Source organism: Cavia porcellus, unplaced genomic scaffold (genome assembly GCF_034190915.1).
Source record: "Cavia porcellus strain 051 isolate PalLab524CR breed Dunkin Hartley unplaced genomic scaffold, mCavPor4.1 scaffold_2, whole genome shotgun sequence".
In the NCBI taxonomy this organism is placed as follows: Eukaryota; Metazoa; Chordata; class Mammalia; order Rodentia; family Caviidae; genus Cavia; species Cavia porcellus.
Genome location: NW_026947485.1, coordinates 69,818,258 through 69,955,319, shown reverse-complemented (window position 1 = coordinate 69,955,319; position 137,062 = coordinate 69,818,258). Strand labels below are relative to the sequence as shown.

The window sequence follows — 137,062 nt, the reverse complement described above, 5'->3', positions numbered from 1 at the left end:
CGACTGATGAATTGTTCTTGAGCCAATCAGACTTGCAAAATGAACCTCCTGACAGATGCTCAGTACACACTTTCTACAGATGGAGATAGCTATGTTAAGAATGGAGTCCAACAGGCTAAATATGCTGTGGTCACCTTGGACAAAGCTATTCTGGCAAATCTGTGCTCAAAACAATATAGTTCAGAGTCCTAAACCCGCTGTGGGGATCCAATTGATTGAAACATCAACCCCAGCCAGAAAAATCTTTACCTAGTACTCCTAGAATAGAAGACCTGTCCCCCCTATATGTTCTACAAATTCAAGATGCAGGGCTGGCACCCATATCCCTTCAGCCAGCTCAAGCCTTAGTGTCTGTGTCATTGGCCCTGACTGAAAGGTAAGCTGATAGTCTTAGTGCTCATCTGCACCTATTCAGGCTGGCCCAAGACATTCCCTACCTAAACCAAGAGGCAATAAAGGTTTTTAGGCTTCTGCTGTGAAAAATTATCCCTTGAGATGATCTACCCTTTACTATTGAAAGTAACAACAGGCCTAAATTTGTAAGAGATTATTCAAAACTGGCATGACTATACAACATATAGGTCACAAAGCTCTAAAAAGTTACAAGCTACAGGAACAGCTTGTAACTAGTTCCATAAAGTTGGCTAAGAGACCAGGTATACCTGTAAACACTCTTACACATATATCCCAGGTACATATTACCTACCTCTACCAGTTGTGAAAAACAGCTCCTTTGAAGAGAAGATACATTCAAAATCCTGACCTAGTCACTCTGGATGCTGACCAGTCCAGTTGGACGGCTGGAGCTTGAGGACAAAATTCATAGGATTGCTCCATACCTCAATACATTATTCCTCTTGGCCCTTTCAGTCTGCTTACTGCAGGACTTTTTGGCCTTAGCTCTATGGATGACTGCTCTGAGATCATAATTAAAAAAAAAAAAAAACAAATAGTAAGGCCTTCACAAATGATAACGATTTGGTAAGCATTCTAGGCATATTGGAAACTCTTAGATCTAATTAATTCTTTCATTCTCTTGTCAGTCAATTCAGAGAGAAACCATATAAGAAGAGAAACAAAACAGAAAATCCTGGTGGGAATTTTCAGTCTTTAGACCTTAACTAGGGTCATCCTGGGACTACTGACACTTCCTGTTACTGCCTCTAGATGGGTCTTGTCCCAAAAGATTACATGTAACATGCACAGCAAAGGTTTGCCAGAGAAAGTAAAAGGGAGAGGAGAGAAGCAGAAAATGCCCCCAGCCAGAATACAATTGTCCAGGTGATAGCTCAGATTGCAGTGCCCGTTGTTTGTCTGTTAGAAATATCTGGTCACTGTGATGGTTAAATGGTCACTATTATGCATATTATAAGAACAAATCAAAGACAGCCAAGTACTCCAACTCTGTACCTCACTCTTACAACTTTTAAAAAGTCTCTCTCCATGGTCCTTCAGGACCTTAAATTTTGAGAATAATCCTGATCAGTGCCAGTTAATGTAAAATAAATCTGTCTCAAAATACAAGTATTTCTGCTTGCTATTGCACATTCTACTCCCTATTTCCCTATTACACCCCCCGGTCAGGGTAAAATTACTATACTAAGTGGAAAATCATTGCATACAGGTTCCTGGTATAAGTTGGATTATATTAAATACTTTAGAACTTTCTCCTACAATTATAGAATTCAGGATAATAGTTGCCACAGTTTGTCAGTAGCCAGGCTGTGCTTTAGTATATTATTATTATTAACTGACCTACTTTAACCAGGATGTCATATTTGCTATAACCATTTTACCCCCTGTATAACAACACTGTGATTGTAAGCAATCATAACCATAACCATAATCCAGTACCAAAGGAATGCGACACAAGTCAAATAGATAGCAACTTCACATTCTTACTCTATTGGGAAGGTAGGTCTTTGTGTTAGGCATAAAGACACAGAACCACCTACATCCTGTGCGACAGATATTTTCTCAGAAAGCCTTGACACTGGCAATAAAGCTATCTAACATAAGAAATCTATAAGTGTCAACATAGAAAATAAAATAAAATAGAAAAGACAAAGAAGCAAAATGCAACCACAAATGCCCAACCCACTCAGCACAATCCAGAGCTAAAAAAGATAGAGGAAATTGGAATGGAAATCCTTGAAATGATGCCAGCACAAGTGAAAAAGCAAATGGAAGAGGCATAGAAAAAATAATCTCTAAGGTAGAAAAAAGAAATGATGATCAAAATGAAAAATATTAAATCAGATACAGATAAACACATAGAGGAGCTCAGGAAAATGATGGAAATCATGAATACCCGACACTGATAAGAGATGGAATCAATGAAACAAATACAGGAGATTAAAAACTCTATTAAAAGCACCTGAATAACAAAATAGAATACCAATCTAAAAGACAGAATTATGACTAGTGACCAGGAAAAGAAAGATATTTTAAAAATTGCAAGAGACTACAAAAAAATCAATCCAACAGCTATAGAGAGGAGCTATAGAATTGGAGTTCATGAGAAAGCTGAAGACAGTGCAAAAATCATAAAAACCTCTCTACAGATTTAGTGGCAGAAAATTTCCCAAACATGAATAAAGAATTTGACATACAAGTAAAGCATTTAAAGCTCCAAATAGCCATTACCAAAATAAATCCACACCAAAGCATATAATACTCAAGACTCCAGAAATTCAACACAAGAACAAAATATTAAAAGCAGATCAAGAAAAAGAAACAAATCAGCTATCAAGGATAACTCATCAGAATCACAGCATACTTCTCAACCAAACTCTCAAATCAAGGAGATCTTGGACTGAGGTATTTCATGCCCTAAAACAATCTTCAACCCAGATTAATGTACAACACAAAATTATTCTTCAAAATCTACAGAGAAATATGATACTTTCACGAAAAGGATCAATTTAAGAAATTTATGACCACCAAGCCAGCTCTACAGAATGCTATGAAGGATATATTAAAAAGAGACAACAAATACCACAAACGCATGAACCCCAATAGAAAGCAGCTGCCAGACAGGGCAAGCAATTGAACAGAGAAAGACAGGGAACCAACAACAGAAAGATAACTTGAAAAAAAAATAAGCCAGTACATATCATTTATACCCATCAACATAAATGATTTCAACTCACCAATCAAAAGAAACAGACTGGCAGAATAGAACAAGAAGAAAGATCCAACAATACATTGCATTCAAGAAACACATTTAAACAAAAAAAATAGACTAAAATTCAAAGGATAGAATACAATTCTTCATGCCACGGTGTGGGGTGGGAGGAAACAGAGGTAGCTATTCTATTTACAATCAATGCAAACCTTAAGCCAAAACAGATCAAAAGAGACAAAAAAAAGCGCACTACATATTTGTCAATGAAAACTACAAGAAGAAATAACAATCATAAATATATATACACCAAAAACAGACGCACTCAACTACATCAGCTGAATATGAGATGTTCTCCAAAACAGTAGTCTGCAAAAATGTTTAAAATGTGGAGGAATTAAATTATTCCACGCATACTATCTTACCATAATGCAATGAAATTGGAAATTGATGACAAAATAAATCACAAAAGCTACATAAACACACGGAAATTAAACAACATTCTTCTGAAAAAGCAATGGATCACAGAAGAAAGTTAAGACAAAATTAAACAGTATGTGCAACTAAGTTACAATACCAATACAAAATACTAAAACTTATGGGATGCAATAAAAGCAGTCCTATGAGGGAAATTTATACTGATGAAATCTCACATCAGCAAAACAGAATGAGCTCAAATAAACAACTTAATGTTGCAACTCAAACTTCTAGAAAAAGGAGAACAAATCAAATCCAAAGCTCACACACGGAAAGAAACCATAATGATATGAGCAGAAATTAATGCAATTGAGACTAAGAAAGCAATAAGAAGCATCAATGAATCAAAAAGTTGGTCCTTTGAAAGAATAAATAAAATTGATAAACCATTAGCCAAACTCATTAAGAAGAGGGAGGGAAAAAAAATTCAAGCAATTAGGAATGAAAAGGACAAATCATAACAGATCCTTGAGAAATCCAGAATTTTGTCAATACCTACTGAGAACCTATATTCTAATAAGACAGAAAATATAGAAGCAATGTACAGCTGAATAGCCAGAACTAAATCAAGAAGATATAAAACTCTAAATAACCCACTATTGAAGGCTGGAGGGCAATCCCTCCCATCTCTGCTGCTGGGATCCAGATGATTCCAGTAGGAAGCACCACTTGCAATCCAGGTGGGCCACTCTGGAAGGCCAGAAGGTTTAACTCTTCCATCACTTCTGTGATTCAGGTGGGCCACTCAGGAAGACCCAGAGAGTAGCTCCTCCCCTTGCTGCTGCCACAACTGAGGTGAGACACCCAGGGAGGCCTACAGACTGAAGAGAATGCCAGCAACACAATATCAACACTGGGGTACACAGGATTGATAGGTGAGACTAGCAGCATAGTAAAGTCCAAAAGCAACAATAGCAATATGAGCCAACAGGTGGTAAATCAGGTGTACCAGCATTGTGCTTGAGAACAAAGGCAGATGGAATAAAAGCAGGTAGGTGGGGCCTCCCATTTTCTCTTTTTAAAAATTACTTCTTTTTTTTCTTTTTTTCTCTTTTCTAAATTGCTGGGGAGAATTCTACCCACAGAAAACTAATCACATCCCCCAAAACCAGAGGCCAAGTTCCAATGATCTCTTGCTTACTCCTTCATTCTCGTTTGCCCTCTTCTCTAGTTTCTCAAAGCTTGCCTGATCATCCTTTGTCCTCCAGTCTTGCTTCTGCTTTCTTTTAAATTATCTTGTTTTTATCCACTACACTTAAATTTCCCCAGCACAAGGTAAAACCACTCTACCAAGTGAAAACACTTTGCATACAAGTTTCCAATTTATGATCAGTTCTTTTATATAATTGTAGATTTTGCTATGATTTAAATTACAAAATTAATAGTTACCACACTTTGTCAGTTTCTGCACTGTGCTTTTTTCCTACTGTTATTGCTACGTATACTAGTTTAGTGACAATGTAATATTCATTGTAATCAGTTGATCTCCCTCCTGTGACAACATTGGAAAGCTCTGGGGTAATAATTTCACCATATCCCAGCACCAAAGAACTGGGGAATGAGTCAAACAGACACTAACATCTCACAGTTAATTAATTAGGAAGGTAGGACTTTGGTATAGGCAAAATCCAAAAACTTATGCACAGAAGACATTCCTGAAGAACAGACTTTTCCTACAGAGAACTTGATGCTAGTGATATAGCTGCTTACTACAAAACTTACAAAGATCAAAACAAAACAAAATTAAAATTTTTGAAATAGAAATGACAAGATGGAAACAAAATGCAATCTCAAACCTCCAGCTCATCCAGAAAAAGTTCAGAAGACTAGATAGAGAAAAATGAAAGACACACACCTGAAATTTCTGAAATGGTAGCAAATTGAAGTAAAGAAACAAATCCATGAGTCTACAAAAGAAATCAAGTCACAAATAATCTCTCAGATAAAAAAGAAATTATAGCATTTATAAAGGAAATGCTCAGTAAATCTGGAATAGAGACAGATTTTTAAAAAGAGGACAATAAGAAAATAAATGAACCTGTGATATGCCAATAAAAAAAGAAGTACAAGGCATGAAACAGATTCAGGGGGAGGAGCAAAGATGGCGGATAGATAACAACTGGCTACAGAAGCTCCCTGAGACAGTCAACTTAGAATTCAATGTAATACAGAGTGGGGAGCCCCAAACAGAGGGAGATGAATTCTCTTGTCCCAAGAAGAAATTAAGGCAACTTACTGACCACCTGAGGTCCTGCCACAACTTGCCAAGGTCCCACCATGACTTGCAGAGTTCCCACCGTGACTTGCCAAGCCATCTGAGGTCTCATTGCTTTGACATTGAGTTCGGGGGGTCAGCAAGCCAAAAGGAGAGCTGAGTTGGCAGGGTGCCTACATTGACCTGTGGTGAGTGATGGGAGTGGAGCCATTCCATAAATAGGGGGGCTCTGGCTGATGATATTCTGGGACTGGGCAGGACTGGCAAGTACAAGGGACAGCAGTGACTTCAGTCAGTTGTTCCCTTCCCGAATGGGATTGGTGGAGTGAGCTAGGCCTGAGTCACATGACCTGGCTGAGACCCAACAGGTTATCCAAAATCAAGTCCCTACAGCAGTGGCACACACTAACCACACTAACCCAGTGAAACCTCAGAAGTGCAGGCCACAGCAATTTGACTGACCGGGAGGGGAGGCAGCGCAAAGACATACAGTTCACATCACAACAGCTTGACTGATCCCCACACTGCCACCTCCAGTGCCTCTGGGCCACTGGCAAGACCTGTCACCTTGGGGCTGCTGGAGACCGGAGGAGTGGAGCAACTTGGCGTCCACTGGCTGCCTCTGCCCCTCCCCCCACCGCTGCCGCCACTGCCGCAGATCTGCAAGGGAGGTGGTGCAAAGTCTGCTGCTGCCACTGATGCCACTGCTGCCCAGAGGGGAGGCAGCAAAAAGTAATACAGTACAGGCCACAGCAGCTTGACTGATCTGGAGGGGAGGGACCAGCATATGTTGTCCCTGTCTGCAACTCACTAGCACACTGCAATGGGAAGGGTCACCTAGCCAGCGTGCTTCAGAAAAATTGTAACCAACAAAGAAAGAAACTGGGGCCTCCTAGAAGAAGTAAAAAAGATGGGAAGAGGAAATAATAATAAAAAGTCCCCAAGTCCCAACCCTGAGAACATGGACCCAGGACAGGTAAATACAAAGGAGAATGAGAACAGCAAATATACAATATCAGACACAGCACCAATGGACATAAAGAGATATATTTGGGACCTCATAGATGAGTTCAAAAGTGAAATATTTAGCCAAATAAAGCAAGATATAAGAAGATTAATAAAAGAGAAACTAAGCACTCCTCAAGCAGACACAGATAGAAGAAGGGAGAAACTCAAACAAAGGAGAGAACCATTTGATGAAGAATATAAAAAAGTATAGAATACATGAAGCAGATTCAAACAGATCACCAGGAAATTAAAAACTCTATGGAAAGATGACAAATCAGCATGAAAAAAACTAAGGATAGATTATCCAAACTGGAGGACAATTTTGCAATGTGGGAGTATGAAAGGGAAAACTTTTTAAAAATAACAAGGAAACAAGCAGTAACAATACAAAGGCTAGAAGACAACAAAAGGATCTATAACTTGAGAATAAAGAATGTGAATGAAGAAGCTGGGATACAAACAAAGGAACTACAAAGGTTATTCACAGAAATACTTAAGGAAAACATCCCAAACATAGGAAAAGGAAATGATATTCTGATATATCAGGCATACAGAACTCCAGCCACCTACAACCAAAACAGACCTACACCCAGGCATATAATAAGATCCCAGAAATTCAATATAAGAACAGAATATTAAAAGCTGTTAGAGACAAGAAACAGATCACCTATAGAGAAAGGTCCATCAGAATAACAGCAGACTTCTCGACACAAACCATCAGAGCCTGGTGTGAAATATTCCAAGCCCTGAAAGAAAAGAACCTCTATCCCAGATTAATATACCCTGCTAAACTATCTCTAGGAATTAATGGAGTAACAAGATGCCTCCAAGACAAAGAGGAACTTGGGAAATTCATAACCACCAATCTGACTCTACAGAAAATACTGAGGGCATTCTAGAGAGAGAGAAAAGTACTAGGATTCCAGGAAAAGTGACAGAGAGGCCTCAATGCATGGAGCAGAAAACAGAATTAAGAAGATAAGCAGACAACTGATGGCAAAAAAGAGCATAACAGAAATGAGGCAGAGAAGATTTTATCCAAAACTGATATGACTGATAGTATCAAGTCTGAGAGTATAGGCAACTACACTGAAGATGACAAGACTCTTCAATACACATTCTGGTTTGATAACTGCCAGTTTTTGAAGTTCTATACTATATACAAAGTTGTGTTTTTATTAATACTGTATGCACTGATATATTCAATTATACTATGTCTGATGATATAGCCAATTCTATTGGAGATAACAAGAGACAACACAGAAACCATGGTAGAACTCTTCATACAATGGTCTTATATTTTTATTTCATTTCATGTGTTTATAGGAATATGTTGTGTTTTTCCATGCTTTATTTTGTTTCTCCCTCTAATATAGAAAGGATAGAAATACATGTTAAGACTCATGCATGTGTAGAATCTGTAAACAGTTTATGAGAACTGATCGTATGATACATGATGAAATGAACAGATACTTTGAAGAAAAAGAGACACTAAAATGCCCAGTGCTGATCCTGGAGTGCCATAATGTGAAACCCAGCAATAGTATTATTCTTTGTTCAGAGTGATATTAGCCTGCTTGGGTTTATTCAATCTCAACACAATTGAAGATATGGATAACTGCATGTATGTTTAAGTGTATAGGACAGATAACCATACTTCTAAGTTTTTGTTGGATAGTTGAACTGGTTGCAATCTCACTGTTTGAATCCCCACTTTATATGCTCCACTTTAGTATCTTGAATAACTATTTGTAAGAATATAATCTGTAAGAATGTAAGATTACAATCTGTAATCATCAACTGGTGATTTCTTATTATTTTTTCTTTGAAATTATGTATTATTTCTCCCCATTTTCTGTTTTGTTTAGTATTTCTTTAAATTAAATTTTTAAAAAAGACACTGCATTACCCATTGCTGATCATGGAGTGTCATGATATGAAATCTAGCAATACTATTATTCTTTGTTCAGAATGATTTTAGCCTGCTTTAGTTTGTTTAATCTAAACATAAATGAAGATATGAATAACTGCATGCATGTTTAAGTGTATAGGATTGACAACCATGTTACTAAGTTTTTGTTGGACAGTTGAACAGAACTGTTTGCAGTCTCGCTGTTTAATTCCCACTTTACATGTTTCATTTTTGTACCTTGAACAACTATTTGTAAAACGACAATATGTAAACATCAACTAATGATTTCTTACTGTTTATTTTTTTCTCTGAACATATGTATCACTTCTACCTATTTTCTGTTTTATTTAGTCTTTCTTTAAATAAAAATTTTTTAAAAAGCAACATTCAAATAGATATCCAGGAAATTAAAAATTTCACAGAACGTTGGCAAAATCACTTGAACAAAACTGAAGATAGACTTTCAGACCTTGAACACAGGATTACAGTTAGCAATCACAAAAGGAAAGATCTCTTAAAAATAACAATAGATGCAGAAAAAACTTTTGATAAAGTCCAACATTCATTAATGATACAAAGAACTCAACAGAAAATGAGAATATATGGTCTTTATCTCAATCTGATAACAGCCATGCATGACAAACCAACATCTTACTAGATGGACAAATACTAAAAGCTTTTTACCTAAAATCAGGAAGACAGGAATGTCCATTATCACCACTCATATTTCATATAGTTCTGGAAATGCTAGCCAGATCAATTAGAAAAGAGAAAGACATAAAAGGAATAAGGATAGGAAAGAAGTTAAATTATCAGTATTTACAGATGACATGATACACTACATAGAAGACCTCAAAAACTTCACTGAAATACTTCTAGATTTAATAACCAAATTCAGTAATGTAGGTGGATACAAAGTCAACAATCAAAAATCAGTAGCATTCCTATACACAAACAGCCACCTCACTAAGAGAGAAATAAAGGAACCACACCCTTCACACTAGAACCCCCAAAAATGAAATACATAAGAGTCAATCTAACAAAACAAATAAAAGATCTATACGCTGAAAATTACAGTACTCTGAAAAAATAAATTCAAGATGATCTCAGAAAATGGAAAGACATTCCTTGTTCATGAATAGGAAAAAATATTGTGAAAATGATCATTCTCTCAAAATTGTTATACAGATTTTATGCAATTCCAATCAAAATGTCATTATCATACAATACAGATCTAGAGAAATAATTCCTAAAATTCATCTGGAACCAGATGAGACCCAGACTAACAAAGACAATCCTGGGCAACAAGCACAAAGGCAAGAGGTATCTCAATCTCTAACTTCAAATTATACTACAAAGCTACTATGATAAAACCATCATGGTACTGGCAAAAGAACAGACTTGATGATCAGTGGAATATATTAGAAGATACTGTCACAACCACAAACACACTCAGCTACCTTATACTTGACAAAGGGGCCAAACATGTTCATTGGAAGAATGACAGTCTCTTTAATAAGTGGTGCTGGAAAAACTGGCTTTCCATATGCTGAAAACTAAAACTAGAACCATGTCTATCACTATGCACTAAATTAAAGTCAAAACAGATCAAAGATCTAAATATTAAAACAGAAACACTAAATCTACTAGAAGACAAGGTAGATGGAAATCTTGAAGACATAGGTGTATCCAGAGAGTTCATGAACAACCATCAAACTGCACAGGAAATACTTCCAGAATCAATAACTGGGATCTCATCTTATTAAAAAGTTTTTGCATGTCAAAAGAAATCTCCAACATAGTGAAAAGAAAACTCACAAATTGGGAAAAAATCTTAGTGAACTGTCCCTCAGATAAAGGACTTTTATCTAGAATGTATAAAGAATTTTAAAAAATTAGATCCCTGGAATTCAAAGACTCAATCCAAAAATGAGCATCTGAGATGAACATACACTTCTCAGGTGAGAAAATACAAATGGCAAATAAATATATGAAAAAATGTTCAGCACCACTGGTCATGAGAGAAATGCAAATTAAAACCACACTGAGATTCCATCTCACTCCAGAAAGAATGGCCAGGATCAAGAAAACCACCAATAACAAATGCTGGAGAGGCTATGGGGAAACAGAAATTCTTCTGCAATGTGGGAGTGTAGACTGGTGCAATCACTGTGGAAATCAGTCTGAGGTTCTCCAAAAAGCTGGGATTGGAAGTCCCCTTTCACCCAGCTATTCCTCTTCTGGTATTTTCCCAGAATTAAAAACATCATACTACAGTAATATATGTGTACCTATGTTTATAGTTGCACAATTTGTAATAGCTAAATTTTGAAACAACCCAAATCCCCATCAATCAAGGAGTGGATAAAAAGGATATGGTTAAATATATATATATATATATATATATATATATATATATATATATATTAGAGTACTAGTCATTCATAAAGAAGGACAATCTTGAGACCATCCTGATAAGTGAAATGAGTGAAATCCACATATGTTAACTCATATTGTCTCACTAATGTGAGAAACTGAATGAAAAGATCCAAATTATAGAATAGATACTGTAAAATGTAAAGAAACTCTTCAAAATAAAAGATACACTGTGATGGGGGGAAAGAAGGAAAGGAAAAAGTTGGAAATATATGTATATATATGTTATTTAAGATAGTTATACAGCTAGTTTCCCTTAATTTATTGAAAACAAATGTATATTTTAATGTTGTCTGGACAAGATTTTATGCCCATATTTTACTCTGAATAACTACTATGAAGATACCAATAAGCAATACATCAATTATTGTTAACTATCCTACTACCATGCTCTGAAACTGTTTTAAAATTACTTTTTTCTGTTTAAAATTAAAAATGGGATAGCATTGGAAGGTTCAAAAGAGATTTTATCATGGTTTTCTGAATAATCTTTTGATTGGAGCCACAATATATGCACTTTGACAAGAATCCTTTAATGTTCAGAGAGGAAACAAAAATTTCTAATGATTTCTTAAATCAGCTCTGGTGACTTTTTTGTTTTCTCTGTTGATTACAAATGTGAAAAAAAGTATTCTGAATGTTGGATAATTTCTTTCATTGTCTTTTCTTCAATTTGCAATGTCACCCAAAGAAGTTAAACATGTGAGGGAGTACCAAGATGACACAGTGGTAAGCAGTAGAGAAGGAGCCTCTCTGAAAGTCACTTCCCAGATGCTGGAATATACCAACAGGAAGAAGACAAGAAGGAGAGAAGTGGGCCCCCTGGGCCCAGGCAAAATCGAAGCATGAATTGAAGCTAACAGAGAGAATGAAGAGAGAAACTTCAACAAAGGAGACAGGTGGTGGCTCCTTCTCCCTGTGTGAGAAAAGTAGTTCAAACCTGCAGACACATGGATAGGTGTCACTACTGGAGAGGTGCAGCAGTTTGGAGGACTGCACTGGCTGGTGGTCAGTGCTAAGGGTTCAGTCCTGTCACACAATCGGCCAGGAGTCATCTAGAAGACGGTCTGACTGAGCTCAGAACTCAGAGCTGCCACCTGGGCTCAGGCTTGCAGAAGATACACAGATGGCTGCAGGCTGAATGAGTCTGGTCTCATCCAGAAAGTGCAGGTTCTCTGAGATTCCCCCCTATCCTGCCAAAAAGCTATTGCTGGCTTACTGTGCTAGAACAGCATGAATTGGGACTCTATCCACATGTTGTCTACCAGTGACAGCAGAGACAAATCTGGAAATGAATTCTTTCTTTCTCGTTTGTTCTTTTGTGATTGTCATTGTGGTTTTGTTTTTTTCTCCTTTATTGCTTGATATTGTTTTTATATGAGTGTGAATGTGATTTCTAGGCTCTGTGGTGGTGGTTCTGTTATGGTCTTCTTTTCCTCTCTTCCTTTTCTCTTTACCTCCAGTCTTCCACACCAGCTTTCCAAAGTTAGTGTGAATCCCCACTGTCCTCCAACCTTACTCTAATCTCTTTCTTCTCTTCCATTTCTCTATTTTTTCCTTAACCCATTTAAATGTTAACCCCTGAAGGCAAAATTGACATATTAAGGACTTATATAATGCATATAGTTTTCTGGTTCATTTTAGATTCTGTTATCTAACGAATCTAACTCATACAGCTAAAAGTGGCAAATTCATGGTTAGCTCAGTTTGTCATTTTGTAGGCTGTTTGATACTATTGGTACCACTATAGCCAAAAACAACATAGTTGTTCCACACAGCTGATCATCCTGGTATTCCATGGCTGAAACTGATTAAGAGTAATTGAAAATACTATGGCACAGTGCAACAGGACCAGGAACTGGGCCAAACAGCAACTTCTCATCTCCAACAAATTGATGCGGCAGCATCGTCCAGATTAGAGTCAAACCCTAAAAGTATCTACACTCGGAGGATACCTTGGAGAAGCAGACCTTACTTAAAGGTTCTAAATACTAGCAATAAAGCAACTCACTATAGGAAATTTACAAGCATCATCTTAGGAATTAATCTAAAAAAAGAAATAAAAATGAAAAAACACTTAAACAAGACACAGCCTCTGATATCTAGTTCATCAAAAGCAAACTCAGGGGGTAATTAGGTGGCACAATTCAAAAGCTTTCAAAAGAAATTAAAATTACTCTGTGGGAATTATTAGATCATTTTATAATGAAACTGAAAATCAATAGCAAAGGAAACCACTAAAACTACATAAACATATGGAAATTAAATAATACCATCTTGAACAACCAGTGGGTCATGGATAAAATTAAAGAAGGAATTATACAAATTTTACAATTGAATAATAATACCTGTATGACATACCTGAACCTATGGGTTGCAATTAAAGAAATCCTATGAAGTAAGTTTATCGTGCTGAATTTCCACATCAGAAAAACCACAAGTACAAATAAACAACCGAATGTTGAACCTCAACATTTTAGAAAATAAAAAGCAAGTGAAACACAAATCATGTATGAGTATGGAAACTATTAAAACCAGAACAGAAATTAATATGATTAAGACTAAGGAAACAATACAAAGAATCAATGAATCAGAGTTGGTTTTTTGAAAGTGTAAATAAAATTGACAAAACCTCTAAGAAGCCTATCAAAACAAGGAAAGAAACGAATCTATTCAAATAGGAATGAAAAAGGTTAAATAACAACAATGCTTGTAGAAATTCAGGGCCAATGAAATTGAAAAAGTTATTTTAAAAGCTACCAAAAAAGAAGAGCCCAATTTTTGATGGATACACTGACGAATTCTACAAGAAATTTAGCGATATTATGTTACCACTCCTCAAACTCTTTAATGAGACTAAAAGGGAAGCAATACACTCAAACTCAATCCTGGAAGCAAGCATTACCCTGAGAGCAAAACCAGAGAAGGACCCAATAAAAAAAAGAGAAGTACAAACCAATCTCTTTAATGAACATAAATGTAAAAATCCTCAATAAGAGAATGACAAACAGAATGCAGCAAATCATCATGAATATTATGTAACATGATCAAATAAGATTCATTGCTGAGATGCAGAGATGGTTCAACATACACAAGTCAATAAATATAATACATCATATTAACAGAACCAACATTATAAACTACATGATCATCATAATTGATGCAGAAAAAGCATTTGAAAAACTCCAATATTCATTTGTGCTAAACCCCTAGAGAAAATTCAAATAGAAGATCTTTATCTCAATCTGATAAAAGCTTTCTATGACAAACCAACAGCCAGTATCATACTGCAGGTACAAACACTCAAATCTTTCACTCTAAAATCTTTCTAGAAAAAGTCAAAAATGCCCACTGTCACTTCTCATGTTCAATGTAAATCTGGAAACATTAGCCAGAGCAATTAGATAAGGCAAAGAAAAGGAACATGAATAAAAAAGAAGAGTTTAAATGATGACTATTTGTAAATAATATGGTACTCTACAAAGAAGACCCCAAAATGCCACCAAAAGACTCTTAGATTTAATAACCCAGTTAAGTAGCATAGCAGGTTGCAAGTCAACAGTAAAAAATCAATATCATCCCTGTACACAAATCACAAACTCACTGGCAGAGAAATTAGGGAAACAATTCATTTCACAATTGCATCAAGAAAATGAAATACCTAAGAATTAATCTACAAAGGAAGTCAAAATGACAAGGAATGGCTTAAACTGGCTGAAAAGGGAGGTGTGGCGAGACCCAAGAACACCTACACAGAACCAGCTCTCAGCACTCTGCATGTGGGCTTCTCATGAGAACTTAAGCAGGTTCTTGTTGGGATGAAATAACTGTGATATAAGGGCGGGAAACCTAAAAAGGAATAAAAAGGAGAAAGTCATCAACAAGAGCTCACTATTATCCCTCTCTTGATGTATTCTTATAACCTATTTTATAGGGTATTGTAGGGGATGAGGTGTCACTTTGAAGGCCCTAGCCCCCTCGGACCTGCAGTAAACAATAGCCCCCGGTATGCGAGACAGAGACAGGACAGGAATGCCTGTTCTCAGTGTAGTTCTTCTCACCCTCTGAAAACCATGTTGTGTGACCTGGCTTTGTTTACAGAGTCATGAGGAAGTGGCCCACCACCTTTTGTGACACTAGCAACAAACATAATTAACAACATTCTTGGGCTAATGAATTTCCTCCTGGGCTAGAGGAGCTAGGAGAACTGATGTGCTTGTTTACTTCACTTAGATAGTTTAGAATAAACATTGTAGTCTGTCACATTGTAGCTTGTCACAAAGAATGCTTTTTCACTACTTAATTGTCTGTGTTCTGTGAATTGATCCGGTTTACTATATAAGAATCTTAAAATAAAGATTGTGCGTGCAGTGCAGTGCAGGCAGTAGCAATTGCCGTCTCTTCTGTTTCTTTTCTGAGCGCTGCACCCCCCGTGTCCCGATCTGTTGTGTTTGTGTGTGCCTTTCCCGGAGTCCAGAGTGCACTAGACACTCCCGACAAGTGGCGCCCTAATCAGTGACTCCAAAGGTCGTTCAGGAAAGGTGAGTATATATACTTTTACTATGGGGATATGGGACAATCTGTCTCTTCTCCTTTCTTAAAAATTCTTAAACATTTATTATCTATGTATGGCATATCGCTCAGGTCAGCTGACTTGGATATGTGTATTCATACAATTAAAGAATATAATCCTTGGTTTCCAGATGAAGGAACTTTGGATGTAAAATTATGGAGGAAGGCGAGGGTTAGTATAGAAAGGGCTATGCAACAGGAGGAGAAAATTCCTTTACGTTTTTGGGCTATTTGGTCGGTTGTGTACTCTTTATTAAAAGCTATGGAAGATGAACATATTGTAGAAAATCTCCAACTAGAAATTAAACCGGTTATTCAGGAATTACCCCTCACAGAGGAGGAGCAGACTGTAGTTCAAAATGACGCTATCGCTTTAAGTAGTGAAAAAGCGTCCAAACCAAAAGTAAAATTCTCTGCAGCTGATTCGGCTTTAGCTACCGCAGCAATATCAACTTGTGACGATCGCCCAATTTTACAAGCTATACAACATCTAACACAGGTGGTAGAACAGCTTTCCGTTAAGCAGAACCTACCTATACCTCCCTCTGCACCTCCTCCATTTAACCCTAACTGGAATAAAGCCAAACTAGCTTTGGCTGATATACCAAAAATAGGGGATTCTGACGAGGAAACATCTGCCTTTGCTTTCCCTGTTATCAGGCCGCAACCTGTAGATGGAGCGGCAGTTCCCCCTAGATGGGAAGGATTTAATATAGATGATTTAGCAAAATTAAAAAAGGCCGTAACCCTTTATGGCCCTCAGGCTCATTACACTAGAGAATTAGTAATGTCGGTAGCAGATCAATATGGTAATCTTGCTCCTCATGACTGGGGAACGTTGTATTCTAAGAAAATAGCTTGGTTATATGTATATTATGACAAACCTGTAAAATGGCTTACTAAATGTGTTCGTTTTACCCTTTTTCCTTAACTGATATGTTAAGTGACCTAATTGATATGTTAAACAACACTCTCCTCTGTAAAGAATTACAAAAATCTCACCTAATTGATATGTTAACCAAATTGGCTCCCGGAGACTCATCACCAGGCCTTGATTTTGCCTAATAAAGCCTTTGCTTCCCAAATTTCAAAAAAAAAAAAAAAACTAAAATGACAATTAATTTACATTTGTTTAAAGTAACCTGGTTGTGTACAGAGAGATTTGCGTGTGAGTTTGGCCCTTTACCCTGACCATTCAAAGAGATAAATTATCTACTTTAAATGATTTTCAGCTTTTATTAGGAGACATTAATTGGCTCCGTACCACACTAGGTATTCCTACTCATACAGTACAGCATTTGTTTGCTACTTTACAGGGCTCTTCAGATCCATCCAGTCCTCGTGCATTAACAGCAAAAGCAGAGCAAGAATTACAGTTTGTAGAACAACGAATTAAAGATACATTTTTAATTAGGATTGATCCTAAATTGCCTCTAACTTTATATATTATTAATACTTTTCAATATCCCTCTACAGTTTTGGGTCAAAATGCTATGCCAGTAGAATGGATTTTTGCTAAAACTAAACAATCTAAAAATGTTATTATACATTTATTGGAGACTTTTGCAGTTATAAAATTCCCTCTAAAATCAAAACAGATAATAGACCTGCTTATACTAGCAGAACATTTAAACAATTTTGTGATATCCATAATATCATTCATGTTACAGGGATTGAATATAACCCCCAGGGTCAAGCTATTGTTAAAAGAACACATGGCACTCTTAAGTTACAAATTAAAAAATTAAAAAGGAGGAGTCAGGAGGATATTCAGATACCAATACTATTTAAATTGCAAAACAGTCCAAAAACATTACTGCATCAGACACTGTTTATTTTAAATTTTCTCAATTTACCACAAGGTGAAATATTAACAAGGGCTGAAAGACATTTCGAACAGCAGCAACAACCATATGTAATTAATGAGCCTATTTGGACTAAAACAGCCCCAGAGGCAGAATGGGAGAAGGGCACATTGCTTTAAAAGGGGGAGAGGTTTTGGCTGTATCTCCACAGAACATGGAGTTCAACGGTGGGTCCCTGGACGGTGGATCGGGATCCGCGCCTCGAGGCCCTGTTTGCCGGTCCCGGAGAAAACTCCCCAAGAAACCATATCCTCTGGAGCGAACACAAAACCAGCTAGAGGATAAATCGCTAATCCTGCTGTTGCAGCCGAAAAATACCCTCATCATCTCCAAAATAATATTTGGAAGATTCCAGCCGCTATGCAACCTGTAACCTTGTACAATGTTTCCTATTCAGGAACTAGTCGATCTGTATCTACTACTTATAATTTTACTAGGTTTAAGATGTATAATATTACTGTTTGTGCACCTCTGCCTTATGTCTTTTTAGTGGGAACTTTTAATTTTACACATTTTTCTTGTACTTGTTTAAATTGTCAATTGTTTGCCTGTTTAAATAGCACATTGAATTTCACTAAGCCTTATATTAGTTATGCTGTTACAACAAAAAACTCATATTTGGTTACCTGTGAATCTAACACGACCATGGTCTCAAGACCCAGTAATTTCTGTTACTACTGAATTTTTTCAACATCTGTTAAAACGTACAAAAAGATTTATTGAAATAGTGGTCGCTGTACTGTTAAGTCTGATAACTGTGGCCTCTTTAGCAGCAGTCTCAGGAATAGCTTTACAAACCTCTTTGCAAAAAAAACATGTTGTAGAACTATGGCATGAGAATTCTCATGAACTTTGGTTAACCCAATGGCAAATAAATGCCAAACTACAGCAGCAAATAGACCTTCTTAAACAAACAGTTGAATGGATGGGAAGAAAAATATTGGCTCTTCAGCATCAAGTGTTTTTAAAATGTGATTGGAATTCAACTACTTTCTGTATAACACAACGACCTTATAATCAAACAGAACATGAATGGGAAGTGATTAAAATGTATCTAAATGGAAACACTTCTGCCCAGGAGGAAATAGAATCTTTGCATAATCAAATTGACAAAGATTTTGCAAAGCACAATGATGATGAATCCCTGGCACAATTCGTGCAATTGCTCGCTCAATCTTTGAAAGGGCTAGATTCTAAAGGAATCTGGCACAGCCTTACCCACACTTTAAGCAGCATGGGGCTTAGCTTAATTATAGCTCTCATTGCCATAGTTCTTGTGTATTTTTACTGCATAAGACGAAATGTTACTAATAACCTGGTATTATGGAAATTGTTGTTAAAAAATAAAAAGGAAGGAAGTGTGGGGGATGAGGTGTCACTTTGAAGGACCTAGCCCCCTCGGACCTGCAGTAAACAATAGCTCCCAATATGCGAGACAGAGACAGGACAGGAATGCCTGTTCTCAGTGTAGTTCTTCTCACCCTCTGAAAACCATGCTGTGTGACCTGGCTTTGTTTACAGAGTCATGAGGAAGTGGCCCACCACCTTCTGTGACACTAGCAACAAACATAATTAACAACATTCTTGGGCTATTCTTGGGCTAATGAATTTCCTCCTGGGCTAGAGGAGCTAGGAGAACTGATTGTGCTTGTTTACTTCACTTAGATAGTTTAGAATAAACATTGTAGTCTGTCACATTGTAGCTTGTCACAAAGAATGCTTTTTCACTACTTAATTGTCTGTGCTCTGTGAATTGATCCGGTTTACTATATAAGAATCTTAAAATAAAGATTGTGCGTGCAGTGCAGTGCAGGCAGTAGCAATTGCCGTCTCTTCTGTTTCCTTTCCGAGAGCTGCACCCCCCGTGTCCCAATCTGGTGTTTGCGTGTGTGCCTTTCCCGGAGTCGAGAGTGCACTAGACACTCCCGACAGGGTATCCTTTTATCTTTATTTTTATTTTACTTTCTTCTCCCCTTTTACAACCCAAACTCACCCAGTATAGCACACTATATACATATGAAAACAGCGGAGGCCCTTTGGGTACATTATTTTCTTTCTCTCTCTTAAATCCACAGCCATGAAGGTTTTATTTTCCCTTTCTCTGTCTCTCCCCTAGGCTGGGGAATGAAGGAACTCTTCTTATGGAATGTCAAAAAATTTTTCCTACCATGTAGAAGGGAAGAAAGGGATGTATGGTCTCACTTTTTCTTTCTTTCTATCTTCTCTCTCTTTTTTTTTTTTTTTTTGGTATTTGTTGTTGTTGTTGAGACAAAGTCTCACCTACATTTGAAGGCTTGAGCAGAACAAAAATGTAACCAGTGTTATAACTTATATCATCTACATGTATCCCCAAAGCCTCATGCAGCCATGGGTGGAACTTTGGGAGGTAGCTGGATATACAGTGTGTGATGTCAAAATCGAAGACACAATGCTAGGATTAAGAGTCTGCGTGCTATCTGCCCTAATGGTGGGTAGCCTGGATATAAGGGACAGAAGGACCTTGTTACTTTTTGTTTATTGCTGCTGTTACTTGTCTTCTGCTCTGCAATGCCCATCTGCCATGCCAATCTGCCATGCCATCCTTCCTTGCAGCCAGCCAGCTATGAACCGAAACTTCTATGAACTCTGAGTCAATAAGTTTTCCCTTTTAAGTTTATGTTTTGGATATTTTGTCTCGGTAATGAGAAAAGTGACCATTTCAGCCAGTAAAGTTTAAAATAAAATTAAAACATTAATGGAAACTTTTGATATCCATTACATTTTTAAGCTAGAGGTTATGCTACCAAGAAATTTATAGCACTGTTGCACTCTACTATTCAAGAGCTGAAAAGCACCTTTGAAAACACACGCATACTTGGTAGAGAAGCCTTATAAAACACTAAATATGCCAAAATAGGGGCTGGGGATTTAGCTCAGCGGCATAAGTGTCTGCCTTGCAAGCAGGCAGTTGTGAGTTCGATCCCTGGTACTGATAAAAACGAAAAAGACAAAAAAAAAAAAAAAAAGAGAGATGAGATGGAGATGGAACATGAACTCTTGCAAGCACCTGGACACCCAAACATTCACATTGGACACCACAAGGACTTTTGTCCATTGAGGCGCAAAACATCCAGAGAATTTTGGCAACTGATGTTTACTAAAATCTTCCTCCCTAATGTCCCCTACCTTCTCTCAAACTCTATTAAAAAAAAGCTAGCTTCTCTTTCATCCATAAAGATGGCCCTTTTGGCCTCTGTCTGCCTGCATGGGCACAATAAATTCCATACCATGTTGCCTTTACACAAGCCTGGTGGTCTTGGTTGATCTGTGCCTCATGCTTACAATAAGATCTTTGCTTATTAAAGACACCAATTTCTTATAATAAATGTGTCCCATGTCTAGTGAATTTCAGTTGTTTATAATGGTTTGTGACTAAGATTTCAAACTGTGTAGTCAGATCACCAATATTTATAACATTTTTCCCTTACTGTTGGTTGTTAATCTCATGGAATATTTTTAAGTATTTGCAAACCAGGAGGATCAGCTTTACGAGAGACCAATTACTAAGAACAATGTTCATGGTCAAGGCAGGAAAAAGTGTAATTATATGTTAAAATGTGTAACAATATTAAAATCCTTGAGGCCCCTTTATAAAAGTAATGCAAATGTTTAAGGTGTACCTTAGAAATAGCCAATTTAAATTGCACCTCACTCCATCTTCCCAAGTATTATAATGTCCTGTGTGATAAGTTCAAGAACCAGTGCAAGAATTAAAGAATCAGCAGAAAAAAGGACCAGAAGCCTCATGGTGCTGAAAGGTGCAACAAAGAAAACACATAAAATACAATTTGTTTAAACTACATAGAAAGACTGAAATTTTCCACAGAAGTAAAAGCATCTTAAGTGAATCAGTTCTTTAAAGGCTAAAATTATGTACAATATTCTCATTGAAAGGATAAATACACATATTTCAGACATGATGATTCCAAGCGTATCAAAGCTTAGTTTTATTTTAGGTATTTTATATAAACATTTTAGTACTTTTTAACAAGGTAGTTACAGTCAGAAAGTAGAAATTAAAAATACTTTATGAAAAAAACTACTTGAAATCCTTTTGTGAATTTTATAATGAAATTAAAGCCATTATCTACCCTCCCTATAATGATTTTATTTCTGCTCCTTTAATTAGGAAGTCTCTGTAGACTCTGAACTTGATAAATCATCTTCAATTGTGCCAGGAAATGTTAAATATTTAACTATCTTTATATAGTTAACTATAACTAATCCAATAAATGCTTTTTAGTTTGATTGGATGTCATATTTAAGCAAAAATATTAAAAAATATTTAACATCTCATATGATCACAGTTCACTAGGTCTTTGCTCTAGCCTGGACATTGACCATGGAGTAATAGATGCCTTTCTGTGCAAGCAGCTGCTGGTGTGTGCCATGTTCCTGGACCTTGCCGTTCTGAATCACCACAATGACGTCTGCGTTCTGGATGGTGGAGAGGCGATGAGCAATCACGATGCAGGTGCGGCCCTCTCTGGCTTTGTCAAGGGCTTCCTGGACAACCTGTTCATTATATAAATTTATTGATAATGAAGTTCTTTTCCTTTAATTTCTCCAGTCCACATTTCTTTAACAGTTATGTCACTGAAGTATAACACATTTTTTTAGAAACCAAGGCATATGTTACACTAGAAGTAAATTCACCCAGTTTAGATGACACTGAGACAAAAGATACCTGTTCTTAACGTTATAGCAGTAAACAGAGTTCCTCCAATTATTTGAAAACATTTCCAAATTATCTTTACCATATAATATCCTAAGAAGCAGCTCCCTCATGCAGGTTCACAGAAAACTAGGGAGCCTGAGCTAACACCAAGCAGCCTCCTTCAATGCTGTTTGTTTTCACTACGTTTGCTAAACGTGATATTCTCATTCCCCATGTGGAGTTGGGCAGTCTGCGTTTCAAACAGCGTAGCAAGTTCTCCATCTTTTTTCAACCAAAAATGACCATCCACATCTATCTGACACACACTGTATGACCAGATTTTAACCTTGCCTTACACTCTATAAAGTAACCATTCACATTATTCCTGACGAGATGCAGCAGCAGACATGGGGAAGATGCCACCTGCATGCAGCCATCAGAGGAACACAAAGTGATGCCGAGCTACTCTTTGAAATGGACATGCTCAAGAGTAACTTCTATCATCTTAGCTCTCCTAAATAACGGCTACAGAAAGTGCTTAAATTCTAGTCAAAGCCCACATACACAACAATTAACATGATTGACAAACATAACTTGACTGAAAAACTTAAATTTAAGCTCAGTAAGCACAACTGATTCAAGTATGAATGAACCCACTTTAAATTCTTACCTTTTCACTTTCAGTATCCAGAGCTGATGTTGCTTCATCCAAAAGCAAAATCCGAGGCTGCCTGATGAGGGCACGAGCGATGGCTATGCGCTGTTTCTGGCCTCCAGAGAGCTGGGTTCCTTTGTCTCCCACTTTGGTGTCATATTTCTGTGAATGGGGATTTTGTTAGCATAAAAGTCAAACTGATTGTAAAGGTCAAACACACATTATACACATAGAAAAGAGGTTACCTTTTTGAAAGGTCAATTAGAAAGTGTAGGTTCAGTCGCCAAAAATGGATGTCTACAGAGTTGAGCAACACAAAGCCATGGTAGGTTTAATTTTTATTTTGGAAGATAGACATTTGGGCCTTAAACTTGTATACTTTACCATAAATCGATCTAAATTCTTGTTTGTTTGCTTTGTTTTTGTTTTTGTTAGGAAGAACAGTGTTGCAACATTATTGTCTTCCATCTTCTGGGTTCATTATATTTGAAACAAATATTGTTAGAAAGGAAATTTGCTTTGAAGCTGTGTATTCATTATGTACATCATAATTGAAGCTCATCAAACATCTATCCAGCAGGTGATACTCTCTGTATGATCCTAAAGGGAGTAAAAACTATTCAAATGTTAGTAGTTTTGTGTCTGTTTTTTATGAAGTCACCTTCCAACATTTAAATCATTTCAATGGATGCTAAGGAACTCTGATTTGATATCTCACTTTTAAAACTGAAGTAGCCATTAACATTTTGAATAGAAAATGTCATTAACTATTAAATAGGCTGAAATTATACTGCGACCTTAGGCCCTCGTACTTACACCTGAATTTTGCCTATGAAATTCTGCCCAGTATTGTTTTTATTAGTACACATTTGCAGTACATATGGATTACATTCCTTATGGGGAGTTGGTACATGTACATGACACAACTCAATTTCTAACACATTTTAATTTCCTTTCTTTCCCCCTTCACTTTACTCCCTTTCCCTTCTGTAAAAGGTTTATTTCCCTGTTCTCTATTATCTATTTTCTTTTTGCTCTTTATTTATACTTTCAGTTTCTTATATGAGAAACCATGTGTTATTTAAGTTTGTGTGTCTGACTTTATTTAACATTATAGTCAAGATGCATTCATTTTCCTACAAGTGGCTCAAATTTAATATGGTGCTACTCTGGTAGCACCCCATTGCTTATAAATACATTTTCTTTAGTTATTCATATTTTGATAAATACATGGACCGCTTCCAAGTTTTAGCTATTATGAGTTGTGCTGCTGTAAACAAAAGTATGAATGTATCATCTAAGTAATATGATGTTTTTAACTCTTTTGTAAAGAAACCTGTCAGGGGAATACCTGCGTCAAAGAGAATTTCAACTTTTCACTTTTTGAGGCATCTCCATACTGATTTCCAAAGTGGTTGTACTCTTTTACTTTCCCACCAACAGTGGAGAAGAGTTTCTTTTCCTCACAGCCTCACCAGCATTTGTCATTGCTTGATTTATGATGATGGCCTTATTTGATGGGCTCTCAGTGTTGTTTTAAATTGATTTGTCTAATGGCCAGTAATGTCAGGGACTTCTTCATCCATTTACTGGCCATTTGTACTATTTCTTCTGAGAAGTGAAGTGTTCATGCATTTAAGATGCTCATTTTTGACTGGGTCTTTTATTTGGGGGTCATTTTTTTCAGTATTTTACATTTTCTAGATATTAATCCTTTGTCTAAAATGTAGCTAGCAAAATTTATTTCCCATTCCTTAGGTTTTCTCTTTATTCTGTCGGTTTTCTTAGCTGTGTAGTAGCTTTTTAATTTGAAGTAATCTCATTTGTTTATTCTTGACCTTATTTCTTATGCAATGCAGTTTCTGTTCAGAAACTCCTTGCCTATCTATGTCTTACAGAGTTTTCCCAAATTTTTCTTTCAACAGATCATTAATGTTTTAATATTTGATCAATTTTTTTTTGGTTTAGTAGATGATGAGAGATTGTGGTCTAGATCAGTGATGGGAAAACTTTTAGAGACCAAGTGCCCAAAAGTTCCAAACTCGGAACTCATTTATTTATCACAAAGTGCCAACACTGCAACTAAACCTGAATACTGAGGTTTTAGTTTAGAAAAAACTCATATACTAACATCTTTTGTCTTAAAGATAAACACAGTAACAGAGATTTCAATGATACAAATAGTATTTTATTAAAAGATAATGTCTTGATTACTTTTTGTTGTTGAGACAAGAAGATTTAACTCACAGTTTGTAGAGGTTTCAGTCCATAATCAGCTGGCTCCAAGGCAGGGTGGCACATGGTAGAGGGGCAACAGTTGATGGCAGCAAAATACAGCAAAGCAACAAGAGCAAAGCAAAAGGAGAGAGAGAGAGAGAGAGAGAGAGAGAGAGAGAGAGAGAGAGAGAGAGAGAGAGAACGAACAAGAGACAGAGAACAAATAAGCCTCTCTATCCCTCATAATGTGTGCAGGCTACCAGCCCTAGGATGGGTACAACACTCTTAAATCCCAGCATTAAACTGTGAATCAATCACAAAATCTAGACCCAGCCACCTCTGAAAAGCCTGCCTCCCATGCCTGCATGAGGCTTTGAGGAGGACATCTAGACACAAACTATAACAGGTAAATTTTTGCATTCTGCTAAAATCAGAGCCAGTCCAAGCAAATAGATATATCCTTGCTCTTGTTTTCATAAATTCTTTACAAACAGCTAGATATGATGTTGCACAGCATTAAAAGAATCTGTATGTTAATTAGAATATCTCTTTGCTAAATCTTAGATATTAATTTTCCATAAAACAATTCAAAGCTAAAATCTTATTAGTAAAAATGAATGTATTTTTAAAAATGAATGTATTAAAACTCACAGCCAGTCCAAGAAAATGTGTGTGTGTGTGTGTGTGTGTGTGTGTGTGTGTGTGTGTAGCTGACACACTGATGCACTGTGACGCATGGCTGGCCAGTGCACTAACTGGCCATATGAAAGCTCAGATGAATAACAGCTAATGTGTTATAGCTCATAACATCATTGCCTGGCACTGCTACTCCCTTCCAAGCATGTTCATGGCCCCTGCATGTAGTGTTGTCAGTGCTCGACTGCTGAGGTGATTGATGCTGGGGTGACTTGGTTCAACAGACTTGGCTGCAGCACACATGCCATAGGCTCGCCATCATGAGTGTAGATTAAATTTTCTGTATGTATACAGCCAATTTTCCCAGCATCACTTGTTAAAGAAGCTGTCTTCCCATCAGGGTATATTTTTGGCCCTCTAGTCAAAGATCAGATAGCTGAATATACCTGAAGTTATTTCTGCACACTCTCTTCTGTCACACTGATCTATATATCTATTTTTGTGCAAATACAGTGATACTTTCATTCAGGAATGCTTTTGTTTGCAAAAAAGCATCTGGCAAAACTTTGTTTTTCTTTGCAAACTCTGCATCAGGTGACAAACACAACAGTGACCATCTTTATCACACAAACATAAATCTGGCTATCTTTTCCAACATCATACAATAAATTTTAAGTTCACAAACAGAGGTACCACTATACCACGCTGTTTCTAATCATTGTAACTTTGTAATATAACTTGAATTCAGGATTGTGATGTCTCCTACTTTGCTCTTGTTGCCCAGGATTGTTTCTGTTATTCTGCTTCTCTTTTAGTTCCATACAAATTTTATGATTATTTTCTCTAATGCTATAAGGAATGCTGTTGGTATTTTCACTAGTAATGCACTGAATACATTGGCTTTGTGAGTATGGCTATTTTTAATATATTTGTCTTAGTTACTTTTTACTCATCGCTGAGACAAAATACTTGAAGCCCAAAATTGGGAAAGGAAAGGTTTATTTCTTACAGGTTTTGGAGGTTTCAGTCCATACTCAGTTGGCTCCAAGGCAGGCTGGCATGGCAGGCCATGGTTCATGGCAGCTGCAAACAGCAAGGCTGAAACCGGCAAAAGAGCAAGACACACCTTCTTCCTGCCATTACATCACATCCTGGCTCCACCCCTATGTGGCTGTAGCACAGACACCATCAACCCAAGCACTAGATAATGAACCAATCACAAATTCACAATGCAAACTCATGAGGCCTGGGGGCCACAGATATAAACCATGACAATATTCATTCTGCATATCCAAAAATATGAGATATATTTCCGTTTTCTGATGTCTTTGTTAATCTCCTTTTCCAGAATGATGTATTTTTGTTGTAGTGGTCTTTCATTTCCTTGGTTAGGTTAATTCCTAAATAGTTTGATACTCAATAGTATAACTCTCAATAGAATGGTATTATTTTTCTACTTTCTCTCTCAGCAAGTTCATTATTAATACAGTATAGGAACGCTATTGATTTGTTTGTGTTGATCTTATATATTGTTACACGACTAAATTTGGCTATTATTTTTAGGAATTTTTGGTGAAACTTTTTGCACCTTATATGGGACCATATCATTTGCAAATAATAAGTTGGATTCTTCCTTTTCCATACATATACCTCTTACCTCTTTCTCTTGTTCAATTACTCTGGCTAAAGATTTGACTACTATATTGAAGAGTAGCAGTGATAGTGGACATTCTTGTCTTTTTCCTGGTTTTAAAAGGAAAGCTTTCAGCTTTTACCCATTTAATATGATGTTGGCAGTAGGTTTGTAGGCTTATATCAGATTGAGATAAGGCCTTTATGTATATTCTTTTTCTTTAAGGCTTCTATCATGCATAGATTGATGCTGGATTTTGTCAAGGCTTTTTTGTGCATCTTTTGAGATAATCATGTGATCTTTGTCCTTGTTTCTGTTTAAGTGTTGTATTGCATTTAAAGATTTGCATATGTTGAACTATCTTTGCATCCTTGCAATGAAGATCACTGGGTCATAATGTATGATGGTTTTGATGATTTGTTGTATTCTGTGTATCAGTATTTTTGCATCTAACATTCATTAAAGAGATTACTCTGTAGTTCTGTTTAGTTGATGTCTGTCTGCTTTTGGGATCAGGGTAATGCACCTCAATTAATTTGAGAGTACTCTTTCCCTTTCCATTTCATTAAGGAGTTTGAGGAGCACCAGTATCAGATATACTTTGAAATTCTTATAGAATTCAGCCATAAATCAATTATGTCCTATGATTTCCTTAGTTGGTAGGTATTTTTTTTAAATTATGGCTTCAATTTTATCACGTGTTATCGAATTATTCAGCTTTCATATTTCTTGGTTCAGTTTTGATAATTTGCATGTATCAAGAAATTTACCCATTTCTTCTGATTCTCCAACTTCTTTGAGTATAAGTTTTAAAAGTATTCAAATCAGTAATAATCTTCTGGATTTCAGCAGCATCTATTGTGATTTTTCCTTTTACTTCTAATTGCATAGATTTGAGTCTTTGTTATCTCTCTCCCATTATGAAACTCACTAAGGGGCTTCTCTTTTGCTTATTCTTTTAAAGAACCAGATCTTCAATTCATTGATTCATTGTACTATTTTAATCCAAAGTCATTTATTCGCTGATCTTTATAATTTCTTCTTTTATACTAGTTTTGCATTTGTATTGTACTTATTTTTCTAGGACCTTGAGGTATATCATTAGGCTATTTTGGCTTGCTTTGTAATTCTGATGTGGGTATTCACAACTATAAGCTTCCCTCTTAAGAGTGCTTTTGTGTCCTATAGGTTCGGATATGTGGTACCAGCATTTTTATTTGTGGTACCTACCATGCCTAGACTGTGGTGCTCAGAACAAGGTTTCTCATTTGACAACACAATGAGGAAAGCCCTGTTGATGTTTTGGAAGACTCAGAACTAACTCTGAGGTGAAGCTCTACTGTTTCAGAAAGTAGGTACACAGAAGGGTAACTCATGTGAGTGTAGGTGTTACCAGATTGCATTGATATAATATTGATTCTCTTGAGGCAGAGGACAGTGCTGTAGGAATGAAAATAAGCCAGCCTCTGAAGGATTAGGTGAATCATAGCACTAATCACTCAAAAGTAGGTCTGCAGACATATAGCAAGACTTAGTATGTTGGTCTATACATAAAAAAAAGACTCATAGTCTCTGCAGGTATGCTATGTAACATATACAGAAGATTCTAGAAAGAAGGCACCCTGTGATAGACAAAATCAGGTTTTTGCAAGAGATAAATAATAGGTTAGATTAAAATACTGAATAAAAATCATTACCTATATTTGTATTTTATAATCTGCATCACCCAGGCTATTAAATGCCAGACTATTGCATTCTACTACCAGAATTTCTTAGTCAGTACATGTAAGGTGAGGTCTAAAGATCTGTATTTCTTTTTTTGGTACCAGGGATCGAACTCATGACCACACACTTGCAAGACAGGTGCTTATGCGGCTGAGCTACATCCCTGGGCCAAGATTTGTATTTCTAACAAAGTGCTCATGCCTATCCTTTGAGAACCATTGATTTCTCAATAGCACAGGGGTTCATAATTTTATACTTTCAGTGCTAAACCTCAAGAATAGTCAGTTGACCATGGTGAACATACAGAAAAGGGACTCTTGGAAGGCGTTAGGGCCATTTGGTTGCTACGCTTTACTTGAGGAGACTGCCTTCCTCATCAGGTGGAGATTACTGAGCTTTATTTTGGGGGCATTATCTTATAACAACAGAAAAGAGATATTGGGAAGAGGCAGATTAGTTAACTTACTGTTTTACAAAACATGGGAAACTAACGAGCCCTCAGAGATGGTGCATGCTTGCACTTATCTAACTTGGTAGAGAAAATACATCCATAAGGCAACACCCCAGGGAAGATTTCAACTATCAACCCTATAAATGGAGCTTGGGGCCAACAAACATGTGAAATAATCAGAGATTACAATATCCCAATGATACTCAGAGAGAGTCCTCTTTCTGCCATGAGTCCATTTTTCCAACCTGGCCTGACTTCACAGAGCCAGGTTTAAAACTTCAAGAACTACAAGGTGGTAGAAGGAAGTAAAAGGGAAGGCATCACCATGTTTGCTTCTTAAGAAGTATCAGAAGCAGCATGGTCATTTATGTTACCTGTAGGCCTAGTACTTGGAGGAAAAACCTTCCAGATATCCTGCCTATTCCTAGGATGAAGACTGGATGAGCCTCAAACCCACAAATCCAAGAACTAATTCTACATCTTGTCACCCTGTAGTTTCTTCCTCACAAATGTTTGCTTCCATACAGAGAGATACAGGTGACCAAGTAAACATATTGCTAACAGGGACAGGAAGTATGATCAGAAGCTTTTCAGTACAGCTCAGTGTAGAATAATTGAAACTGTCAGGCCCTGGGTTTGATCCTCAGTACATCAAAGAAAGAATGGGAGAGTGTGAGTGGGGGGAGGAAGAAAGGAAGGAAGGAAGGAAAGTAGGAAGGAAGGAAGGGAGGAAGGAAGGAAGGGAGGGAAAAAAGCAAAGCAAAGAAAGAAAGAAAGAAAAGGAAGAAAGAGGGGAAAAAAAGAAAGAAAGCCAAGCATGGTGTTGTGCGCTTGTAAGCTCGGCCCTTGGGAGGCTGGAACAGGGTACTGAGTTCAAGGCCAGCCTGGGCTATAGAGTGAAATCAAGGGAGATTAAGGCCAGCCTGAACTACATAGCAAGACTCTGTCTCAAAAAACCAAAAAATAAAAAAATAAATTACAAAAGGAAGAGAAGAAAACAAAGGTCAAGGAAGGGAAGCTGCTCCACACTCCTGGGTTCTTACTGTGGAGGGACACTTACGTTAGGCAGCGACTCGATGAACTGGTGGATGTTGGCCTCCCTGGCTGCCTGCTCGATCTCCTCCTGTGACACGGTCCGGCTGTTGTCTCCATAGGCGATGTTCTCCCCGATGCTGCAGTCAAACAGGATGGGCTCCTGGGACACGATGCCCAGCTGTGCTCGCAGCCACTGCACATTCAGTTGCTGTATTTCTTTGCCATCCACAAGCTAAAAAGAAGAGTACACACATCACCTTCTGGACCAGCACACTTTGAATTTAGCAGAATTGGCACCATTATTTCATGCTTTAAAAGAGTCAAGGTACTTTGAGGTAAGTTAATCTAACCAAACTGTAATATTTTTTGTCTTTTTGAGACAGGGTCTCACTATGCCGTTCATGTTGGCCTTGAGCTCACTTTGTAGCCCAGGCTGGTCTCGAACTTGCAATGATTCTCCTGCCTCAGTCTCCCAAGTGCTGGGATTACAGGTGTGAGCCACCATGCCCAGCTCAAACCATAATTTCAAACTTTCATAAAACAAATCTGTTTGTAATTTTGCAACCCTTGGTTCTGACATATACCCTAATAGGCAGAATAATGCTCCCCCTCTCTAAGATAGCCATGTTCTAATCCTGGGAACTTGTGAATATAGTTATATATCAAGGAAGAATGGAAAGAGCATATGGAATTACAGCTGGTAAACAGCTGACCTTAAACTGTGACAAATATTCTGGATCACTCTGGTAAACCCAATATAATCTTAAGAGTTAGTAACCAGACAATGGGGAAGTAGGAAGTAAGAACCAGAGAATGCAACACCAAAAGATTTTCCAACCATTACTACCTCCGAAGGAAAAGAAGGGCTAGAAAATATAGAGAGGTGGATTATTCTTTGCAGCCCACAGAAGGAACACGGCTCTGGCGACACAGTGATTTTAGGCTGAGAACTATTTTGGATTTCTAACATCCATAAGAATAAAGTAATAAACTTGTATTGTTTTCAACAATGAATTTGTGGTGAAGTTTTTGAGCCATAAGAAACTACCACAGTACTTCATTCTTCTAGGTTGTATCCTGGCATTCGTGTTCTTACTTCTCTTGTTTTTCATACAAAAAAGTGGCCTGGATGAGAGTGAAACTAGAGTAACCATGCCCACAAGCTGGGCTGGTAGACTGGATTTCTGACATACTCAAGTTTGAAGAATCAGATGCAGTAACTCAATGGAATGGAAGTATCAAACAGCTGCTGCGACATTTCTCAGTAGTTTTGATCTTGGGACAGAGAATGTCTCTGACTTACTTGCCTTGTGGGGAAAAAAATGAGAATGACAATTCCTTGTTGTAGCCTGGCATAACTGACGTAAGCTTGTGCCCTGTATTTGACCCAGAAGAGTGAAAAATTACCTAGAGTACAATCCCATGAGAAAAGCAAAATAAGCTGCACCCACAAGAGAAAAATTAACCTACTCAACAAAGAAGCAGGTTGTGTGTCAACCAAAACTAATGTAAGATTCTAGCTAAATTGTTTCCTACAGGATGTCTTTTTTGTGGTTTTGTTTTAAAAGCTGTAACTTTCTAGTTCAGGGCCACTGGGTGGGTCACCGAAACAGGGGTCTCTATGCAAGTAGTCCTGAGCTCAGCTAATGAAATTCCAAATTCATCAATTAGGCTGCTTGGATTCCCATATTGCTCATGAACCCACATCATTCCTCAGCTCACAAAAATTGAGAATTGAGATCATAAATGGCTCCACGTAGCACAGCACTAAGCATAGAGTAAGTGCTCAGTGGCCAACAGCAGTTGGTAACTGTGATGCACTTGGAACTGCAGAGGATAAAGAGATAGATAAGAACATGAAAGGCAGATGGAGCCTGCAGTATCGAGCCAAAGAGTAGGAAAGAAGGATTGCCTTCTACCTAGTAATCCAGCTGCCCGAGTGATCTGCAGAACCAGAGAAGGACCCTTTACAGCCTTGCTGAGAGCCAGCCCTATTCTCTGAGACACACGTTATCTCTACAGTAATCTGCTTTGCAGAGGATTTTTCTGGCATTCATATGACAGAGGTGTTCATTACCTTTCAGGAGGACACCTGAGACTTGGATTTGAGTTTTTCCCATAGTGGTTCTAACTACCTACGGGGCCACATATATTCTGTATTCCTATGTACTTTGCTAGAGGCTCTGAGAAACAGCTGGTCAAAAGAAAAATAGATCTTTGCTTAAGGAAAACAGCTCGCTCTTGTAAAAATGGCAGGTACAGGGATGGAAAGACCATGGTCTTACTGGTCCCAAATCCCGCTGCCATGGAAACTTCTGAGCATTTGTGCACCAGGCTTCCTAACAGTATTAATGGGTAAAGGTGAAAATATAGGGTGGGGAAAAAAAGTAAAAGCTATAAAAAGATATGGTTTAAGAAACAGGTCTTTTTACATGAACATGTTACTTAAGAAATAGAAATATGAGAAAGGTGGAGTTAAAATTCTTCCAAATTTATATTCCTGGGAGTAAACACTATCTAACTAATATAACCACAGGCAGCTTTGAATGGTATCAGCTTTATTATTATTTTATTTTATTTCATTTTATTTTAAAGAGATGAAGAGAAAACAAAACAAAAATGATACAGGATTTCAAAACAAGAAGATACGAAAATAATGATCACTATATTGTATATTGTTATCTTTGAAATAGCTGTTCAGATTATAAAACACGGGTATGCAAAACAGATCAAACAATATAAGCAACACCAGTTTCTTTTAATGAACTAATAGAATTAGTAGTAAAATTATCTTAGCTAATTGTACCTTTCCCTTCCTTCTTTTTTCTTTTTCCCCTTCCCAGTTTTTTTTTTTTTCCTTTTGAGCAGTTTCTTTCCCTTTCACAACATATATTGTACCTTTTGGATCTAATTTACTCTTCCAGTTTCTTACACAAGGGAGATAATACAATGCTTACACATGTGAATCTGATTTATTTCACTCATAAGTATGATTTATAGTTACACCCATTTACCTATAAAAGCCTCAAATTTATCTTTCTTTATAGTGCCACTGTATAAAAATACCAAATGTTTTTTTATCTAGTAGATGAGCATTTGGGTTATTACCAAGATATAGCCATTACAAACTGTGCTGCTATAAACATAGGTGCACAAAATTGCTGTGGGTACCAGTAAGTTATTTCTTCATTATACTGAATACATAACATTTTGAGCCTTTCCACCTCTGTACAACACATTAGAATTACAACCTGTCCAAAATCTGTGTTAGCTAACGTATTCTTTTTTATGAAAAACTTGATTAGAAGCTCAGAATATAAAAGAGCTCAAAGCCAAGGCTTGGCAGTATTCTGATGGAAGAACAAGAAATTCTGGGGAACAAGTGAAAATGCTGCAAAAGATCTTGGCCTAAATCAAAGCCTAACTAGGAAAACCAACAAGGAACAACGTAAGGCTAAAATAAAATAAATACCTCTTTTGTAGACTGTTAAATTTACTACTTATTTTAGCACAAATACTAAAATATTAACTATATAATTGTGCTCTGAAATAATAATTAAAAATCAAGTGGGCATTCAGTCTTTCTGGTAAGCTGTGCGAGCTGCACGGGGTTACAGGAAGAAAGAAGTGAGTGCATACCAAGTCCACCATGCTAGGACTGGGAGGACCCAACAGGAATCCAACTAGCCAGCCTTTCTGGTAAGCTGAGCAAGCCACATGGGTTCCAGAAAAGAAAAGTCAGAGAGGGCCTCCCATGAGCCTACTGGAGTATGGGCTGAGAATCTCACACACATATCCGCTGCTAACCTGTGAGCAATCAGTGGATTCTGAGGACAGGCTGAGTTGATAGCAACGAAAGTACATAAAACAACTAAATGACTGTTGGTTGATTATGCAGGCCTAGGACCCACAGTCGGAGCCTGTCTTGGGAGGATGACGGGATGCAATATATAGTAAATAAGGGGGATTCCCTTCTATCTCATGAAATCCAAGATTGTTTTCACTGTTTTGCTTTGTACTGATTATTTTGCTTTATCCAATATTTTGTTTTGATTGGTTTTCTTGTTTTGTTTTTGGTTCGATTTTGCTATACCTGATGGAAAGGACAACGACTGTGAAGATAATGAGATGCCCTATGGTAGCTACTGTTGTTTTCCTAATATCCTGCTTTGAAGTTCTGTACCAATTTTGCTGCTTTGTTTTGATTGGCTTTGGTCTGTTTTGTTTTGTTGGATTTTACTATCTTTAAAATTAAAAAAAATCAAGGGCATTATATTGTAGTGTTGTGATAAGCATGTTTCACACATTCTCTTGTTTAATCTACAGGATTCTTGAAAGTAGCTGTGATTTTAGTATCACATGTATTGTCTTATTTCCACTGGTTTTAACATGTTGTATCTTACTATATTTTACTATATGTGATAGTATAAACAAAATTTTTTATAGGCAAAGAGATAATATAGAAACTGTTGTTCGTTTTCTATTAGCTGGTTCTAAATACCCTGTAATTCTTTCATTCTTTTGAATGGCTTCACACTGTCTTGATATGCTTGATGCTATAGCATACGAAGTTATACTCAAATAATTCAAGGAAAGAGGCACTAAGGTGACTACTATTATGTTAGATTATCTGGTGGTGAAACACAATGATGCTTAAATTGTTCAGTTCTGATCTGCATTGTTCTGTTACAATGTCCTCTTTTATCTCAATCTCCCCCCCTTTTTAAAATTAATCTATTTTTTCTCATTTTTTTAATTAAGGGAAAATTAAATTAAAAAATAGCGGGACATATTATAGTAACTATTTTGTTTTCCTATTAATCTGATTTGAACCCCAGTATTGCTCTCCCCATCTTGTTCTGTCTGATTATACTATATTCTATTCTGTTTGATAGTATCAAGTTTGAGGGTATAGGCAACCACTTTGAAGGCAATAAGATATACTATGATGCCCATTATGGTTTGACTATTATCTTTTTTTGAAGTCTTGTAAGGTCTCTAGTATAGGTTTTATTGATCTTGTTCTGTACTGTTTTGATCAATTCTATTATACCTGATGATATAGGCAACTCTTTTTAAAATAGCAAGAGGCACAATGGTAACCACTTTTGATCACCTGGTATTCTATTTTTGCATCATGTACTATGCCCCTCCTTCTGTTCTGACTCTGTTTTGCTTAGTCACGTTTGGTTTTATTCTCTTCAAAAAAAGTAATAAGAACTGTGGGAGTAATAAAACCCAAAAAGTGTAATTGTTATTGTAAAAAAGAGAGGAAAGGAAGGTGGACTAAGGGATATAACCGCAGGTATGTTTGAGTGTGTAGGATGGAAAACCATATTACTGAGCTTTTGTTGGATCATTGAACAGAACTGTCTCCAATATCACTGTATGAATGTCCACTTTATATGCTTTAATTTTATAATTTGGACAACTGTTTCTAAGAAGACAATATGTAACCTATTAACTAGTGATTTCTTACTGTATATTTTTTTCTTGAAATTCTGTATTACTTGTACCCTTTTACTGCTTTGTGTTTTTATGTCCTTTCTTTTTTCTCTTTAAATAAAAAAACTCAAAATACAAATAATTTAAAAAACAAAACAAAAGAAACATTGAGATAGATTATGTGGAGACAGGGAGGCAATCTTGGGATTGAGGATGATAGAAAGGGGAGGACGAAAGGAAGATCAAGATGCTATATGCATAGGTACCAATTTCCCACAATGAACACACCTACTATACTAATAAAACATATTTAGTATACTAAGACAAACATATACTAATAGAAAAGAACAAGAATTTTAAATCAAAATCCTTGTTCACAGAGGAAATAATCAAAGTTGGGTAACTTAGACAATGCCACTCAGCAGTTGAGGGAAGTTAGCAACCTGGATTTGGCAACATAAGTCCTCATCATTAAAGATAAATATCTCTTAAAGGACAGAACACATTCATCTTGACTGCAGCAATTATTAGATAAGTACAAAATAAGAAGGCCTTGTAACTGTCTCCTGAAGAGATGAAGGGCTCTGTGTACATGGGAAAGACTAGAGAGAGGAGATGGAGAAGGTCAGGAGACAACTCACACTAACAAAGACTAAGCCTCCGGAACTTTCAACTACATATATATTATGGAATTTGGACAGAATGGGGTGCGTTGCAAACAGGAAGTTCTTCCTTGTAAACATTTGTAGTACATTGCTAAAATATAAATATTATCTTCTCTGAAAACATCTATACCATCATTTAAAATGGCAAGGTGTGGCTATCATTGAGCAATGTATAACACTGCAATGGTAACTAAAGCTCTGTTTCTTTACCAAACATGCACAACCTATTGTCTGAGAGAGCACTGAACTCAAGTCAGGCGAAGCTCATAAACAGCTCCTTTCACCTAGTTTAGTATTGCTGGATCTTTCTACACCTCAAGTTACTCTAGGCAAATATGCTCATCTAGAAAGATTCTCCACCCTTCAGTATCTTTTCCAAGGGTCCCTTATTTCCAATCAAAAGCAAGCTAACAATCTTCCTAAGAGAAATGAGAATAAAACAATTATGAAGCACTCTAATGACTGCTCACCTTATTACCCAAAAACAGAGAGAAGTGAGTCTAAGTATTTCACTGAAAGACACATAACAAATGGTATTTTGTAAAGGTAAGAATAATGGGGAAAAATCAAGGTTTCATGTAACTTCATCTGTTTTAAAGAAAAAAAGGTCTGAAACCCACTTTGTCTGAAATCAGGATAGTAATTCCTGTTTTTTCCATGTTCCTATTGCATAGAATATTGCTTTTTATTCTTTGACTTTTAATTTGTACCTTTTAATATTAAATGTGTTTCTTGTAAACTGCATATTGTTGGGTATACTTTTTATTTATTATTTTTATTTTAAAAAGAAAAAAATCCAGATAAATCGAGAAGCAAACAAATCTAAAAAACAACAAAATCAAAATGACCAAAAAAACACCAAGCTATATATGTTTTCAAAACAAGACAATAGTAATTTAAAAACGGTAGTTATACTGCACATTGCTATCTTCCAAGTAGATACTCAAGCCTCTAGACACAACAGTAAAATAAAACAGTAAAATGGAACAAAACATTGGATTTCAAAAATAAGACAGGAGGAAATCTCCCATAGTTGCTAAGGTGCACATTGCCATTCTTCAAGTAGATACTAAAACCCAGCCCTGGGTCAACTAAGTCATACAAATACCAAGTTATTTCTTTCACTTCAGTTGCTATCATCTCACCCAGAGTCCTCCAAATCAGCCAGCTGCCTGTGGGGCAGAATCAGAGGGATGCTCTTCTGGTTCCCAATCCGCGAGCCATGGGAAGGCATGGTTTATCTTCTTAATGAGTCTCTTACCGATCCACAGGGCAAAGCCAGTTTCATGGTAAGGCTGAGTTTTCTTTCTTGATTCATTCTGCCTATCTGTCTTTTGACTGGGGAACTGACAGCATTCATATTCAGAGTTATTACTGAGAGATGTGGATTTACTACTGTGATTATATCACTTTCCTGTTACTGATTTCATTTTTCCCCACCTCTTTTGCTTAGCTGCTCATCCTATCAGCTGTATCCATTCTTTTTTATTTATTGACATTTCTGGCTTCATTGTTTCTTTCTAGGATAACTTTGAGAATTTTTTTGAAGGGTTGGTTTGGTAGTCATGAATTTCTTGAGGTGCTCTTCATCATGGAAACACCTTATTTCTCCATCAACTTCAAAGGAGTTTTTTAGGATACATAAGTTGAGGTTGGATGTTGTTATTTTATATGGTTGGAAACACTTCTAATCTGTTCCATTAATCTGTAGCTCTGTTTTATTACCAGTACCATGCTGTTTTTTTTTTTTTAAATCACAGTAGCTCTGTAATATACTTTCAAGTAAGGGACTGTGATGTCCCATCTTGCCTTTGTTCCCAGAATTGCTTTTGCTAATCTAGGTCTCTTCCAGTTCCAGTGAATTTTAGAACTGTTTTCTCTAACTTTATGAGGTATGCTATTAGTATTTTGAGTGGGATTGCATTAAATCTGTACAACAGTTTTGGAAGTATGACCATTTTTACTATATTGGTTCTTGCTACTCAAGAGCAAGAGATATATTTTCATTTTCTTACATCTCCTTTGATCTCTTTTTTCAAGCTAAGGATTGGAAAGGAAAAAGTTTGATTATTATTTGTGGATGACATAATATTCTACACAGAAGACCCCAAAAACTCCACCAAAAGACTTGTAGATTTAATAACTGAATTCAGTAGTGTAGCTGGATACAAATCAACACTAAAATATCAATAATATTCCTGTACTCAAATAACAAACTCATTGAGTAAAAAGTAGAGCATACCTAGGAACTAACCTAATGAAGTAAAAGACCTTTACATTGAAAACTACAGTACTCAGAGATCTCTTTAGTTACTTTTTAATAATGCACTTTGGGGATGGATAACTACAATCCTCAGCCACATCCCCAGGATTTGATCATCTTGGTTATTTTGGGAGAGGGAGGATGCAGTGTAGTTAGCCCACAACTAAGTGCTCTAGGAATGTACTCTAGTATGGCTAATGTCACAAAGCAATCTCAATGTTGGCTTTCAGAGAAAGAGTGACAATCATGTAACTGTTAATACCAAGTGAAACAGCTATAGTACTTATTTCCAGAGAGAAAGATGAAATGAGCATACCATAAGAATCAGTTACATATCACCCTTAATTTTGAAGAAACTGGCAATTATAATATAAACATTAAAGCAATCCAGGTATTCATTTAGAGTTAATATGTACCAAATGCAACAGCTGGATCTTTGCTAATGGTAGAAAAGAATTTAACAGTAATTTTACTGAGCTAAATATCAAAAGGTTAACAAAAATTTATGGTTAGGAATGTATTAAATACATAGGGTTTGGGAATGGGGGATGCAAAAGGAAAACATTGAAACCTTAAGCTCCATAATACAAGAAGGAGGAGACAGAAATAGTAGAAAAAATCTTATTGCGGAGCAGAAGGATGTCTATATAACTAGGTAAAGACAAAAAAAACTTGAAAGAACTAGAAGATAAAAGACGCAAACAAAATTATAGTGAATAAAAATGAGAGAAGTAATTAAGAGGGAATATTAAAAAATAGAAGAGGAAAAATGGAGAAATAAAAGAAAAAGAGATTGGTAACAAGGCTGAAGGACAAAGGAAGATTACCTAAGCCAAGAATTAAAAAAAAAAAAAAAAACAAGAACAACACACACACACACACACAAAACCAATGCTCATACTCACAGAAAATCAGAAACAATAAAAAAGAAGCAAAAAAAACTAAAAGGAGAGGAAGAGAGAGAGAGAGAGAGAGAGAGAGAGAGAAAGTTTCTCTGTGATTTTCAGCCTTTTATTATCTTCCAGAGTCTATTGTGGCAGTATCCAATTAAAGATATGTCTCTACTCTCAGTGGAGGACTAAAAAAAGCAGTCAGAGCCCAGATCCACATTCATTAAGGGCACAATTCAAGATAAGATCTGAAAATTATAAATATACATGCACCAAATACTGGTGTCCTGAACATCATAAAACAAACAATAATGGACACAAAAACTCAGATAAACACTGATACAATTGTAATGGGGACTTCGGTACCTTACTGTCTCAAATAGGTCAACTAGGCAAAAAAAATCAGCAAAGAAATACCAGAATCAAACCAAATCTTCAACAAATGGACTTATTAAATATTTACAGTGTGCTATCCAACAACAATAGAATACAAATTCTTCTCAGCAGCATATGGGACTTTCTCCAATATAGACCACATCCTAGCCAATAAAGCTTGTTTAATAAATAAACACAAAAGAACTCAAGTTATTCCATGCATATTGTTGGACCACAGTGCAGTAAAGCAAGACATCAACAGCAAAAGACACCACACAAACCATGCAAACACATCAAAATTAAATAATACTCTCTTGAATGGTCAGTGTTTCACAGATGACATTAAAGAAAAAGTTATACAGTTTCTACAATCAAATGATAATGCTAATATGATACACCAGAATCTGTGGGATACAATAAAAGCAGTCCTAAGAGAGAAGTTGACAACAGAGAATTCTCACATTAAAAAAAAAATGAACAAGCTTAAATAACCTAATGATGCACATCAATAATCCAGAAAAACAAGAACAATCCTATTCCAAAGCCAATATGGAGAAGGCATCAGCGCAGAAAGCAATGAAATTCAGACTAAAAAAAAAAAATAAATGAATCAGAGTTGGTTGTTTAAAAGATTACACAAAATGAACAAATCCTTAAGCCATTACCAAAATAGGGAAGAATTAAATCCATGTAATTAGAAATCAAAAAGATAAAGTCACAATGGATTCTCCCATAATTCAAAGATTATTGGTAACTACTTTGAAAATCTGTATTCTAATAAAATAGAAAATTCAGGGGAAATGGATAAATTCCTAAATAAATTTCTAAATGCATTGGAACTATCAAAGTTGAACCAAGAAGATACAAAAATCATGAATAACCCAGTATCAGTCAGTGTAACTGAAGAAGTAATTTAAAAGACTAGCAAGAAAAGCCCAGGTCTTACAAATTCACAAGAACTTTAGAGAAGACCTAATACCAGTATGCCTCAAACTCTTCTATGAAATTGAAACAGACGCTGTACTCCCGAAGTCATTCCTGGAAGCCAGTATTACACAGATTCCGAAACTAGAAAATGACTCAACCAAAAAAAAAATACAGGCCAATCTCTTTAATGAACATAGATACAAAAATCTTTAGGAAGATACTTTCAAATAGAATTTAGCAAATCAAAACATTCATATATCATGACTCAGCAGGATTCATTATCAGGACGCAGGGATGGTTCAAGATCCATGAATCAATAAATGTAACACACTGCATAAACAGAAAGACAAAAATAACATGATCATCTCTATAGATGTGAAAAAAGTACTCCACAAAATCCAACATCCATTCATGATAAAAACCCTGAAGAAAATAGGAATACAGCAGCTTTATCAGAACCAGATAAAAGCCATCTGAAAACCAAGTTAATATCATACTACATAGAGACAGTTTTTCCTCTAAAATCAGGAACAAGACAAGGATGTCCACTATCACTTCTGTTTGATATAGCTGCTTGGTTTTTGTTTGTTTGTTTGTTTGTTTGTTGAGACAAGGTCTTGCTATGTAGTTCAGGCTGACCTTGAACTCACTATATAGCCCAGGCTGGCCTTGAACTCACAGCAATCCTCTTGCCTCAGCCTCCCAAGTGCTGGGATTACAGAGATGCAGTACCACTCCTGAATGTCAATGCAGTTTTTAAAAATTAGCTAAAGCAATAAGATAAGAGAAAAAATAAAAGTGATATGAATAAGGAAGGAGGAAGTTAAACCATTATTAACTGCTGATGACAAAATCCTCCATACAGAACATTCCAAAAGTTCCACCAAGACTCCTAGGTCTCAGACACAAAGTCAACACTCAAAAATCAATAGCATTTTCATACACAAAAACAAGTTCACTGAGAGGAATTAGCGAAACAGCATCAAGAAAAATGAAATACTTAGAAATTAACCAAACAAGGAAATGAAAAGACCTCTACAATGAAAACCAGTACTCTGAAAAAGGAGACTGAAGAGGATATCAGAAAATAGAAAGATATTTCCTGTTCCTGGATAAGCAGAACCAATGTAATTAAAATGACCATAGAGTGGGTATCTCAGTTCCAAACTTAATTTGTTCCACAATTCTGGTTGAAACTGAGTTAGACACAAACTGAGTCAAACTTCACCAAAAGGTTCAGTGTCCCCCAATCTATAGTTTCCAAACAGAAGCAAAATTTTGCCAAATGTGTCAAACAGAACACTGAATTGTTTGTGAAAAGAAACATTCACAAACCAAAGTACTGTGCTATATTTCCTAAACCATTACATACATTTAACAGAATCCCAATCAAAATACCAATAATAGTCTTTACAAAATTAGAGAAAACAATTCGAAAACGCATATAGAAACAGACCAGACCTAGAGTAGCAAAGGCAATTCTTGATAACAAGGGTGAGGTAGAGGGTATCAAAATCCCAGACTTCAAGAAATACTACAGAGCTACAGTCATAAAAACAGCATGGTACTGGCAAACAAAATAACAGAGTTATGGATTAAAGGAACAAATAGAAGATGCAGAAACAACTCCAGGAACACTCAGCTCTGTTATCTTTGACAAAGGGGGCAAATACTCCATTAGAGGAAAGTTAGCTTCTGTAAACAAATGGAGCTGGGAAAATTGATTATCCATATGCCAAAGGTTGAACCTAGATCCATATCTTTTACCATATGCTAAACTAAAATCAAAATGGATCAATGATCTAAACAGTAGAACAAAAGCATTTAATCTGCTGAAAGACAAAATAGGTAGATCTCATGAAGACATAGGTGCAGATAAAGACTTTCTGAACAAAACTCCAGTTGCATAAGAAATAATACTATGAATCAATATACAGGATTGCATCAAATTAAAAACTTCACAGAAAAGGAAACCACCAACAGAATAAAAAGACAACCTACAGAACAGGGAAAAATTTCACCAGTTACTCCTAAGACAAAGGACAAATATCTAGAATACATAGAGAAAATAATAAATTATACCACCTAAAATTAAAGGGCCAGTCAAGAAATGGGCATGTGAAATGAATAGACACTTCTCAGATGAAGAAATGCAGATAGACAATAAATCCATGAAAAAATGCTCAACATTGCTGGCCATTCAAGAAATGCAAATTAAAACAACACTGAGATTCTACTTCACTCCAAAAAGAATGACTATTTTCAAGAAATCAACCAATAACAAATGCTAGTGTGGCCGTGACAAAAAAGAATCCCTTTCCACTGTTGACAGGAGTGTAAATTGGTATAACCACTATAGAAATCAGTAAGGAAATTCCTCCAAAAAAATCTAACAATAGAAATTCCATTTATCTTACCTATCCCTCTTCCTAATATCTTCCCCAAATATTTAGAAGTATGCATACCTATGTTTATAGCAGTGAAATTATAACTAAGCCCATATGTCTATCTACAGATGAATGGATAAAGAAAATTTGGTACTTATACAGAGTGGAGTCCTGTTTTGCCATAAAGAAGGTATCATGGTTTATGTTGGTGGCTTCCAGACCTCATGTGTTTGCATTATGCATTTGTGATTGGTTCATTGTCTAGCGCTTGGGTTGATAGTGTAAGTGCTAAACCCACGTAGGGGTGGAGTCAGGATGTAATGTAATGGCAGGAAGAAGGTGTGTCTTGCTCTCTTGCCAGTTTCTGCCTTGCTGTTTGCAGCCGCCATGAACTGCAGCCCCACCATCCCACCCTGCTTTGGAGCCCACTGAGTAGAGACTGAAACCTCCAAAAACTGTAAGAAATAAGCCTTTCCTTTCCCAACTTTAGGCATCAGGTATTTTGTCTCAGTGACAAGTTAAAGGTAACTAAGACAGAAGGATAAATTTGAGTCATATATAGGAAAAAAGGATGCATTTAAAGACTATAATGTTAGGTGAAGTAAGTCAAACCCACAAGCTAAATATCATATGGTCTCTCCAATATGAAAAACTCTGCCTCTACAGAGAGAATTTTTCATAATCCAAAATAAAAAGACAGATAACAGAAAAAAAAAGGAGAAAAAAGTGTTGTTATCCAGTGGGGACAATGTATCTAAAAGTACACCTTGATTTAGTCTTACATGTTTTATATGTTCTTTGGCTTATTAGTGTGATTTTCAACCTGTGTATATGATAATTAAGTTCATAAGATCTTATAAATAAATGAATCTGATGCTGGAAAAAATAAAAGAGGTATATACAGAAGGGGGGAAATAGAACTGAAATGTGTTATATACATGTACCAACTCCCTACAGGAAATGTAATCATTATGCACTGCAAATGTGTACTAATTAAAGTAAAAAAAGAGAGAGAGAAATACAGCTAGCTTATGAAATGAAAGAAAAAGAAAAATCTATGCCCTACTTTTAAAATATTAGACCAGTGCATGGCATACTACAAAATGTAATTCAATATTATTAAACACCATAGTCAGATATTAAACTTTTCACGCACAAGAAGATCATCTTCTGAAAGCCAAACTGAAGTGAGGTAACACTAAGATCTTTTTACCTTCGCTGGGCAATCTGCAAACAATTTAGCAGTCCTACAAAAGCCTCTCCTGTCACTTCAGCATCTACTATAGTTCCACAAAACTCTGCTGTCCAAGTTTTTGGGAGGTTGGGGCAGTGAGCACCTTTTGCCTGCTGAGGCTGCTGAGGCCAGAATCTGTTGGCTTCCCTCGCAGGCTCCTTGCTGGCCAGGATCCTAGGCGGTAGGGATGCAAGGGCATAAGAAGGAATTACCATGTTTCCAAAAGGAACCTGAGACCAAGATCTTTATGGTGCTAATATTCAGATTCTGTTGTAATGTTATCCATTTGCATCACATACTCACTTTTGCATATAGTTTTCAATCCAAAATTTTGTTTTGTTTTCTTTAACCAGAATGCCTAAAATTTTATAACTTTCAGGATTCCATTATTCAGATCCTTCATTCTTCACAATACTGCTGCTTAATATTTCAAGATTTCCCACAATTTAGCCTAAACCTTCTTTCAAGTTTACCAGTTCAGCAGTTCCCTAACTATAGCTGGCCATCAGAATCACCCAGGAAAGATAAAAATAAAAGGCCACTGGTTATTTTTAAACAAAGCTTGGCACCTTTGCTTGGATATCTGCATGACACTTCTTGCCCTGTATCATTTGACAGTATTTAATGATCTAATTCAAACACCTGAGGCAGATACTGCATATTCCCGGAATAAACGAAAACATTTTGTTTTCAGTGTATCATCTGCACTGTCCTGAGAAGGTCCCTACCCTATGCACTCAGTGGACCACCCCTTTGTACATATGATGGACTAGAAGACTAAATATTCTCCCAGGCTCCCTTGGTTCTGCAAGTAAGTTAGGTTCTACCAGTGAGAGCCACCGAGTAAAATCTGGAGGTAGAGGTGAATCCTCCTCTACCTCCGGAGAGGTATTAGGTAAACTAATACATGCATTACACCAGGTGGGCATTTTTGTAACAGTCAGGCCCTGCTCTTGTATCTTTAGATTTGGAAGAACTATGAAAAGGTGTGATTGTTGACCAATATCTGGTTCTAGGATCCTAGCTATAGTGCTGTGACTAGGAAAGTTTGGGACAGTCTCCTTAACATCCTCTCTTTCAGCCCTTTCAAAGAAGAAGCACCTCATCCCTTTATTAAATTCTTATCTTCATGACAGACCTATAATGATTTCTGTTTCCTCAACTCAACTGTATTATACTGTCCATCTTTTAAATTATTTGCTATTTGTGTTTGTACTTACAGAATAATCATTAATTACTCCCTTTTGGCATATCTGTTTTCCTGTTATTATTTTCAACTCCAACATTCGGTTATTACCAAGTATTTATTCCCCTGAAGGGTGACTATCTTTGAAATTTCTGAACCTTTAATGGCCAACAATCTGAAAAATCTGAGAATCATTACTCTTGTTACTTCTCTATTTCACCTAAACTGTCCTGTGTTGTCCTGGGATCAAATCATTTATCAACCACAGCCCACATGATCTCTTGCACTATGATCTCTACTATTCACCCATCATCAAATATTATTTACCCCCAAGAAAACTTCAAGGTCTAACTACTTTAATCTAATGCATGGAAGTTTACACCTGTCTTCTCACTTTTCATGTGTGAAGGCAGACACTATGCCCTGTAACTCATTATAGCATGGCATTTATCATATTTTTTAATAGAAGTCTGTGAGGACCTTCGTTAGAGTCTGAAAGTTCATATTTTCTCTTCTAATTGCTTTAGATATCAGTGGGGACTTCACTTAGTGTCCTATGTTCAAAAATTAACCATGAAATTGTAACAAATCAGATGTTGTAGAAAAAATAAAACAGGAATAAAAGTAAGCAAGCTGGGCCAGGGATGTAGCTCAGTGGTTCAAGTGCTTTCCTGCTAAGTGCAAGGTTGTGAGTTCAATCCCCAGTACAAAAAACAACAACAACAAAAAAAATCTATCTTTCATTAAAAATAAGCAAGCTTTTTGTAATTAATTCAAGAAGACGGAGCAAACCTAAAACTATCTTTGAATGTAATAAAAATGTTCCTGAGAAACAGATTAATTGCCATGGGGAAATAGATAAAGGACCTGTGACTCAAGGATGAAAATTCTCTTTATATTTCAGTTGTTGCTCAAGTAAGAAAACATGGAGCCAGAAAGCATAAGTCTATTGGTTAGTGACCATATTATTCCATTCATTCAATATTTTGTACATTACCTTTGAGTAGGATCAATAACTAACTTCCCACATAATGAAAATTAATTTTCTAATTTGCATTCTTTCCTGTTTTGTATCCATCATTAAAATAACTTAAATCCATTATTCTCTTACGGTTCTGATCTCAAGTCTGGCACTAAGACAGTCCCCCAGAGTTTTGCTGAATAAATAATTCTGACATCATTCAGAGTAGAAAACTAAAGGGCGTTCTTACACACTCTTTATTCACTCCCCAAATACATTGATCTTGCTTTTGACTTAGGGATTTTTTGGGCCTCAGAAGATGATTCAACGTTCTCTCTCCATCACTATTTGGCCTTTCTCACCCTATGTCTTAAAAATGTGCAAGAGTTTCCACTTTAAAATGTTCCTATTCAAACTGTTCTTAGTTACCTCCTGCTTTGATCTTCATAATAGTTTACCAAGACTTAAACGTGAATTTCTCCTTCTAAATATCCTTTAGACAGGATCAGCTCTTTCCCACTCTCAGCACTTCCTTGAGAGTAGGAGACACCAGAAAGTGCCTGTGTGTGCCGGAAGCTACCAGGTCTGCGTGTCCTCTTTACCTAGTCCCTCCACGGCATCTGCCCTTACTGATCATCTTCTTGAAACACGTCTCATCCTTGGCTTTCATCTACTCTGTTTCTCCTAGCATCCCTTTTCTGTACTTCTGACTACTTTGCTTTCTGCTGCCTCTTTGGTGTCTGCTGAAATTTAATCCTGGCAAGAGACATGCATGGTAAGAAGGAAGTTCACAAAGGTGGCTGAGGGATGGCGTGGCGGGAGATGACAGAGAAGTCAGCTGGGCAGATGACACAGCTAAGCACTAAACCTAAGCTGTCAGGTTTCATCTAAGAGGCGTAAAGGTGTGAAAAACCCTGGTCTGTCATGAAGACTGAATCATATCCAGGTGGTTAGAGGATGAAAAGCCTAAAATGAAGCTGACTCACCACCGTCCCGGCCAAGGGGCTGTAGAACCGCTCCAAGAGCTGGACTGCAGTGCTCTTCCCACAGCCGCTGCTGCCCACCAAGGCCAGCGTCTGGCCCTTCTTCACCTGCAGGCTCAGCCCCTGAAGCACTGGGATGTCTGGTCGGGTGGGATAGTTGAACACAACATCGCTGAAGGTCACATTTCCTTCTAGCATATTCTAAAACGAGGACAGCAACAGAGTCTGAGTGCCACAATACACCGAGGTCAGAAGGCAGTGAACTCCTACCTTGTTAAATAAGACCTATCAGGAAAATAACAGCCTTGAAAACTAGAGATCAAACATGTCTGCCCCAGTCAGCCCATCCTTCCCTTCCTGGCCATCACTATTCTCTTGCTCAGTGGCTACTCTGTAAGGCAGGTAAGGCCAGAAGAGGCTAGACTGCGGCCGGCAGCTATCATCTCTTGTTTTCAAGGTTAATTATTTTCCGGCTAGGTCTTATTTTCAGGGAAACATAGCATTGGTGTTAAAATTTATGTCAAACAGCTAGAATTTAATAAACATGATATAAAAGAGCCACTGCTTTTATGGCAGGCATTGTTCGGTAATATAAATATACAGTACAAATGAGATAAATCTGTTCTGCTAGAAGCCAGTAACCTACAGATCAGAAAACACGATTAACAGGATTTATTTATAAAGCAGGTAGTACTCTTATCTTTCTGTGATTTTGTCATATAAAAATCAGAACATATTAACAGCACTCAGTAAAATAAACCTATAACCTAGAACATATTTTACACTGTGACCATCATATAGGAAAGTACATATTTTATTATATTTCCCCTTTGAATACTTCTACTCAGCAATCAGGAGCAGATCATATACTGGGAACCTCAAACTCACTGGCTTCAGGCCTGCTGTGCTGTAGCTGTCAATGGTAGGGACCTTTTCCATGATCATGATGATGTGGGAGGCTGACACTTTGGCTTTGGCGTAGTCAGGGGCAAACGAAGTGAACTGTCCGACTGCCATGGCGCCAAAGACGATGGCTGAAAATACCCTGGAGAACAGAGGATACACAGGCACAGTTACAACTGCATTGCTATTGAAAGGTGGCACTTCAACAAGTAGGCAGCATTGTAGCAGATACCTGTAAAAAGGTTAGATATGTGTGATATCCACTGGGAAGAGAAGTTATCAATAAATAGCTGTTTTCATGAGAATACATGGAAACTCAGAGGCAAAATGCCACGATCTCAGTCACCAAAATCTCTTCACCAAGAGGTTTTCTATCCAGACCAGAAGCATGTTGATCTCAAGTATACTTTCAGGGTTAAATTGTCAATATTAACCCAATACTTACAACATAACATTTTCATAATTCATGATTTCACGTGCCACTAAGAAGGCACTAAACCGGAAACAAGCAGCATAGGAAAAATACATCATTGCCTGAGTGAAGGAAAACGTGAGTCCAAAGATGTGTGCTTTCCTCAAAGAGTTTCTGAAAAGACATATGAAAAATTATTTCATCTTCATTTCTCAGTCCTGAAAATGTAACTTTTCATAGCATGGCAGAGGACACAGAAGAACACAATCAAAAATCTCTTTAGTTTCAAAAGAATTAAGTCTCATCCTCATTTTACTCACCAGCCATGTTAATTTAGTTATGTGCCTCAACTCTAAGCCTCAGTATCTTTATCTTTAATGAAATAATCAGTTAGCTATACTTCAATGTATTGACATAGTAATTAACTAAGCCTGTGAATTCTGTACAGAGCCTTTAAGGAATTAATAAATGAAAGTTAACTCCTTTTTTCCCCAAATATCAGACATAGAACAGATGCTTTCTGTGTAGTCAGTTAAGTAGTCCACACATCTACCTAACATGTGCAAACTTCAGGGTCCAAACAGAGGAACAGGGATGTTCCTTGACCTTGAGAACCTAGGAGTTAAGCTGGATAGTCACTCACCCAATGATGGTACCTTATGAATAACATGCTACAGGAAATAAAGAGAAAGGACTTTACTCTGGTAGAGTTAGAAAAGGCATTATTACAAAGACGTAGGACTCCTGTAAGTTTTCTCAGGGACATAGAATTCAGTGATGTGGTGGTACAGGCAGGATGGGGGGGGGGGCGATGTGAAGCCCTCTAGGCTTCCTCTGCCTGCTCCAGCTATATCAACTTGGCTTTTTTTGTCATGTAGCTGGATTTCAAATAATAGCCTCTTCAGGAAAAAAGGCTGTACTATCACTAAAGAAAATATTTGACAACCCACTAAGAAACTCTAGCTCTCTTTTTACCAGAGAGGAAACAGTGGTTGGGTTTGCTCATGTTCACACCATGTATAAGAGCTCTCAGTGAGATGGTAAAGGAAGTTTTCTACTGAAGGAGAGGTGAGGAAAGCTATGGACAGTATATTTTGGAAGCACTGCTCCTCAGTGTCCGCAGACACTTTCTAAATGCATGTTTCATAAAGAGATCGATTCCTCAACTGAAGCAAATAATACCTCTATCCAAACTTGGATGACAGGGAGCTATTCTCACTGTCTGCTCCTTCTCTCAGGAATTAGCAGCCATTCCAGGTTCTACTGCAGAGATGCGCTCCCCAGCTGGGTTCTGAGCACTTCTCTCCTTGTTAATCACAAGCCCCGTCCCTTTGGCTCATTTCTAGTACTTTCTCCACTTGGATCTTATGTTCTGAAATGATCTGAAGAACTGCTCACACTTCCCTCTCACTCCTCAGTGCTTATTACCTGTATGGCACCTGCAAACTCTGTGCATACATATGCTCAAACTTCTGCTCCCGGGTCAAGGACACGACGGTTCGGAAGTTTTCTATCGCCTCAATAGCAATCTGCAACAGACGTCACCCGTCACCAAGAGGCGCAGGGCAAATAGGGGCAGTTAATTTGAATTTCATAGGCTAGTAAAATTAGTTTATAATGCATACTATCAGTAAGCATTTAGTATTACCTAGAGCATCTTCTCTATGGAAAAGAACACAAAAGAAACATACCAAATTAAATTTCAGACATGGAAGGGAGATCAACTAATTGAATTTTCCCAGCTTGACAGTTACAAATTTAGGCTTAAAGGGACAAGGTCACTCCCTGAAGCCTCATAGCTTTATAACACTAACCTGAGAACTTGATGGTTTACATTTTCAGTGCTCTTTCTTCTATAATGGTCACACTTTTAGGTTTATTTTCTATGTTTTAAAAAAATATGATAATTTTAAGTCCGTCTTTTCAACTGCCATTCATGACAACTCAGTATTTGGAAAATGTTGAAAAAATATGGAAGCTACATTGCATTTTATGCTTTATGTTATTAGGTAATATATTGCTTTTTATCTTTCCTAAATATACACACATACACATTTTGTGTTAACTGAGGCCCTGCACATGCATAGGTTAGTCTCTCGACTGCTGAGCTATAGCCCCAGACTTTTTTTTTAAGAGCAGAGCTCAGTAACTTACCCACGCTGTCCTTTAACTTGGTGATCAACCTGCCTCTAATGCCCAGTTAGGTGTCATAATAGGCATATGCCACACCTGGCTTATTAAGTCTTCCACTGAATGGGGACAGAATTCTTTTTCTGGTTGTTCATCATTTTTCACTTTAATAAGTATCATGAGTACTTCCCAAAGTCAATAAGTATACATTAATAATGAGATTCTAGTGGTCATATAATATCCTTCAACTAGGTGAGGTATGCCTTTATTGTTATATTTCCAATTGTTTTATTTAAAAATAATTTGTAGTAAATATTCTTGTACTTTAACATTTATACATATTGAGTGATATTCTTAGGAAAGTCCTTAAGATTGAGATTACTTTGTCAAAGGAAACAGACTCCTTTTTAAGGAACATATTACATTATCAATTTTATCCAGAAACTTTCTGTCATTTGAATATGTCCTAATTACATGTTACTTCCTAAAAGATCAATTGCTTTACCACCATTTGGATTCTGAGTAAAAGGATGTGGAGAATGTGATGAACATCAGTGTCTTCAGTGAGATTCAGCATGTCAGCCACGGGACCTTAAATTACTGCTCTGTCTTATTTTCCTCACCGTGAAATGAACAGGATAGACTAAAGTGTCTCTACGGTCCCTCAAATTCTACAATTACAGGTCACCAAAAGAAATTATAATGTTTTAAGATATGCTCTTCCTATGCTCTTGTACTTCTGGCTACCATACTGCTCACAAGTAATTCTAACAAAGACATATCCCATTAACTTAGAGTAGTTTACACGTTAAAAGTTACAAACATGAAAAAAAATAATAAACATGAAGTCTTTGTCATTGAGTCCTACACTGATTATCTAACTACAAATACAAAAGCAAATATAATAGAATTTCAATTTTTGATAATTAATGCAAAAGGTTATTTGAAGAAAAAATGACTTCTTTAAATTTTTAAAAAATTTCTTCACAAACTAAATTTAAAAACATTACTCTCTGATTAAAACAGAGAAAACTGGTATTAGTCCTCTGAGGAATAGCTGGCAAAAAATTTTTTCCTATTTGTAGGTTGTCTCTTTATACTAAATTACTCCCTTGCTGTGCAGAAAATTTTTAAATTTGATATAATCCCATTTGTTGATTCTTGCTGTTGGTTCTTATGCAGTTATGGTTCTGTTTGGGGAAATCCTTTCCTATCCCTATGATTTCAAGTGTTTTACATACTTTTATCTTCCAGGACTAGTATTTGTTTTAATTCTTGATCATTGATCTGTTTTGATTTTAATTTTGTATACAGTGAAAGACATGGATCAGTTTTAGTCTTATGCAAACAGATATCCAGTTTTCCTAGCACCATTCATTGAAAAGGCTATCTTTCCTCCCACTGTTTCATTTGCTTATTTGTTGTATGCTTTGGCCCCTTTTTTAAAGCTGAATGTGCCTAGGGATGTGTCTGTGTCCTCTACTCTGTCCCATAGATTCACATTTCTGTTTTAGTTACCATGCCATTTTTATTACTACTGCTTTGTAGCATATCTTGAAGTCAAGTAATGTGATACTCCTGTTTTGTTCTTGTTGCCCAATACTGTCTTTGGTTTTCTGGGTCTCTTCTAGTTATATATGAACATTAGGATTCTTTTCTCTAGATCAGTTAAGTATGCTTTTGATATTTTGATTGGGCCTGCACTGAATCTGTATTTGGGAGTATAATATTTGGACAATATTGTTTCTGCCTATGCAGGAGCAAGGAACATCTTTCATTTTCTGATGCCTTCTTTAATTTTCTTTGTAGAGATCTATCAAACTTTTTCGGTTAGGTTAACCCCTAGGAATTTCATTTTTCTTGATGCTATCATGAATGGTATTTTCATAATTTCCTTCCCACTGATTTCAGTATTTGTGTACACAAATGCTAATGATTTTTGCATGCTGATTTTGTATCCTCCTATATTGCTGGAGTTGGTTATTAATTTTAAGAGTCTTTTGGTGCAGTTCTTTGAGTCTTCTACAGAAAGTATCATGTCATCTGAAAATACTGTTAATTTGAGTTCTTCCTTTCCAATATGTATTTCTTTTTATTTTTTTTTTCTTTGCCTAATTGTTATGGAAAATGTTCCAAGCACTATGTTGATCAGAAGAGGTGATATTGGTCATCTATTGTTCTTGATTTTAGGGAGGATGTTTTTAGTTTTTCTCCATTGAATATGAGGTCAGTGTGAATTTTTGGAGGATATTTTCAGTTTTTCTCCATTGAATATGATGTCAGTGTAAGTTTTTCCACAAATCTATTAGTAAAGTCAGCAACTGTCCTTCTATATCTGTTTTCTTCAAGGTTTTTATCATAAAGTTGGGTTTAGTCAAAAGCCTTTTCTGCATATATTGATATGGACGTGTTGATTTTGACCTTACTTCTGTTTATGTGATGTATTACATTTACTGATTAGCATATTCTGAACCATCCTTGCATCTCTGGAATTATATCTACTTGATCACGATGCATGATCTTTTTGATGATGTGCTGCTTTCTGTTTGATAGTAACTTGTTGAGGACTTTTGCATCTATGTTCATCAAAAGTCTAATTTGTTGAAATGAAGTTTAGTTACTAACTCTTCTGAATTTCAACAGAATTCTTGAAAGTATCAAATCAGATAATATGTGAAGAGTTACACGAGTATTACATAGTATATAATATTCAATAAATGATAATCTGAGAATCGAGCTGATTTTTAATATTATTATCATTTTCTCTCTGCACCTTCATCCTTCCCAGGAGTCATCACTGAACTATGGCTTGTATCTCCTTCCTGAAGTTTACCAAGAAAAGCTGCCTTACTCACACTTACCTACATCCATCTACACACCTCTCATTCCCCTGACAGACTCCAAGAGTCTTGCCTGTGATACACTGCTTCAACATGTTGACCTTGGAGACCAATAAATTACCTTAGGATCAGTGGTCTTCTTCCCAGAAACAATTTATAACTCCTTATTATGATAGTTCCAATATCTCACTAATGACACTGTGATTTTTCTTTTTCACAGTTTTGCCCTATATTTTGCTATATATTCCTCAGATAAAAGAGTCAACTCCATGTGGGGAAAGAAACTCAAGAGTACATTAATAAGTGAAGTTACTGGCAAAGAATAGGTTCTGTACATGGCCAGGGCCAAGGTTATCTGGACTACAAGCAGACTCTGGGTGTCAACCCAACCCTTCCCAGAGCTTGTGCCTTCTGGGAGATGTGTGTCCCATAGACACTGTTTGGGAGATCCTAAAGCTGGTCTAAAAGATTTTACTAAAAAATCAGAAGGCAACAAGGCAGAGAGTCTGAGGACATGCACACATGTAGAGGACAAAGTATGTGAGGTGAGGAACAACGTCCAGGACCTGCCTCGTCATTCACACGATGAGGCTCCTGGCCCATGTCACCCAAGTCTGCTGAGAGCCAGAGCCACACTCACCTGACTGGAACTGCCCTAACTCTGGGGACCTGGAATGTCCACTGCTGGATGCTTCCCTGTCTAGACATCAGGACCAGTTCTAGGATAAGCCCTCTTCTCATCGCTCACTTCTGCCATGATCCTGATCGTGTCCTATGAGATCATGCTGTGCCATCAGAGGACTTCTTTGTTTTCTAGCTCACGGAAGCACAATTGTCTGAGCTTGTATCCTAACTGCAAACCTTACCAGTGCTCAGACACTGGGGCCACTGAACCATAAGTGGATAAGAGAACCTCCTTCAGGGTTGTGATAAGGGATAAAACCTTTGCAGGAAACACAGTGAGTACCACATATTTTGTAAATAGTGAGGGGAAAAAAAAAGAGACATCCATGCAGACCAAAAAGTATCATGGGAAGGAGAAGCAGGATGAAGGGAGGAGACATGGTAAAAGTGAAAGAGTAGCCACCATTTAAACCATATAAAATAAACACTCTTAGAATTTTCCATACTGAATCTTCCTACATATGTAACAAACTGGGCCTAGTGTCCTAAATAATCAACAGATTTAAGCTTACTTGAAAGAAACAAAGAGGTAGAAAGAAAGCAAAAAGGTGGAGAGGCAGAAGAAGGAAGAAATCAATAAAGAACTGAAGCAAGAAGGGGAGGGAAAGGAAGAGAGAAGAGTGTGTGTACAATGGTCTATTAAAAGTGTGGTCAGTCTTTGAGCCAAAGGATGGGTTTGCTATTTTTCAGTTTCTAATCTTCATCTAAGTATAAACAATATTGCTTTGAGGAATGATTATAAAATATTTTCAGAGCATAGTAAGTGACAGGTAGTAACAAAACTTTATTCTCTATTTAGATGAGCAATTATATTTTCTTTGACTTGCCTTTCCAGAAACTTCCAGCTCTTTCTTATCTCTGCGTGCTTGTCCAGACAACATTTTCATCTCAATGACTCCTGCTACTACAATGATGGGTACAACTGCTAAGAGTAAAAGAGTCAACTGCCAGCCATAGATGAAAGAAATAATAATTCCTGTCCCAAGATTTGCTACATTCTGGGTAAGTACAGCAAGCCTGGCACCAATAGCCTGAAAAACAAAACAAATTACAGGCAAATGTTTGTATTATAAAGTCCAAGCTTGTATATTCTTTTCTATTAGTATATGCTTGAGGAAATAATGCTTGCATTTTTGTGGGAAATTGATACATGTACACAACACACTTTAAGGATTATGACAGTTTATTTTTCCTGAAAATCTATGAATTATCTTCTCAGTTATGAGAGAAAAGATTTACTTGTACATGGTTTATTGGTTTTCTAAAGTGAGGATCTCCATGACTTCTCAATAAATGCAAAAGAAGTATAGTAATCCAGAGTTCAATTACATTTTTCTCTATTCTGATTTTTAATATCAAGACAACCTTTATTAATCAAAGCATGAGCAATATAGTGGGTTCTGCCAGGTTGCAAGATCAAGTATGAAAATTACATTAAACTGACAGAAATTTCCAATATTAGATAATTTAAGGTTAAAGTTTTTATTAAGGATATTCAAATACACCTTGAGATACTTGTTATATTTATTTAACCTGTAACTGATTTGGAAAAACTACATTAAATTTAGTTTTTATTAAGCACTCACCAGAATCTTCATTTCAATCCAGAACCCAAAAGGAGCTGGGCATGACTTTCAACAGAGTGCCATGACTTCTAGCTCGAAAACCAGAAGTCAATCTACAAAGTCAGTTCTGTCCACCACTGTATATTTCAGTCCATCACATTTCCTTCACCCTGGGACTAGCCTATACCCTCCAGCTTTTCCAAATACCTGTTGTGGATCCCACACCTGCTTTGTCTGAAAGTGGCCCATGTTGTTTTCTACCCTGAAAATGTCTTCTTCCCACTAAGGCTGTTTCAGACTGGTGAAGTACAATCTAGGACAGCCACCACTACGTCTGCAACTTTAAACAAATCTCCTCCAACACCAAAATGAGCATGTGTATTGATTAATATGCAAAGCTATCTGTTCTGAATTCTAGACCAGAATTCTTTATAATCCCCCACCTCAACATCCACAAAATCATTGAGTACATTTCCAATACAATCACTAGACTAAATACTTGGGCTGAGATGGGGGGTGTGTGATGCTACAACCACAAGTTGCTTTTATAGATAATAAACACCATACCAGACATTTTTTGTAGGGCCAGAAGACCCTTAATAAAGTAATACAGCACATTAATTTTTATTTGATGCACTCATTGAGCTTACAACAAAGTGACATTTTGCAAATTTGGCACAAGTCAAAGAGTGGAGGAGTCTTCAAAGTCAGCTCTGTCTTACGGATTTCTTGTGAAGGTCAAAAGGTACAGAATCTGTAGCATAGATGAAGTAAATTCCTCCTGTTGTCGGGGTCCATGCTTCCTGATTTCCTACAGCAGCTTCTGACTGAGTGAAGCATTCAGAACATGCCCCAAGTTCACAGTAGAGGAATTTCCACGGCATTTGATCTTCCCTATATGGACTGCCAGCTTTAGATGGCGGTCGAAAACCATAGATTTTGCCTACATCACCATATTTTTAGGGCCTTCCTTCTATGACCACCAGCCAGGCCCTAGCTACACTGCCCACCTCCACTCACTGCACAGTACTTTATGACAACCTGACCAACCATGCAGACTCTCCTTCAAGGCAAGATCATTGTTTCTTTTAAAGAAGTTCAGGAGAAGGGAGGTGGAAGTAAAAAAAAAAATAATAATTAAGACATGTGTAAATGTACCAGCTTTCCATGATAAATGTTATAGGAACATGTAAAATTTGTTAATTTTTTAAAAAAAGTTCAAACTCATTTTAAGTAGTGTTCATTCTGGTGCAAGGTTTTATACAATGTGACCTAAATATTGATTTTGTAAACATGTTTGCTTTGAACAAAGAGAACTGTGTTAAAACAGTAACTCTTAAGATTCACATTGCAGGGGGCTGGGGATTTAGCTCAGCAGCAAAAGTGCCTGCCTTGGAAGCAGGCAGTCGTGAGTTAGATCCCCGGTACTGATAAAAAGGAAAAAGACAAAAAAAAAAAAAAAAAAAAAAAAAAGATTCACATTGCAATTCTGCAGCTCTCCATGTGCTTCATAACTTATTTTTACAGAAGTCCTATCTATTATATAGAAGAATTATTAGTATATTATTGTCTCAAAGGAAGACTAAAATGTAAAGACTAGTAAGGCTCAAGGTAGGAGTACAACAATAAAGATCACATTCTTCATCATTTTGTACATTTTGCCAGGAAAAGTTGTAAAGAAATTATTTCAGTTAAAAGTCAAAACATTACAATTCAATACATTAAACTTATTCTTTTCAAACTTGCTTTAATTTTCCATGTGCTTTTCACTTGTTTTTTTTTTAAATCTTTTTTCCATTTCTTCTGAAATTCAATGTCCCAGTATGGGGCTCCTGAAGCCAACTCCAAACACTCTTCTTTCAGGAGCAATTACAATTTTCTGCTGATTGACCACTGTAATAGCCTGGTCCTAAATGATATGCTGAAAAATACTTCTTTTCCAAGTAATTGTTCTTCTACATGCATCTTATAAATAGTACTAGTAACACAGGAATATGAAAAGCAATTATGTACATACCGTGGAGTATATAATGTTTTAATAGCCAACATTTTGCTGTAAAGTATGTGTCATTGGGGGGTTAGTATTTAATATTTTCTTAATGATGATGATAAACATCTCTGCTGAAAAAATCACCACCATGCTGAGGTTCAAAATGGAATGAACACAATCGTGAATAGAAAGGTGGTACCTACCCCTTTTACTTGAGCAGCGTCAGTGGCAAGCCTGGTAGTCAAAGCTCCGGTGCTATTTTTATGATCATCGAACCAACTCACATCCTGTGGCACAGAAGAGATTTTACCTTAAACTCTCCAGGAGGAAAGTGAAAGATCAGTTTTGAGTATGCATTCTGTTCCATGCATTTGGCATTCACAGGTTTATGTTCAATAGACAAGGAAAAGCCTTAATAAGCAAACACATCGATACATCATTTCATTCGTCAAAAACCTCTACCATGGACAGTGAAAACACTGCCCACGTGCCCTCTGGAAACATGAATTTAGGACCTGACTTGAAGTCATCCTGGTGCCAGGTCTATCTACACACCTGGGCTGACTGTCTCTCCAATCTGACTTCAAACGTCTCATCTGGATCCTTGATACTGTGACCCCGATTCTAGTACATGTGCTGCTAGGGGAGCACATGTGACCCCAACTCTAAACTCTCTATATAGTTAGCCTCCCCCCAGACAGCTGCTGAGGCTGCTCCCATGTCAGTCTGCCTGTACGCAGATAAATCAAATTTGATCTTTCCCTCAGCCTTGGCCTCTGGACGGTGCCTCATACATCTCAGGTGATAATAAATTCTATGAAGGGAAACAGCAAGATGTAATTGTCTACCAAAATGCTATAATTTGTAATAGCAAAGGAGTGAGGGAAGATGCTGTTTTAGGAAATGGGGAAAGAGAAGGCCTATCTGAGGAGACAACTGAGAAAAGATGAAAAGCCAAGGAAGACAAGGGAATATCTAAGAAAATTTCTTTTCAGAGGCACATGCAGTGGCTCGGAGCCTAAGGCACACTTCGTGTTTCACACACCAGAGAGAAAGCCTAACTGGCTCTTGGGAGCCAAAAGGAAACCTTTTGTAAAGTTGTTCAAGCTGCCTCCTCAGGTGAGACTTCTGTCCTGATGTGCCCCGCCCTTTTCCTGACACCACAGCAGAGAGCCGGTGGACTCAGAGGAGACCGTGCAGGGCAAGGGTGCAGGTGTAGGAGAGGAGTCATGGAAGACAAGCAGTGAACATCAGGTATGGACTTCAGGTAGTTATAAAGATTCCAGACCTTACTCTGAGGGTTTTGGGTAGCAGGTTTTGAGTACAGAAATGTGATTTGATGTCTATTTCAGAAAAATGACCATGGCATTATAGGTGAACCTTCCAGATTGGAATGAGGATAACAGGCAATGAAACCAGGTGGGAAGCTATTACAACATTAGACAGAGAGAGGAGGCATCGAGGTTTTAGCCTCAACAACTGATAGAAACTGTTATTTCTGATATAAGCAAAGAAGAGATAAAGAGTAGGCCTGGTAGGTTCAAGTTTACAAACTCTGAAGTATACAAAATTTATTACAGAACCAAATAGAGAAGGTGAAAAACAATTAGATAACTGTAGTTCAGGGCAGAATAAATGAATTGGGTTAAAAACAAATCAAAAAAGCAATGTAGGTTAGAATATGACATTCAACATAAAATAGAATTTTCTTTGTAAAACTACACACACACACACACACACACACACACACACACACACACATATATATATATATATATAATCTTTTTATTGGTACCGGGGATCGAACTCACAACTGCCTGCTTGTAAGGCAAGTGCTTATGTCGCAGAGCTAAATCCCCACCCCCTAAAACTACTTATATTTTTAAATATATAAATACAAGATTATGGATTTGAATTGAGAATTGATGTCTGTCACAAATGATTATGGTCCCTAAAAAGTATCTAAACTACTGGTTTGCATTAAAAAAAAGTAACTACCTCTTTTTTTTTTTTTTTTTTTTTTTTTTTGTACCAGGAATCAAACTCAGAGCCTTGTGCTTGCCAGGAAGGTGCTGTGCCACTGACCCTGGACCATAGCTAACATTTTTATCTAAAATATTTGAGAAAAAAACAAAGTGTTGTAACTCATTATAGCAAATATCAATTTGCTTTCTAGTATACTCACGAGCTTCAGGGTTTTCCCAACAGAATGGGACTTTCTTGAAGACAGAAACCATTCAGATCTGAAAGACTTTCAATATTCAATATGCTGCCTTTTAAACAGAAGGCCTTAAGATATGTTTGTCCCATTCAACGCCTTGGGGAAAAGGCATCATCTAATCTGTCTCCTCAGTTCCCAGTCACACTAGATCTATGAGACGGCCCAGGGTCAACAGGGTGACAGAGCATTGGCAGTGGAGCAAAGTCAACCTTGAGCCCAAGTAGAACTTTGATTACATATGAGATTTGGCCTGAAAGACAAAATAGGGCAGGATACCCAACAAACAGTGTCCTCTCACCAGCAGATTCAGTCATAGTTCTGCATTACTAGCTCTTAGTTCATAGAAGTATGTCTTCCTAAGTGGTGGTGGGAAGAGGCAGAAAGGACAATGGAATCAAAGACTGCTGGAAAGATGTGAATGTCCTACAGAAATCCTAACAGAGCAAACAGGCTTCCACCAGGGGATCTGAGGCAGGATCCTATGCACCATTTTAGTCAATGGCAAGTGATTAGGGATTTTAAAAGAAAAGTTATTTTAAATACACAATATTTTTATGATGCAAAACAAACATCCTTTGAACTAGGTTTCTCTTTTCTCCAAACCTTATCCCCCTAAGGAAAACATCCAGATTGTCTATTGTTAGAGTCATGAAAGTACAAAATGTGAGAGGCGTTCCGTTGAGCTATTATCTGCCCAAAAAAACTGCAACTTGAATTAGTATGTTATTTTACTAATTCAAAGTCACTGGAAAATGTGAAATGAGCCATGATGATAAATTTGGATTTGTATAATCTGTGGTGGACAAAAACCAGGATGAAGGATCCTGGATGTTCCACGGGAAAAGAGAAAAGAAAGGGCAAAATTGAGGGGGCAGAGATGATCACTTCTGCCTACAGTGCCTACAATTGCTGAGATAAAAGGCTGGAGGTGAATCCAGGTAGGAGACTCCTGTTGTGTCCAGCCAGTGCAGGCCATGGGACTCATCCTCAGTAAACAGACTGCAGGGTCTGGGCCTGCACCGGTGGATGGTTCTGTGCCATCTCTGAGATTGAAGGAGGCCCAACACAAGTCAGCAGCGTCAGCAGCAGGACAGCTCCACCGCCTGCATCCTGGGTGCCAGGGGGACTCTCACACATCCCAGGGCTCATCAGCAGACTCACCTGTCTCAGGATGGACCTGAAAACCAGGTACCGCAGCCGCTTGGTGAGGATCTCTCCAGCTTTACCAAATGTGAAGCCCTGTGAAGCAAAAGAACAGATCACATAGGATTGTCAGATACTCCAACACCCGATACACAAAAGGACAGGAGCCTGATGTCACAGCCAAGGCAGGACACTAGACAAAGTTGGAAAGCCTGATTTCCAGAGCTGACTGCACTCCTGTGACTATGTGCCACAGAGCAGAGTGCAAGGCTACACTGGTGTGTAGACACCAGTCAGGTTTTGAAATTGTCTCACTGTTTGCAGTGAGCTGACAGGCAGGTAAAAAATTTATAGAAAACATGCTTCTTTGTTTCTCTTAATCAGACTCACTTATTTTCTCAGGGAACATGGATCTGTCATGTCACTCAGGAAGCTGGTATTTTTTCCAAGATTGAGAGACTATATCATATATCTTCTAACTTGGGCACTGTTAATCATTACATGAGGACTTAAGTATAGTCTGTATAAACATGAATTTATAGTCACAACAGACTTTAAAAGATATAGAGTGCAAAGTTATCAAATATCTTTTTTTTGGACAGCAGTGGGAATTGAACCAGAGCTGCAGTACTGAGCTATGTCCCCAGTCTTTTTATTTATTTTTGCTTTCCTTTGAATCAAGAGGTTTCAAAGTTGCCAAGAATAGCATTCAATTTGTATCCTTGTTCCTCACCCTCAAACTCTTAGTGGTCAAATGAAAAGCAAAACCCAATGTTCTGGAGGCAAAACAGGCTGAGCTAGAGGCTTGCTCAGAGAGTTCTCTCCACTGTACTTTCCCATCATTTTAGGCTTTAATAATTTGTGTCTCAGAGGATGAAATAGAGTTACTGGGAAATAATAAAATTGTGAGCATGCTGCCAAGCTAGACCACATATGGGAATAAGAACAGAATCCTCATTCTGACGAACTTAGGAGAGAAGACTAAAAGGTAGTGTTTTCCTTCCGTGGAACCAGGAAGGAACAGCTGGCAGAGGCAAGGCCTGGGGAAGCAGATGAAAATGGTTGCGTGGGGCATCAGAAGAGGAGATGCCCCGATAGTAACCTTATTCCCGCAAAATCAGAGAAAGGGAAAGAGGCACCAGAACCTTCCTGGTACTCCCAAGCACCAGGCTGGACATCACTTAGTGGGAGGGAAGAAACACATGCAAAGGGCACAAGTGAGGCAAGAGCCATCTCTATAATTGTAATAGCCCATCTCTACAATAACTGAAGGCCATAAGGAGGCCATGGACCAGCATGATGGGGCTACACAAAGTCCAAAGACCAGTGAGCTGCCCACAAAGCTTCAGTTACATAACTCACTGCTAAGACATATTGTCCATGCAAGGAGATGGAGGAGAAGGGAAGAATCCTAGATTCAGTGAGGTTAGTACTAAAACTACTAGTGCTTATATTTACTTGGGATGAGCACACAAGAGTTTTTAACACTGAACTAAATAGAATGTAGTTTGGCTTGGCCACTGCAGGAAAATGACTCCTGCTATTTTTGTTGAGAGCTATCCTTCCTGACAATGTACTTTACATACATTATCTCGCTAGACACTTATTAAAGTTGACCATCAATACTTACACCCAAAATTATATCCAGAGCTTCCTTGAGGCCTTTTTAATGTATTATCTTTCATTTTAAGCATGACTTGAGAGCAAACTACCTATTCTCTCTGATGTCATCAGTATTTCTAGGTAAGAGTGGTGATGGGGGACAAGGTTAACAAGGGAGCCAAAGAAGACAAACAATTGGCTGTTGATAGCAATGTTCATAGAAAGCAACTCTATTAAAAGAAAATCTATACAGATGTTTATAAATTCCCCCAGGATGAACAAAGGTAAAACTGAGACATTTACCTGAAGAAAAAATGTAATCAAAGAGATCATTCCAAGGACTAGAAATAATAGTGAAAAGAGATTACTGTTCTGTCGTTTTGTTTCCGGATCATCATTTCTTGAGAACAGCTGTGAGGAAATATTTAAAGGGTTGTTAGTTCACTCAGAAGCGACTCTCAGTCTGATTCATTTACCACTGGAATGGTTTTTAGGGTGAGAAGAGCGTTAGAACACTGGAAATCAGGACTGGCTTTCCTAATACTGCCCTCAGAGACATCTACATTAAGCCCAAGAAAGGGACTGTGATTCGCAAATCGATCCAATAATTCTTACTCCTGGAGTAAGGTGTATTATTCTACTGTGTAAAATTAGAAATGGAAACACTTGTCACTGGTAAGGAACTATATTATATGCCAATCCATTGTCACTATGGGGACATTTCAAACTGTCTTAAGGTGTTTGGAGAACATCTGATGAAGAGGTTTTTGGGACCACAGAGAGGTGTTTGTTTACTCAGTCCAGGATTTCCATAAAGAAAAAGAGTTCCTGAAGCAGTATTACTTGTACAATGACCAGTCAGCCGGTCAGGTACTAAAGCCAGCTGCCTGAGTACCATATGTGGAAGTGTTTTAAGAAGATGGTTAGAAGGGCTGTAGAAAATGATGGGTTCAAGGGAAAAAAAATCAGTACTGGAAGAGAGAAACACTTCAAACTCAACCCAGATAATTCCATCCTTTAAAGAAATGGAAGTCGGGTATAGTGGCACATGCCTATAATCCTAGCATTCAGGAGGCTATGGCAGGAGGATCACCAAGAGTTTGAGGCCATCCTGGGGTGCCTGAGTTTAAACCCAACCTGCACTATATAATGAATCCCTGTCTCAGAAAAACCAAAATAAAAATGAAAGATTATAAGACATTATATCACTGTTTTTTTAGTAGTCATGTCAGCAAAAATAATTACTGAAAATAATTAAATTCTTACTTTATACTAGACATTACTCTAGGCAAATTTATATATTTTCTTTCTTTTATCCCCTTATCCATTTGTATAACTTTGTTTTATTAGCATACCATTTCATACATAGATAAACTGAAGCACAGAGATTAGTTAATTTGCCAAACATAACACAACCAGCCAGGGGTGACTCCAAGACACAAACCTAAGCAATGCAACTCAGAGTCTACCACTTACAATGGGCTGGCTGCCTAGCTGTTATCTAGGAGCTGATGTACCATCCCTGGATCACTGACCTCCAGGTTTACTATTGTATGAGGCACAAGAAAAATGCAAAAAAAAAATTCCATAAACTGAGTTTTTCTGAAAAGGAGCTAAATCCATATTTAATTTATCTACTTTCATTTTTTTCCTCTGTTGACACCACTGTCTACCTCCATGCCTGCAAGACATGTCAGAACAGAGATCAGCAAATTATGGGCCACTGGCTAAATATTTATGTTTATATACATGAAATGTTCATTTGTTTTCATGGTGTACATGGTGCATTTTGCTCCACAAAAGCAGAGTACAAGATCTGCAATGGCAATAATACTGGTTGCAAAACCTAAAGAATGAATTGCCTTCCCTTGTATAGGAAAAGTCTGATGCTCCCTGCCTAGATGACAGTGTATGCTCCACAGAATCAGAAATTTTATCTGCTTCTCAGTAAATTTTCAGGACATATAAAATGACCTGACACAAAGCAGACCATGGAGAAATTTCCTCCATTTGTTTCAGTACAGAAGCTTGAGCCCAAGACCTTATATCTGAAATGCAAGCTCTCTGCAATTGAGGTACAGTCAACAGCTGAAAAGAGATTTTTTTGAGTGAATATATTAAACATGAATGACAACCTGAAATGGCCTAGCCAAGCATGCTGTCTTTGTTTTTTATTGTAGAATCAAAAGCTACTGTTTGGCTTATGCTTGGCAAAGATGTTTGAAAAATCTCTCCCTAAACATGGAACATGACTCTCTAGATCCTGTTTTTTGAAAATGGCACCACTAAAATCAGGTGGAAGCAACATGTCAATGTCAGTGCCAGTGTCTTTAGGAAGCTGTCTCTTTATTTCATTCTTAAGGAGTGAGATGAAAATTATAGGTGGCATGCTTGGCCTGGTCATGTCTTACCAAGTAAGTGTGCTACACAGAAATTCCGTCTCAAGCCAATCTAACACAGACTTAAGGAAAACCCTTTGTTCAAAGCAGAAGACTGAGGGTTTTGCCTAGAGCCCAGTGGTGGCAGGTATGGAAAAGTCATCTCACTGATTTTGTTTACTATTTTAGGGAACTGGTACTCTGAGCTTATGCAAGGAAATCAACAAGGTCCTGGGTTAGAAACCAGGACAAAGGTTTATAAAGTGAGCTTATCTCCCATAAACCAGACTTATATTCCTACACCTTCAATCAGGTTGGTTTCATAAGTAGGGACATAATTTTCTTGGCTTACATATACTGCTACAAATACAAGTAATTCATTAATTCTTCAATCAGCATTCACAAGCCAATACAAAAACTGGAAATACAAACTTACCCCTACAATCTTTGAAAATATTACTGCAAATGCTGGTTCCAGGCCTCCATTTATAATGGCACAAAAAACACCTACCACAAAATAAGGCCATTCTGTTATGTTCAGCTTTAAAATCCTCCAAAAGGAAACTGGAGGCACATTTTCTTCCTAGAAAACATAAAATACTACAAACTTTAAAAATTGATAAAATGATTTCATGATGTATAGTTTGTGCAAATGCAGAAATCTATAAAGTAAATGCATCAAATTCTTTGTCAATTGATGGATCTTCAGCTTCAAAAAATGTACTGACAAACTCTATTATGGTATCATTTCATTTTTACGAAATATTTTTACAAATATTTAACCCTTGGCCTGATATTTAAAAAATGACAAAAATATTTGTAAGTAGGGATGAACAGAATAGAAATTTTAATATTTGAAGATCTACTAAGTCTCTTTATAAATGTTAATTCTAAAAAAACTTCCTATAAATTTTTATTCTTAAATTACAAATGGACTGTAAACTGTTGACATTTCTGGTTCATGAACAATCTGGCGTATAATCAGAAAAATTTATTTTGGAAAATCATTTTTTGTTTCCATTGTTAACAAAGTAGGAGCCCACACAACTAGGACAAAGATGGAGCATCCTCCTCCATACCAGTGCCTCTTTTGTACTAAGTTTTCTGTCTTGTCCTTGTGATCCACTGTCACTCTTCCGAGTTGATCTTCTTTTCAGACTGGATCCTGAACCTTTTAAAGACATTGCCAGGGCATCATTTTCACTTTTAGATTCACAAACTTCATTTTCTAATTCGTCTCCACTTTCTATTGTCTAAAACAAGAAAGAACAAAAGAAAGAAAGAAAGAAAGAGAAAGAAAGAAAGAAAGAAAGAAAGAAAGAAAGAAAGAAAGAAAGAAAGAAAGAATATGCAAAAGGCTTAGTTGACCAATGAGTCTGATTAAGGAACACTGAATACCATGGAAATGGTCATGCAGGGATAGTACTTATAAAACAGATTGAAGTTAAACTGCTTTTCTTTTTCTGTAACACATTTAAAAAAGAAGACCATAATAAGAAAAATTCCCACTGAATATAATAAGACACACAGTGCATGTCTTCTGTGTATCTTATCTAGCCATCGTCTTCTGTGGATATTCAGCCTCAGTGAAGTTTGCTTTGGGCCACAGTTGTCAGCAGAAATATAGCACAAATCCTTATCTGAGCCACATTTCTCAACTGTATTTACCTAACAGTTATAATAAAAATTTGAAAATTGTAAAATTAATTTTATCTATATATTTCACTTAACCTAATATACCCAAGATACTATTGATATCCAATGATATTATCATTTGCACATGTGATCAATATATAAATCCCTTGAGATGTTTTTAATGTGTTACTATATGTAATAAAAGGCCAGAATCTGGTTTACATTTACTACTTAGAACATTTTAATTCAGATTAATCACAACTGAAATGCTCGGCAGCCACATGTTGCTAATGGCTACTAGTGGGTAGCTCATCTTTAACCTTGATAGAGTGTTCTTTATTTATCTTTCTTTAATACCTCTTTTTCTTTCATTATCTTTCTTTAATGCCTCTCTTTTCAAGAAAAAAAATCTAAAACACTGGTATGTTGCTGAATTCATCAAGTATTTCTTTCTACTTTTCTAGATAAATTGAGTAATATTTGGTTTCAACAGAAAATGGGGCTAGTTCAGCTTATCTCCTCCAAAAACGTTAGGGAAACTCTGGAGTTAAAGTATACCTGCATTGTGACAAGTCTGTAGTAAACGCCTTTCTCTTTCATGAGTTCATCATGACTTCCTCTCTCCACAATGACTCCGTCCTCAAGCCCAGCGATGACATCAGCATTCCGAACTGTGGACAGGCGATGAGCTATCACAATGGTGGTCCGGCCTTCTCGGGCCTAATAAGACAGCAATGTGGCTTTTCAGTACATTATTCATTACATGCAAAAATTTACTCATTGAACCTGTATGTACTGAACCCTGATGCACTGGTGAGTATGGAATCTATAGATTCTAATTTCAAAAACGTACAGTGACTTGATCATGATGTAAAGTGCACCTGAGTATTGATATTATATATGTCTTTGTGTGACTTATTTAATGTCTGTCAGCCTAAATGCTTAGTAAGAATTATGGACGTCTACAAAATAACAAAGCTCAGGCACTGACCAATAAAAACAAACATGGGCCACACGCTGTACTGAAATATGCTGCTTGGAATGAGTCTTAAGAATCATGACGTTCTACCTCAAAGAACTACCCATTGATTAATTTCTTAATTTCTTAAATTTCACTTTTCATCTCTGGTTACCCACCCCCTCTACCTTTATTAATATAACTACTGAGCATTATGGATCTCTAGATAGCTAGTTAACTTTATGCTATTGCTATTCAGTACTTTTCAGCTGTTACCAGAGATAAAGTTGTACCATTCAGTAGATATTTACCACAGGTCAAAGATAGGTTAGTATTAGGTTGCATACTATATTTACAGATCTCTTTTCTATGGTAAAAGGTGGTACATTATTGGTCCTAAAAGCCTTGTCAACATTCAGTTTGTCTTTGATACTATTATGGACACTCATTTTATTATTATAGCCAAGGTGACATAGCTGTTCCTACTAACTGGTTTTTGTGAAATGTCAATAGCAATTGCCTTGGAATTATTAATAGTGCTGCAGCCCATTCCTAGGGAACTGGAAACTGGGCCAAATATGCTGCAACCTCCCAATCCCAAGTAAACAGAGGTGGCTGGACTCTGGAACAGAGGTAAAGGTCAATAGTTAGCTAAATCCATAGAATAAAGCTGAAAAGTAGACATTAACTAAAGAGGTCTTGGTATTAAACACAAGCTTTCCACTATAATCAACCTATAAGCCTCAATGCAAAAATAGAGACGCTAGAAGAAAAGTCAACAAAACACCTCCAGAAGCTCCTGTCTCCCCTAAGCTGATCCATGGGGCATCAAATAAGGAAAAGCCAAAGGCAAGTTATCTGGAACGATATTAGGGGAGAAAACAAAACAAATCAATAAAATGTTTGGCCAACTCAGTGAGATATAAGCAAAGAGATATTGGACCAAGTAAACAAAATGAGAGAGTCTAAGAAGACACTAATACAAAGGTTACAACAAAATGATGTAAAACATGAAAGACCAGTACAGAAAAGCATCTATAAAATGGCTTCAAACAGAAATTAAGGAGATTAAAAATTCCATCAAGGTGTGGGTAGCAGAAGCAAACAATATGAGGTCTGCCAAATCTAGAAGACAAGGTTGTCAGTGACCAATCAATGAGAAATACCTTAAATACAACAGAACATGAAAGAATGGACTCAACAGATAATACAAAAGAGACTAATCTAAGATTATCTGTAACTAGTGAAAAAACAAAGATGGCACAAATAACATAAAACATCTGTTTACTAAAATTCTAGTATAAAACTTTCCTTATAAGGGGCAAAAACAACTTTACATATATATATAAGGTTCATAGAATCCCAAATAGCCACATGCAAAACAGAATCTCTGCAAGACATATAAAAGTCAAAACCTGAGAAGTTCAACATAAGAATAGAATTTTAAAAGTGGTTAGAAAAAGCAACAAATACCTTATAAAGGTAAATACATTAGAATTACAGCAGACTTTGATGCAAACCTTAAAGGCCAAAGAGCTCACTGTGAAATGTTCCAAGCCCTATAAGAGAATAATTTTCAACCCAGGTTGACAGATCCTGCAAAAATATTTTCTGAATTTATGAAGAAATAAAATATTTTTCATGATAAAGAGCACCTAAAGAAATTCATTATCAACAAGCCAGAACTCCAAAAAATTTTCATATTCTGGAAAGAGCCAAGGTAACAATGATATTAGGGCTAATAGAATGAATATACCAGGTAGAATGAGCAGTTAAAGAGAAGAAAAAGACAGGGAATCAGCAACAGAAAAATAAGAGTAACAGTACTGAGTCAATATCTGTTAGTAATAACTCTCAATTTAAATGGTCTCAATTCACCAATCAAAAGACACAGATTGGTAGAATAGATCAAGAAACAAAATCCAATGGTATGCTGCACACAAGAAACTATTTAACCCCAAAAGACACTCAGGCTACAAGTCAAAAGATTGAAAACAATATTCCATGCAAAAGGAACCCAAAACAAAAGCAAGTATAAATATCTTATGTTCAGTCAAAGTAGAATTGAACAAAGTGTTATCAAGCCAAAATGGATGAAAAGAGGAAAACAAAGTCACTACATACCGGTTAAAGGAAAAATCCAAGTGGAGGAGACAATTATTGTATTCACCACAAACTGCCACACCCAACTTCTTAAAATAGTGCTAATGAATATAAAAGATCAGACATAAAAACAATTACGGGGGGGACCTCAGTATCCCACTATGATGGAAAATAAATCAACTAAACAAAAATATCAATGAAGAAATATCACAAGAATAAAACTTTTGAATAAATGGACTTAAGAGATATCTATAAAGTTTTATATACAACAACAGAATATACATTATTTTCAGCAGCTGATGAGACTTTCTCCCAGATTACATACTAATTCATAAAGGAAACTTAAGTAAAAGAATTTATATTATTCCATGCACACATTACCTGAATTCTATCACTTCAGGGAAAATATAGCATGAAAACTTCTCAAACTCTTTAATGATATACAAAGGGAAGGAGCACTGCCAAACTCATTCCTGGAAGGTAGTATTACCTTGAGCCAAGACAAGGACTCAAAAAGAAACTATAGGCCAATCCTATAATGAATATAGATGCAAAAATCCTCAACAAGGTACTGGAAAACAAGAGGGCAGTTTTGCTTAAAGAGTGAAACATTACCCTACCACAGAGACTGGTAAGTGACAGCATAGGAAGACAGGATTAGAGAGGGTGAAAGCTAAATAGGGATCTCTGGGAGGCCTGGGTTCAGACCAGGAAGATCATGGGGCCTGTATTCTGCTGTGGAAGGCCAGGTTTAGGAGGTGAAATTATCAGACAGGTTAGTCCTGAAGAAGGTGATTAGTCTAACAGCATGTTTGAGCTCTGGCACTGTTCCTTACATATGACAAAATTAGTGCTGATGTATTATAGAGAAATATATGGTTGACCTAATTGTCTTCAATAAAATCATAGTCCATTTTGTTCTGGTTTAGGAATGTTCATTAGTGGTTGTCAATATTCAGTTGACATTTGATGCCATTTTTTTCACTGAGTTTTTCTACTACAACTAAGACAACATAGTAGTGACTGACTATTGGTTTTCACTCTATGCCAATATATATATTTCCCGGTGTCATAAACAATAAAAAGAATATATATACACACAGGATTGTGGGAAAGCACAGAAACAGGACTGCTCAGGTCTCCCAACTTCCCTAAGGGGAGATAAAAGTAAATATATGAAAAGGTTATAGATGAGATGAAGAAATGACAGGTTCAAAGAAAAAATGAATAAAAATTTCATGGAATTATCACTCAAAATCCTCAAAGTCGATCTGAGGAAAATAAGTTAAAAATTAGAAGCACTGACCAAAGCCACTCAAATTAGGAATGAAAAATTCATCAAAGAGATAGACCATGAAAAGATGTTCTAATTAAATTAGAAATATAATTTTTTATACTATATAGAATTTATAAATCGCAGAACTGCCAAATGTAAAGATGATGTCCAAAGGTGAGGACAAAACGGTAAATTATGAAGAACTACTCAAAGAAGCCACACACACAAAAAGAGAGGGAACAAGAAGAGGCTACCAGCAGCTACTAGATGACATGAAAAAGACCAACCTAAGGCTAATGGAGTTAAATAAAAGTTAAATAATAACACAGATAGAATTATTAATTTGTTTACAGATATCATAGCAGAAAACTTCCATATGCAAGTTCAACATGCAGGTGAGGTTTCCAAAAACCAAATGACTATGACAGGAAAAAGAAGCTCACCAAAACATATCCTTTTTAAATTGCTAGATATCCAACAAAAAGCCACAATTTTAAGCACTCATACAAAAAAAATCACATATAAAATTAAACCCATTAAAATTACAGCAGATTTTTCAGCACAAACCTTACATGCCAGAGGAGATTGAAATAGTTCATTCCCTAAGCACAAACAACTTGTAACCTATACAACATACGCAGCATAATTTTGTTTCAAAATAGATGGAGAAATAAGGACATTTCATGCAAAACACCTGCCCAATCATAGTGAAGATCTTAACACCACAGTTTTGCAAAAAGATAGATCAACAAAACAAAAAAAAATTCATAAAAGAAATATCATAGCCAAGCCACAGCCTTGAGCATATAGATTTAATAAGTGTGTACAGAGTATTCCACCCCACTGTAATAGAATATACATCCTTTTCTGCAGCGCATAGTACTTTCTCCAAAGAGATCACATACTAATCCACAAAGCCTGATTTTCAACTTATCCCAAGTGTACTCTCAGACCACTGTGGAATAAAATTAAAAATCACTAACAGAAGAAGCCATGTAGAATTAAAAACATCCTCCTAAACAAGCAATTGGTGACAGAATAAATTTCTGGAAGTTAATGACAATGCCTGTACAATTAACCAGAACTTCTAAGACACCAAATTTAATTCTAAGAAATAAGTATATTGTAATCAATGCTCACATTAGGAAATCAGAGAAAGCTCAAGTAAATAGCTTTATATGGAATTTTAAAATAGTTGAGAACAATCCAGGCCCAAGTCAAAATTAAACAAGGAATCCATAAGGGATTAGAGCAGAAACCAATGAAATCCAGACTTAAAAGTTAAAAAAAAAAAAAACACAATCAATGAATTAAAGATCTGGTCTTCAAAAGAATAAACCAAGTAAGCCATTAACCAAATTTACCTAAAGGGAGAAAAGACTCATATCAATGCAATTAGAAATAAAAATGGTGAATCACAACAGAAACAGTCAAAATCCAGACAATAATAACTACTATGAGAAAGTATAGCCCAACAAATTGTAAAACTTTGAAGAAATGAACAGACACTTGGTCTCACATAAATTACCAAGCTAACCCAAAAGTACTCAAAATTGCTAAACAAGCAATGAAACTGAGGCAATAATAAAGAATCTACCAACTAAATAGGCCAAGACTTGATGGATTAAATGCTGAATTCTACAACACTTCTGAGGATGTTGTATCACCAAGCTCTTCGAAGAAATTAATAGAGATGGAGTGCTTCCAGGTTCATTTATGGAAACCAGCATCACTCTAATTCCACAACTAGATAAAGATCCTATTAAAAAGAAAACTACAAGGGGCTGGGGATTTAGCTCAGCAGTGTAAGCGCCTGCCTGGCAAGAGTTCGATCTCCGGTACAAAAAAAAAAAGAAAACTACAGGCCAATCCCATTAATGAGTATAGATGCAAAAGTCCTCAACAAGCTACTAGTGAACAGAATGTAGCATACTATCAAAAAGATCATACAAACTGGGTGTGGTAAAACTTGCCCGTAATCCTGTCACTCCAGAGGTGGAGGCAGGAGGAGCACCATGAGTTCATGGCCACCCTGCACTGATAGTGAGACTTTGGCTCAAAAATAAAAACAAAAACAAAAGGATCTACATTGTGACCAACAGGGTTTCATCTTAGAGGTGAGACAATCAATCATTCAACTTACATAAGTCAGTAAAGATAATACATCACGTAAACAGAAGCAAAAGAGGGTAGAGGAATAGGGAAAAAAAGAATCATGTTATATCATGTACGAATACAAATTCCCTGTAATAAATGCAGTAATCATGTGCACCAATACACTTAACGTAAAAAAAAATGACCATAAAAATAGACGCAGAAAAGGTTTTCAACAAAGTCCAAAATCCTTCCATGGTAACAACACTGAAGAAAATAAGTATAGAAGGACCATACCTGAATTTGATAATAGCTATTTTTGACAAACCAATGGCCAACATCATATTAAATAGGGAAAAACTAAAATCTTTCTCTGTAAAATCAGGAACAAGACATAGATGCTCACCATCACCCCTTCTGGTCAACATAGTACTTGAAACATTAGCAAAAGCAATCAGGCCAGAGAAAGAAAGAAAAAGGATATATATAGGACAGGAAGAACTCAAATCATCAGTACTCCCATATGACATGATACTCTATATAGATAGCTCAAAGAACTCCAACAAGAAACTCTTAATATTAACAACCAACTTCAGTAGTGTACCAAGATACACAAAAATCATTAGCATTGTATATACCAATAATGAACTCAGTGAGAAGGAAATTATAAAAACAATATCATTCATGGTAGTATTATAGGCAACTGAGCTAGATAGAAATATTATAGGCAGTCAGAAGGGCTGGGCCCTCAAAGAACCTAGTACAGAAGAGCAGATACCCTGCAAACTTGGAGGAGACAGACACCTCTGCTTTGGACCAGATCTCAAGACAAAAGATGAAAGGAATGCAGCCACACTCTAAGTATAAATATCAGAGATTCATAATCTAAATAGATATCAACCACTTTAAGGAAGTCAGAAGGAGCCATTAATCCCTTACCAGCAAAGAACCTATTCTGTATTCATGACTCGTGATCCCAATTTAATAAATTTTACCTGAGCAATTATACTTGTAATCTTATTGGTTGACCATAGTTCTGTGCCACCTCATGCCCACCTGCCTTGCAAGTTTCCATTTTTCTCCCACCATGGACTCATCTCACCTCGTGGTTTTGCTCTATAAAAGTCCCCAGAAAAGACAGAGTCTTTGGCAACACACTTGGGACCCTTTCTGTCTCTGTCTCAGACAGAAGCTTTGTTTCTCTCAATAAACATATTCTACTCTTAGTCTCCACTGTTCCTAAAATTCATTCTTCAATTTTAGAGAACATAAACTTGAACTGAACATCTAGTAGGCTCGGAGTTTCTACAGAAAATAAAATACCTAGGAATGAACCTAACTGAAGAAGTAAAAAACCTCTACAAAGAAAGCTATAGTTAAAAAAAAAAAAGGAAAGAAAGCTATAGTTTTCCGAAAAAGGAAGCTGAAGCAATTATCAGGATCCAAATAAACACCAATTTTTGGGTCTATATTTCTTAATTTTGAATTTAAAAGATTTATAGATATTTTTACATATTCATTGCTACTTGAAAAAAATCCAAGAAGCAGAGAGGTTTAACAAGCAAGTGAACAAACACAAAATTCCAGGCTTGCTGCTTTTATTTTAGGCAGTAAAGAGAAATACCCTGAAGGTACCAGAAATGTGTTTTCTAAGGCCAAGATTGAGAACAACTAACAGTGTGACATCCTTGTGCTTGAAACCAGCTGGTGCACACCAGGCTCACGGACCTTGTCCAGGGCCACCTGCACCACCGCCTCACTCTCCGTGTCCAGGGCCGACGTGGCCTCGTCCAGCAGCAGGATCTTGGGGTTGCGAACCAGGGCCCGCGCTATGGCGATTCTCTGCTTCTGCCCACCACTCAGCTGTGCCCCTCTCTCTCCAACCAGGGTGTCGAATTTCTGCAACAGAAAACGTTACCAAAAGACTTAGAAAAACACAAGTTATCTCACATCACATTTTACATTGACAAGTCATCCTTTAAACCATCCAAGCCTCACAGGGAATAGAAGCCCACTCTTCAATCCTTAGCAATAACCCATCCCAGATTCTAACACTGATTACTGCTAGTAGACAGCATTAAAGCTTTAAAAATCCAAAGTAATCTTGATTTCCCTTTCTAGGAGATTCCTCCAATTTGTAGCAGCTCCTGAATTTCCCAAGGATTGGACAAGGCCGCAGTTCCCTGCAACCACAGAGCTCAAGAACCACGCACATGAGGCAGCTTCATGATGAAGTCATAGGCGTTAGCTTCCTTGACAGCTTTCTCAATCTCTTCCATGGTGACATTCTCTCGACCATAGCGAATGTTTTCAGCTATTGTGGTGGCAAACAGCACAGGTTCCTGACTCACCACACCGATAATCTCCCGCAGATACCTCACGTTTATGGTCCTGATGTCCTGGCCATCAATAGTGACCTGAAATAAACAACAAGTGAGCTTTCCACACATTTGTAGTTGACACCCCAGCATGAGACAGCTCTGCTGGGCTGATGCTGAGTGCCCGCCTCCTGCTCACCGTGCCCTCGGTGGGGTCGTAGAGCCTCTGTAACAGCTGCACCGTGGTACTCTTCCCACAGCCGCTGTTCCCAACCAGGGCCACAGTCTGCCCGCTCTGCACCTTCAGGTTGAGGCCCTTCAAGATCTACCAAGGCAAAGGGAGACAGACTTCAAGGCAACTCACACACCGGGATACAGGGTGTGAGCATTAGCAGTTCAATACTAGGCTGCAAAGCATAGGCATTTTTCCTTTGTTTTTAATCTCTTAGTGTCAGAGACTTTTCACTGAGTATACTGTTTAATCACTGATTAATCAGTTATCATCGTACCTTGACTTCTTTGCGGGAGGGGTAACTGAAATGAATATTTTTAAATTCCAAATTTCCCTTAATATTGTCAGGTTTGTGGCCAGTTGTTGAAAAGCTGTCAATATGTGGCTCCTAAAGTGAATAAAATTTTAAATTAGTATATTACAATAACTGCTTTTTAGTGACACTTTGTGGAGAGCAAGACCAAGTGATGACAGTAGTGACTCTTAACTGGAAAATATTTTCCAAGACAGATAAATTACTAGTTCAGACTTACATTATCAATTATTCTGAATATTTCATAAGCTGCTCCTCTTGCATTTGCAAATGCTTGAATGTTTGGAGATGCCTGTCCAACACTAAATGCCCCAATTAATACAGAAAATAGGACCTGAGGGATGTGAAGGAAAACCATCAAGTTAATGTTTACTATAATTTTTTTCATACTTTTTTCCAACATACCTCATTCCACTTTAAAATGGTAAGGCAACAGGGCTGGGAATTTAGCTCAGTGGCATAAGCACCTGCCTTGCAAGCATGTGGTCATGAGTTCAATCCCCAGTACCGATTAAAAAAAAAAAATGGCAAGGCAAAAAAAGGATGGGAAATGTTAAGAATATTTCATTTTATACCTAACAGAATAAATTTAAAATGTACCACCATAAAAGTGTAAATTGAGGTGATAGATGTTAATCAGTTTGATTTAGTCATTGCACATCACAATATAATCAAAACACATTACACTCCAAAAATTATAACTATGATGAATTATGATTTGTCAACTGAAAAGAATACAAATTTTTAAAATGTAAAAAAATATTTTAACTCTTCTATGAAATATGTATATAATTCAGAACTAGTCTCATTTGCTCAATGAAACAATGACATGTGGTCTAATTTTAATGGATTTTTTTTTTTACTTCTTCCATGGTTATAAATTTTGTTCAGATCATCAGGAATATAAAACGAAGCAGAAAGATAACTGTTTCTCCTCAAGGCTGAAGAGAACTAAGTCATTGTTCATCTTTCTAAGTCATTTAGGAACTCTACTGAACAGTAATTTACCTAGAAGAAGCTTTGTTAAACATTTCTAAATTCATTATCACAATTAGTCCTTACAACAATTTTAAGAGTTGGGGCACATTTTCCTGTCATGTCTATTTGGCAGAAAAGACAAGAGAGGCTTGGAAGGTCAAGATGGCTGATCCACATCGTACAGCTGGAATCTGAACAGCATTGGTCTGTTCCATGTTATGTATTCACAATTCTGGATGCCTCCAAGTTAGGAAGCAGATTATTTGCAAATTATTTCACTGTCTTTAAATACAAGAAGTTGGCATCAAGGGGAAACTCTTCTGTACTTATACAAAGCCATATAATACAGAAAACTTGTGGAACTTCTTTTTCTGAAGGGTAGCAACTTTTACTTTCATAAATTTGTAAGGGGACTAGCTACCACTGAAAAACTTCAAAGAAAGCCAGACTTCATATATATATATATATATATATATATATATATATATATATATATATATTTTTACCATTTGTAAAGGATAAATCAGAAGATATCAGTATAGTGCTCAGCATGAGGTTTGACACAAAGAGATAATCTCATCAAACAAAAGCTCATGCTAGAGAAATTTGGAATGTTAATGCTTGTTCAAGTAATTTGCAAAACATCAGCAAAATTGCTTATTAGGTGCACTGAATGTGCTTTTCAGTCTAATTAGTAATATATCTCTTTGTATTTTCAATAGTCTTTCAAAATATATTCTTCTAAATTCAATCCAGTATCACTCATTAGCATTTTTAAAGGTAACTGTGTTAGGGATTTTTTTCATTGCTGAGACAAAAATACCCAATACCCAAAGTTAAAGGAGAAAAGGCTTATGTTAGCTCACAGTTTGAAGAGATTTCAGTTCACAGTTGGCTGGCTCCAAGGCAAGGTGACATGGAAGAGAGCCTCGCAGAGGTGAAACATTTCATGGCAGACAGAAAGAAGAAGCCAGAGGGGCTGAGGATTTAGCTCAGCGGCATAAGCACCTGCCTTGTAAGCAGGCAGTCGTGAGTTCGATCCCTGGTATCGATTAAAAAAAAAAAAAAAAAGAAGCCAGAAAGGCAGCAAGCAGCAAGCTCCAAGCAAAAACCAACAATAGCAACCCTCTTTCTGTTCCTTATATATGCCCAGGCTACCTAACCTTAGAAAGGGTAGCACATACACTCAGGGTGCGGCACCCTTAATCCTACTCAGAACTATGCCAAACCAATCAGGGAACTAATTTGGTGATCACACACTCCAGATCTCTGAAAAGCCCCACCTATAACCACATGAGGCTTTGGGGGGACATCTAGACAAACCATAATGGTAACCCACTTCTTTTTACAACTCACATAAAACTTACAGTGAGCACTTGTCCAATGGAGCATTCATTTGCGAGGACCAAAGTAGTCCCATACCAAAAGGCCAGAGCATAGGATGCATAGATCAGTAGGAAAGCAACACCAATAGAAATGTTGGCTGTGATGGCTTTCTTTATCCCAATTCTTTTAGCATCTTCTAAATTATTATTATACCTAGGAGAAAATCAGAAATTACTAAACATATTCATACATTTTTATGAACTTCTGTCAATGTAACATGCCATTTTTGAGCAATGACAATATGCCCTGCCCTATGGTAAATGAGATATAATCAAATATATGATAAATGCTTGAATTTTTAATAATTTATCACAGTAAAAGACCAATCCCCCTACCAATCCCCCTCACAATACTCCCTTATACTATAAACATACTTATTCCACCATTCTTGCCACTTTCTGAAGCAGTTATAGAAGTTTTTCAGGGGTCTCTATGAGGTTTGATTAAAAAAAAGTGGTGAAAGCTTCTGCTGCATGACATCCAATGAAAAGGCAAACTCAAAAGAATTACAGTGTGTTCTCATCCACTGGATCTGACCCTACCTTCCAGCTCTTCCCCAAAGTCAAAATGAATACAAAAATAAACATCTTGAATTACTTCTAGACAATAAGGTAGCAAAAACAATGCAACCAACTATAGGCTTTCAGAAGGGCTTCAGAAAGTAGAGGCACAAAGTGTGTGCAAAGGGAGACGGAATGTTTTGAATGGGATTATGGCAATGAGTCTTTTACTATAATGATTTTTAACGTAAATATTCACCATAATTTACAATCACAGCTCACACATGTCGTTTCTCATGGTGCCCATACAGTGACCCTGTGCTGTGATTACTGTTGTTATTCCCTTCTTGTACAGGAGATAACCGTGGCTTATAGAGGATTAGTTATTTGTGAAAGGAGTCTTCTAAAAGCTCTTGTTTGAGCCTTAACAACAGTGAATTAAGTGAAGCAGGATTTACCAAACTTTTACAACTTATATTGTTTAATACACAAAAGGAATGGAATCATGAGAAAAAAACTTTTTGAAATGTGTATGTCACTTTCACTAGTTAATAAAATGTAGATTAAAATACTAGAAAGTACTCAACAGAACAAAGTCACTTCAACCTCTGAACCTAGGGAAATTTTGTAGTCTGACCCTTGTCCTGCTCCATCAGGAACTACTGGAAGGACCCATTGTGAGATTACGTATGGATAACTCTGACTTACTATGTAATATTTGAAAGGTTCTTGCCCTAGAATAAATTACTGTACTACTATGGGTGGTCTAATGTGGCGGAAGGCCAAAGCAGGACCGCCTACCACACCCTGCTTCTTCCTCAGCCTTAACTGCAACTCCTCTTTCTGTTTGCCTGTGAAGAAAACGTCAATCAGCTCCTCAAGCCTCATCAATGCCCGCTCTACGCGCCACCTCTGGTCAGAGATTATATATAGATCCTATATCTCACCACATTCTGGCAGAGAAAGCCAGGCCGCAGGAGGTCTTGGAGTTCTCTCCATGTCCTTGGAGTAAAGGCTATTTTTACTTTATATTCTCTCTTTTATCATGGCGAAAACTCTTTCAATATTTATTCTTAAATAAGATTTATCTTACTTCTACAGATGTTTATTTTTTAAATTACTAAGTATAAAAGATATTTGGCTCAAAAATATATAACAGTCCATCATTATGGATCCAGGTAACTTTTATCTTTTCTCCATATTGCTAACACAGCCTTCTCAACTTTTCTCATGCCATGGAAAGGGATCTGCCTTAGTGGCTGAGAAGATCAAAATTTCAGTACATTCACAGCACAAGTTCACGAAGAACATCCTTTGAGATTTCTTAGAAAAAATATGAAAAGTTATTCTGCTTTGTATAACTGGGGGCAAAAAAGCAAACAAAAAATATCAATGTTGGAATCTACTGGCTCACTTTGTTTCCCCAGTTGTAGTGACTTCACTCTCACATGAAAATTCAAGTACTACTAAACCTTCCACGAGTGCATAATTCACTATGCTAAAACGAAAGGGGATAGTGTCTGTATCTTAATTTCCATTTCAAAGGAACAGATTATCCTTTTCAAGAATGGGGATGTGGAGATAAACTAATAGAGCCTACAAAACTCTGCAGGGAGAGCCAATGTAAAATTGTTAGGCCAATTTTTTTTTTTTATTTAAGAGGAAAAAGAGAAAAACACAAAACAAAACAAAGCAGTGTAAGGTTACACATAATACAGAACTACAAAAAAAAAACATAACAGTAAGAAATCACCTGTTAATAGATTACATATTATCATCTTGGAAATAGTTCCTCAAATCACAGTATCAAAGAATACAAAGTAGACATTCAAACAGAGAGACTGCAAACAGCTGTGTTCAATGATCCAAAAACATTAATATAGTCAGCTATTTAACACACCTAAACACACTTGCTGTTATATCCGTTAGAGCTCTTTTTTTTTCCTCCCTCTCTTTTTTACAACAAAATTTACACATTTTGGATTTTATTACTCCTTAGTTCTTATTACTTTTTTGGGGGGGGAGAGAATAAAGTCAAATATGGCAAAACAAAGCTGCAAGTCAAAACCAAGGATAGACATAGCACATGATGTAGAACAGAGTACAAGGTTATTAACAATGGTTATCAACATTGTCTCTTGTTTCCTTAAAAGGAATTGACTATCTCATTAGATATTATAAAGTTGGACAAAACAGTGGAGAACAAGACCAATAAAACTTAGGCATTGTGAACATTACAGGACTTCCAAAGGAGACAATAGTCAAACCAGAATGGGCATCTTTGTGAATCTTATTGCCTTCAAATTAGTTGCCTATACCCTCAGACTTGCTACTATCGCACAGAATGGAACAGAGTCTAATCAGTCAAAACAAGATCTTGGGAGTATTACAGGACGTCAAAACAAGTTAATAGGAGATCGAAAAGAGTTACTATTATATATCCTAATTTTTTAAATTTTTCCCTTAATTAAAATAAACATAAGAAATAGCTAAATAATTTTTTAAAGAATAGTAGTTACCATAGTGTCTGTCTTTTTCCTTAAAATATTTGGATAAAACTTCATATACTATAGCTTCAAATATTTCCATATCAAAAAGCCCAGAATAAAGCCTTTCTAATTAATAAGTGAAAATTTTATAAGGCTTCAAGGCCACATAATGGGAAATCATGATTATCACTTATTTTTATATATTTGAATCATTTCTTACATTAGGGAAACTATTCGGTATTCATACATGCGAGATTGATTTATTTCACTTATGAGTATGGTCTCAAGCTGCGCCCACTTATTGATAAATATCTCAATGCGATCCTTCTTTATAGCTGAATAATACTCCATTGTATAGAAATACCACCACTTTTTTATCCATTCCTCAGTTGATGGACACTTGGGTTGTTTCCAAGATCTGGCGATTACAAATTGTGCTGCTATAAACATAGGTGCACATATATCCCTGTGGTATGATGCTTTCAGTTCTTCTGGGAATATGCCTAGAAGTGGAATAGCTGGAATAAATGGGATTTCCAATCCCAACTTTTTGAGAAACCTCCAGACAGACCTCCACAAAGGCTGTACCAGTCTACACTCCCACCAACAGTGCAGGAGAGTTCCTTTTTCCCCACAGCCTCTCCAGCATTTGTTGTTGTTGGTTTTCTTGATCCTGGCCATTCTTTCAGGAGTGAGATGGTATCTCAGTATGGTTTTAATTTGCATTTCTCTAATGACCAATGATGATGAGCATTTTTTCATGTATTTATTTGCCATTTGCATTTCTTCATCTGAGAATTGCGTATTCATCTCAGATGCCCATTTTTGGATTAGATCTTTGAATTTTGGAGGTCTGAGTTTTTTTAATTCTTTATATGTTTTAGACAAGAGTCCCTTGTCTGAGAGAGAGTTCACTAAAATCTTTTCCCAGTTTGTGGGTTTTCTTTTCACTATGCTGGAGATTTCTTTTGACATGCAAAAACTTTTTAATAAGAAGTGGTCCCAGTTATTGATTCTGGGAAGTATTTCCCGTGCAGTTTGAGTCCTATTCATGAATTCTCTACCTACTCCTATGTCTCCAAGGTTTCTACCCAATTTGTCTTCCAATAGATTTAGTGTTTCTGTTTTAATATTCAGATCTTTGACCCATTTAGATTTTAATTTAGTACATGGTGATAGACATGGGTCTAGCTTTAGTTTTCGGCAAATGGAGAGCCAGTTTTTCCAGCACCATTTATTAAAGAGACTGTCGTTCTTCCAGTGAACCTGCTTGGCTCCTTTATCAAAGATAAGGTGGTTGAGTGTGTTTGTAGTTGTGGTTGTATCTTCTAATCTATTCCATTGATCTTCGGCTCTGTTTTGATTCCAATACCATGTTGATTTTACTACTGGTGCTTTGTAGTATAATTTCAAGTCAGGGATTGTGATGCCTCCTGCTTTGTCTTTGCTGCTTAGAATTGCTTTTGCGATTCTAGGTCTCTTCTGGTTCCAGATAAAATTTAGGAGTGATTTCTCTAGATCTATAAGGTATGTTGATGGTATTTCTATTGGGATTGCATTGAATCTGTATAAGAGTTTGGGGAGAATGGCCATCTTCACAATGTTTGTTCTTCCTATCCATGAGCAAGGGATGTCTTTCCATTTTCTGAGATCATCTTCAATTTCCTTTTTCAGTGTATTATAGTTTTCACTGTATAAGTCTTTCACTTCTTTCGTAAGAGTAATTCCTAAATATTTCATTTTTTTGCTTGCTAATGTGAATAGTCCAGTTTCCCTTATTTCCCTCTCTGTGGTATTGTTGTTTGTGTATAGGAATGCTATTGATTTCTGAGTATTGATTTTGTATCCAGCCACATTACTGAATTTATTTATTGTATCTAAGAGTCTTTCAATGGAGCTTAGGGGGTCTTCTACGTAGAGTATCATGTCATCTGCAAACAATGACAACTTAACTTCTTCTTTTCCTATCTTTACCCCTTTTATTTCTCTTTCTTACCTAATTGCTCTGGCTAGTACTTCCAGTACTATATTAAATAGGAGTGGTGATAAAGGACATCCTTGTCTTGTGCCTGATTTTAAAGTAAAGGCTTTCAATTTTTGGCCATTTAGTATGATGCTGGCTGTTGGTTTGTCATAAATGGCCTTTATTATATTGAGGTAAAAACCATCTATTCCAATTTTCTGTAGAGTTTTTATCATGAATAAATGTTGGACCTTATCGAAGGCTTTTTCTGCATCTATAGAAATGATCATGTGATTCTTATTTTTGGCTTTATTGATATGGTGGGTTACATTTATTGATTTGCGTATGTTGAACCATCCTTGCATTCCTTGGATGAATCCCACTTGGTCATGGTGTATAATCTTCTTGATGATTTGCTGGATCCTATTTGCCAATATTTTATTGAGGATTTTTGCATCTGTGTTCATTAGGGATATCGGTCTATAGTTCTCTTTTTTAGTTGGGTCTTTCTCAGGTTTTGGTACTAGAGTGATATTTGCTTCCAGGAATGACTTAGGAAGGATTGCTTCCCTTTCAATTTCATTGAATAGTTTGAGGAGTGTCGGCATTAGGTCTTCTTTGTATTTCTTGTAGAATCCTGCAGTGAATCCATCTGGGCCTGGGCTCTTCTTGGTGGGTAAGGACTTAATTACATTTTCAATTTCAGTAACCGAGATTGGGTTATTCAACAATTTTACATCCTCTTGATCTAGCTTTGGCACTTCATATGCTTCTAAGAATCTGTCTATTTCTTCTGTGTTATCAAACTTTTGAGAGTAGAGGTTTTCGAAATAGGTGTTGATGATCTTCTGTATTTCTATTGGGTCTGTAGTGACTTCTCCTTTTTCATTTCTTATTGCATGAATTTGAGCTTTTTCTTCCCTTTTTTAAATAAGGTTGGCTAGGGGCTTATCGATTTTATTTATTCTTTCAAAGAACCAACTCTTTGATTTGTTGATCCTTTGGATTATTTTCTTCGTCTCTATTGCATTGATTTCTGCTCTGATTTTTATAATTTCCTCTCTTCTTTTGGCTTTGGGCTTGACTTGCTCTTCTTTTTCTAGCTGTTTGAGGTGTAGCATCAAGTTATTTATTTGTATTTGTTCTGTTTTCCTGATGTGGGAACTCAGTGCAATAAATTTTCCTCTCAGGACGGCTTTCATTGCATCCCACAGATTCCGGTAAGTTGTATCTGCATTTTCATTTTCTTTTAGGTATTGTTTGATTTCTTCTTTAATTTCTTCTGTGACCCACTGATTACTCAAGAGTGTGTTATTCAGTTTCCATGTGTTTGTGGGATTTTTGCAGTATCTTTTATCATTAATTTCTAATTTCAGAGCGCTGTGATCCGATAACATGCAAGGGATGATTTCAGCTCTTTTGCACTTGTTTAAATATGTTCTATGAGCTAATATATGGTCTATTTTAGAAAATGATCCATGTACTGCTGAGAAGAATGTGTATTCTGATGTTGTTGGGTGGAACATTCTGTATATGTCTATCAAACCCATTTGTTCACAGGTATGATCCAGTTCTGTTATTTCTTTACTCATTTTCTGTCTGGTCGATCTGTCCCTTGGTGTCAATGGCGTATTAAGGTCTCCTGTTACAATTGTGTTACTGATAATTTGAGTTTTCATTTCTGTTAATAATTGTTTTATATAACTGGGCACTCTGGAGTTTGGTGCGTATATATTTAAGATAGTTATCTCTTCCTCTTGGAGTTTTCCCCTTACGAGTATGTAGTGACCTTCTTTATCCTTTATGGTCATTGTTGGTTTAAAGTTCACGTTGTCTGCAAACAGAATGGCTACTCCTGCCTTTTTTTGGATTCCTGCTGCATGAAGAATTGTTTTCCATCCTTTGACTTTCAGTCTGTGAGTATCCTTCTGGGTTAGATGGGTTTCCTGTAAACAGCATATGGTTGGATTTTGTTTCTTGATCCATTCTGCTAGTCTGTTTCTTTTGATTGGTGCATTGAGACCATTTACATTAATGGTTATTACTGTTAAATGTTGGTTAATTGTAGGAATCTTATCTCTCTGCTGTTGCATCTTTATCTTTCTGTTCTGTTTAATTATTTGCTTTGCTTAGTGGTTTTTTCCTTTGTGTATCTAAACTGTCTTTCAATATTTTTTGCAGGGTTGGTTTGGTGTTCATGAAGTTCTTCAGCTGTTCTTTGTCATGGAAGTATCGTATTTCACCATCTATTTTAAATGATAGTTTTGCAGGATATATCAGTCTAGGTTGGAAATCATTTTGCTTTAGGATCTGGAATACTTCACTCCATGCTCTTCTTGACTTTATTGTTTGTGATGAGAAGTCTGCTGTGATTCTGATAGGTTTTCCTTTATAAGTGATCTGTCTTTTCTCTCTGACAGCTTTTAATAATCTATTCTTGTGTTGGATTTCTGGGATGGTGATTATTATATGTCTGGGTGTAGTTTTATTTTGGTTATGGCTATTTGGAGTTCTATATGCTTCACTGATCCTGATGTCAGTTTCTGATCTCATGCTTGGGAAGTTTTCAGCTATTGCTTCTCTAAATATCCTCTTGATATCCTTTATGTTGTCTCCTTCTTTTTCATTAATCCCTATCATTCTTATGTTATTCTTCTTTGCATCATCTTGCAGTTGTTGAATTGTTGTTTCCTGATTCCTTGTTATTTTTAAAAGATCTTTCCTTTCCTGTTCACTAGCTGCAATCCTGTCTTCAAGGTCTGAAATTCTATCTTCACTTTCATTAAGGCGGTTTTTACAACTTTCAGTGGAGTTTTTTATTTCCTGTATATCTCTGTGCATCTGCATTATGTATTCTGTTTGTTTCTTATATTGCTCATCTAGGGATTCTATCTTTTTGTTTAGTTCCTCCAATTTTTTATCTGTGTTTTCTTTAGATATATTTAGAATCTCTTTCATTTCTTTTATCATTTCTTCTTTTATCTGGAATATTATTTCGAGTTTGAATTTCTTTAAAGCTTCCTGGAGTTGCTTGTCAACTTCAGTAGCTATTGTGTCTGATATATGAGGAGGATGGGATATATTTTCTTCTAAATACATTCCTCCTAGGGTTTCCTGAGATTGGCTGGAGGTTTGAGGTTGTAATTTGGTCTTTCGTTTTGTCATTTTCCTATATTTCTGTGTTTCAAGTGTTATTTGAAAGCCTCCTCAGGATCTGTTGAAAATCCCCTTCTATGTTTGCAGCTACTGAGACTCTGGCACCACTCTACCCCAGGCCATTGGGCCTGCAAAACCAATGGCCCTCCTCTGCTTGTTGAGAACTCCGCGGTTCCAGACAAGCTGGGCCTCAGGGACACTGTGCGCCCACCTGCCCCTTGGTAGATCCACAGCTCTTGGATCACAGCCGGGTTAGGGTACTCACCACAGGCCGCAGTGCCTCAGGAGCCTGTGATCCCTCCCTGCTTGCAGAGATATCCACAGTCCTCCAGACAAAGGAAGGGCCTCCTGCGGGCACTCCGGATCCACCCAGCTCCTCCTCTGCACGCAGATGCCTAGGCGCAGCTGGGCACAGGCCAAGGTGCCTCAGGAACCCGGGATCCCTCCCTGCTTGCAGAAATATTCACTCCTCCAGACAAAGGAAGGGGCTTCTGCAGGCACTCCGGATCCGCGCAGCTCCTCCTCTGCACACCGATGGCTAGGTGCGGCTGGGCACAGGCCGAGGTGCCTCAGGAACCTGGGATCCCTCCTCCTCCAGACAAAGGAAGGGGCTTCTGCAGGCGCTCCAGATCCGCGCAGCTCCTCCTCTGCACACCGATGGCTAGACGCGGCTGGGCACAGGCCGAGGTGCCTCAGGAACCTGGGATCCCTCCTCCTCCAGACAAAGGAAGGGGCTTCTGCAGGCACTCCGGATCCGCGCAGCTCCTCCTCTGCACACCGATGGCTAGGCGCGGCTGGGCACAGGCCGAGGTGCCTCAGGAACCCGGGATCCCTCCTCCTCCAGACAAAGGAAGGGGCTTCTGCAGGCACTCCGGATCCGCGCAGCTCCTCCTCTGCACACCGATGGCTAGGCGCGGCTGGGCACAGGCCGAGGTGCCTCAGGAACCTGGGATCCCTCCTCCTCCAGACAAAGGAAGGGGCTTCTGCAGGCGCTCCGGATCCGCACAGCTCCTCCTCTGCACACCGATGGCTAGGCGCGGCTGGGCACAGGCCGAGGTGCCTCAGGAACCCGGGATCCCTCCTCCTCCAGACAAAGGAAGGGGCTTCTGCAGGCACTCCGGATCCGCGCAGCTCCTCCTCTGCACACCGATGGCTAGGCGCGGCTGGGCACAGGCCGAGGTGCCTCAGGAACCTGGGATCCCTCCTCCTCCAGACAAAGGAAAGGGCTTCTGCAGGCGCTCCGGATCCGCGCAGCTCCTCCTCTGCACACCGATGGCTAGGCGCGGCTGGGCACAGGCCGAGGTGCCTCAGGAACCTGGGATCCCTCCTCCTCCAGACAAAGGAAGGGGCTTCTGCAGGCGCTCCGGATCCGCACAGCTCCTCCTCTGCACACCGATGGCTAGGCGCGGCTGGGCACAGGCCGAGGTGCCTCAGGAACCCGGGATCCCTCCTCCTCCAGACAAAGGAAGGGGCTTCTTTCTGCTGCCTTCACCACTTAGGTCTTGCTTTCCCACCAGCTTCCTTGGCTTCCTGTTAGGCCAATTTTATACTGGAGCCTTAAGTCTCTTAATCCACTTTATCAGAAGTCTCTGAAGAAACTGGAGACTTGCCTTGCACAAAGGAGCTCAAAATTTTTGAAATAACTTAATTCCCTAGATAATTCATATTTTGAAGTCTTTCATCCACTAAATGTATGAACATCATATTAATTTTCTTATGATTTAGGTTATTCCTATACTATTAGAGTTCAAATCCTCCTTAGATATGAACATTTTTTCTGGCTTTCATGACTATGTTTTAGTTGGCTGCTTAACCACAATTAAAAAGCATGTCAAGTAAAATTTATATGGCAATCATAACCTCTGAGGATGAACTATAAACAGAACATTTTAGTGATAAAATATTTAAATCCCCAATTTGCCAGTTATACTCTGAATTAAAACATTATGTTTAAGAAACATGTTTAGGGCAAGGGATTTAGCTCAGTGGCTTAAGTGCCTGCCTGTCAAGTGCAAGGTCATGAGTTCAATCCCTGGTACAAGAAAAAAAAAAAAAAAAAAGAAAGAAAGAAAGAAAAAAATGTGTTCAAGTATGTGTGTGTGTGTGTGTGTGTGTGTCCCATTTTAGGAGTTGAACTAAGGGAAAAGGTACATACACATAAAGTATATGTTGTTACATTAAGGAACTTCAATGTTTATGATTTGTATTTGTCATCTACTGATTTCAGGTCTCACTTAGACTAACATCAAAACCATTTCTCCGATAAGATATTGCTGAAGCCAGAGGAAACATTTGCTAGGAAGAAGCAACAACAAGGAAGATAATCATTTAGATATCATGAAAAATAAACAAAAATAAAAGGCTAGAGGAGCAAGCACACATAAACAATATTCCTTTTATATAGGTTTTTGGGTTAGTTTTTCAAACCCAGTATCACTTGTATAAAGCCAGATGTCAAAAATCACTCATTCACTTAAAGCTTTAGTATAAAAATGATAAAGGAGGAGTTTTTAAGTAGGACAAAAATAACAAAACTTTATTATTTTTAAAATACAGTAATGTCATTATAAAAAGACAAAGTTGTCAAAGATGTGAAAGGAGTTCGGGAGAGGAAGAAATAGAGGGTAGGAAGGGAGAGTAAAACAATAAAAAATGATGAAACTATGCTACATATGTATACCAATTCCCCAAAGGAAACATAATTGTGATGTGCTACAAACATACGTTAATAAAAATATTCTTTTTAAATACATGAAACTATTTTTCAAATACTTGTCTTTTCAAAAAAAATACTTGTCTTTTCAAAGACAAATAGGTTAAGCAAAAGAAATATAGTATAAAAATGTCACAAATGAGAGAATAATATTTTTAAATTATGGGAAACAAACTATTCCATTAAATTAAATTCATTTATAATTTCAACTAATTTCCATTCCAAGATATTCAGCCCTCTCTTGCACCTATTATTTTAAACAGAAAATCAGACTGAGATTTGATTGTGGTAGCAAAGGAGTATGGGAGAATGCTAAAGAAAACTGAAAGATTGCTCTCAGTCTAAAAAGACCTACCAATTCTATTGCCAAGTTAAATCCCAAATCTCTGTCCTGGTCACCCTTCTCCTGCCTCCCCTCGAGATTAGGCCAGCAAGCCCTTTCTCCTCCCAACAAATGCTCCAGCCCCCACTGCTGTCCCTGATCCCTGTTTTGAGTGTTCTCACCCACTCACTGCACCATTTATAGACAGAGAGAGTAAAGATACTAAAATAAATTGTGATTGCACATTGGGGGAACCACATCTTTAAAATGAAAGGCCTACAAATCCTCACATTGCAGTCTCTGCCTACCCCAATGCCCCTTTTGTAAACTGGACTCTAGTCACGCAAGCCTGAGCTATTTTCCAGAATGTAATGAAGTCCTTAGAAAATGTGAAAGGCTCCTTCTGAGTCATCCATTCCCTATGATGGCAACGGGCCCCACCTAGATAAAACCTCCTCAAAGTGGCCTCCCTTACCACCATATGAAAGTGTTGCCTCCTCACCCTCATCGGCACACTCTTTCATCAGGGCACTTTTTAAAATTTGTAATTTAGTGCACCTCTAAATGCAACCCTGTGGCTCCTGAAAACTCTTTTCATATCTCCAAATCATATTACTCCGCCTGGTGTATTACATACTTGGTTATGTGCAGCTAGCTGTTTGTATACTTCCCCTCCTCTCGTTAGAACTTAAGCTTCAGGAAATATAGGCTTTGTATGATGTGATGCTTTTCTGGACATTAAGCCAAACTTCCCATTTTATTAGTGGGACATATTTCAAATCAACAGCAAAAGCTTGGGTAAAAACAAAAAATAGAACAAGAACAAAAAAGTACACTAAGCAAATGTGCACAATGTAAAAGTAATCTCACAGTGACTCTCAGGTCAGCACAGCTGAGTTCTGCAAACAGGCACTGATAGCCCCAGAGAAGCCCTGGGCATGGGTTCCAGTCCTAGCACTCAGTTCCTCATCATCCCACAGGTAACCATTATCCTCATTTATAAAAATTTTCTGACTTATCTTTATGGCCTTAACAGATAATGTGTTACTTTATACAGAATAGTTTTTCTGTTTGCAAGAAATACATACTTATTACATGAAAATGTGTCAGAATATAATCACAATATATGCTGAATTTTACAGAAAATCTCTTGCATGGGATACAGCTCAGTGTTACCGTGCCTGCTTAGCAAGTGCAAAGTCATGAGTTCAATTCCTGGTACCAAAATAAAAAAAGGAAGACAGAAAAATCTCCTGCTGCTCAGAAATCACTGGATCCAATGAATACCATGGATTTCAATAAACTATTATCTATACTCTCGGAAATCTAAGACAAGAGAAAACAGTCACACGGATAGCACTAAACAATGCATCACAAAATAGATTTTCAATTTTTGTATGACTCTGTTTTTTGGTTGTATTTTTATCTTCCAAATGATGGGGTGTATTTCAACTAAGTAGGAGCCTGTGCAAGAAGGTAAATAATTCACAGATCCTATATAAAATACTTATTCCATCTTAGTAAATCAAGAATTGACTTGATAGGCCCCCAAATCACCAGAGATATAAAATAGATTTCAGCCTTAGAAAATTCTTTATATGTTACAGCCTAGAAAACTAAAGAAAATTCTTTGAATTGGCACATATAAAAAGTGTACAACAAAATTACAACTTCTTCAGAGTATCAGTAATGATATAACAGGTCCACTTAAGGGAATATTTATATTGGAAAAGTATCTCTCATTCACATTGTTAGCCTGAAGGGTATACGAGATGACAGAGAATATTTCTAGTGACATTAAAGAAAGAAACTCAAACCTTTCAAGTTCTTTGTTTTGTCCTCCAAATGCAATCACAGTTCTAATGGCTGCTAAGACTTCTTCAGCCACGGCTCCAGCTTTTGCATATGCTGAGAGCTCTTTATCAGTAAATGAAGATAGTATCTGTTTTAAAACACAATTTCAGATCATTAAATATTATAACTTTTTATGTTTTGCAATATATACATACTCACAGAGACATATATATATTCATGCATATATATGTATATTAATGCATGTAAAGAACCAAATTTTTCTTTGAGTTGTCTTTGGTAATGATGTTCTATATTTTAGCATAACCCTATAAGCCATCTCAAATCCATTTTGGATAGGCATGATAGATAATAAATCAGTTAACTACATTTTTATTTTCCTACCCAAAACCTCGTATTTCTTGATCTGAATAAATTTAACTGAAACTTTTGAGAGATGTTAAATTTCTGAAAAGAAAAATACACAAAAATTATATCAACAAAATATTTTATGCACTAATCATACCACATTTTAGTGATTCTAGTTCAAAAGTGCTAAAGTAGGAGGCTAGAAGAATACAAAGGCCCAAGAAACTTCAAGAAGATTTCCCAGGCCAAGGTAAGCACCAAGTTTCCTCTGCTAGTGCTCTTGGGAATAACAATATATTCAGCCACCAGGCGGGTCTTTCCTTTCTGGCCGCTCTTTGATCCTTCTGCTTAGTTCCTGAGTATTTATTCTGTGGACAGAACATTGCTGGTTGCCTTTTATGTATAAGTTCTCATTTATTGCTATCAACTGTACAGTGAAATAGTATTTCCCATATTTTACACATAAGGAAATGGAAAAAACAGGAAAGGTTGAATAATTTGCTATTAAGTAAAATATCCAGGATTCAAGTCTGAGTACTAAGTACTGAGTAAAAAATAATCACTAAAGAAAATCAAAAGTAAAATCAAAAGATTTTACTGTTTCTACTAGGCGTGTGAAGTGGACAACAATCTAAATATATATTACACACAAACAATTTATAATAAAAAGTTAAACAGTATGATAGTCTTTCCATATATGATTCAGAAGTTTTGATCTTTTCAACATTGTTTTGATCGTGAACAGTGCATTACTTCCTTTCCTGTGTATGAAAGCAAAGGGAGCTATGACAGACGCAGGAATGAGTAGATAACACAAATGAAACAGATGAAAGCAAACAGACAGGTTTTGGTGGGGTGCATGGGGTTGAACCTAGGGTCTCGCATATACTAAGCAAGTGATCTACTACTAAGCCACACCCTAAGCCCCAAATACACATGAATGATATTCTCTGTGAGGACATTATGTTGAGTCTATCCCTTCTCTTTGGTACCCCAAATGGTGCCCCACTAATTAATTCACTGGCCTTCCCAACTTCTCACAGTCGTCTTCCTAGGGCTACACCACCAAAATTTCCCGAATCCGTTACAGCACTGGGTGTGTTAGAAGGCCCAGTGCCCTGCTTGAACCGAGGGTGAGCAGAATACAGACAGCTCAGGCAACAAGCTGCACCATCGGCTCTCTGCTCCCCAGAGTCTCACAGATGGCTCACAGGAAGATTACCACAACACAGTTTTTAATTAGGAGTTACATGTATGCTATTTTAACTTGTTAATATATCAAGTACCATTCTGAATTCAACATATTTAACTCCTTTTTCCTTCTATGAACTTCCAAAACTATAAGTAGATAAGAATAGAATATCCATTGGTATTTTTTTTTTCAAGCAGTCTAACCGTTAAAAGAATAAATACACGCTCGAAACTATTCTTAGGGGTACACAAAGCCAACTTCTACAGTAACAAATTAATAGGATCCTCAGAACCTCAGTTTCTTCCTTTACAAAATGGGACAAAACCTATACTTTAGAAAAGAAAAACTATGTATTTGCTTGATATAGCAGGTTGCCAATAAATGAGAGTTACAGTTTGCAATAAAAAAAATCCATCACATAGAGAAATTTTTCTAAAACTTTTGAATACTTACAGCCTGGCCTATTTTTGTTAGGCTTAGCTTTGGCTGCTCTTCCACTGTTTAATCTTTTTGCTATATAAATTCACTAAATATTTTCTACACTATGTATAACCTGAGAAAAGCTATACATTAGACAATATTAAATCACATTTGTTCATAAAACGAATATCATTCCTACCCAGGAAAGAAAAACAAGTTTTACAAAACCATTGGAGGCATGTGTTTAAAGTGGGGAAGGTTGCTCCTACTGCTCTGCCTCCAATACCAGGTGAGAGAACTGGACGTTAAGAATTTATAGGGATCCCAGGCTGGAAAGCATGTATTTTCTTAAATCATTTTTATAACAATGCATTTAAATATATATGTAAACCAAGAAACACACTGATAATAAAACTAAAATCAACATACAAGGTAAACAAAATCTGCAAAGTCAAAAAACACTTTCGACAGTGTTAACAGAACCCATTCTGTGGCTTGCTAACTTGAATCTCCAGTTGTTGTGTGACTATGGAGCTTTTCTACCAATCACAGATCTTCGGGGTTCAGTATCTGTGGGTTTTGTTTTGGTTTCTTTTGTTTTTTGTAAGCAAACAGATACTGAGTTACTTCCCTCTTTCTCACATTTCTCTAAATAATCACATGGTGCAGGACAGTACAGAGCCCTGGCAGGGGTAGCATTCAGTGAGATTGCTTCATCTTATTGATTTTGAACAGAAGAGACACAAGCAAGTATAAAATACAACATTAGGCCTATTGTCATTCCATATCCTTCAAAGGGATATAGAGAAGAAGCCTAGGTTCATAGGCTTCACCTACCTTTGCCCAGATCCCAGCTGATAGTCCAAGAACAGGGCCGACAGCCAAAACCACAAGAGTTAGTTTCCAACTACGTGTAAATCCTACTATAAAACCAGCCAAAAATGTTGCCAGTGACTGAATCAACATTCCAATTTTGTCACCAATTCCTTCATTAATTTTGGAGACATCACTATAGAACAAATAATGTTAGAAACAATGTCAGAATTAGAAACATGGAGCATTTCTCCTATCCCCAGTACTGCATTTTATTTGATTTGGTTTGGTTTCATTTCGTTTCGTTTTGAGTATGGAATAAATAAGTTCATACCTAGTTTCATTTAGCAAGGTGTCAGTTCCTAGTACAAAATTTGTCACAGTGGAAATCCATAATCCACATGGCTTCAAGAAATGAACATGATTACTCAAGAAGTAGGAAACGTGGAAATTTCAAATTGCTTGAAAATTTAATCAGTAACTATCATATTACTGCTCTACTGCATACTGCTTTATTAGCTCTCTGAATATCCCTTGATTGAGGTAAGTTCACTCCCTCATTCACTGCCAGTCAAGCAGGTCCCATCATTCCAGGCCAGGTACACAAGACATGGCTGTGATTCAGAAGGAACTCAGTCTTCTGAGTGATGTACAAACATCTCTAAGAGATCTGATGACATCTGTCTCATTTCATTTACAGTATGAACTGTATCTGAGTTACACATAAAGCTAGGTACTTACTCTGTGAGACGGGTGTTCAGCTCCCCAGCATCATGCACATCAAACCAGCCAATCTCCTGTTTCATTATTGCATGGAAAAACTGTGTTCTAATTTTGTGTATCTGTCTTCCAGCTGCCAGGCACCAAAATGAAACCTGAATGTAAGCAGCAATAAGCACACCAGCACCGATTCCAGTATAATAATAGGCATAACTGAAAAACAATAAAATAGTAAGTACACACATGCTCTGTTTCCCAATCAATGCTACCCTAAAAGGCTCTCAGTGGACCATTTCTGTTTCCTTTTCAGTGTAAACTCTTACAGTAAAAACTGCTTAGAAGACAGTCATAACTTCTAAAACCAGAAATGGTGAAGTAATGTTTCCTTGCTCTGAGTCTTCACTTTTTACTAAAGCAAAAACTTTTGAGCTTCATTAATTCAATTAAATTTTAGGCTAAAGCGAGACATTCTAAGATGAAACACAAGATACCAAGTTTTCCAGTTTTAAAAGTTCTATGCTTGCTATCTTTTAATAAAAATGTCTAAACCATGTGGCAGCTATCGAAATTTTTCTGTAATAAGCAGACAGTCACTGATGTTATGGCTCAAAACTCTGTGGTCAACTCCTTGGGAATTTCACTCAGCAAACTGTCTTCCAAGCCACACTTTGTTACAATGTACTTATCAGAAAAGATGTAATTGGGATAGTGGAGTTTAACTACCATTTAACTTGATAATTATTATCCAAGTGTTAATGATATAACGAGAGACCTATAAACAAATATGATTTCACAAGTAGAATTTGTGCTTTTACAATCAGTAATGTGTTTTAAGTGGTATTTTTAAAAACATGCACCTGTTTTCCTAGTGTAAAAAACAATGCCTCTCCATAGGAATCTCTGGAAGTACAAAATCTAAAACAATTGGTTTCATTTTCTTCAGATCTATCATATCATTTATAGAATAATGCATTATCTTCTGACTTATTAACATATATCTTTAGAAATCTATTATAAAGTATTCTAGGGAGTAAACTTCAAAATGTGGTTAATAAAGTTTTCCAGAAGTGAGCTAAGGTCAGAGTGATTGCACTACTTCGGGATGTTTTATTTCTTTTTTTAGAATTGGATGCTGAAATTTAAAAGCTCCTGTTGTCTGATCTTATTATCATATCATAACTAAGAACATCTGAGAGGCAAACCATTAGCAGCAAAGCCACTGAAAATGGTGATTCCTAGCTCATTTGCATTTTACAAGACAATAAAAATGTCTATACCATGTGGTATATGCTGCTCTAGTTTTTCTTTTGTAGTATTCTTTATTTCCCACTTCATTCTTAAATCTAATTTAGGCTAAGCTTAACTTTAGTACATCTTAGGTAACATATTTTTCTTCAAAAAATGCTATATTGTAGCTTTTTAGAAAACATAATACTGGTATTGCTATCCTGAAAACATCAAATGTTTATTATGATAACACAAAATTTTAAGCATTATTTTGGACTGACACAGAAAACTTTAGCAAAATAGTAAGGAAAATGTCTAATTACATGGTCATCTCTTCCTCCAGAAGTCTGAAGATCAGTGTTTTGTTGATCACACCTATATCACCACAAAACAAACATACCATTTATGTCTCTTTGGTCTCCATCAGAAATCAGCATATACAAATGAATCAAATACATTTCATGCTATAATTTTCATAAAAATAAGTGAAAATAAGTTTTAATCATGTGTAAGCATTATGGCATCCGTTTAAATATTTCCATGATAATTGCAATCACACAGTCTAAATCTTCTGATGAGGCTAGGCATGGTGGTGCACGCCTGTAATCCCAGCACTCAGGAGGCTAAGGTAGGAAGGTTGCTGTGAGTCTGAGACTAGCCTGGACTACAAAGTGAAGTCAAGGCCAGCCTAAATTGCATAGCAAAACCCTGTCTCAAAAAAGAGAAAAAATAATACAAATAACAATTAAAAAATTTCTGATGTGTATTTGCAAGAAGAAATCACATTGAGTAGTATCAATGTATACTTGTCATTTAAGTATATATAATACTGAATTTCTCTAGTTGTAATTTTTATTTAAAATTCATCAAATATAAATGCATAAAGCATCATCTAGTATTAGCAAACACTAACATTTTCAGACCATATTAAAAAGTCCTTCATAATTTTATTTTTAAAAATTTTTAAATTTTTGGTACTGGGGATTGAGCTCATGACCTTGCACTTGCCAGGCAGGCACTTATGCCGCTGAGCTAAATCCCCAGCCCATCCTTCACAATTTAAATTCCCATCCTCAGATATGCACAAATGCAAATAACCACTGTTCAGTGAAGTTGTGTGTATATTTTCACATTTTTATGTTCATCATATCAATACACATATATTTTAAATTTTTTAAAAGATGGAGTGACAGCCTATATTCCACAATAAATTTTCCACACCGGGCTGGGGATTTAGCTCAGCGGCATAAGCGCCTGCCTTGCAAGCAGGCAGTCGTGAGTTCAATCCCTGGTACCAATAAAAAAACGAAAAAGACAAAAAAAAAAAAATTTCCACACCAGTGTATGTATCTATGTATTTTCTCAAGTGCATCTATTTTAATAGTTTCCAATAATTTACTGTTACAGAAAATCCTACATTAAACACCTCATGAACATACATAAATAATATGGTAAATAGTTTATAGATGATGCATCACAATCATGACTGCCAGGGAGGCATAATCTAAACCTTGTAGTCACTGTAAAATAGTTAGATTATAGTGCAAGAGCTTCTTGTTCTGATCTGCACAGGTATGGAAAAGGGGGAAAGGAATTCTAGCAACAATACCACTACGGACAGAAATCTAAAGCCTATTTGAAGAACGTGTGAGCTGATTTTGCTGGGCCCAGGAAGTATTTTATGGATATGAGTAAATTTATGTGGCCAAAAAGAGAGTCTGAATCAGGCTGTTACGGTGAATGAGGAAAAAAAAAAAAAACAAGCAGACTTGCACAGATTTTGAGCTAAAATGGATATAGATAGAAGTACAGTCCAGGAAGGTTTAGTTGCCAGCAATCTACAAGACTAAACAGAATCAAAAGACTAAGGAACCTGAGTTACTGTCATCACGTAGCATAGAAGATCTGAGTAAGAATGGAAAATACTCACTGGATTTACAGAGGAAGAAGCTATAGTAACTGGCACCTAATTGAACACAAGCAGAGTAAGCATGAAAAGTAGTCAAAACATGAAGCACAAGCATTTGGAGTCAGCAAAAAAAAAAAAAAAAAAAAAAAAAAAGCTGGACTCAATAGATAAAAGAAAGTTATTATGAACTAATAACTAAACTATCTAGAACATTTGTATTTTTTACTGTCTGGGACATTTAATGGAAGATAATCAATAAATGTTCAGACTGTGGGTATCCAGTTCTAAGAGTTCAGAAATAAATATTTCAGAGTTTTTATCTAAATAGGATATAAAACTAAATTAAGAAAAGAAAAAAATCATCTCTCCTTATCTGTAAGGTCAAGATGGCAGATAAAGAAGAAATGGAAGACCAGACCAAGTTCAGATCCTTAGGAAAATTAAATTCTAGATTAAGACATAAATCAAAGAACAATAAAGAAATACAGACACAGAAAACACATAGAAATTTGCTTCATATTTGGCCTATATAATCATGAATTTTTCAAAGTTGATTTTTATTTAAACCCATAAAAATCTTATGTTTCATATTTTCAAAAATACAGACAGATGAGGTTCAAATCTAGACCAATTTTCAAGTCTAACTGAACACTTTTTCTGTGTATTGCTACAATAGATAGAATACTCTTTAACTAATATGCTTGGGGCAAGAAGTGTTTTTTTCTGACTATGGGATTTTGCAGATCTTGAAATATTTACATGGATGTTACCAGTTAAATATCCCTAATTTAAAAAAAAAACCACAATGAACAATGACATTCAAAAAGTTTCCAATTTGGGGACATTTCAAGTATTGGATTTTTCACATTAGGGATGTAATGTGTACAAACTTTTTCAATTCTAAAGATTTGACAATGGTGGTATCTGTATTTAGAAGCATTTTCTTACAGATTAAAAATTAAACAAAAATTCAAGGTCAAAGTTGGCTCCTTTGTGTTCATGTATATAATTATACCACGTACACAGCTTTCTTCATAAAAAAGAAATTTTACTAAATCTATTGGAAGAGAAATTAGGTGGAAATCTTGAAGACACAGGGGTAGACAGTGAATTCATGAACAAAATCCAAACTGTAAAGAAAGTACTTCAAAGAATCAAGAACTCATCTTATTAAACAGTTTTTTCACAGCAAAAGAAATCACCAACAATCATTGAGCAGAACTGTTTGCAGTCTCATTGTCTGAATGTCCATTTTGTATGCTTTAATTTTGTAACTTGAACAACTATTTCTAAGATGACAGTATGTAATTTATCAACTAGTGATTTCTTGGGGTTTTTTAAAAATCTGTATTGTTGCTACCCTTTGTTCTGGATTTACATTTTTTACCTATCTTTAAATAAAATTAACAAAAAAAGAAATCACCAACAGAGTGAGAATAAAATCCACAGAATGGGAAAAAGTTTTAGACAACTGTCCCTTAGACAAAGGATTTCTATCTAGAACATATAAAGAATTGAAAAAAATGAGACTCCCAAAATTCAAAGACTGAATCCAAAAATCGGCATCTGAGATGAATATACAATTCCCACATGAAGAAATACAAATGAACAATAAATATATGAAAAAATGTTCAACATCATTGGTCATCCAAGAAATCCAAAATAAAGCAACACTGAGATTTCATCTCACCCCAGAAAGAATGGCTATTATCAAGAAATCAATGAAGAACAAATCCTATGGGGTGTGGAAAAAGGAATCCTTCTCCACTATTGGCGGGAGTGGAGACTGAGACAACCACTATAGAAATCAGTGTGGAGATTCCTTAAAAAACTAAGATTAGAGGTCCCATTTGACCCATCTATTCCCCTTCTGGGTATTTCCCCTGATGAATTAAAAGCATCATACCACAGAGATATATGTCCATCCATGTTTATAGCAGCACAATTTACAATAGCTAAATCTTAGAAACAACCCAAATGCCCATCAACCAAGGAAAGGATAAAAAGATGTGGTATTTTTATGCAATGGAGTACTACCCAGCTTTAAAGAAGGACAATCTCAAGGCTTTTATAGGTAAATGGATGCAGTTTAAGACTATACTCATAAGTGAAATAAATCAGCCTCACGCGTGTAAACATTGCATTGTCTCCCCAGTGTAAGAAACTGAAAGAGTAAATAATAACCAAAATGTACAATAGATATTGTAAAAGGGAAAGAAACTGCTCAAAAGGAAAGAATAACTGATATTGGAGAAAGGAGAAAAGAAAAAAAGGAAAAGAATACGAGATAGCTAAGATAATTACACCACTACTCTCTATTAGTTCATTAAAAAGAATGGTTTGTGCTTGTATTGCCTGATCAATTTTTCATGCCTATATCTTGTAATCTGAGCAACTACTTTGAAGATAACAATATGCAATTTATTAGCCATTGTTAATCTCCCATCATCTTGTTTTGAAATTTCCTATAATTGTTTTCATTGCTTTTCTCCTTAAAATAAAAAGGCAAGTTTACTGCTGTTTCTTTTAATTTTACTTCAACATTTTTCCCTAATCAGCCTTCAGTAAGTAAAAGCTATTGGTCCCAGTGATATTACTCTCTTTATGAAGACCTCTCAAAATTCTTACCTCTGGATGTACTCTCATAAAATCAAAACTTTCAAGCTGAAATGATCTTAGAGATAGTACAGCCCAGGAACATTTTATTTGCATAACTTTCAAAGGCCACTGCTGAAACCTACTTTGAGAAAGACATTTGAACAATGTTTAAAATTAATCTTGTTTTCGGTTGTAGAAGCTAGAAACTCTCTGAGGTATGAATCAGTACCAAGCAAATGATCAGGATGGAAATTTAAATGTAGATAAGTTTATTCTAATATAATATTTGTTAGACTTTGACTAGTTTCTCATCTTCTGGCACCTAAAACCTAATCATCCTGGTTCTTGTTCTTTATTTTGCCATCTCCTAACGAGCCAGTTGTTTTGTTTTGTTTTTCCAGAATTCTATTCATGCTCCCAGGGTGACTATAACCACTTTTACAATTTCAGTGAACCCCAATCTACATCTAGTTAATGTCCTTTTTCATAGTTAATGCTGTGGTTCAGGTTCCCATCATCTCGGTCTCTGCTTTAACAAAAGCCTCTGACTGCTTACTTCACACAGCTCTGTTTTCTCACCACATTTTAATTTTGGAGCCAATGAAAATCTTATCATTTTCCTTTGTAATCTTCAATGACAGCTCACACTACAAAAAGTATAAAATACCAAACATAACATTTCATAGTGTTCATTTTACAATCTGGCCACAATACACTTGTGACAGGGTAATACTTTTAAAAGATCAGCCAAGGACTTCTCAGATGCATCCTTCTCCACACCTTCCTCCTCACTCCAGTGGCCACAGCACTCTGCTGAGAGCTACTGTGGCATAAAAGGAAAGGGTGTGTGGGTTTCTTCTTGCCTCTTGTGTATTCAAAGCCTACCACCTTTCAGGATGGAGAAGAACTCAAGCATGCAAAAATATTTTGCTTAAGTTTCATAAGGCTAAGCTCCCCCTTTTTAGACTGAAAAAATATTTTCCTCATGCTATAAAAAAGACACTCAGCTGACGACTGACAACAGCATGGGTAGGGGATGGTTCAGGAAACAGAAGTTTCTTGTTATGATTTATATCCGGATGTCCTGCATAGAGACAAGATCTGTAGAAGCTGCCTGGACACGGGGGAAATACCTAGCTGGGTGCTGGGAAGTGACAGTCACTCTGGGCATCACCTGGAAGGCACATTTCCCTAGGGGGATCCTCCCTTCTCACTCTGCTTCCATGAGGTGAGTTTTGTTTCACCCAGACCCTTCTACCATGTAGCCAACCACACAAAGACTGAAACTTCTAAAACATTAGCCAAAATAAATTGTAGGTTTCCTTTAAGTTGTGGAATTCAGTTGTGTCTCAGGGATAAGAAAGTGCCTAAGAAACCTGTCTTTTGCTATGTAAAGAGACCCAAGAGGGGACCTCAGAAAAGGAATTTTTACAAAGTGTGTAGAGAAGAAAGCCTCAGGATAGCAACCCAGAGCCTCCTTGCATATAGAGAAATGCAAAAGGTACAGAATAGTCCCAAGTGTTATAGGCAGCTGTTAGTTAGAAATATTATAGGCAGTCAGAAAAGGCTTGGCCCACAAAGGAGCCAGAGCAGAAGTTCAGATACCTTGAAGCCTTGCAAGAGACAATCACCTTTTACTGTGGACCAAATCTCAAGGCAGAAGGCAAAGCAAATACAGCCACATCCTAAAGATCCACTGTCCAAATAGTTCTCTATCATCCTGAGAAGCACCCATTTGCTCCTAATTTAATCAGTTTTACCTGAGCAATTAATCTTATTTGGTTGACCACAGTTCTGTACTGCCTTATGCCCACCTTGAAAATTCCCATTTTTCTTCACCTTTGACCTATCTAACATCATAAGTTTACTCTATAAAAGTTCCTGGAAAAAACAGAGTCCTTGGCAACCCACTTGGGATCCCCTCTGTCTCTCTCTCAGATAGAAGTTTTCTTTCTCTCAATAAATATATTCTGTTCTTCACCTCTATCGTTCCTAAATTTCATTCTTCAATTTTAGAGTACATGAACTCGCACCGGACATAGTAGGTCAGGAGTTTCATTCCTATATATCACAAGGATCCTGAGAATAGGGAACCACAGAATATGACAGAAGTGCTTGGTAGGTCATGCTGAACCCCTGGCCATCTCACACATCTGAAATCACACTGGCTTTTCTGGCCTTTCTTAAGGGGAAGTAAAGGCTACCTTAAGACAACTGACACTGGATTTCTGCCATATTTGCTAATGACGGACTCAAAACTGCAATTATGTTGTTATATACAAATGACATTCTTAACACTCGGGTTCTGACATAACACACTCACTATGCAGCTTTCCAGCCTGTACTCCCATTGCCTCACCCCATCTTGTTTAGCTTTCTCCTTCTCCATGGAGCACCATCGCTAAACTTGCAGAGGGGTTTGCAGTTCTCTAAACATTCTCTCCACCCACCCTCTTCCTCCCACACTTCATTCATTCCTCTCTGTCTGAACATCCTTCACCAAATTTTTTCACCTGGAAAACAGTCCTCCATAAATGAGGTAAAACTTTACCTTTTCTCAAGGGCTTATCCTTAGGAGAGTGACTTGCCTTATCATAGATTTCCATACTAATTAACACATGATTCTAATAACCAAATCAATCCTACAAGAAAAATATGACTGACTGTATCTGTCTTCTCTCACTCTCACCCTTGTGAATTCTAAGAAAATTGGACTGTGTTAAGTTTATCTGTGCACACTCCATGTCTCAGCCCATTCTCCATGCTGTAACCTAGCCTGTCCCAAAGCCCAACAAGTGGTTCAGAGACACCACACATACCAGACCATTCATCAAGATGTCCCATCCAAACATTCCTCTTTCTCTATATAAATATCTCACAAAAGATTAAAAACAGACTCATAGGACCATTCTACTCAGTAAGTTTGCTAAACTCAACCAAGAATTCAAAGGAACTAAACTATGAGACACTGTAAGTAAACACTGCAGACCATTCAGAGATCACATTGTCACATTTTAATGTGACCTGTGTATCTTGGTTGGTTAACTAATTTTAACTTCTGAGCTCTGAAGAAAATAAATTAAAAAGTATGTGATTGGAGATATCTTCCCTGGCTGACTGAGGTTAGGTTACAATGATTTTCAAACCATCTTCCACAGGGCCTTAGGGCTGGCACTGTTGTAGACAGACAATCACAGCTACTTTTTCAAACCTCATTAAATTTCTGCTCCAACAGGAAATTCTTTCACTTTCAGGCTCCAGTCCTCATGTGACAAGGCAGTAATACTGAAATGTCTAGAAAGATTTCCCCCCAAGTGCTTCCCCCTTTTCCCTAATGTCATTTTCCCCATGCAAAAAGCAGAAATAAACCAAGTGAGCCGCAAATGAACGAAATAACTTTAGAGTAATAACTATTTAATGGCAAGATTCCTAGCCCAGGAACTCAGCTCTGTCATCTAGCCAGCTAATTCACCATGGCTACAGTGTGCAATTTTCTAGCTATGGTTCCTTCATATATAAAATGATGAATCAGGGCCAGATACTGTCTAGGTTTCTTACAGAATTCTATGATTCAGTCTTGCAGTTATTCAACCCATTTCTTAAGTACCTAGGATGGGTTAGATGCTGTGTATCATCACTTCTGTTTGTTTTTGCTGATTTTATAATGGATTATAGAGACTATATTTTCAGTAATCTACTTTTTTGTTATTTTTTACAGCAGTCTCCAAACAATCCTCACTCCCAAAATCTTACTATACTTTCACATTATTCACAAAACAAGACCTAGTTTCTTTAAATGTAAAGTTTAAAAATTTACTGCCAAAATAAAATATACTTTGAAATACTTTATGATTGATAAAGTATTTATTTTTAGCAACTTTTCCAGTGAAATGCTTAATGGTAAAGGAAAGCTTGAGCAAATGAGTGAAAATGAAGGTTTCAATATTACCTTACAATTTGTGTGACTGTGTCAGGATGCTGTCCTGGAGACTGTGCATACTTACAACATCAGGCTTCACACGTATATAAGAGCTACACCAGATTTATATGCTCATAGTTTAAGCATCAGAACATACAGACAAGCTGAATGTTTCCATTCCAAAATTCCAAATGCCAAAATGCTCCCAATTCCAAGACTTGTTGAGAGCTGACATGATGCCACTGGCAGAAAATTCAACTGCATAAAACTTTGTACAGTACATAGAAAATAATTAAAAATATTTTATAAAGTATTTTCAGGTTATATTTATAAATCATACATGAAATATAAATAACTTTCTGGTTTAAACTTCAGCAACACCCCTAAAATAATTTGTTATATTTATGTAAACATTCCAAAACTTAAAATTTCCAAAATCTAACATGTGTTTCATAAGGGATACTAAACTATATGCTCTGCGTTATACTATTTTGAGAGCTGGCTTTTCACAAATAGTTTTCATGTTCCTCTTGAGTTTTAGAGCAATGAAAGTAAAAGTGATAAAAATTACTTCCATTTTCATACCAAGGAAGTTGGTAAGTTATTATACATATTTATCTGCATTATTAATGCATACTACAATTTGAATGTTTTCTCTATTGTTCTACCCACAGTCTGAAAGGAAGTAAGCAGAACCAACCATAACATACATAGGGAGAAAAAAAAAAGCTATCAATGTGGATGTGACATATTGAATCATTAGGGAAAATGAATGCTCAAGTGTTCATTTTAAAGGAGTCTTTGAACATGGCAGATACTCCCAATCTGTCCTTTAATTTCCGAATTAGTATGTTATCCTCAGTTTCTTCCTCTCTAAATGCTTCTCTAAATCTTCAGCATATGAACTCAGTACTAGTCTGCCCAACTCTACTGTTTACTGTGTAGCCTCAGATAATGTAAATTTACTTAATCTCTCAAGATTCTATCTTCATTTGTAAAATATATATACTAACATATCAATGCCTATTAATGAAATATTAAATGAGTTAATATAAGAAAAGCACTGAGAACAGTGTCCAACACACAATAATGCTCAATAAATTTCACTTTTAGTTATTACCACCTTTCTCCCTATACTATGCCAGAAGGTTTAACATTCCAACTCAAGTACTGCAAAGTCTCTATTCATTGTAACTAAAAGATTACAGTTAGAGCACTATATAATTCAGTGCCACTTCTATATTTGTGCCCAAATTGACTGCCATGTTCAATATAAGTTCATCTAAAACCACAACGGCCATATCTAGATAGTGATCAGGCATATAAGGAAGATGATAACTCACAGAATACTGCAGAAAATCCTCAGTGGTCAGGCTTTGTTCATAAAAATGGGGTGGCCTAGAGAAGTCCTTATGTCTCAGTACCCATCACCAGATTTTACGGTAAAAGCTGCAAATTCTATCAAAAGCTAAGGAGAAAAAGTATTAGGGTGTTAAGAAATCAAGCCCAGAAGGAAATAGGACAAAGTCTGTGTGAGACAGCCAAGGAAGGCATCAGAAGATGAGAAAGCCAAAAGTGGTTTACAGTGGCACCAACAGGGGTGGGCCCACTTATCTCTTTGTAGAGCTGTCTAGCTAAAGCCTGTGTTTACTGTGAAGTGCTCAGGCCTTTAGGACAAGTTTCTCCTTTTGTAAGGAATATGACCCCAATAAGGAAGCTATGATGTCTAGTTAACACTACACAGAGGTAAGAAAGTTCTGCCTAACCAGGGCAAAAAGATCTGAGGATAGCTGTAGGCTAGTTTTTTCCTCTAGAAGCCACACGTAGCATGTCTTCTGTCTTCTATGGAACCAGCATCACATTTTTTTTTTATATTTTTTAAAAATCTTTTTATCTGTACTGGGGTTTGAACTCATGACCACTAGCTTGCAAGGCAGGTGCTTATGCTGCTGAGCTAAATCTCCAGCTGCAGCATCACATTTTGATGATTCACGTGATCCCACCCAACCCTCCTCCCATCCAAGCAGTTTCTGCAGCTGAGCATGGTAGTGAGAGCATATTCTTTGTTCTAAGAGTAAAAATTAAGGTAGAGGCAGCATGCTGCCTGTGGAAAGGTGAAGAAAGATATAAAACAAGCAGGGGGGTAGCAGTGAGAATTGCAGTGGGAAGGTCATCAAATGTAATTTTCTAAATATTTGTTTCACTTGTTACAAGAAGATATTTATGTTGTGCAGAGGAAGATGCTGATCAAACAAGGTTACCACATTCTGAGTCTTCAAAGCTTAAATGTTACTATCTGTCTATAAGTAGAACAAGGTGCTGATCTTTGAAGTGGAAGCATGAAATGAAGTAGAAGTGTGTGATTAGGGCTGTGGGGCAGAAATATTTTTGAGAAAGGAGAGGAAAGACGCCAGGCCCCTTATGGAAGAATCAGCAAGAGGAGACACAATTATAGAATAGTAAACTCACAGACATTTCATAGTAAAAGTTAGAAATCAATTAGTAGCTTGTGATGACACCACATGTAACCATGCTGCCTGTCCTATAGTTAACCTATTCAGTCAGCCTTGACTATCTGTGTCTGGCTGCTTTTCCCTGATAATGCACTGGATCTGCTTTATGTCCAGCTGCAATGCTTGTGTTTTTTCCCTACTAGCTTGGTTACTTTTCTCTCATTTCTGGAACAAAATACTCAACACCCAAAATAAAGGAAGCAAAGGTTTATTTAGCTTATTGCTTGTGGAGGCTTCAGTCCATAATCAGCTGGTTCCTAGGCAGGGTGGCATGGCACCAGGGCAGTACTTCAAGGCAAAAGCCAGCAAAAACAGCCAGCGCAAGGGGGAGCTGGCAGTGCAGAGTAAGCCTCTTCACATCTCTTATACTGTAAGCAGGTTATGCCTCTTGGATGGACACAGCACTCACACCCTTTGTGTGCCTCCTCTTGCACAGGCTGAGGCTGTTACCAAGGAAGGCCCCTAACCCTCTGCTGAATCACTTAAACTTCTGATGTTCTCAGATTGACACAATGAACAACATCCTAGAGCAGTAATGGCTTGTCCTCCACACCACAGGATGTAGAGCTACTGAGTCACTTAGTTAAGCTTCTAGACTTCTCAAGTTGACACAATGTATCAACTACAATACCTACTTAGAAAAATACAGTTTTTCCAACTCATTTCAAGGACTTCCATGTCTGAGACAGACTAGTATAGTCAAGGACATATTTAATTCTACTTTGGGCACTCATATCCCCTCCCCTCATTCGCAGAATGTTCCTACTTTATGATAAACAATTCCTTTTCAGTAAATCTACTTAAAACTAGCTTGCTTGAACATATGACTTGATTCAATCATGAATTAACTTGCCATCAGCCTTGTACTTCCTGCTTGTAAACTGTATTTAAACTGAACTCTAAACTGACCCAGAGCTAGTGATTTGGAACTGATTCCCACCAGCCTGCTAGCATAATAAAAGTTGCCTTCTAACTTGTTGGTACAGGGTACAGAGTCACCCATTTGATTTGATACTGTTTTTTTCTACACCATCACAACTAGAGTGTCACTTTGACATGGTAGCAACCACAGACAACATGAAAGCAACTAAGTGTGGCTGTGTTAGTCATCTTTATTGTCTCTGAGGAAAAAAACAAACAAAGAAACAATCAAAAACACCTGAAACACAAAACTTAGAACAGGAAAGGTTTATTTTGGCTCATGGTCTGCTGGCTCCAAGACAGAAACAGCATGGTGGGAAGATGTGGTAGGGGCAGAAACAGTATGGTGGGAGGACATGGGAGAAGGAAGCCAGGAGGAAGATTACATGAAGGAAACCTGGAAGAAAACACACCTTTCCATGGCAGGCCCCAAGCAGCTGATCTCTAATCAGGCCCCACCTCTTAACAGCACACTAGGCCCTGAACTCACCAGAGGATGAATAACCAGCAATCGACTTACCTTTCAGAAGCCTTGCTTGAGCGTGTGGGAGCTCAAACTGTAACAGACCCAAACTGTAACAGTGATTGTTTCCTTAAAACTGAAAACTAAATATTGTACCATTTTCATACATCTGCAAATATTTTTGATTCTTTTTCAGTAATTTAAGGATGTATGAATTATTTGTAACTTATAGGCAATGTAAAAAGCAACAGAAGGCCAAATCGAGCCAAATCAGGCTGGGGCTAACAGTCAAGCCTGTCTGCTTCAATCCTCCATAAAAGGCAAATACTGGTAATCTAGCAACTATGGAAACTCTGTTTATTTACACCTAACATAGGTACTGAGTAACTATAGGTATGACCCCAACTTTCAAAAACTAGATTACCTGCTGGCAACTATGACATGCTGTTGGGTAACAAAGACAAGTTACTATCAGTCTTAATACACTTGGGCTGCTATAAAAAACAATAGTGGACTAGATGGATTATAAACGAAATTTACTTTCACAGTTCTGGAGGCTGGGAAGCCAAGATCAAGACAGACTTGATATCTGATGAGAGCCTAGTTCCTGGTTCATAGATGGTATCTTCTGTGTCTTTATATAGTAGACGTGCAAGTGTGTCTGTTACACTCAAATCATTTCAGTAATCCACACACTTTCCCACTTCTTAGAGGGATGCTGTATGGCCCATTCATCAGCCCAGTGTCTTGCTTCCTACTTCATAAGAAACTTGAAGGGTACCAGTGCCTTCTTACCCACAATGTCATTTTCTATGGCTTCTGCTATCTGTGCAGTACAGTAGTACATCATCTTACTAAAAGGAGGGAAAGGACAATACAATAAAATATCTTCAGAGAGAGAAAAAGAGATAAGAGAGAAAGAGAACAATAAGTTTAAACACATATTTACAGAATTTCGAATACAGTATACTATTATATTTTATTATTATTTATTGTTAATATTTCTGTGACTGATTTACATATTAGAATTACAGATATGTATGAGGGAAAAAACATAGTAGATACATTCAGTTCTCTCCATGGTTTCAGGCATTTCCTGCGATCTCAGGACATATTCCCAGCAGGTAAGCAGGAACAATGGTGATCAGAGGAAAACTTCCACAGTTCTCACCTATTTGAGTCCCCACCATATCAGTCAAAGTTTTTTCCTGCACATTCCCAATAAAATCAGCACAACAAACAAACTTACTTTGATTAGTAATGTTTGATGAAATACTGCTTCCTGCATTTGAAAAGCTGTCTGTCATGTCTCCAAACACCAGCATCATGAGAGGAAGCGCAGTTCCATGGATAACAGCAGCCAGAGTCCCCAGCACCATGTACAACCTGTCCAGCCTACTTGCATAGCGAAACTTAGAAAGAAAAGACATCACAGGTACAATCAGTATAGTTTCACAGATGGTTCACTCTTTCTTCAAAATATTTCAAAATCCAAACACTTTTCACATTATCATGTTACCACTTCAGTGTAAGCTACCCTCTGCCTTTGGTAAAGTACTTCAACAGAAAGGATAGTTTATTTTTCTAGTAAGAGAAAGACAAAGACAGAGACAGAGAGACAGAGAGAGAGTAAGAACAAGTAAGTCCAAACACATATTTATAAATTTTGAATACAGTGCTTTGTATTTGCTTTGTTTTTGACTGATTTATGCATTAGAATTTAGAACAGGTAGGTAAATACGAAAACGACATAATGGATATGTTCAGTTCTCTCCACGATTTCAGGCATTTCCTGCTATCTTAGGAGTATGCTCTGGACTAATTTTTCATAATGAATTTAATCTGTCTCTTTTTCTTGCATAATGTCCAATGAGAATTCTAAAAGGCTTTCATGGAAGTAGAGTAGAAATGCAGTACGTGTATTGGCTGTCCTGGTTTCTAAGAGTAATAGTTACTTCCCATCCCATAGGAACAAACTTAATATCACAGGCCTCTCTTGGGACCCAATTGAAGAAAACTTTTGTCATTTCAAGGAACTGTCTTGGCTTAAAAATCTGCTTCCCAGTGGGATTAGCATAAATATAAAATGATTTTAATATAATCAGGCCTTAATGTGAGGAAGGAGTGGAAAAAATGAGTTGGACACATGCCAAGGAATATTCTTCCTGAGAAGCTAGAATCTGGCCATAACAATTGACCAGTGCAGATCTTCTGACTTCTTTAATTGCAGGCAGGTCACAAGAGGGAAGGAAAGGCTTCTCTGAATCCGCAAAGTGATGGGAAAAGAACACAGCAAGAAGAATGAATTCAGGGCCATTTGGGAGAAATTTAGTGCTTCTCTTATATAATTCAATGACATCCACAAGGCAATCAAACATGTCCAGCAGAACAGACACCACAGAACGACTAGTACATCAATTTGCAACAGTATTTACAATGAGGATGAGACTGTTGTATGCTCAGGAGACAAAATATTCAAAAGATATCACTGACTGGATTCTGTTTTGAACAAATCAACTGTAAGTAACAAGTTTTGGTGATAAGCTGAGATATCTAAATATAAATGGAACACTGTATAACATTAAAAAATTATTCTTCATTTTGTTGAATATGATCATCCCAATATATTTTATTTATTTATTTTGGTACCAGGGATTGAACTCATGACCTTGAGCTTGCCAGGCAGGCACTAATACTACTGAGCTAAATCCCTAGCCCTCCCAATATGTTTTAAAGAACAATGTTTTACAGTAAAAATTTTGAGAGATAGCAAATGAATTAGTTTGGAATGAAATATTATGAAATAAATAATTTCCAATGTAACATTTAGCAAAATGTTAATTATTAGATACAAATGATGGCTATGAGTGTGAATTTTACTATTATTCCTTAATATGTTTGAAATTCTTATCATAAGACGTGGCAAAGAGAAGATGGCTCTCAAACAGGCAAATTCATGTCTCTTCCTCTCGTCCTGAAAGGAATGAGCTAAGAGTAAATACAGGTATAAGGAAGCTGCCAGAAATAAACACACAAAGTGGAAGGAGTCAGAATTTTCATGGCTGGAAACAAGAGTGATTTCTGGAGAGAAAGGGTGAGAAGAGGACTTGGGGAAAGTGTTAATATAATGCTGAGGAGGACAAGAGCTGCAGTTAAATGCCACAGTTCTGTAGTTTGTTAGGAAACAATTTTGGAGAAAAAATATCTCTTAATAAACTTTAGCCTTGGTTTCTGCATTTGTAAGATGAGGGCAATATTCATATATACAGGAAACCTTATACAGTTCTCATGAGGTTAAAATGAGACTAGACACAAACCAGAGAATTACTATCATTGGTTTTGCAAATGGAATTACTAATAAGACTCTTCAAGTTCACACAGTCAAGAAAAAGACAGAAAAAGTTTTAATTTACATGAAATGCAATCCACCCATATGAATAAATATAACTGGAGGGATTCCTTTTTAAAAAGTGGAATGAAAAATATCTGGTTAGATGTTAATCAGAGAGAGACAAAAGGTGAACTAGAATCACACGAAAGGAAGGTTAATCTGTGATGAAACCCAAGGAAAAAGATTCCCAAGGCAGAAAGGTAGAGGGTTCTGGCAGTAAAGTGATTTATACAACATTCAGTACGCTAGACACCAACATGATGTTACCAAAGTGCCCAGTTTGCAAAGGAAAGTCAATAAACTCCATTCATTCAACATTTTAGAAGTATCTGATAAACACCAAATAAGGCTGCTCCTTGGTTCTGGGCACTGATAACAACAGTGACTGAGAAAAGCTCCTTGCCCTTATGAGACATATTCCAGTGTTAACAGCAGAAGAGAAAATAGATCTATTCAATATTTAGGCACCTATTAAAAGTTGCAAGTACTATTCTAGGCACACGAGGCACACCCTTTGTACCCTGATGGAGTTTACATTCAGAAAGAAGACAAACCTGAACAATAAATCAGACTGTGATTAAATATTAATGAATAGAAACATCACACAGGGTCATATTCCATAATGCTAGGCAGAGGCAACTAGTTTATCAAGAAATATCTCAATGAAAAAAGATCTCAGGGACAGGTAGGATGCAATTTGTCCTATGATTGCCTGGGGACAGGGAGTTCAAGGAAGGAAGAGCAAATATAAAGGTTCTTAGTTGGAAATCATTTTGGTATGTCTAGGAATTACACAGAATGGATACTGTGTGGCACAGCAGTGGAAGGACTTATTTACAAACTCACAGATGAGACAGAGGTCAGGTTATGTAGAATACTGCACAGCTTTAGAAAGAAGATTGGGTTTTAGTCTCAATTTCGCATATACTGGAAAGTAAAACCAGTATATGGTTTTCCAACATTTGGAGAAAGGGAATGAATGATGCCACATGGGTCCTATGGGGAGATGTTTAGAACTAAAAAAAGAGGAGGGATACTAGGAAGAAAGAGGTCGACAGAGTGAAGTCTTGACCAAGAATAGTAAGAAGAACAATAAAACACACACACACACACAAAAGAAGCAGGTCACCACCCTAATCCCAGGCACTTGTAACTATGGTTTTTATATGATAAAAGAGACTACAGATATTAAAGATCTTTGGATAGGGAGATCATCATGGGTTATCGGGTTGACCCAACGGAATATCACAAGATGTTTCTAAGAAGCCGACAGGCTCTGAGTCTTTAAGGGATGTGACAGCTGATGTAAGAGGCTGGAGTAATACAAAGAGAGACTACAGGTCTTGGAATGCAAGTGCCTTCTAGAAGCTCCAAAAGGGAAGGAACCGATTCTCCTTTTCTCCAGAAGGAATGAAATCCTGCTGTCAGCTTGATTTAACTCAGTAAAAAGTCTGAGTCTAGAACCATAAGGTAGTAAGTTTTATTGTTTTAGGCAAATAAGTTAGTTGGGTATCTGCTACAGTATCAAAAGTAAATGATAAGACAACGTCAAAAGAAGGATAGTAAACCAGAATGCTACAGGTGGAAAAAATGAAATGTTCTGGTCAAAGAGTGAGACATCTGAGTTTAAGATTTTATAGAAAAAGCTGTCTGTGGGAATAAACCCAACGGCCTCACTGACAAGTGTAATTTACTAAGAGTATGGCTGAAGTTGTTGCAACTGAAAAGGTCAAAGGATGTTGAATTTCACACTATGAAGAGACTAAATAATAGGAGAACCATAATCGCAGCACAGTGAATGAAGCTGAAGCAATCACACCCAAAAGTCCTCAACGAAGAAGGCATAACAAAAACCTGATACAGATTTCCCCTCAAAATGGATAGGAAATTGTATAATTCTGCAGACTGAAACTCAAAGGAGAAGGGATTGTTATGTGAGGATCAAAAAATTCTTTAAAAGGCTGTGTAGAACTATTGAAATGTTAACACCATCATTATCTCCTGATAACGAGTCAAGGAACTTCAGTTTCACAGGCAAAAGTAACTCAAAGAAAAAGCCAAGGTTAGGAGAAAAATCAGCACACTAAAATCACAGAAGGTAAAAGAAGAAAGAATATGGTAAACAGGGTTAAGGGTAACTGAGAAGTCAAGAATTTTTAAACTTCCACTGAATTTTAAGAGTAGTATGGACAGAAGCAAGATACCACAATCTAAAAACTGGAAGATGAAACAAGACATAAACATAGGCAACTCCTGTGTAAAGTGTCTAGGTGGGGGCTCCAAGGAGGAATTGGGAAAATAAGAGACGTGACCTGTCCATGCCCATGACAGAGCAGAAGGTAAATACAGGGAAGAGAACGGATGATAATAATGATATAAGGCCTTTGGAAGACAGAGGAGATGGGAGGCAATTACAAGTGAGTGACTCATTTTTAAAACTAGGTGTTCCCTCTGTTTCAACAGAATTATCAGTAGAAGAAATAGATCCAAATTGAGGTAGGTCTGTAACATTACTATAGTTGTTAAGAGTCCTGGAGTGGTTCTTCATATAACAATAAAAGTAACTCAAGTTGGCAGGAGGACCAGGAATATGGAAAGGTAGATACGGATGAAGGTGGCAAAGTCCTCCATGAGCAGGTGGTCAGAACACAACAGTGTTAATAAAAAATTCTTTAATTCTAGTCAACAGTGTAAGCAATCATAAATAGTCATAAATAGCTACAGCAATTAAACCCAATAAAGCATGAATGGGCAAAATCTGACCCTGAACCTGCCTACTTATTAGTTATATGACTCTATGACTTTGATCACATTTCAAAACTTCTCTGAGTCTGTTTCTTCATCAGGATAATACAAGGATAACAGCACCTACATTACAAGGTTATTGTGAGGATAAATCAAGTAATGCATGTAGGATATATAACCACTTAGTACTTAACACTGACAGCTATTATCTACTTAAGAAATACTGATGTTGCAATAAGGTATGTAAGGTGGAGAGGTTAAGTAGAATCTGCAGCACAACTCTGGCAAGCACAGATAACCTTTAAGGAGTTCATTTTGTGCAGGAATGTTAGCCCAACTTTTATTTTGTTTAATCTTATTTCCATTATTCCCGTTTCTTTTCCTGTTTTCAAATTTATTCTACTTTTGAGTTTCTACAAATGCTTACACAAAGCCTGATATAAATAAAAACTAGCAAAAAAATAAGTTGGGCTTTATTTCTTCTTTGAACACTTTGTTAAAATGAAAGTCTGAGTAGAACTAAGCTACCAGGCATTGTGTGCAGGAGAGTTCTGCAGTGTTTAGGAAGTCCTATGTGCAAGATTACCCTCAGCTGTCTCCTAGAACTCAGACTTGGGAATAGTCACCATTAGTCTCATGAGTGAAGGTAAACAAACTATACAAGCTGTGGTTTATGCTGAACATCTTCATTTTTCTGGTGATAGAACGTTGATACAGTCTGGAAAAATGGTGCTGGGAAAAAGGTGCCAACATGATCAGCACCAATAAAAACCTGAGGCATTGGGTCTGAGACTTCAGTAACTTCTCCTGCTACAAGTTACTGCTGGGGAAAACAGGGTGAACTACTGTAGAACAGGACTCGGAGCCTGTGCCTGGCTTCCTGAACATCCTTCCATGTGGCTTCTATCATTGTTAGTTGAATTTATTCTTATTTTGTAATCATAAATCTTATCTGGGCAGTATCACAGACAATGAGATTTGGAAGAGCTGAGTTGTTGCTTATTGAAACATTTCCCAGTGAGGACAGAGCCATATAGAGTCGTACAGAGACATACACAGTCCTCTCAGCAAGTCACTGAACCTGGGGCTCTTAGAGCTCCCTGATATGCACAGGTCCTGACCGTTCCTAGAAACTGAAAATGTTAGCACTGCTGACAAGACCACTCTACCATATAAATTCCTGATTCTGGCCCTGTGTTTAAAGGTTTTAGAGACAAGGTGGGTTCACAGTTTTCTATGTCAACTCTTCAAGAAAAAGATGGGAAGAATCACTAAGTAGTACAGTATTCCATCAAAGGGTTTTAAATGTCTGCTATCTATCTCGAATCCACTTTGCGTCCTGAGGCAAGTCATGTCTGGCCTCAGTTTCTTCATTAGTAGAATTGTAAAAACAGGATCTACTTCAAATAGAGTTTTAAAGCTATAAGACTATAAAGTCCTTAAAATAATTCTTTGCACATACCACCATTATTGTTTTACATTAGAACTCCATATTTTATTCTTTAATATTGATAGCATTACCTTTATAAAGTAGGTCCGTTATATTTTGTAAATATAAAAATTCTAAGTTGTTTTTATAAATTAAGTTACAAATACTAAAAACTAATATAGAGGGCTGGAGGTGACACAGCCTGTATGACATTCAGTTTCCAGCATCATCACCACTCCCAAAAGAAGAAAAAAGAAAAGAACGGAAGGAAAAGAAATAGGTATAAAAGCAAACAAAATTAAACTATAAAAGACAACTTTATACATCAAAAGAAATCATCAATCGAGTGAAAAGAAAACACACAGATTCAGACAGAAGACTTCTATCTAGAATGTATAAAAAACTGAAAAAAATGAGGTCCCCCAAGTTCAAAGACCCAATCCAAAAATGGACATCTGAGATGAATACACAATTCTCAGATGAAGAAATATAAATGAAAATAAATACATGAAAAAACGTTCAATGTCATTCATCATTGTAGAAATGCAAATTAAAACAACACTGAGATAACATCTTACCACATAAAGAATGGCTAACATCAAGATATCAACCAAGAACAAATGCTGAAGGGGTTGCGGGGAAAAGGAACCCTTTTCCATTGTTGATGGGAGTGTGGACAGTTCCACAGTGCAACCACTGTGGAAATTAGTGTGGAGATTCCTCAAAAAACTAAGATTACAGATTCCATTTAACCAACTATTCCCCTTCTGGGTACTTTCCCATAAAAACTGAAAACATCATATCACAGCAATATATGTGCACCCACATTTATAGCTGCACAATTTGTGATAGCCAGATCTTGGAAACAACTGAAATGCCCATCAACTAAGGACTGGATAAAGAAGATGTGATATTTTTATACAATGGAGTATTTTCAGCCATAAAGAACAATAAACTTGAGGCTTTTATAGGTAAATGGATTCAACTAGAAACCATACTAATAAGTAAATATCATATTGTCTTACTAGTGTAAGACACTGAAAGAGTAAATAAGATTCTAAAGTTACAACAAATATAATAAAAGGGGAAGAAATTGCTCAAAGAGAAATTATATTGTTTGACCAATCCTGCATGCCTGTGTCTGGTAACTTGAGCAGCTATTTTGAAGACAACAATATGCAATATAACAACCATTGTTAAATTCCTATCATCTAGGTTTTAAATCCCATATTGCTATTTTTTTGTTGTCATTGTCTTTTTGCTTTTATTGTTGTTGGTTTTTTTGTTTGATTGATTTTTTATTTTTCTGTGATTTTTTTCCTCTTTAAAATAAAAAAACTTTTCTCTATAATTAATATCTAAAAATAAATAAACGAAAGATAGAAATGTCTTGGTGCCAAAACAACAAAACTAAAATTAAATTTAGGGGTAAATCTGATTTTAATATAAAAGTTTCTTTCCACAAGAATGTAAAAATGAAATCTTCAATTCTGTTCTTCGGTGATTCAGATAATCTTTCTGTGAGTGTCTGAGCCTCTGTCTCATCTTTCCAAATCCCAAAGAAGAGATGATAAGTAGAGAAACAGTAGCACGTGAAGGTGAACAGGCTGTGAACAATTGCAGAATGCTCAGCGAAAAAGTCCCATGAGTCATGTGTCCCACCCACAGCTATGCTTATTTTTAAATGTTCAAATCCATTTTCAGGACATTCCACCTTTTCCTTCCCGTTTTAAAAAAATGTTTGCTGGGTAATAAGTGAATATAAAGGCCATGCTTCAATACTTAGTTGGTTCAATAGTTTCTAGGTACCAGTACCTGAGGCGGTTCAGTCAGAAATGCACCTAAGTTCACTGTGTGTTTTTAGAAAAAGAAATAAAGATTCAGGGAGCTAGAGATAATAGCAAACATACCCTTAAAATGGACACAATTCGAGATCACACTCATAAGTGAACTAAATCAGACCCCCATGTGTAAACTCTGTCTTGTGCGTCTAGTGTGAGAAGCTGAATGAGTACATAAGATCCAAAATGTATACTAAGATATTGTGAATGGGAAGAAATTATTCAATAGAAAAGAGACACTGTGATGAAGGAAAGGTTAAGAAAGAAAGGGAAGAAGGAAAAGATATCTGTATACACAAGATAGTGAAGATAGCTACTATACAGCCAGTTTCTTTCATTGAAAGTCTGTGCTAATATTATTTGGACAATGTCATACCTGTATCTTGTACTCTCAGTAACTACTAAAAAGACAACAGTACACACTGTATTAATTATAACTCTTCTACTAATCTGTTTTGAAACTGTGTTTCACTGTTATTTTTATCTTTTTTCCTCTTTAAAAAATACCCACAAGTTCCTTTTTTTGGATGGGAGATACTGGGAATCAAACTAATAATCTTGTGCTTTCTAGGCAGGCACTTGTGCCGCTGAGCTAAACCCCCAGCCCTTATTTTATTCCAAGAGTAAAGAAAACCTAAATAATCATCATGAAACCAGAAAATGTAATGAAAAATTATGTTACAGTTTTCAAATTTTAGCCACGCAACAAAGAGAAATAATGGTATATGCTAAGTCACGGTAATAAATAGTCCATTGCTATGTTTTATTATTATTATCTGCTCTTAGGACTTTGATCTCAAACTTGCCAGGATCACAGAGCCATTAAAGATGACACACAATATAGCAGGCTTGACCGATGGCAAAGACCATCATTCAGGGAAATGTCTGTGTAAGGCTCCCATCCCTGGCAACATAACTAACTACTTTAACCTATTCCAGCAAGGGTGGCTGTAGATATCCCATTCTCGTGGAAATTATGAAGAGCATTTCTCTGAAAATAAGCCAAATCTAACCAATCACTTTGCATTTCATTACCAGATTGTCTAAGAAATACTTCTTGTCTAGGAGAGGAAAAGTTAACTTTTCAAAATACTTTGAATAAGGAACAAATCCAAAACTCACCATGGCAAATACACTGACAGCTGGTTTCTTTTCCTTCTTCTTTTTACTAAAAAATAAAAATAAAAGAATTACACAAACCTTTTTAAAGATACACAATTTTTAGTCACTAAATTAATATTCAGTCCTTATATTTAGTGACAGAACAAACATGTTTATACTATTCAGTAAAAAATAGTTAATAATATGATATAACTTATAAGGTTAAATACAAGTATGCTTAAATGCATCTTAGATATCTATGTGCATGGTTATCACTGGATGTTGAGATTTCTAAAAAAAAGTGTTCTTCCTTGTGCCTTGCCTATTTCCCAGTTCTCTATGGTGAACAAACACAATCAGAAAAGATTTCATATTAAAATGAGTGTTTCTTCTTTTATCTTAGACAATCACTCATTTCCTGTGAAATAAATTTTCTTAATCACCATCTGAGTAATTCCAAAAGTCTGTGAAATGTGAAAAGTCTGTTTGTAGGCATTAAAAGGCCAGCTGTTATTCTGAGTCTAGATTCAAGTGACTCTAACTCAGTAACCCAAGCTCTCCGCTGTATGCAGCTTCCATCTTAGATGTGAGAACAAACTAACCAGAACAAACCAGTCACAATTTCATATGCAGAAAAGAAAGACTATTTTAGAAAATAGCATTATTTTTTTGCTGAGTCTTTTAAATTCAAAATTTAAGGTAATCTCTGTCTTTGCTCTGTAGCATAGGTAAGGTCAGAAGCAGCAAAGCCTCCTAAAGAAAAAATCCAGTTTCCTCAGATCTAGCTGTGTAGTGGTGTTGGACAAACATACAGGAGTATTTTCAGGTTGAATCCCACCCTAATCCAGAGAAGGCCTGGTATAAGTAACCCTAGCAACAGAAGACATAGCCATAAATAGTTGAGGTTTATTTTGCTCTCAGATTATCATTTCTGTTTTTATCTCTAAAACAGATGCTACTTTGGAGAATGAATAGTATCAATAATATTCATAATATTCCAAGCAGTGCCTAAGTAAGAATTTCCCACATGATTCATATGGAAGGCAAGACTTTGTCCTTCGTTTAAAGATAAGAAAACCACTGAAGAGTGAGAAAAGTTAGCTACCTTGTCCAACATCCCACTCCTGGAAGAAAACCAAGATTTAAACTGCAAATCTGTCCTCTGACTACCAAACTGTTCAGCTGTAACCTGGAAGGGTTGAGAGCCTGCACCACATGGAAATATATTTTCATAAGAACGCTCACCCTGCCACTTAGCTCCATCAGCAGGAAATACTTTACAGAAGAAAATCACTCATGAAACCCCATTCTAATGAAGAATGTTTGTATGCATACAGATACTCCAGATTGTGTAATCTGTTAGCAAAGCCCAATGCTTCCTACAACCTCATGTTAAAATGCATAGCTTTAAGAACATTAAAATCAATGGTGATAAGCATGTTATTAAGAACTATTTAATTTTTTAAAAACCTCTACTTTAAAGTCTTTAGGCCCTAATAATAACAATACAGAATCAAACAACACTGTTTGCCATTATCCTCCACATATCTTCAATACTTCTTAATCAAATAATTGTCTTAAGAACATACTTTTTAAAACTATGTTATTTTATAACATATCTCACATCTTGGATATACCCAAATACAAATGGAACTGTACAGTAAAAATCACACTTTGAAGGACTTAGCCCAAATAAGAGAATGCAAACATTCTTATGAATAATTTTGACTATGTGTTTAAATAATTTGGATATATTATTACTTTAATTTTTCACAATTTACTTCATCTGTTTCCTTTTATTTTTAATGTTAGTACTAGAAATTTTTAAAATACAAATGTGGCCCATATTACATTTCCCTTAGACAGAACCAGTCTACAAGTTTGATTCGATTCAGGTTAATATTTTTGAAAATGTACCATCTATGTGGTGTTGAGTAATTTAATACTGTCAATTCCAGCCTCAGTGATACTAAGTCCAGTCACCATAATGAAAGTGCCAATTGTAAAATCTCTAACTGGAAAAGCACGTTTCCCTTCTGCCCATTAGAAACAACATTCCTCTGATGATTTAGGATACAGTCATCATCAAATCCTTGCCTGAATCAGTGATTACAACGAAGGTTCCAGCATGATATATACAGGTTTGCTTTTTAGTAAAGAAGGTTCTTTTATTTTCTTTACCTCTCACTCAGTTTTTCACCTCTTAGACTATCATTACGGCCTCAGTTGTATTTAGGTTTCAGAATAATTCATTTTCTTGATGCTCAAACCACCCCAAACTTGGCTAGTGGACAACCGGACAACCCCAACTCCCCAATCCTCTGTTGCTGTGTATTCTGAATATTCAGTCAAACTCTACATCCTTGTTTAGGGTACTACAACATTCATTCTGTATTGTCCCTGCCCCAAACCTAGCTCAAAGTCGCTGTTTTTCTAAGGGCTGCTCCTTCCTTTCAGAGAGAAACAGTATTCAGAAACCCATATCTGGCACGGAGAATCGAACTCAGAACCTAGCACTTGTTGGGCAGACTGTGCCGCTGAGCCTACATCCCCAGCCCTAAGATGCTTATTTCTACAGTCCTTTCTGTGGATTGAAAATGAGTGATTTAAAATTATGAGTCACTTTTGAGGATTCCAAGTCAAATTTCACATTCCTTTTTAAACATTTGATTTAAACATTTATATGTTTTTCCTTACCCTGGAAAGCTCCATTTTACTTGGTATCACACTTATTTGTTTTATCTTACAATTTACTTTTTTACTAAATTCACTTTTTTACTAAAGATGAGGCAATTGTGTGAAGTTTAAAATTTCACACATAGGCAGAATACCATGAACAAAATGTACTGAAAGTAATTACTTCTTCTCTGCGGTTACATTCCCACTCTATAGACACGTATTCATTACCAGTGACGACACGATGTAAAAAACAACCCAAATGCATCATTCGCAGGATGCTGCATCCACGGCAGAGCTTCAGCAGAATGAATCTCACGCGCGTGCAACACAGAGCAAAACACGGCAGAAGGAGGTGGTGCGGCCCAGGCGACCCCACGGGCAACCTCCCTGAGGGCCGGGGCCCAGGACGTCGTGCTCGGGGCCGCCCCGCACGGCCAAGTGCAGAACCTTAGCCGCCGCCCGCGCTCGGAGCGGGGCCCAGAACGCACCGCCCGCACCCCAGGCCGCCAAGACAGCAAGCCGGCTACCTGTCCTCGCCCATCTTCGGCTCCTTTACTGCTCCCGCACTGGGGTCCGCTTCAGCCACCGGCCACCCGGGAGACGCCACAGCCGCGGGCCGCGCCTCGGACCGAGTCGGAGGAGAGGCCAGGCGCGGGCCAGCCGGGAGTGGCAGGGAGGCCCGGCTCCACCTGCCCCGGCCCCGCCCGCGGCCCGCCCCCGCGGGACCCCGCTGTGCTCGGCCGGGCCTGGCCCCGCGCGGGGCCGCGGGGTGGAGCCGGGCCTGGCTGCGCGCGTCCCCCGCTGTGCACAAACGCCGTGCACCACCCGCTCCGGGAGGGATTTCCGCGCCTCCGCCCGCCCGAGCCTCCGGACCCGCAGACCCGGGAATCGGAAAGCCCGACCCTTCCGTCCCGCGCCCCGCGAGCCGCTGGGCCTGGGCAGAGCGCACGGGCGGCCCGGGACCTGGAGCCGCTCCTCGCCGCCAGCGCCGTCCTCGCCGGGAAGGAACGCGCGCTGCGCGCCAGGCGTGCGGGAGCGCACGGTGAGCACGCGGCCGGGTGGGGTCCGCGAGCTCCCGGCCTCTGCGCCGCCGCGGGGGTCCTGGGGTCCCCGGAAACGACAAGGAGGACAGTGCCTGCTGGGCCGCGGTGCAGCGCGTTGGGCACCACGGTCCTCGGGCTCAAGTATCACAGGGGCGCTTTCTGGCTTCGGAAAACAACGCGGGACCCTGCGCACTGTGTGAATTTCCCCTCCCTGCAACATCTCGGAAAAGACGGAAAACTTTGCCTGCCCGAAGCTTTCTTCAGTATGCTTGTCACTGTCTGAGTTAGATCGTCTCTTTTGAGATAAATAGGAAATAAAAAGGAAGAGTTTCGAATATGTTTAGTTGGAGATGGGCATTTCAGAGGAGAAAGGGTATTTTTAAGAGATGTAGTCTTTTAAATATTAGCTGATAAATCAATGTCTGTGTTTGTCCCAGACTATTTCAAGATCCAGAGCTTTTTCTGCTTCTTTGATACACTGAGGAAAGTGCTATTTTTCGCGTTTAGTCTTCATTCTCGGTCACACACGCTGCAACTCAGCTTGCAGCAGAATAAAATCTATTTACTGCACAGCATATTTAGTATATTTCCCCTACTTTTTGTAACTAACATATCCCAAAGCCATAATTTTCTTTTTTCCAGTTCCCCTTAATTTGCCTTTTTCTTTGCTGTATAATCAAATTTTCTTTACAAATTTTTAATTTGTTTTTTGAACAAGTAACAAATATTTCTCTGCTCTGAGTAGCACGTGCGCCTCATTGATTCACAGCGTCAGGCTCACCCACCTGTTGACTATTTGCCTGGACACGCCTGGGCAAGGGTGAAAGTTTTCATCCCACCTCACACACTTCTACTCAAGCCTCTGCTGTCTGGTTCCATTATCTCCCTGTGATGATTAATGACTATCAACTTGGTCGGGTTAAGATAAACCAGCAGATCCTGCTTTGAAGTTCTGTACCAATTTTGCTGCATTGTTTTGATTGGCTTTGTTCTATTTTGTTTTGCTGGATTTTACTATCTTTAAAAAAAAAAAAAAAAAAGAACACTTGTGAGTGTGTCTTGTGGCTAGGAGGGAACCCAGCTTTGAGAAACCTGCCAGCTTCCTGCCCCTTCCTCTTGATCCTTCTCCCCTGAGCCCGGGCGCTGCCCTTTTTGACCAAATGAGCTCTGGTCCCTGTGCCCTTGAAGCCAGCAGAACTTGGACTGTGAGCCAGGATAAACTATTTCTGTCCAGAATTTCATCCCTGGCAGAGGAGAGCTGCCCAGTAAACCCACCGTTAGTTTACACAATCCTATAATATTTTATAGATCCGTTTGGATGGCCTTACATTCTCCCTGGAACGGTGCAGGGCACACAAAAAAGGCTTCTGTTCCTCTGACTGTATTAAAGTCTCCAGCTTTCAGTGATTCTGCCTCTCAAGGATACAAGTGGATGAAATATCTGCAGAGGTTTTTCTGTTTTGAAATACTGCTCTCACATTTCATATCTTGAGTTTCTTTGCTACAGTGATATAAGAACGTGTATGTAAAAAGTGTGATGGCTCTGAAGCTGCGGGCAGTCCAGCTCTTACTCTTTCTATGCCGCAGCCTGTGACTTGACTTAAAGACACTTGTCTTGAATTACTGCCCACCACTCTGCCCAAAGTGGATTTGTTGGGTTCTCCTTGTGCTTCATTGGATCCTAGTGAAAACCAGTCACTCCTGCCCTTCTACATGTCAGGTATCTTCATTCAAACTGCTGTTTCGGTTTTGTGAACAGAGCTTTCCCACAGCCTGCTCCGCTGGTCCTCCACACTTCATTTCATCAACTGTCATTTCATCAACTGTCTGCCCCCTCCTGATACTCAATACTGAGTCCCTGCGGTACTGTATCTGTGCTTACTGTTCAGAATAGCAATAATAATAAAAAATAATAACTAACATTTTACTAAGTACTAGCCATGTTATCAGGAGCCATCGCAAGCACTTCAAAGGGATTAAGCCATTTAAACCTACAGGAACCCTATGGAGCATTGACAGTGTTGTTTCTACACAGAGGGAAACTAAAGTTCATGCTGTCTGCCTAAAGTCATGCAGCTAGCTGCAGCTGACGCAGGCCTCTATTTAGCTTCTAACAACTGCAGCTTTCTACTTCTCTAGCCTTCTCCACGCACTTCGTTTTGTTAGATTGTGTCTCGGTGTTCATTCCATTTCAGCCAAACTTGAGCCTCTCAGTTGATTTACTTGTTTTTTCTTTCTTGTTTCTCTTCTGTATGCAAATATTTATGTACAAAAAAGGTTCTTTTCTCCACTTAACTCCATTAAAAAATGTGTGCTTTAATACCTAAAATTGCAAAGGCAATACTGAGCAACAAGCGCAAGGCAGGAGGCATCACAATCCCTGACTTGAAATTACATTACAAAGCTACTGTGATAAAATCAGCATGGTACTGGAAAAATAAAACCAGACCTGAGGACCAATGGAACAGATTAGAAAATAAAAACACAACTAAAAACACACTCAGGTATCTTATCTTTGACAAAGGGTCAAACATTCACTGGAAGAAGGATAGCTTCTTTAATAAATGGTGCTGGAAAAACTGGCTCTCCACATGCCGAAGGCTAAAACTAGGTGTATGTCTATCACCATGTACAAAAGTCAAAATGGATCAAAGAACTAAATTTTAAAACAGAAACACTAAACCTACTAGAAGAGAAAATAGGTAAAAATTTTAAAAACAGGAGTAGGCAGAGAGTTCATGAACAGAACTCAGCCTACATGAGAAATAGTTCACAGAATCTACAGCTGGTATCTCATCACGTTAAAAAGTTTTGCATAGCAAAAAAATCACCAAAAGAATAAAAAGACAACCCACAATGTGGAAGAAAGTTAGCCAACTGTCCATCAAACAAAGGTCTTCTATCTAAAACTGTACAGTCTCAAGTAACAACTGTACTATTTTTCAATAGTTAGGAGCATACAGTGCCCACTGAGAGATTGTGTTTTTGCAGTTCTGCATCAAAAGTTTGCTACATCTATGTATTTCAGCACCAACAAGTCTCAGCCAATGTCACAAACCAAATTTCAGTGTTATCTGATATTTCTAAACCTAAAAGCCTAATGATTTTGCAAACTTAGGTGATACTTGATGCCTAAGTGATAACATTATTTTCTTACGTGTTTTATTTTCCATCTTTATGTCAATCAAATACTGAGTTAGCTGGTACAAAATCCAAAATGGAATACAACATGGGCCTGAAAGGATAGCAAGATCTCACAAATTCTCTAGAGTATTTTTCTCAGCCCTTTGACCATGTCTTGTGCTGTTAAAGAGAAAGCCATCTCCATCCTGCGCCTTTATTTCCAAATCCTGGGGTCCCAGATGTCGACTTACTTGTACCATCTTGACATGTGTGCTACGTGCACTGAGGTATGAGTTTCATGAATGTCAGTCAGTATGAGAGCAGATTAGAATCCGCAGACACTGTGTGCAGTTAGTACTGTCAGTTTTTCTTATCTACAACTAGCATATGTTAAGTGTCTTCTCATGGTGTATATGAACCAGGAAGGATCTAAATGTTTTTAGTCTCAGTTTAAAGTATAAAAATTTGATTTTGTCTCCTGCACGTGTAAGATAAATTTTGTAGCCTGCTGTGAAGAAATAAAGATATGGACCAGTATACAGAAGTAATCTTTAACCCTTTTAGGGACTGGAGTCTAACAACAGTTAACTAAATTTGTGGGACAGCACTATGGTGTTTAGGTTATGAAAACGATGTCTTATGTTTATGTTTTTTTTCTTTGAAATAAAAAAGACTTTGGCTTGTCTTTGTTGTTCTCTTTTGGATTGCATGACACAGGGAAACTCTTTGGTAAAAGATATACAATGAGGATGGATACAAAAGCTGTCCACAAGTGTAAATGGGTTGAGAAGTTGATCGCATCACTCTACCCTAGCCTTCAGACACATGCAGACCCACATTACCTCTACCGAAGTCAGGTATCTTGAACCAGAGCTGCAAAGCCCCATGCTGTTCCTTTATTCATAACTTGCAGAAATTACATTATAATTTAGAATATTATAATGTTATAAGTCACTGAATTTGGGATCATGTGTTCCAGAGAATAGAGTAGAGATTAAGAGCTACAAAGTCAGTGTAATCTTGGACTGGGAGACTGTTGAGCACCTCTGCAGTGATGCTGGCACCTTGCACAGGGTGTGGTTGAAATTTTCCTGGTTTTGTCAGCTTCAGAGAATATAAGGCATTCATATATTTTTACCCAGTGTGATGATTTTGAATAACACCTCATCCTATAGACTGTGTGGCTTGCAAGAGTTCCAAAGGCAGGAATAAAGAATGGGGCTGGTTTGTGGTGAGTGCTCAGCGCACTCTGCCCAAAGCCCAGACTGTTCGGGTCCCTCCAGGCTTCTGGGTGCAGTGAAGTGGAGAGGTGGATTTGAGGCATCTACATCCACCTCCACATCCTGGCTGTGCTTGGAGAGCTGAGGTGCTTCCAACAGACAGGTGTGCGCACAGTGTCCCTGAGGCCCAGCTTATCTGGAACTGCAGAGTTCTGAACAGGCAGAGGAGGGCCATTGGTTCTGCAGGCCCAGTGGCTTGGGGTAATGGGGTGCCAGAGTCTCAGGAGCTGCAAACATAGAAGGGGATTTCCAACAGACCCTGAGGAAGCTTTCAAATAACACTTGAAACACAGAAATATAGGAAAATGACAAAACGAAAGACCAAATTACAACCTCAAACCTCCAGCCCATCTCAAGAAACCCTAGGAGCAATGTATATAGAAGAAAATATATGCCATTCACCTCAAATATCGGACACAATAGCTACTGAAATTAACAAGCAACTCCAGGAAGCTTTAAAGAAATTCAAACTCGAAATAATATTCCAGGTAAAAGAAGAAATGATAAAATAAATGAAAGAGATTCTGAATATATCTAAAGAAAACACAGATAAAAAATTGGGGGAACTAAACAGAAAGATAGAATCCCTAGACGAGCAATATAAGAAACAAACAGAATACATAATGCAGATGCACAGAGATATACAGGAAATAAAAAACTCCACTGAAAGTTGTAAAAACCACCTTAATGAAAGTGAAGATAGAATTTCAGACCTTGAAGACAGGATTGCAGCTAGTGAACAGGAAAGGAAAGATCTATTAAAAAAATAACAAGGAATCAGGAAACAACAATTCAACAACTGCAAGATGATGCAAAGAAACATAACATAAGAATGATAGGGATTAATGAAAAAGAAGGAGACAACATAAAGGATGTCAAGAGGATATTTAGAGAAGTAATAGCTGAAAATTTCCCAAGCATGAGATCAGAAACTGACATCAGGATCAGTAAAGCACATAGAACTCCAAATACTCATAACCAAAATAAAAATACACCCAGACATATAGTAATCACCATCCCAGAAATCCAACACAAGAGTAAATTATTAAAAGCTGTCAGAGAGAAAAGACAGATCACTTATAAAGGAAAACCTATCAGAATCACAGCAGACTTCTCAGCACAAACAATAAAGTCAAGAAGAGCATGGAGTGAAGTATTCCAGATCCTAAAGCAAAATGATTTCCAACCTAGACTGATGTATCCTGCAAAACTATCATTCAAAATTGATGGTGAAATACGATACTTCCATGACAAAGAACAGCTAAAGAACTTCATGAACACCAAAACAACCCTGCAAAAAATATTGAAAGACAGTTTAGATACACAAAGGAAAAAACCACTAAGCAAAGCAGATAATTAAACAGAACAGAAAGATAAAGATGCAACAGCAGAGAGATAACATGTCAATAATAAACCAGCATTTAACAGTAATAACCATTAATGTAAATGGTCTCAATGCACCAATCAAAAGAAACAGACTAGCAGAATGGATCAAGAAACAAAATCCAAACATATGCTGTTTACAGGAAACCCATCTAACCCAGAAGGATACTCACAGACTGAAAGTCAAAGGATGGAAAACAATACTTCATGCAGCAGGAATCCAAAAAAAGACAGGAGAAACCATTCTGTTTGCAGACAACGTGAACTTTAAACCAACAATGACCATAAAGGACAAGGAAAGTCACTACATACTCGTAAGGGGAAAACTCCAAGAGGAAGAGATAACTATCTTAAATATATATGCACCAAACTCCAGAGCACCCAGTTATATAAAACAATTATTAACAGAAATGAATACTCAAATTATCAGTAACACAATTGTAACAGGAGACTTTAATATGCCATTGACACCAAGGGACAGGTCAACCAGACAGAAAATGAGCAAAGAAATAACAGAACTGAATCATACCTGTGAACAAATGGATTTGATAGACATATACAGAATGTTCTACCCAACAACATCAGAATACACATTCTTCTCAGCAGTACCTGGATCATTCTCTAAAATAGACCATATATTAGCTCACAGAACATATTTAAACAATTGCAAAAGAGTTGAAATCATCCCTTGCATGTTATCGGATCATAGCGCTCTGAAATTAGAAATTAATGATAAAAGATACTGCAAAAATCCCGCAAACACATGGAAACTGAATAACACACAGAAGAAATTAAACAACAACTAAAAGAAAATGAAAGTGCAGATACAACTTACTGGAATTTGTGGGATGCAATGAAAGCCATCCTCAGAGGAAAATTTATTGCACTGAGTTCCCACATCAGGAAAACAGAACAAATACAAATAAATAACTTGATGCTACACCTCAAACAGCTAGAAAAAGAAGAGCAAGTCAAGCCCAAAGCCAAAAGAAGAGAGAAAATTATAAAAATCAGAGCAAAAATCAATGCAATAGAGTCTAAGAAAACAATCCAAAGAATCAACGAATCAAAGAGTTGGTTCTTTGAAAGAATAAGGGAAGAAAAAGCTCAAATTCATGCAATAAGAAATGAAAAAGGTGAAATCACTACAGACCCAATAGAAATACAGAAGATCATCAACACCTATTTCAAAAACCTCTACTCTCAAAGGTTTGATAACACAGAAGAAATAGACAGATTCTTAGAAACATATGAAGTACCAAAGCTAGATCAAGAGGATGTAAAACTATTGAATAACCCAATCTCTGTTAATGAAATCGAAAATGTAATTAAGTCCTTAACTAGAAAGAAGAGCCCAGGCCCAGATGGATTCACTGCAGAATTCTACAACAAATGCAAAGAAGACCTAATGCTGACACTCCTCAAACTATTCAATGAAATTAAAAGGGAAGCAATCCTTCCTAAGTCATTCCTGGAAGCAAATATTACTCTAGTACCAAAACCTGAGAAAGACCCAACTGAAAAAGAGAACTATAGACCGATCTCCCTAATGAACACAGATGCAAAAATCCTCAATAAAATATTGGCAAATAGGATCCAGCAAATCATCAAGAAGATCATACACCATGACCAAGTGGGATTCATCCCAGGAATGCAAGGATGGTTCAACATACATAAATCAATAAATGTAATCCACCATATCAATAAAGCCAAAAGTAAGAATCACATGATCATTTCTATAGATGGAGAAAAAGCCTTTGATAAGGTCCAACATTTATTCATGAAAAGAACTTTACAGAAAATTGGAATAGATGGTCTTTACCTCAATATAATAAAGGCCATTTATGACAAACCAACAGCCAGCATCATACTAAATGGCCAAAAATTGAAAGCCTTTACTTTAAAATCAGGCACAAGACAAGGATGTCCTTTATCACCACTCCTATTTAATATAGTACTGGAAGTACTAGCTAGAACAATTAGGCAAGAGAGAGAAATAAAAGGGGAAAAACAACTGCTGAGAAATAAAGATAGGAAAAGAAGAAGTTAAATTATCATTGTTTGTAAATGACATGATACTCTACACAGAAGACCCCATAAACTCCATTGAAAGACTCTTAGATACAATAAATAAATTCGGTAATGTAGCTGGATACAAAATCAATACTCAGAAATCAATAGCATTCCTATACACGAACAACAAAATCACAGAGAGGGAAATAAGTGAAACCACACTCCTCACATTAGGAAGTAAAAAAATGAAATATTTGGGAATTACTCTTATGAAAGAAGTGAAAGACCTATACAGGGAAAATTATAATACACTGAAAAAAGAAATTGTAGATGATCTCAGAAAATGGAAAGACATCCCTTGCTCATGGATAGGAAGAACAAACATTGTGAAAATGGCCATTCTCCCAAAACTGTTATACAGATTCAATGCAATCCCAATAAAAAATACCATCAACATACCTGACAGATCTAGAGAAATCACTCCTAAAATTCATCTGGAACCAGAAGAGACCTAGAATAGGAAAGGCAATTCTAAGCAGCAAAGGCAAGGCAGGAGGCATCACAATCCCTGACTTGAAATTATACTACAAAGCACCAGTAGTAAAATCAACATGGTATTGGAATCAAAACAGAGCCAAAGATCAATGGAATAGATTAGAAGATACAACCACAACTACAAACAGACTCAACCACCTTATCTTTGATAAAGGAGTCAAGCAGGTTCACTGGAAGAACGACAGTCTCTTTAATAAATGGTCCTGGAAAAACTGGCTCTCCATTTGCCGAAAACTAAAGCTAGACCCATGCCTATCACCATGTACTAAATTAAAATCTAAATGGGTAAAAGATCTGAATATTAAAACAGAAACACTAAATCTATTGGAAGACAAATTGGGTAGAAACCTTGGAGACATAGGAGTAGGTAGAGAATTCATGAACAGGACTCAAACCACATGGGAAATACTTTCCAGAATCAATAACTGGGACCACTTCTTATTAAAAAGTTTCTGCACGTCAAAAGAAATCTCCAGCATAGTGAAAAGAAAACCCACAAACTGGGAAAAGATTTTAGTAAACTCTCTCTCAGACAAGGGACTCTTGTCTAAAACATATAAAGAATTAAAAAAAAAACCTCAGATCCCCAAAATTCAAAGATCCAATCAAAAATGGGCATCTGAGATGAATACGCACTTCTCAGATGAAGAAATACAAATGGCAAATAAATACATGAAAAAATGCTCATCATCATTGGTCATTAGAGAAATGCAAATTAAAACCACACTGAGATACCATCTCACTCTTGAAAGAATGGCCAGGATCAAGAAAACCAACAACAACAAATGCTGGAGAGGCTGTGGGGAAAAAGGAACTCTCCTACACTGTTGCTGGGAGTATAGACTGGTACAACCATTGTGGAAGTCAGTCTGGAGATTTCTCAAAAAGCTGGGATTGAAAGTCCCATTTATTCCAGCTATTCCACTTCTAGGCATATTCCCAAAAGAACTGAAAACATCGTACCACAGTGATATATGTGCACCTATGTTTATAGCAGCACAATTTGTAATCGCCAGATCTTGGAAACAACCCAAGTGTCATCAACTGAGGAATGGATAAAAAAGTTGTGATATTTCTATACAATGGAGTATTATTCAGCTATAAAGAAGGATCACATTGAGATATTTATCAACAAATGGGCACAGCTTGAGACCATACTCATAAGTGAAATACATCAATCTCGCATGTGTGAATACCGAATAGTTCCCAAATGTAAGTAATGATTCAAATATATAAAAATATGTAGTAATCATGATTCCCCATTATGTGGCCTTGAAGTCTTATAAAGTTTTCACTTATTAACTGGAAAGGCTTTATTCTGGGCTTCTTGATATGGAAATATTTGAAGCTATAGTTTATGAAGTTATATTCAAATATTTCAAGGAAAAAGACAGACACTATGGTAACTACTATTAAGTCGGGTTATTTGGTGGTGAAGCACTGGGTTGCTGAAACAGTCATGCTTTGACCTGTATTGTTATATTGTTATGTCCTGTTTTATCTCAATCTCTCCCTTATTCATTAAAAAAATTATTTAGTTATTTCTTATGGTTTTTTTAATTAAGTGGAAAAATTTAAAAAATTAGCAGGATATATAATAGTAACTTTTTTGATTTCCTATTAACTTGTTTTGAAGTCCTGTAATACTCCCACTATCTTGTTTTGACTGATTAGACTCTGTTCTATTCTGTATGATAGTATCAAGTTTGAGGGTATAGGCAACTACTTTGAAGGCAATAAGATTCACTAAGATGCCCATTCTGGTTTGACTATTGTCTCCTTTGGAAGTCCTGTAATTTTTACAATGCTTAAGTTTTATTGGTCTTGTTCTCTACTGTTTTGTTCAACTTTATAATATCTAATGAGATAGACAATTCTTTTTAAGGAAACAAGAGACATAGTTGATAACCACTGTTGATAACCTTGTACTCTGTTTTACATCATGTGCTATGTCTATCCTTGGTTTTGACTGACAGCTTTGTTTTACCATATTTGACTTTATTCTCTCCTCCCCAAAAAAGTAATAAGAACTAAGGAGTAATAAAACCCAAAATGTGTAAATTTTGTTGTAAAAAAGGGAGGGAAAAAAAGAGCTCTATAGGATACAACAGCAAGTGTGTTTAGGGGTGTTAAATAGCTGACCATATTAATGTTTTTGGTTGGATCATTGAACACAACTGTTTGCAGTCTCACTGTTTGAATGTCCACTTTGTATGCTTTGATACTGTGATTTGAGCAACTATCTCTAAGATGATAATATGTAATCTATTAACTGGTGATTTCTTACTGTTTTTTTTTTTGTAGTTCTGTATTACTTGTACCCTTACACCACTTTGTTTTGTTTTGTTTTTTCTCTTTTTCCGTTTAAATAAAATTAAAAAAAAAAAAAAGAATGGGGCTCTCAGTGAATGCTTCTGGGCTCCTTGGTCTCCAGCCTATAAGAGAAGAATCCAAAAGCCCTGGATGGGGATACAGAATATTAAGTAAAATCAGATAAAAACGTTAGCCCAAAATAAATATCACCCTAAAAAAAATAAGATATACGGTTAGTGTTCCACATCCACAGGTTCTATATATGCAGATTCAACCACTGTGAATCAAAGATATTTTTAAACATTTTTTCATTTTATTTTGTATTATATAAATTATTTGCTATATTATATTTATGACTTTAGTATGCAGCTCCTTAAAATATGTTATATATATAGCAAGTTTGGCATATAAAACTATATAACATTGTAAATGTATCTTTTGGGAAATTTTTTCAATTATGAAATGCTAAATATAGAGAGGTGAGCTTGTCAGGGTCATTTATGCAGAGGGTCACATGGTGGCTGAGCTTGGAATATGGTGCCTTCGGGAGAGAGTGTGGCTTGGGGCATTGGAGGCAGCACCAAGGAAGCACTGATGACTTCTACCATGAGGCAAAATAAATAAGAGAAAAGAGATTCAATTCTAGCATCCAAATATAAGATTGAAAGATTAACCAGTTTTGGTTCCTCTTCAATTTGAACCCATCTGAGTGTCTTCAGATAGATCCTGAAGTGAGACAGAAATAAAATGATTTCATCAGTTGTCCATATTGGTTCATCATACCAAAAACCAAAATGATGCTGACAGAAAGCAAAACGATTTTGAAAGGCTGGTTGCACTGGCTCATGCCTGTACTCCCACTACTGCGGAAACCTAGACAGCAGGATTGCTTCAAGGTTGAGGCCAGCCTGGACTACATGGCGAAACTCTATCTCAAAATGTCAAACAACAGAAACTTAAAATTTTGAAGCTATGGGCAAAGATTACAAGTTATGACTGCATCAGCGGAAAAGGAAGAAGGCTCTGGAGGTGATTCACACAAAAGATAATTTTAAAAATATAAAATACACAATGAATGAATGAAATAAAAGAGTTAGGAAGGGAGGAAAACCTACAAATATAGGGTAGGATGATCCTGAGCCATTCAAATAAGCGCAATAAAGTAGACTATGAAACACTTTGCTAAATTGGAAATTGAAAGAGCCAAGCCGAAGATACACATGGAAGGAGACGAAACAGAGAGAAGAGATTGAAGCTGAAGAAAAAGCCAATCAGGAAAGAGAGTGGGCAGAAAAACTTGGAGAAAGGGCGAAATGATTGGCTGGACAGCTGAAAAATCTTACTGAGATCACAAAAATTGAAATGCAGTGGTATGAGATCACCGAGGTGATATCACGGAACCTTCCACCACGGTCTCTTTCTTGCTTAGAAGGACTCATTTTTTTACTCCACTTCCCCACCCAAACACGGAAGTATCTTTCCACAGCCCTTAACTTGATGTTTTATACTTCACTGAATTGTGATGTTGAGAAACTTCATGTATGGCTTGTGGAAATAATACAGTTAAGCACATTGCTTACAAAGGTAAAACAAAATACTAAATGTAGCTCCTTAGTTAAATTTCTTTAGCCTTTTAAATGGTGTAGTATTATTTACATAGCAAAAATAATTTTCACAAATTACTGCCTTACTTAGGTTCCAGTAAGTTCTGTTCACTATAAATGTTGATCCATCAGATTCATTCTGAACTGACGGATTGAGTCTTAGGCAGTACTTCATGAGAAATTTGCAAATCAAATGGTCCTAAGTCAGGACATACTGAATATGCTTCTTGTAAATTTGAAAAAAATAATTTTCCTTACTTACAAGAGGAGATGTGTGACCTAGAGTTTGACTATATTTTTCTTGTTTGTTTTTACTTAGTTACAATCTGTCTCCTCTGGTAATTCTGATACTCTGACCAATCTGACCTGATAATATACGATCAGTTCTGCAAAGTCAACAGGGTCCACCAAGATGTGTAGCTGTTTTCCCTGTCAAGTTAGAGCTCATTGTGCAGTCGTGGGCAACCAGGACCAGTGCTTAGTTTGAGCATGGATAAAAGATGTATGACTCCTGAAAATCAGGATCAGCAGTGAATTAGCTGAAAGCATCAGGGCCTTGTTGAGCCTGGGAATAAGCCTATGGAAAAGGCTCTACTTCCCTAACAGAAACACAGACACTGAAAGAGCCCTAAGGATGTGGAAGGCTGAACCCCATCCCTGCTGGCTTTCCCCATTTCATAGGACTGAACCCATCTACCTGTCTGGCACAAACCCTCCTTTTAGAGGAGAGGATGAAACACACTGGAGTTTGCCAAGAGCTATCCTTTCCTAGCACTGTTCTTTTCTAAATGCTTCCTGTCCCTAACCTCTCCTTGTCCTCGGGGAAAACAGCCTTGTATAGTTTTTCCTTCCAGACTTTTATAGGTAAATGTATGCAACTGCAGACCATACTTGGAAGTGAAATAAATCAGACTCACATGCATAAATATGGTATTGTTTCCTTCACATGAGAAGCTGAAAGAGGAAATAAGATCCAACATGTACAATAGACATGGTGACATGGGAAGAAATTGTTCAGAAGTTAAGATTGACTGGTATGGGGAAAGGAGAAAAGAAGAAAGGAAAACGAAAACAATATATATATACATACAAGGTAGTCAAGAAAGTTACTCTACTAATTCTCTTAATTCATTGCAAAAACGTTTTGTGCTAATATTTTTTGGCCAACTACATGCCTGTATCTTGTACTCTCATCAATTTAAAGATAAAAATACGCAATGTATTACTCATTGTTACTCTCCTATTGGTCTACTTTAAAATTTTGTGGGTTTTTTTCCTTTTTAAAATAAAAATTTAAGAGAAGATGTTGCTATGATTCTGGTACATATTGTCACACCCAGTTCTCTCCTTCAACTCCCTAATGCTCCTTCCTCCACCTGTCAGGATGGTTGCATGCTGATGGATACCAGCTGATGTGCTCTCTGGAGCTT

At 37.1% G+C, this 137,062-nt stretch overlaps 1 protein-coding gene across 2 annotated transcripts; it reads right to left on the bottom strand.

The window, feature by feature from the left end:
- Positions 1-21,571: 21,571 nt before the first annotated feature.
- LOC100732684 (ATP-dependent translocase ABCB1) lies at positions 21,572-123,489 on the bottom strand. Of its 2 annotated transcripts, XM_063243398.1 has the most exons (27): positions 122,846-123,489; positions 119,661-119,706; positions 110,382-110,544; positions 97,133-97,184; positions 95,604-95,795; positions 94,887-95,058; positions 92,095-92,219; positions 79,116-79,287; positions 76,991-77,104; positions 76,735-76,845; positions 76,425-76,550; positions 76,121-76,324; positions 75,636-75,806; positions 68,035-68,196; positions 66,921-67,094; positions 66,278-66,424; positions 63,767-63,874; positions 61,880-61,957; positions 58,701-58,784; positions 55,770-55,973; positions 50,717-50,817; positions 49,322-49,462; positions 48,862-49,018; positions 47,977-48,174; positions 30,683-30,889; positions 22,976-23,122; positions 21,572-22,163 (listed from the first exon to the last, which is right to left on the bottom strand). In XM_063243398.1, the coding sequence occupies exons 1-27, from the start codon at positions 122,857-122,859 to the stop codon at positions 21,960-21,962; spliced, it is 3,774 nt and encodes a 1,257-aa protein (XP_063099468.1). In that variant the 5' UTR covers positions 122,860-123,489; the 3' UTR covers positions 21,572-21,959. The 2 variants fall into 2 exon arrangements, with proteins under 2 accessions (XP_063099468.1, XP_063099478.1); XM_063243408.1 differs by lacking the exons at positions 97,133-97,184; positions 119,661-119,706; positions 122,846-123,489 and having other exon boundaries at positions 110,382-110,485.
- Between the last annotated feature and the right edge of the window lie 13,573 nt (positions 123,490-137,062).

Excerpts from the sequence above, each read along its gene's own strand:
- LOC100732684 (XM_063243398.1), bottom strand. Across the intron at positions 76,846-76,990 it reads TATTCAGAATAATTGATAAT|GAGCCACATATTGACAGCTT; the intron begins GTAAGTCTGAAC and ends TATTCACTTTAG. Across the intron at positions 48,175-48,861 it reads GCACAGCAGGCCTGAAGCCA|AATATGCTAGAAGGAAATGT; the intron begins GTGAGTTTGAGG and ends TCCTCGTTTTAG.